General features: G+C 39.2%; 9 protein-coding genes across 10 annotated transcripts in view; 4 read left to right on the top strand and 5 right to left on the bottom strand.

Annotated features, from left to right (window-relative positions):
* Positions 1-7,124, top strand: part of LOC121945649 (extracellular matrix protein 1-like) — a 10,226-nt gene extending 3,102 nt beyond the window's left edge. The window contains exons 7-11 of the mRNA XM_042489945.1: positions 1,758-1,963; positions 4,126-4,411; positions 4,493-4,692; positions 6,294-6,381; positions 6,517-7,124. Coding sequence (XP_042345879.1) covers positions 1,758-1,963; positions 4,126-4,411; positions 4,493-4,692; positions 6,294-6,381; positions 6,517-6,696 — 960 coding nt within the window. The 3' untranslated portion in view covers positions 6,697-7,124. The remainder of the gene's footprint in view (positions 1-1,757; positions 1,964-4,125; positions 4,412-4,492; positions 4,693-6,293; positions 6,382-6,516) is intronic.
* A 1,095-nt stretch (positions 7,125-8,219) lies between these two features.
* Positions 8,220-27,011, top strand: LOC121945661 (phosphatidylinositol 4-phosphate 5-kinase type-1 alpha-like). Of its 2 annotated transcripts, XM_042489958.1 has the most exons (17): positions 8,230-8,302; positions 11,203-11,241; positions 14,027-14,061; positions 14,669-14,761; positions 14,993-15,123; positions 15,223-15,340; positions 16,269-16,421; positions 16,596-16,895; positions 20,306-20,541; positions 20,644-20,727; positions 20,850-20,898; positions 21,275-21,359; positions 22,114-22,284; positions 22,376-22,508; positions 22,604-22,657; positions 23,189-23,288; positions 23,408-27,011. In XM_042489958.1, the coding sequence occupies exons 1-17, from the start codon at positions 8,257-8,259 to the stop codon at positions 23,408-23,410; spliced, it is 1,830 nt and encodes a 609-aa protein (XP_042345892.1). In that variant the 5' UTR covers positions 8,230-8,256; the 3' UTR covers positions 23,411-27,011. The 2 variants fall into 2 exon arrangements, with proteins under 2 accessions (XP_042345893.1, XP_042345892.1); XM_042489959.1 differs by lacking the exon at positions 11,203-11,241 and having other exon boundaries at positions 8,220-8,302.
* A 492-nt stretch (positions 27,012-27,503) lies between these two features.
* On the bottom strand, positions 27,504-28,828 carry LOC121946224 (C-reactive protein-like). The gene is made up of 4 exons (XM_042490714.1): positions 28,748-28,828; positions 28,435-28,492; positions 28,162-28,264; positions 27,504-28,074 (listed from the first exon to the last, which is right to left on the bottom strand). The coding sequence occupies exons 2-4, from the start codon at positions 28,490-28,492 to the stop codon at positions 27,564-27,566; spliced, it is 672 nt and encodes a 223-aa protein (XP_042346648.1). The 5' UTR covers positions 28,748-28,828; the 3' UTR covers positions 27,504-27,563.
* A 954-nt stretch (positions 28,829-29,782) lies between these two features.
* On the top strand, positions 29,783-36,369 carry LOC121945779 (26S proteasome non-ATPase regulatory subunit 4-like). Its single transcript, XM_042490112.1, has 10 exons — positions 29,783-29,839; positions 31,605-31,745; positions 31,834-31,948; positions 32,160-32,246; positions 32,794-32,862; positions 32,975-33,190; positions 33,990-34,098; positions 34,229-34,366; positions 35,768-35,823; positions 35,917-36,369. The coding sequence occupies exons 1-10, from the start codon at positions 29,814-29,816 to the stop codon at positions 36,085-36,087; spliced, it is 1,128 nt and encodes a 375-aa protein (XP_042346046.1). The 5' UTR covers positions 29,783-29,813; the 3' UTR covers positions 36,088-36,369.
* A 1,876-nt stretch (positions 36,370-38,245) lies between these two features.
* On the top strand, positions 38,246-52,009 carry znf687a (zinc finger protein 687a). Its single transcript, XM_042489753.1, has 11 exons — positions 38,246-38,295; positions 40,417-42,354; positions 43,604-43,859; positions 43,973-44,160; positions 44,270-44,454; positions 45,060-45,236; positions 45,322-45,484; positions 45,587-45,826; positions 47,991-48,103; positions 49,674-49,776; positions 49,861-52,009. The coding sequence occupies exons 2-11, from the start codon at positions 40,438-40,440 to the stop codon at positions 50,485-50,487; spliced, it is 3,969 nt and encodes a 1,322-aa protein (XP_042345687.1). The 5' UTR covers positions 38,246-38,295; positions 40,417-40,437; the 3' UTR covers positions 50,488-52,009.
* Positions 52,010-63,773: 11,764 nt separating this feature from the next.
* otoa (otoancorin) lies at positions 63,774-79,568 on the bottom strand. Its single transcript, XM_042489589.1, is given in 30 exon segments — positions 63,774-64,524; positions 64,674-64,827; positions 65,591-65,688; positions 65,853-65,989; positions 67,021-67,163; positions 67,250-67,399; positions 68,062-68,255; positions 68,337-68,427; positions 68,600-68,690; positions 69,622-69,749; positions 69,752-69,823; positions 70,230-70,365; positions 70,985-71,097; positions 71,190-71,310; positions 72,359-72,408; positions 73,216-73,356; positions 73,508-73,672; positions 73,750-73,971; positions 74,075-74,192; positions 75,515-75,654; positions 75,741-75,859; positions 76,552-76,685; positions 76,758-76,936; positions 77,031-77,093; positions 77,571-77,691; positions 78,017-78,065; positions 78,337-78,358; positions 79,111-79,172; positions 79,272-79,352; positions 79,526-79,568. Coding segments are annotated over 30 exon segments (3,420 nt in total). The 3' UTR covers positions 63,774-64,441.
* Positions 79,569-80,521: 953 nt separating this feature from the next.
* LOC121946142 (RIIa domain-containing protein 1) lies at positions 80,522-85,282 on the bottom strand. Its single transcript, XM_042490589.1, has 4 exons — positions 85,097-85,282; positions 84,910-84,986; positions 82,590-82,636; positions 80,522-81,651 (listed from the first exon to the last, which is right to left on the bottom strand). The coding sequence occupies exons 1-4, from the start codon at positions 85,175-85,177 to the stop codon at positions 81,587-81,589; spliced, it is 270 nt and encodes an 89-aa protein (XP_042346523.1). The 5' UTR covers positions 85,178-85,282; the 3' UTR covers positions 80,522-81,586.
* A 1,620-nt stretch (positions 85,283-86,902) lies between these two features.
* il6r (interleukin 6 receptor) lies at positions 86,903-99,536 on the bottom strand. Its single transcript, XM_042489798.1, has 10 exons — positions 99,297-99,536; positions 96,653-97,270; positions 95,104-95,227; positions 93,737-93,915; positions 93,483-93,652; positions 92,619-92,763; positions 89,245-89,285; positions 89,073-89,124; positions 88,685-88,790; positions 86,903-87,689 (listed from the first exon to the last, which is right to left on the bottom strand). Exons 1-10 carry the CDS (start codon positions 99,376-99,378, stop codon positions 87,398-87,400), a joined length of 1,809 nt encoding a protein of 602 aa, XP_042345732.1. The 5' UTR covers positions 99,379-99,536; the 3' UTR covers positions 86,903-87,397.
* Positions 99,537-101,582: 2,046 nt separating this feature from the next.
* Positions 101,583-140,882, bottom strand: atp8b2 (ATPase phospholipid transporting 8B2). The gene is made up of 30 exons (XM_042489797.1): positions 140,686-140,882; positions 134,827-134,894; positions 128,073-128,131; positions 127,821-127,934; positions 127,096-127,194; positions 126,868-126,929; positions 126,179-126,251; positions 125,768-125,838; positions 125,588-125,667; positions 123,943-124,101; positions 123,782-123,870; positions 123,375-123,562; positions 122,138-122,258; positions 121,467-121,554; positions 120,338-120,372; positions 120,071-120,230; positions 119,763-119,951; positions 117,710-117,825; positions 116,390-116,554; positions 115,862-115,973; positions 113,781-113,886; positions 110,643-110,874; positions 109,884-110,067; positions 108,400-108,623; positions 108,207-108,290; positions 106,669-106,914; positions 106,421-106,559; positions 106,019-106,149; positions 104,128-104,733; positions 101,583-102,617 (listed from the first exon to the last, which is right to left on the bottom strand). Exons 2-30 carry the CDS (start codon positions 134,849-134,851, stop codon positions 102,528-102,530), a joined length of 4,047 nt encoding a protein of 1,348 aa, XP_042345731.1. The 5' UTR covers positions 134,852-134,894; positions 140,686-140,882; the 3' UTR covers positions 101,583-102,527.
* Between the last annotated feature and the right edge of the window lie 2,996 nt (positions 140,883-143,878).

The raw sequence follows: 143,878 nt of genomic DNA, 5'->3' as shown, positions 1-143,878 counted from the left end.
TTACACAACAACTCCTACAGCCGAATCAGCAATTTCTGACTCTGTATAAATGTGCAATGATAATATGACATCCTGCATTGTGGAAATAAAATATGATCCCAAACTTATATGATTTAATGCTAAAAACCGAGATACATTTATTGTGATACGGAGGTGTGGACCACGGCCACATTACTTTGGACTCAAGTGACAAATTTGATGACTTTAGACTCGACAAAATCACACAAGACTTGCAACTCGACTTGGATTTCAGCACTCTTGACTTTACTTGCCTTTAGACTTGAAGTACAAGTATGTTACTTATTGTCAGGAGTCCATTTATTTACCTACATTTACCAGATTTTTATTTTATTATTAGGTTTTAGTCCTTCATTGTTTTCTAGGCTTGTGTTTTTGATATGTTTGTTGTTCTTATCTCTTGTTTTGAACTTGTTTTTATTGTTTTGTGTAATTCTTTTTTACCGTGAGCTTCTTGGTGCTTCAATTTCTTTCGGGATTAATGAAGTTAATCAAATCTATTTCCTCATTCAAATAACATTAACACTATTCCCAAAAGACAACATTTAATTCTCTAGATCCACTATTTTTTAATTAATTCGACAGCATCCAGTCAAGTTACAGTAGAGAAACATGAAGAACCGACATGACGTTACTGAGCGCCAGTTGAAAAAAGAAAATTTTGTTAACATACAAAAACTGCAGGTGGTCATGGTCAACATAAACAAATTACATTCTTAAAACATGTAAGTTGAAAATTGCAGACATAGATGCAGCAACCTCTAATAAACTCGTTTAACCAAACAAATACACATTTTTAAAAACATCCATGATTTTTTAAAATTTATGAATTATTTATCTGTAATGGCATGACATTTGGGAAGGAGCGCATTATGACTTGTTTAGCACTCCAGCCTGTCACTCAAAGCAGCCCGCCCTTAATTATTTGCAATTTTAAACCTTAATGAAATGTAAAAGGGTGAGTTATATATAAAATTACCCCCTGAATAGTTGTTATGATTGTTGAAATTAGCTATAGAGACCAAAATTGTTTTTTATACCAGGCTGTAAACATGTTTATTTCAGCTGTAAAGTTGGGCATTTTAATATGGAGGTCTGTGGAGATTGACTCACTTCTGGAGCCAGCCTCAAGTGGCCATTCAAGGAACTGCAGTTTTTGGCACTTCAGTGTTGGTATCATTTTTCAGCCCTTGATGTTGCTTGGGACTTGATTTGGGACAAAAACTTGGTCCTACCTCTGCAGTTATCCTCGTGTGGAGGAAGGCTCTCATAGACGTCGTATTATTGCCAGCTTTTGTAGCTTTATCTTCATTTTAACTAAATTCCTGACCTGTAATGTAGCAGACCCACTGTCATACTCAAACCAAACACTGTGCATGCTTTTGTTTTACCCCAAACATAAAAAGGGCATGAAACATTTTTCACATTGCTGAGATGATGGTACTTGCATTTTTGAAGCAAACTTGAAGGCCTTGGGCGCTTCCAGTTGATAAGCATTATATGCAGCCCAGCCTGACTTAACAGACAGGCCTTGGCATGAGAACCAAAGCATTAATCTTAATGCATTCCTCTTACCATATTAGTTTTTCAGTTTTGGTTAGGTGTGTCTTAAGATACTTTGCATAACTGCTGGTGGCCCATTTACTCAACATGTTCAGCCTCAGGCATGCAGACTTCATAGTATTAGAGGAGTTAATTCATACACCCTGAATGTCTGTGTTGTGCTGTCTCTGCTGCAGTGGGAACTGTCGGTCAAATCCTTCTGTGAGGAGGACTCTTCCATAAAGGATCGTCTTTATCACTGCTGCAAACTGACAGGCAGGGACAGGCTCGTCTGTTTCCACAACGACGCGCCGAACCCAAACTATGAGGCAACAGAGGAGCTGCCGGTTCCACCGCTTCCCTCTTCTGGCGGCTTCAGCTTCGACCGCAGCACTTGCCAGAGGTATGCGGGGAAAAAGATAAAATGAGCACTAATACAAATGTTGATATTAACAATCAAGTTTCAGCTAAGTGGCATCACAAAATTGTAAAATCAATTAAATGCAAGAGTAATGACACGGGTTATACTTTTCTTAGGCCCATGTAGCACTTTGGACTTATCAACATTTATGGTGTTTATGCAGAGAACAAACTGGCAGTTTCAGCATATATTTTAAACATCTGCCAATGCCTTCAAAAATTTGTCTTGCAAAAGTCTATATTTTTCTTACTGTGTGGTCAATAAATCCCATGAAAAGACATAAGACATGTGAGCACCTTTTTTTGTCCAAAAACTTTTAAACGTGTCATTAAGCCACACTGTCGCACTGGGTGGCATTTTCCTTCAATACAATGAACACTGACACTGCAGTTTATGTCAAGTCAGTCCCACGTCCATTGTCTTTCTGTAAAAATTAGAGCACCAAATGTGTTTTAATCCACCACTGAAAATAGTCCCCAACAAATAAACCGCTTTGAGCAACATTGACTAAAAACTGCAGTGCCCAGCTAGTTTAGGAAAATACCAAGTTTTCCTTTAAAGATCAAACTTCATAATTGTGAGCAGTTTTTCAGGATTATTTTTTATTTAGTTGAGACTGGGACTGAAAGATACAAGGTAGAGGAATTAGAAAGTACTCAGATTTTTCAGTTACCAGCGAAACAATTAAAGAGGGGCTTAAACCCCAAACAACTTTTTTCAGTTGAAAAGCAATATATTTGGGTATTTAGTAGTGTTGATGATTGATTCGGGTCCAGCTCCTGATATTTCAGTCTAAAGTATTACATTAGTTCTACATATTATATACATAAATAGTGCCTTCTAAATTTTGAAACCTAGCTACTGTAATTGAAGTTTGCTATTGGCTGATCCTGGAAGTAGGAGCCTGCTTTCATCGCCTATCAAGTCCCTTGTCCCTGCCCTGCTAACGCCCTCTCACCAACCAACTACTCTGTGTGTGTGTGCAGGGAGGTGCTGTGGATCAAGAGGTGGCACGATTGGGTGACTGGTTGTGTTTTAGGCCCCCTCCCAGCCCTGCAAAAAAAAACCCCAAAAAACATTGTAGAGCATTTTGACACAAAAAGCTTACATCAGGGGTTCTCAAAGTATTAATGACTGAGTGCCATTTTATGGAGTCAGCATATAATTGAATGACACATAGGAAAAGTGCACACATGATGACTTTTGATGACATACTATATAATGACTTTTCTAGCCTACGCAGCACTCATATTACATTCTAGATATCCAATTTTTAATCAAAAAATGATGCAATAGAGTGTTGTTCAATTGTTTAGCAATAATTGTACCCACAGCAGTCACATAACAACTTCTGCTGAGGTATGGCAATACCACTTGGATAAATCACACACAGAATTGCATTACATAATAATATTAGAACCATTGGTAATAATAATAATAATAACAATTTGTTAAGTTTATTTATGATTATTATTGCATCTACCAACTACATTTTAGAAGGCGGTGCGTAGTTGTAGTATAGCACTTTTTCTATATATATTTTATCAAGGGCATTTTGAGCATAACTGGAAATGAGTGAAAAGTGAAATAAAGATCGGGAGCCGATCGCTGTCTGTTGATCCATAAGTTTAAAGCCATATCAGGTGCCAGAACACACGAAAAGGGTTTATAATAATATAAGAAGGAATTTTACTGCTCTGGAAAATTATTATGGTGGACATTTTTTTATACTGACACTTGCACAGGAGGTTGGCCTTGCAAAAACTTAGCCAAATTCAGCTTTTTTGCGCTGGACCAACTGCGCTTATTTTTGCCTGAGTTGTCTGCATTGAAACACCGGAGGCATCAGTGGAGCGGTCCCATTCAGACGGGGCTGTTTTCTTTTTTTTGTTTTTTTTTTTAACCACACGGGTTGTTGTGGTCTGAATGAACTTAACATATTGGCAATGCACTTTTGCTGTTTTCATGGGATGTGATGACACTTAAGAAAATACAGAGTAACCCCAACCTAATTCTAACAAAATGATATGAAGAGAAATCATACACATCATCACATTGCAAAAAACAGTTGCTTTGTTTTAAATGCATCGTAGAGGCTGAAGGAGGTCAGGTTTGGATCTGACCTTATGCCTCATATTTTACAGGAAAGTGATGACTCCTTACAGTGTCAGAGGAAACAGAAGAAAGGAGAAGAAACCGTCTGCCTCCCTAAAAGTTGACATCACCTTTCCTCCTGGCCAACCCACGGCTGACAACATCGAATCACTGTGTCATGACCAAAAGCTGCGTCCTCTCTATAAAGTCAAATGCATGCCGGCTGAAGGCTATGAATGGCTGGCTCATCAGGCAAAGGCCATTAATCGTATAGAAAAGGGATTCAAACAGTGCTGCAAAAAGAAGAAGGATGCGCTCAACTGTGCTGTTCTGAAGGTAACGCAAGAAATATAGATATGATCGCTTTATGTAGTAATTTCAGTACTTTCTCATGTCCTCTCTTCTTTTGTTTTATAGTGGCGTGACGGCCTGAAGAAGTACTGCGCGGGCGAGAACGGCCAAGAGGAGAATTTCCACTGTTGTTTGGGTTCCACAGCAAATGATCGACACTACTGTTTCCAAAACATTTCTCCTGACCCACATTATAATCTGACCTCTGTCCCTGAAGAGCTGTCACTCAACAAAATCTGCGACACTCACAAGATCATCAAGAAGAAGTAAGACAGTACCTCCTACATATGGCTTTGGATCTGTTTTACTGTCTGTGTGCTCTTCCTCTTCCATGTTCTGTTTTTTGCCAATAGTACAGTTTCCCTTTTATGCCTCTGTGCTGGTGACAGATGTGGCCGGTGGGAGTATGTTTTCTTTTCGTCTGTCTGTCTCATTCTTGTGAATGTGTTATCTCAGGAATGTCCTGAGGGAATTTCTTGTTGAATTTCTTCTCTCAAATTTGACTCAAACGTCCACTCGGACTTAACGATAAAATGATTAGATTATGGTTATGTTACTGTGACCCTGCATCTGTCTCATTCGTGTGAACATGATATCTCAAAAACACCAAGAGGAAATGTTTTAAATTTGGTGCAAATGTCAACCTGGACTCAACGATAAACTGACTGATTTTGGTGGTCATTGGTACAAGGTCAGTGTGACTGACTGCCTCATTCTTTTAGCTGCGATATTACAAGAACACCTTGAGAGTTTTTTTTGTTGTTGTTTAATTTTTTTTCAAAAATTGGCTCAAACATCCCCTTTGATGCTTGGATGAACTGATTAGATTTTAATGGTCAAAGGTTAAGTTCAGTATGATCTCATCTGTCTCAATTTTGTAAATGCAGTATATCAAATTGTTCAAATTTGTAAAAAGTAAAAAATGTGCACATCCATAAAAACAATGAAGAAAGTGCTGGAACCACATTAGAGCGCAAACATTGAACAGAAGAAGGTCTGCACACTTCAGCTCCTTTTACAGTTTTTTATTACTGAGATACTGATTCTGAAGAAGAGCATGTAACTTGAGACGCCACTAGGTTGTGAGTATCTCAACCCAAACATCCACTTGGACTTAACAATGAACTGATTTGGTGGTCATAGGTCCAAGGTCAAGGTCAGTATGACCTTGTTGGTGTCATTCTTGTGAACAGGATATCTCAAGAGCAGGTTGAAAGATTTTTTTTTTTTTTTTTTAATTTAGCAGAAACGTCCACTTGGACTCAAGCATAAACATATTAGATTTTGGTGTCAAAGGTCAATGTCAGTGTTACCTCACAAAATATATTTTTGACCATAACTCAAGAATTTCTACACTAATTATAAAAAAATAAGTTCAACGAAATCTAAAAGGATAAATGATGAAGAGATGACCTTTTATATCCAAAAGGTCAACCTCACTGTGATGTCACAATGTTCTGCAAAAACACTTTTCTGGACATTTTTCAATGTTTTAATTCAGGAACAGAGGGAGAGACATTTGGTCAGATATTGAATTGGTGACACCAATCTCTGGGGTCCACCTTGAAACTCTGCTGATTGTATAAATCATCAGTGCTGCCGGCGGCGAGATGTGTGTGAAACATCCATTTTTTTCATCTGCATGGCAGTAATTCTAATTTCTGTTTCTTTTGATGCTTTTTGTCATTTCTTCTGCCACAGAAAATATTTGAATATCAAGCAGCTGAATGTGCTAAAATATCTCTTATCTTCAAATGTACTGACACCACTTATCAACAGTATATTCTGTGTTATCAGTATTGTGATTTATCTAGACGTATGTGCACTGAAAAGATGAACACAAAGTAACGATGTCACTGTATTTTAGGTTCCCTGTTGGTCTCCCTCTCAAGAGCTTTGTGACGCAATGCTGCCCCCTGTCTGAAGAAGGCAGGAGCATTTGTATTTTGCTGCAGGTGAGATAAAAAGGAAGCGTGTCTTTACAAAATATCTAGCAATGATGATAATATTTTAAAATGAAACTAACCCCGAATACTGATTTTCTTATGCAATTTCTCATTTGTCTGGCCTCGCTCTCTCAATGAAATCAGCTTGAGAAAATGTCAGAGATGTGTTCATCAAGAAAGGCTTCCCCTCCAGCTGTCCGCCGCTGTTGCAGCGTGTCTTCACAAGAGCCTCAACAGTGCATCTCTAAAATTCTCATGGATGCCATCACCAAAGCAAACGGCTTCTTAAGCCAGAAGAGGAAGAAAAGGTGCCCTCTCAACTAAACACTTTCGACCTTTTGCTGCTGAGGGCCATTCGGAGAAACGGCGAGCGAGCAGCAGAGGTGACTTCCTAGCGCTAAACAGGAACAATTAAAGGTCTGTAAGAGAGTGTGGACCAAACTCTAGCTTCATCCACTGCCAGTATTATTTGCATCAATTCATCTGAGATCACATGACAAGCGTGGTTGTCACGAGAATACATCTTAAAAGAAACAGAAATGTTTAAAGCTTTGTTTTTTAAAACAGACTTTCGTCTGTTTCACTGTACCACTATTTTCTGCAGGCTGCTTTTTACATATTTGATTATGGATGCATTTGAATGATTCCTTTGGAGCTGTAAGATCACTTCTCTTCTTGTTATATGATTTTGTTGGGTTTTTTTGGTTAAGATCATATCAAAAAATGTTCTAATAAAAACGTTTTCAAATATACTTTGGTGGTGTTCTTACTTTGTTTAACCACGGTGGGTCTAGTACAGTGAATCAACATTTGATAAAACCTCAAGGTGTTGAGGATTGTTTGGTAACTGGAAGTAAATATGTTGATTACAAATAAGTTAATAAAATGTGCAGTTTAACACAGATCAAAACATCACTTAGCTTATGCGTTCTGTTTTCATCATCTTTGATATCCATTTTAATGCTGTGTTCCTGATCAGATCAGAGAGCCAAAAGACATTCTAGACTTAACAGAACAGTATGTCGAGAGTTTCACATAAATACACAGAAATTGGTCAACAAAAATACAAGACAGCACATCAATACAAAAAACAAAAACATTCAGTAGTGTTACCGTCCTCTTTCAAAATACCTAAAAACATGTTTTTTATGTAATGGCTTTTAGTTTTACTTCTTTTGTTTTATGCTTTCGTTCATTAGGTTATTCTTAAATTTTAGTTCATTGTTATTGTTATTATTTAATAATAATAATAATAAACCAAATAAACAAAAATATAACACATGCTACAAATCACATCAGTAATCAGACCTCACGTCAATTGGATGAAGTACAACAAATTGAATATTCCCATAATACTCTAATATTCACTGTTTGTTTGACCCAGGTGAGGCAACATATACATACATACATACATATATATATATATATATATATATATATATATATCTGTGTGTCTGTGTGTGTGTGTGTCTATTCCACAGATTGAGTCCTTTAGTACATCCTGACTCACTACAGGTTGGAGAGCAAATTCTGGACACAGTGTGAAGGCATCTAAGTTTTATTCCATATATTATATTATTTTATATATTATATATTACTCCATAAGTTGTTTTGAGTCCAAATTAGAGAGCATGTGAGTTTGTAACTAATTTGTTGGTTGTCGATTCTGATAGCTCTCTTCTGTAGCATAAATAATGTACTAAATGCAACTGAGAAAAAAAATGTTTTTTTTGTAATATTTTACACTTAAAAACTTGTACAGTATGTATTTTTGCAGCTGAAGCAGTTCCCCTTCAGTCCGCTGGGGGCGCTGTGGCGCTGCTGCGGCACGAGCATCAGCACTCAACTGTCGGTGCCGTCTGTGATGAGAACAGTTAAACCGTAATGGCGACTGCTGGGACAGCAGACTCGGGATCAACAGCCCCGACAGGTATCTAGCTGATAAATATTCCTCATTTATTGTCTGTAAATTAACATACAGACAGGAGTGTGTAACATGTTTGTAGCGACGGTGACGGCGTGACTCGGTGACTGTGGCTTTCTCACGTTCCCGGTTAGCCAGTTAGCTAGTTAGCATCGAGGCTTTTCAGCCCAACAAATGAACCAAGAAACGGTTAGCTTTTTTAGCTGGCTTGTTGTTTAGTTGCTGCTAATCATACGAAGCTTCAGTCATCGAGACATCAATATTTATATCGATTATTGCTTATAGTGATTGTTACAATGTAAAGAGATAATTCCTTGAACCACGCTGGATGAAGTGGTTTGTGTAGTTATCAAGCCGGCAATTTGGTTACCGTTACTCGGTGTTTGTATGCTAATGAGTTAGCTGGACGCAGGAGGACGAAATAAGGTTTTGTAGATATCGTTTTTTTTCTTTGTTTTAATTATTGGTAAATGTATGTGACACGTTAAGTGGTTACTGTTTAAAATGTGTCTGCTGTCCATGTATGGGAAACGACCCCGTTATCCCTTCTCGCCTGTTACACCCCTCCTTTTCCTCTGTCGGACAGGGTGGTGGTAGCAAAAAAAATCCATTTTTCGTTTGTTACCTTCAACAAAACCCGTTATCATTCACTGTTGCCTTCCAAAGTTTCACTGATGAGGTGTTTTATTATCAGGACAAACACTGATTTTATTGATTCTTGTAGCCAATGACAAAGGCTTGTCATGCTCGTGTAGTAACAGGCTTTATCTATTTGAATCTTGAATTTGGAACCTGAAAATGTTTCGCATTTTTGCTTGAAAAGTGACAAAAAAAAAGATTTGTCTATTATGAAAATAGTCAGCAAACTGTTTTGCCAATAAGATAGGACAATACAACAAAATACCCTTCATAATTTTCCTGTGCGTTGTTCTTTTATAACAAATAATCCAAATAATTGTATTGTCTCATATGTAAAAAGAAAAGCATTAACATGACATATCTAAGAATCTGGAGGCAGAAAACGTATGTAATGTTTGCTTAAGCAGTGACGATATTATGACGATAGTTGACAAACTGTTTGGTCCATAAGGTACCACAAAATAATAAAATTGGCCTTTTTTAAAAATACATTTTTTATTTCCGTAAACGATTGGTGATACTGTGCATGAAACATAACATCAGCAACAACAACACATACAGTGAGAAAAAAAGCAACCCCATACAAAACAAAAACAAAAATCAACCAAGAAAGAACACCAGCGGCAACAAGACCCAAAAAAAAAAAATTATTAGGGATAGTAAAAAACTATTTATAATTTTCCAGTGCAGTGTTGTTTTATCTGACCATCAGTCAAAAACCCAAACATAGTGAATTTTATTCATTAATGCATTAAATTCAGCTGATAAAGGGTTTTACTGGAATCTCTTATATTCGATTTATGTATGGTGAATGGCTCATGAACTAGTCTTTCTCAGTTTTTTAGCGCCCACACAGATACAGATGGGTGCTGGGCAGTCCAAGTGCTTTCGAGGTGTCTCATTTTCCAGACAGGACAGATGATGGGGACATCGCTTCTTGCTAATCCATTTAGTTGTGTGTCACTTATTAACTTCCCCTGCGTAGAGAGGAGTTGCTCTTTCCGTGGTAAGCACCCAGTCTGAATCAGTGAATAAAAATAGGGGCTTCAAAGCACTCTTGTGGCTCCCACATGGCTGAGAGCCTGGGAGTGTACAAATACAAGATACAGCATTCAGTGAAATACACACACACTCACGGACAGTTGAGTGACAGTAACATAATGTGGTATCCGTAATACCAGCCCTTATTGGCCCGTATAAGTGAGTCTTCATGGGCAGAAATGATGTTAGGAGAGCGTGCGTGTCCCATATTATTGCCTTGTGTAGCCTGCAGGCTACATGTGAACAAGGCTGGCAGGGAGTTGTTTAGTATACAGAGAGGAACAGATGGTTTGCCTATTGTCGTAAGGCCTGTCACTGACGAGCTAAAGTCATTCTTCAGTAATTAGGTTGACTCGGGTCGGGTAATTCCTAGCCTGAATCTGCTGCACAGCGGGTTATTATCTACTTCTGCATACACCCTTGGGGGAGAAAAAAAATGTAGTGTGATATAATAAGGACTCCGGTCGATGATCATTTTCATTATTGATTAATCTGCTAATTAATCTGTTTTGGCACAAATTAGCAAAATACCCATTATCTTTTTCCAGTGCAGCGTCTTTGTTTTTCTTATCCATCAGTCCAAATCCCAAAATATTATGTACAATCATATTAAAAGAAAAGCAGGAAATTCTCAAATTTAATGAGCTGTAACCAGAAAAAAGCATTTTTGCTTGAAAAGTGACAAAAATGACATTTCTATTATGAAAATAGTTGGCGAACTGTTTGATGTATAAGATAAGACAAAATAGTAATATTCCCATTATAATTTTCTAGTGCAGTGTTGTTTTATCCAACCATCAGCCCAAAACCCCCAAATATTGTTTACTATCATATATGAAAAATTAAAAGCATTAAAATCTTCATTTTAAAAAGCTGGAGTCAGAAAAAGTTCCACATTTTTACCTGAAAAGTAAGAAAAATGATTGTCTATTATAGAAGTAGTTGACAAACTGTTTGGTCTGTAAGATAGCACAAAATAGTGGAAATAATTTTCTACTCAACAATCCGTCCAAAACCCAATAATATTGTTTATTATCATATGTGAAATCTCAAATTTAAAAAGCTGGAGCCAAAAAATGTTCCTCTTTTTTGCTAATCAATTAGGTGACTGATTGTTTTAGCTGTCCATTTCAGCATTTTCTTGTACTTATACAGTCAGTAAATATGTTCAGTGTTACTCATTTAATAGATTAAGCCATTTAGGCTGACCATGTCCTGCTCCACAGATATTAGGACTCAGTTCTGGAGGAGAGCATTTCAGCGAGGTACTCGCATGGGTGTGCGTGAGTGTTTCTGTGTGCGGGAGCAGAAACTGCATGAGTAGTGATAATATAGTGTGTTGTTTTACATAATGAGAGGGAATGTGGGCAGAACGATGCTCATTGTTTCCCAGAGGATTGCCGTGTGTCCCTGTTAACTGAGAAGAGATGCATGGCATTCAGTGAGTCTGCTCTTTTATTAACACTCCCACCTTTCTCGGGTTGAAGTGTCCACTTGCTGTGCATCTTCTGGACTGAACGTGCTGGGCGTGGATTCATTTTCACACTCAAGATTGTTACTACAGGTGTATAATCTTCCCTGCATCCTTTTGTATATATTGACCTGTGCCATTGCAGCATTGAAGTACATGTTGCCATTGGTTACAGGCTAGAGGTGCTTGCGAAGTGGGCGAGATAGTAGGCTTAAACAGCAAGTTTATGTAAGGGCATAGGAAATCATGTTGAGTGTTTCTTTTCTTTAAACTGTGTGCCTTTCTTACGAAACTCCTGTGTGCTGTGCTTGTTATCATGCGTACCCAGGAGGATAGATCCATGTGTCTGGGTCATGTATTACAATTTCACTTCTTATCTTTGGTTATCAAGCCAGAAAATTTTACACACACCCAGGGGTCTTTGCTTGACGATGACTCTAACATTTACCTCACAAGATAGTATGTTAGCATATAGGAATATTAGTAAAGTGATTGTGAGACACAAAGTAGGCTAATAGAAAAAGAAGAAATTGTAGTGTTTTTTGAAAGGAGGTTATGACTGTACACACACATCTTCAGGGACCGGATGAATCTGGAGCAGCCAGCTCAGGGGAGAAGTAGTTCCAGTTCACATAGAGTCGGTGTATCGAGGGCAGCAGTTAGTTACTGTGGCCACATTTAGGTCTGGGCTCGTCATTGGCCTCATAGTCATCAGCCAGTGCTGGAAATATCCCTGCTAATTAACCAGCAAAGGGGTTCTTAAACAGTTGTTAATAAATTCTTCCGTGTTAAAAGCTGCCAACTCAAAGTCTTTTGAAATTATGTTATGCATCAAATTTACACTCATGCATGGGTTGATATTTACATGGGTTTCAGTCTGAAGACGGAAACTGGCAGTCTCCTTATCCCTTGAAACCTGAGCAAGTTGGCTTAATGCCTTTCAAAGGCATGGTATGAAGGCAGTGAGCAACTCCACAATAAATGACCCCAAATGAGAAAGGAATTAAACATGTGAGAAAAACATGTAAACAAAACAAAACAGAAAAAAAACAAGGAAATGGTTTGAAAAAAAGTGATAAAAATGTAATTGTGAATCTATTTAATTTTTTTTTCCTTACATTTTTTCTCCATCTCTCTCTCCCTCTCTCTTTTTAAAATTTATTTGTTACTAATTTTCTTGTCAACTTTACCTAATTTCCTGCAATGTGGGGGACATCTTTTGTTGCTTGATGCCTTTTTGGCCATGTTTTCTAAAGAAATCAAACCAATTTGCCAGGTTTCAAAGCCTTTAAATGCCTGTTAAAGGTGTTCATATGTAACACAAGAAATTCATGTTGAGCCAGGTGTCAAAGGGCTAAAAGAACAGTTTACCCCAAAATAAAAAATACGCCTGTGCTATTTATCAGTCTAGATTGTTTTGGTGTGAGTTGCTGAGTTGGAGACAGAGTCCGAAAACAACACCTGCCAAACACTAAATGTGGGTAGATTGACTGATTGGCGAGTAAATCTCAGGAGGCTGTCCGCCCACACTGGCGGGGAAATGTTTGTACCAAAATAGTTACGTGATTAAAAAAACAATGCTGAGAGTCTCTACGGCATTTTAGTGTAATATATGGCTGCACTGCTTCTGTCCTCTGCTGTCTGTCTGTCTGTGTCGGAGACAAAGAAGTTTGACACTCACTGCAACAGGGACTTTATGCTACCTCGTACACTCAGTAATCTATACTTGAATGGCCATGAAAGTTGTTTAAAAGGGGAGAGCATTTTATTTATTAGATGCAACAATCAACCCATTCAGCTCTACTTTTTTTATTTTATTTTAAAAATTCAATTCCAGTCAAATCAAGTTGTTATCAGCAAACCCCTTAATATTCTTGTTTAACACGTCCCAAAGTACCTGTGTGATCATTTTTAAGTTGTTTACCTTTATCATTTTTAAATAATTAAATACTGTCATTATTAACACATTTTTTTGACAGTAAAAAAAATGCATATTTGAAATAAACCTAACTGTTACTAGCTGCTACAGTTATTATGGCCCGTAGACAGTATGCTTGGCTGGTTGATTTTTTTCATCTACCAGTACCCTTGGCTGGTGAGTCAAAAAGTTAATTTTGGACACTGGTAGGAGATTTCCCCTGTTGAGATGCATGGTAAATGGTATGTGGACTTGCACAGCTCCTTTCTAGTCTTTAGACCTCTTAAAGCACTTTTTCACCACTTGTCACTTTCACCCGTTCACCGACACATTTTTACAAGGTGCCACCTGCCTCTCATTCAAGCATTCACACAGACCTAGAGTTTTTCAAATGTATGTATTTGTCACTTTGAGCCGACTGCCATCTAGTTTTATTATATTGAAGACAAAGCAGACTTCTCTACGACCAATATCTCCAAAACTTGGTAACTCGCACCAAACCAATTTAGACTGATACATAGCACTACAGGTAAAAGGAAAAATATGCATTTTTTAATTTTTTAGGCGTACTGTCCTGCTAAGGCTTTAGCTTTATTTTTCAAGTGTCAGTGTTTTCCAATTTTTGTAAATCTCAATTTAACCTTTTTTTTTCTGTCTTTAGGGACCAGCAGCATCCGGAAAATGGCCCCTTCAGAGGTAAGGATGTCAGATATGAATTGATACTGAATTGATCAAAGATACCTCAGTATTATGTAAAGCCCCGGCAAAGTAAATGTTGATCCAGTCAACCCTGAGGCGAGAAAGGAAACGGTTGAGAGAATTCAAGTGTCTTGTGGTCAATGGTTTCTTGTATTGTTGGAGAGTTTGTGTACTGCCTGTACTAGAGCCTGTAAACAAACCAGTTATGCCACAATGTTATTACTGTAACCTCTCTGTGACCAGAACTCCCTGAAAGAAGAGATCTTGTATAGGGCTACAAGATTTAAAAAAATATATAAAAATCACAATCTCGATTATGTCTATACAATCTCATTCACTCGCTCCAATTTCCGTCCACATTCATGTCCAGCTACATTCATGTGTTGACTTAGTACTGCAGAACAATCCCAGCTGCTATCAATTATTTACCAACAGGATCCCACTGAAAGAAACATTTATTAACATGTTATTTACCTAGTTAATGTCCACTTGTTTCATTTCAGCAATTAAAGTTGCGATGTGAAGCTCCATGACTTTTTTTCACAAGCATAAACACGCTCACTACACCATATTTAAAATGTTTGTCCCTCCGCCCCCTCCTCAGATGCCTGGCTCTTCTGGCACAACCCAGAGCATGAAGAAGACCATCGGACACCGGGGGGTTGAGACCACCACAGGAGAGACCACCTATAAAAAGGTTAGAACGGGCTGGGGGTTGGTGACACCAGTGTTGTTGTTTTTTTGACACCCACAACACTCAGCAGCCGAGGTGAAAAGTGGAAAAGGCGTTTGGAGTTTGTGTATTCTAAAATTAGTTTAGGGAATTCCTCTTGCTAGACGTCTCAAGAATAGTGAGTGAAACAGCAGAAGTCACAGGGGTGAAATATTGTTCCCATGCTTACTATTTTTTCCTCTCTGACCCCTCTAGACCACGTCATCCGCCCTAAAAGGTGCCATCCAGTTGGGCATCACCCACACAGTCGGCAGCTTAAGCCAAAAGGCGGAGAGGGATGTTCTCATGCAGGACTTTGTGGTGGTCGAAAGCATCTTCTTCCCCAGGTTTATAACAGAAGTCTTGGTTGAAAAAACATTTAGACATTGTTTTTTTTTTTAATTTCATGTTGCTTATTGGCTTCTGTCTCTCTTATGTGTTTTCAGTGAAGGCAGTAACCTGACTCCTGCTCATCACTACAGTGACTTTCGCTTTAAGACCTACGCTCCTATTGCCTTTCGTTACTTCAGAGAACTCTTTGGCATTCGGCCAGATGACTACCTGGTCAGTACTCTACCATGTTTACAGAAACTGCTCTTGTTATGAATTTAGTCACTGTTCCTTTATTTCCTTTTTTTAAATAGTTTAATTTAGTTGTTTTCAGGGATCCTGTTGATCCTTAAAAAGTCTTAAAAGGCACTGAATTCATTAATCTAAAAATAAGGCCTTACTTGGTATTAAATGGAGTAAAAAATTCTCGGACATGGCAAGTAAGATTTCATGAAATGTTGTTTTCTGGTGTTACATTGTAAAATCTCAAAATAATTCGTTATTATTTTTTTCTTGTTAAATAATTTAATAATTCCCTTTCTTAAACTCGTCATGATGGGAATCAAGGCAGAAACACAAAATCGCCAAGAAAACTGTCCAGAAATGCCAAATATTACCCACTTCTGTTGGTAAATCGCACACTTTTTTGATAATATATGTTCATTGTCTTTCAGGTGTTAAGCTCTTAAAAAGGTCGTACTTTGTGTCCTGCGCGAAATGCTGCATTTCATTTGGTTAGGAAGACAGGTTTGGTTAAATTAGAGTTCTTGAGGGTCTCTGTGATTCCTTAAAAAGTTTTAAAAGACGTTCAATTAATCAATCTAAAAATGAGGCCTTAATCGGTCCTTAAGTATCTTAAATATATTTTCATAAGTCTTAAAAGTGTTAAGACATAAGAGGTGCAATTATTTTTCTAACATTGCATTATTAAATCTCAAAATAACAGGTAACTTAAAAAAATCTCCCTAACCCTAAGCAATTGGTGCCTGGTCTTTTTTTTCCACCCCAATTTTGGTTATAGGGAAATTAGTCTTAAATTTCATTTTGAGTGGCATTAAAAAAGCCTTTAAAAGTCTTAAATTTCACTTGCTGTAAGCTGTAGGGACCCTCATCCCAATTTTTTTAAGCTGGACACTAATGCAGACTCCTCTTTGTCTTGAAGTATTCTCTGTGTAACGAGCCACTGATCGAGCTGTCTAACCCCGGGGCCAGCGGATCCCTCTTCTATGTGTCCAGTGATGACGAGTTCATCATCAAGACCGTTCAGCACAAAGAGGCAGAGTTCCTTCAGAAACTGTTACCTGGATACTTCATGGTGAGTCTGATGAATGAATACAACAGAAAGTGTGAGCGTGCTGAATACGAGTGATTATTATTGCATCAACTATAATTATGATGAGAGTAGGAGGCCTAAATGAGTGGGAGTCTCATAATTTCTTTCTTATTAAAGTGTGTCATATCTCTTCTCTGTATTCCTCCTCTTGTCCAGAACATAAACCAAAACAAGCGCACCTTGCTGCCCAAGTTCTACGGACTGTATTGCGTTCAGGCGGGGGGCAAGAATATCCGTATTGTAGTCATGAACAATCTCCTGCCTCGGATCATCCCCATGCACCTCAAATATGACCTGAAGGGCTCCACCTATAAGAGACGAGCTTCTCCTAAAGAGAGAGAAAAGGCTGTTCCCACTTACAAAGATCTGGACTTTATCCAGGACTTGCCGGATGGTCTGCTGCTGGAAGCGGACAACTACAATGCCTTGTGCAAGACTATTCAGAGGGACTGCTTGGTGAGTCACAGAGACACTTGTTTTTCATTGACTTGATTCATTTTAATTCATGTGTCGTGCATTCAAGCCTCTTAGCCCACATGAGATTACAGGACAAATGTATGTGCATTGTTACAAGAGGCAAGTCTATTAAAAATCCTTAACAAGCTTTGATTATACACCAGCTGAATACATTATCATTGTGCCCTCACATAACAGATACTTTATTTTCTTTCAAATGGATGCACAGAATCTGACTTTCTGAACAGTAAGGGCCCTTTTTAAATGTTCTGTAGCCCGTGGCGTAGAGTGTGTGGTGCAAGTGCATTTAGGGCGTGTCCAACCACTTTTGGTTGGTTAAAAGGCACGTAATCTGCACTTTTGCGAGTCATTTTCTTCTTTTTTGTTTTTTTCTTTTCCTTTTTTTGCTTATACTTAGGTCATTTTCCTGTAATAATTGTCTTGCTATTCTTTTGGACATGTGTTGTTGCTGATCATAAAATCTGTTGGCAATCTCATAATAGATTTATTTAGTTTTGTACAGAGTATTGTAATAAATTAAATATACATAGCCACATCCAATCCATATGTGCCCATGTGTTTTTCAGATTTTGCAAGTATTAATACACCAGAAAGAAAGTAAACCATTTTTCTAACCCTCCCCTCCCCACACTGGCAAAATAAAACACAGAAATAAGTATGATGAAAAGATGAATGATTATGAAAAAAGAAATCAGGATCAATCTCATAATTGATCCTGACGTGCATCAGCAGCACAAGCACACTTTCACAGTATTATAACAGTTAGTAACACAGTCAGTTGCCTCTGCTGAGTAAAGTTTTTCAAAACTTATTAAATCATACCTGCATTTAACAATTTTGCAAGAATGTCTAAATGGTCTGGCTGTCATCAGTATTAATGCAGAACTCGCTCAGAAGCTGTCATATAATGACCTAATTAATGACCTTGCAGCAGATACTGCTGCAGCTGTAGAGCCTCCAGCTGCTGCTGAAAAATGCCTGTTATATAGTTGTTCTGTAGTGGAACATACATGCAGAGATTATAAAGTTTTGTGATTTTTCCTCTGTTATGTGTGAGCGTAACAATGAAGCAATATGCTGAGGGCACCCACATCAGCAGCCCTGATATCACGCGATCGATTTGTAGTCTAATAATAGTCGACCACAATAGCCAGTTATTTCTCTATGAGCTCTTAGTGACACCGTTAAAGGGCTGCTTCATAAACTTCTGTCAGTTTCCTGAATTTGATTTCCTCACATGGGCCCTGATAATGCAGGATGATAAACATCAAAACTGTCCACGAGTTTCCAGTCAGTTGAGAGAACCTCATGTTTACTCTTCTTGGTTCATTTGTAAAAAGTCTGTGTGAAAAGGAACCGAACCAGAACTAAAATGCAACAATGTCGCTTCATTATCATCCCTCCCTCCCCTCAGTCTGACCCAAGTGAACCAAACTGCAGGTGTGAAAGCAGCCTAAGATAGGGCCTCAAGACTTCTATCATTTCACAAAGTAATATGGAGAAATATATAAGCCATTTTGGATCCAAAGTTAATGTATAAATCTGATATTTGAGGTCCTTGTTTGGTTTTTATTAATCATCAAAACACGAAATGCATTTTATTTTCACTAATAACATGGGGCATTTTTTATTCCTTGGTGTAGAAACAAATGTAATGAAAACTCGCACATTTCTGATATTCCACAAACAGCTTGACAGACTAAGCTGCGGGTGCGATAAGCTCCTTGGAAACAAAACAATGGTTCTTTGCTGTTAAATTTGCTGTTTTTTTTACAGAGACATCTATAATTTTCAGTATCTTCCAAGTTGATTAGTCAGTGTTGTTAGACAGAGTTGTTTGTCACTTTGAGTTGAGCTCCTTTACTGCTGGCATCACTGACAGTCTAGTGTTGCAGAGATGACTCAAGCTTGCATGACACTGCAAACTAATACTTTGTTTACTTTTAGGGATGATGCCTTTTAAATTGCAGGATGTCATTATTTTGTGTATAATGTTGGTTTTCGTATTTGGGAAAGCTAAACAAGTTATATAACAGAGGCTGCGCTCTCTTTCCATTAGTGGCTAATCTGACTTTGTGGTTGCTTTGTGGTCACTGCTATTCTGCTTCTACGGCCCACTTAAGTTAACATTACAGAGGAATAAATCAACATCTCACCAGTCATTTATTATCATTTATTATCTTCTCTGGTATCTCAATTATCATGAGCACTCTGCTGATTTATTATTTTCCTCCTGTCCCTACCATTGTGTAAGCGACTTGCTGCTGGTGTTGCTTGTGTGTATCTCACCCTAATTTGTTGTATAAGCTAGGCTTTTGCGGTATTTAATATTTTATACCTTCATACCTTCCTGAAATTTCACTGTGTTAAATGGTATATGACGGCAAGTGTGTGGCACTAATACACACCCCTGACGGCGAGTGCGCTACTTTATTTCAGCTTTCAGACGAATACAAAGATAATAGAAACCCACAAAATGTTAAGACAAGTAGTATTCTCACACCTCTTTTCTTTATTGAATTCAACTTTCTTTCAGTCAGAAGACTGATGAGGCTCAATTGCCTCATTAACTCTTCATAAAACACACTTCATTAAATCTTGACAGAAACAAATAAAACACACCCAAACAATCTTGGTTACTCTTGCTAGTAATCTAGTAATTAAGTCCACTGTTACAAAAGTATCCGGCTCTGGTTTGGTTTGAATAAATCATTAATTCACCATGTTAGATGTAAAAAAACATGCCGTTATTACCACGGTCTTGCTGTGCTGTTGCTGGCTGGCGGCTCTTTATAGTTCTGTAGCTCATCCCTCCACCACTAGGTGTTGCTGCGTCTTTCAGGTCAGCTGCCTGTTTCACCAGTAGAGACCTGAGACTGTGCTTTGGTGGAGCATGCTGTGCACCACATACAGTGAATTAAAAAGAAAGAGCAGCGCTTGTGTTTATGACAGTATTGAAAGACATACCTTCGGGATTTCTAAATACCCTGGTATACCGGAATACTGTGATGCCGTCCAAGCCTACTGTGAGTGTTGATATTGGCAGTGGTAGAAGTTCCATGTGGGTCAATGTCAATTTTATCTAAAAAAAAAAAAAGGCTAATGAATTGGTATTTGGTACCCAGATTTAGGCAGTGTCATGCAAAATATTGTGAATATTTTGAATGTAAAGGTTTGTTGTATTTTTCTACAGTTCCTTCAAATCCCTCTTGTGCCTACACCTTTAGGTCATCTATCAATCATAAAAAATATTATAAATAATAATAATAATGTTGTGTTCAGTCTGTGATATTGTTTATGAAACTGAAAAACTAAAATTTAGGACACGAGGGCTTGCTCTTGATGATTATCATATCATTTCATTTCTTGTATTTTTATGTTTCAAACAGCTCTTACAGAGTTTTAAGATCATGGACTACAGTCTGTTGATGGGCATCCACAACATGGACCAGGCCAGTCGAGAGCGGGAGCGCAGTGGGGGCAACTCGGGAGACAGTGGGGGGTCGGAGGGAGCAGTGACCCCAGATCAGCGCCGGCCACAAGCTCAAAAAAGTCTGTACTGTACAGCCATGGAGTCCATTCAGGGCGAGGCTCGAGGGAAGGGGGCTTTGGATTCGGAAGATCAGTGAGTCTCATCGCTGAAATTGAACCAGAGTTTGTTTGTAGTGTAATTGATGACTTGCACATGTAATTATCTGCTGCTGATCCTCTGGCCTTTTCCCTCCAGCATGGGCGGTATCCCGTCTCGTAATTCTAAAGGAGAGCGGTTGCTGATTTACATCGGCATCATTGACATTCTCCAGTCCTACAGGTTTGTCAGATCACCCAAATCAGATGCTCCTAAAACAATGTTCTTAATTCATGAGCATGCTTTCCAGCTACATAACCCATTCATATAACCTCCAGTTAATAGTTTTATGTCTTATTATTTAGGTTTATTAAGAAGTTGGAGCACTCCTGGAAGGCGTTGGTCCATGATGGGGTAAGGGCCCACACACTAATGCTCTTTTAAGCTACACAAAGTAGCATTAGGCAGTGAAACTGAGCAGGTCAATCACTCATGGCTATAAATTGTAATTAACAACTGGTTAGTCAGTTAGTCGACTGTTTTTTTTTGTTTTTTTTTTGTGTGTGACATTAACTGGCAACAATTTTGAACACAACAAGACTTTTAAAGACATCAACTGGGGCTTAAATATATTAGAGATTTTCCACAAGTTTACTTGGTAAATTAAAGTAAATTGCAGAATAAATGACAATCGTTAACAAAAAGTAGTAGGTGCTGCTATTTGTGGGAGAGCGTCGATTGCATGAAGAATTGAGTATCTAATGGTTCTTTTTCTCTTTTACTACTTCAGGACACCGTTTCAGTTCACAGACCCGGCTTCTATGCAGATCGTTTCCAGCAATTCATGTGCAGCACAGTGTTCAAGAAAATTCCTCGTACGTATGCATGTCTGTATTTTAATTGTACTGAAATTAAAGAAGACTTAACCTAATAAGTGATCATTCGTGTATCAGTTACAGTGTTACGTTGCATTTGTGAAGAAAACTTTTCGTTTTTCTCACATTCCTCCACAGTGAATGGGAAATCTGAAAACTGAGAAAATTCTTAATGAATTAAAGTCAAAGGCGCCCGTTTTTGACACAGCATAATCCCAATCTCATTTATCCAGTGGTATACTCAGTATTTCTCAAACACATACGTTTTTGCTAAAACTGGATGATTTAAAACACCTCTGCATACACGTAGTGCGCCTGGTCAAGTACGTGTGTATGAACTCCGCTCACACATTCTATTGAGCAAAGCTCCTCTTTATACAGAAGTGTTTTAAATAGTAAGATTTTAGTGAAAATGCATGTGTTTGTGAAGTACTGAGTATAAAACTGGATAAGTGAGACTTGAATTAAACAGATGTTGTGGTGTAGTTTTGCTGTTGCTAAACACAGCCTCCCCTTCACTTCAGTTCATCAAGAATTTTCTCTATTTTTTGGATTCTTCATTCATTTTGAGACATGTAAAAAATTTCTTGACAAATTCAGCGTAACGTGGAGTGAGTAAATGATCCATAATCATTTTGTGGTTTAAGCATTCCTTTATAGCCTGGTGAATTGACACCATCAAAATCTTGGGGGTGAAAGCTTTAGGTGTAGCTGTATTGATCATTTGCACTTTTATTTTCTCCATCTTCTGCAGTTAAACCATCCCCATCTAAGAAGAGTCGTGGAGGAGGTCAGGGAGGTCTCAGGAGGGCCCCCACCCTGGGAGCTCCCACCCCGCTCTCCCACGCGACGGGACAGTCAGCCGTCGATTCCAGACTAGTCTACCACAGCCACTTTAAAAGCACAGATTCAGAGGCTGACGCTGGTAAGAACTGAGACGTCACACATAAAGAACATTAAATAGACATAAAGAAGATCTTTTGTTGAAATTCGTTTTCTTTATACTTTGTTCTCAGGCGTGCAGTCGGGCAGACCAGATCTTGTTCCGAGGACCCCTCCGCTGGGAGAAAACCCTGCTGACTACGAGGCCAACCTGTCCACCTCATCACTAGGCAGCACAGGAGTCGCCTCCACCTCTCCTCCACTACGGTAAAGCATCACCGAGATAATACTGCATGACCTTTATTCTTTCACCTTGCTTCTCATTCTGTTTTAATTTACTTTAATCTGACTTTTCTCTGCAGGTCTGTTGGGGTGGAAGTGCATAAATCAGCAAACACAGACCTTGACCATCACAGGTACAGAAGGCAGTGATAGGTTATAAAATTTCATCCTTACTAGACTGAGAAATAGATGTTAATTCCTTCTTGCTTGTCTTAGTCATTTTGTAGTATTAATGCTGCGGTGGGAAAAAATCTTCTGAAGACAAAAAAAGGCAGAATTTCAAATTTATTTTTTTTTTAACATTTTCTGTCGGTCTATGAAACACTTTGTTCTCACAGTGTTATCATGTGAAAGCAGATTTCTTTAAAAACGGAAAAGAAAGCCTTTTTTGTTTTTAGTGGGGCCACTCTCGTCTGAACATGGCCTAAGATAACATACATTTTTACTTAGGAAACATCTTTCTGTGATAAAAAAAATCCTAAATGTCATTCTAAACTAAGATCAGAAAGGATTTCAGTCTCAGGGAGTTTCTGTAATGAGACCTGAGGACTACAGCGGAAATATATTAAGTGACTTTGTTGCAATGTTCAGATGAATTTTAGTACTGTACTGTATTTACCACTGAATTAAAATGATCAACAAAAGTAATCAATTCTCTGTTCCAGTTTGGGGGCAGAAGGCGCTGTCGACAATTTGGGTAACCTGTCTGGAAACGAAGATGTAATTTCACTCTCAGACATCATCCCTGAGACCAACATCTGCTTTGTAAGTCCAAACGATGAAATCATACATCCATAACTGAAGTTTACTTCTAAATTTTACTGTTGCAGTTCCCAGTATTAGTTGTACAAATCTTGGTATTGACATCAGTTTCATCTTCACAGTAAAAACAAACTGACGTGAAGACGAGGTGGGCGGAAGTAACGAAAAAGAGACTGAGAGTCACCCATCCAACCTGGACCCTCCGTTGCACCTCAGTTGTTTTCTCAGCCATACAGTATATACAGGGATCGCCGGATGAAGCGGCGAGGTGCAGTGGAGGCTGTGACAGCGGAGAAAGAAGCGGTGGGAAGATCTCGAAGACGGAGGGTGTGCGGTAGGCTTTAGACAGCCCAGTTGTCTTTGGTATACACCCGGGAAAAAAGCTCATAACCCTGACTTTGCAGCTTCTGGCAGCAATACATTAACTAAACAGAGATTTCTCTTCACTTTCAAAACATGAAGGATACTTCGATGACATAACAAACATAAGAATTAGTTGTATATTGCTAAAAGCTCGTGCCCCAAGTCACCAGTGGATGGTGAAAGCAGTCAAACTATCCACGAAGAGTCAGTCATCGTGTCAACTTTTCGCAGCATGAAGCGATTGTGAGATGACAGCATTTCAGCAAGAACACACACACACGCACACACTTAAGAGCACATAAAGGGCGTGGCCTGCATTTGTGTTCATGTGAAGCGGGCTCACACCTCTGCGATTCACACTCTAGTGTCCCGCACATCCATCTCCCCCCTTGACACTCCTCATGATTGGGGGCACTCTGAGCTATCAGCAGTCCTTGTTCAAATCAACACCTGCTGCTGTTGACTCTGCAGTTATGTATGCATTTCTTTTTACAGATTGTGGATGTAAAGTATTTGTTTGAAATTGGAGGGATGGGCTGAAACAGACCGATATGGTCATTTTATTTCACATTTTTTGTCATAAGTTATTCTGCTGGAAGCCACGGCGGTGCTGCAACTCAATCTTTTTCCACCGCTGAATGTACATTACAGTGTTTTTCTTATATAGAACGTGTCTTATTAACATGGCAGACCACGTTTGTAAAACCCTGAAAATCTCCCCCTCTGATGTGACCGTATGTGCTCTGAACGAACACAGAGAGAAGAGCTGTCGACTGCATTGCTGGCTAGTAGACGCTGTTAAATGAAATCATGGTATTACGCTAGTAGAAGAGTAATAATTTCCAGCAGCTGTCATTCGTCTGTCATGTCTGTGCCTTTACACGTTTGTCCCTTCACTAACATGTGACGTATAACTGACATTGTTTTTTTACAGGTTAGTGTTACACAAAAAAAAAAACCTGCCTTATCACTACAGCTGAAGTCATCAAACTGCCATTTGTATGTCTGGACCAACAACCAGGGCGTAGAAGAATTTCAGATTTTAATGCAAACACTAGTACAATCCGTTTTGGTAATGTCGATCACTCAGTCACTGTGGTTCAGATTAACCTTTTAAATCTTCCGACATCAGGCAGTAAATATGTCTGTGTCTTCTTATTCATTTCTGCTGGTTACAGAAATGACCCCCGCCCACATCCACTCTTGGACCAATATTAATAACGTGTGTATGACTAATATTTTTTTTTGTATGTAGTCTTATTCAGCTTTTACTCAGCTGTTCATAACAATTATGCTTATGTTGTTTAGGGCACTAATAGGCTGCATGCCCCCCCCCCCCCCCCAGAGAAGTTTCTGATACAGAAATGTGAATGATTACCAAGTGACTGTAGCAAAACTCAAGGTCTTAGAGCCCAGACACACCAAACCAACATTAAAGACACTCGCAGCATTGCAGTGAAGACATCACCTTCTGGCCCAAAAAGCATCTTCCCTGTTGACTACCATTATAAAAGAGACATCTGTAACTGTTGACAGGACAGACTGCATATTCGTAAAACCTTCCTCAGCGATTTAAAAAGCTGTGATGTCATCACAATGCGAAGTCTGCAAGCAGCGAGAACTCTGCTCCCGCGAGAAACACTACTGCACATATTCAGCGGGCTGGAAATCGCACAAGTAAACCCCAAAGCTAGAACGTTTTTGGGGTATGTGCTTGTTGAGCGACAACATTATAATGAATAGGCACCATTTTGGTGTCTGGTAGTTATTGTTAAAAATCTATGGTGAGCCTTTGTTATCCTAGTTTTTGCTTTTTCCCCCCTTTTTTTTAATGACGAATACAGACCACTGTTGCCTGCTGGTAAGGAGTTACTTCCTCTCACATGGACACAGAATTTACATGCTAGTTAGAGCCGTTGGCTGTAGTTTTTGAGGTGTGTTCAGTGCAACTTTTTGACTGAGACACAGGCGACGTGAGGCGCCAGTCGGCCTTAGTCGTCACCAGTTCTTTGATGTTATTTTTTTTGTTTCTGGGCTCTTAGACTTCATCTCATTTGAGGAATTGGCCTTTATGTTTTGTAGGCACATTGGTCTATGCAGCAGAGAGGGGAGAAGGGAAAATGCGAGTTGTGAATATAGAAAGGAAGGAAAACTACTCACGTCTGTCAATGCACAGTTGAGAACTTTTGTTGTATAAGAAAGTTGCGGCACCAAAGAAAAGAGTGGGGAGTTCCTGCGATTCTTCAGGATAGAGTTCATGAAAATGAAATGAGACACCCCTTAATACCTGCATGGACTGATAATGTTGTACATGGTAATAACACTGGGTCAACCTGTGTTTCGAAGTATCTATAATTAAACTGGATGGTTTTTTTTGTTGTTTTGTTAAATAATTTCACGTCTGATAAGCTGTATCTGACATAAATGTATTGTTTCTTTATCAAATAATCAGTTTACTCTGTGGTCTGAGACATTTCAAGACTCCACATTCCTGTGAAATTCAAGTTAAATTGACTATAATTATACACTACCTTCGTGTAGTTGGGATGATGTACTTGAAATGAATTATTTCTGGTGTTATGCTGAAATTATTTCAAACAAATCAGTTTAAAGTCATATTCGTTGGTTGACAAGTCAAACAGCCACCAAAGAAAACACTCCAAGAAAAATCTCTTATAAGAAAAAAATCCAGATTATATTTTGTGACTGCTGGATTTTGATGTCCTTTTTTTTTTTTATGGGTGGTACTGTGTAATTACTGGGTGCAGACCAGTTACGTAGTACACCATGGCACAAGAGAAACATCATCCTACGGTGCTTAAAGGGCGGTGCACTCCGTGTAGACACTACAGTGTATTTGAATTAATGCAATATGAACCACAATCTGCCACCTTTGAGCTCGAAGAATATTTATTATGATTGAGTGCTGCAGGCTGAAGTGATAAAAGTTGTATTATGTACTTTTTAGATGATTGTACGTATACTGTATACTGACAGAAGGATGTCTGAAACTTTATAGCGTGTGTTGCCTATGAAGGGGGACTATTTGACAATTTCACTTTTTATATTTCATGTTTAGATTGTGATACGATGGATATATTCGCTCCATGATAATTCTGGGTTGTTAATCTCCCACGCTTTTTCTACATGAATGTTCACACGGCTCATGAGCCACCGTTGCTGGTTGTCCTACGATGCTTCAATTACTATATTTTTACTGTGTATAAAATGTGTATATGTACATACGAGTCACGGAAATGCCTTCTCATGCAATATGTGCTGCCTGTCCCTCCTGCCATGTTTCAGTTATGTGGTAGTGATGTTTTCATGTCTGATTTTAAAGGATTAAACATATTTTCTAAATCTTGGTTTTGGTCCCTTTGTTCATGTGTATTGTCCAACAATCTCTTAGGGGAGAGCGGGGTCTGTTGGGACAGGGTGACAGTCAGGATAGCGCTTTTTTAAAAATGTATGCCTCCGCCCTCGGCTATGGCCGGTGGAGGCATAAAAAAAACATTAATGTGTTATATACAGGGTCGGCCATGAAGATAGAATAATTTAGTTTTCTACAGTTTGTAAAGGTTAATTGTGGATTCATTTATTGTGATATGTTTGGGAAAGAGATTGATTAATTAAGTTATGAGAAGACTTAGACTTTATCTGTCAAGAATAAATCACATTGTCATGATCATTTCATGGACAGGAAAAAAAAATATTCCAACTTTATCAGCAACAGTATATATATGTGTGTGAGTGTGTATATATGTGTGTGTGTGTGTTTGTGTGCATGTATGTATGTAACCAGTGCTTTAGGTATTTGTGAAAAATGGTAAAAAAAAAAGAGGTACTAACAGCTTCAAGTGTTTAAACAGATTTTATCAGCTTCAAGAACATAATTTGCTGTTTGACATCCTGTTACATAACTTCAGACTCCTCCTCCACCAAAATGTCCCCTGTGATATCGTACTCCAGGGCTCCCCAGTTGAACACATTGCCTGGAGTGAAGTGCTTGTAAGCCATGTAGCGTTTGATCTCAGAGGCGGGGAGGACTTGGTCCCACATGTGAACATCAGTAATCATACCAATGAAAGACTGAGCTTCATCAAAATTTCCCCCATAGGCGTCCTGCTCTTGGCCCAGGATTGTGATGGGTGCTCCAGTGATGGCCCTAGTTCTGATAAATCTCTTGATGGTTGCCTTGCCGTCCATCCAAACCTGAGCCACTCCGTTGTCAGAGCGCCAGGTGGCACACACAGAGTGCCAGGTGTTTCGTGGAAATGACAGCGACCCGAAGTCTGCTTTACCGTCCCTAGCCTCTACATCAATGACATCCACTGATTCCCTCTTAAAGAGCAGGAAGGCGTTGCTGTGAGCAGTAGTAGCCAAAGAGAAGAGCCCGTAGTTCCTGGTGAGATCTGTTTGGAATCTAAACAGATGTGCCAGCTGTGAGAAACTGGGGCAAACAGTTCTTCAAACATGAATAAAGAAGCTTTGTGATCACACCAGCAGTTACCTGAGACAGGCAGTCACAGAGCTGAATTCAGTTTGAGATGTCTGCAGTTTCACGTGATCTGTTTTGGTCTCCTTTGGGAAGACAAACACTTTTCCAGACAGATCTGCACAGGTGGAAAAATCAAACCAGTAAAATCATTCAGAAGAGGATTTCACAAGCAAAAATATCAACTCGACTTCATTAACTCAAATATTCTGTGACTGAAACAAACAAAAATGTTCAGTCTATGTTATTTTCCATAAACTTTATTGACTGGAAAAAAGGTTGACATACCTTCAGGTTTTGCACAACATGTTGCAAACATCACCATCAGAAGTATGAGTCTCTTCATCTGAGGTTTCAGAAAGCAGATATTTCAGTGGCAGTGAAAATGTGTAAATAGTTTTCGCAGTTTATGGTCATACAGTAATTCAATAATGCCTTTATTCATCATCAATTGGCATCATCTGCAGCTTCTCTTTTTAAAAACTCAAGCATTTAGTAAGTATTTAGACTTCAATTTAAACAAATCAGCAGACTGTAAATAATCACATTGAAACAGCACATGACCCATCTCAAAAATGTATTTTAGGGACAGAGATCTTACCTTGTGGCAATGTCAGTTTCTTGTCCTGGACACCTCAAATTCAGGATGTCTCAGCTGCTTTTATTTGTGAGACAGTTTGTTTAGCCTGCTTTCATCATGATGGACTGTGCACTATTTCCCAACCAAAAATCAGATGACTAGGGGGGCACATTTTGGGTCTAAAAGGGAATGTTAGGTTATATCCCAATATGACACTTAACATCAATATTTTTGCCTTAATGGAGGTGTTTTTTTCTATACTCATGTGTGCACACGTATCTTTTCTTTGTGTCTTCAGTATAAGACAGTGCCCTTTTATGTTATTATTCACTTTGAAGAAATCTAGACCTACACTTTGTTCAAATGTCCGCTTTTTTTACAGTTCTTATCACAATGCATGCACACCAAAAAGGTTGTGTATTATTCACATTTGAACCGATACTGGTGTTAGATCTGGTTCCTGGAATTCAGTACCAGTACTCAAAAATACCATTTCCCAGTACTTTACTTTCTTTCTAATGACAAAAACGTAATCTTCTAACAAATTGCAGGACTATGGACTATTGCCCAACCACAAATCAGTGCATGTTAGGTTAAATCCTAATGGGACACTTAACATGATTATTTATGCTCTAATGGAGGTGCCTTTTTCTTTTAAAGGGCACACATTGCTCAAATTATGCACACATATCATTTGTTTGTGTCCTTACTATTGGGTAGTACCCCTTAGAAATATTGTATTATTCTCATTCTTATTCTCATTCTTCTTAATGATATGTTTTTGCATCTTACCTTTTGTTTGATTTTTTACTTCATTTCTTGTCTGGCTTTGGTTCAGCATTACTGTCTGCCTTCTATTGTTTACTTATTTACTTGTTTACTACTGGTTATTAATATAATATAATATTAATATTAACGTTATTAATATTCATATGGTTCTTATGTCTGAGCGACAGCGATTTTGAAGCCTATTCTATTAGATTTATCCTAATAATTCATCATATGAAATTGTCTGTTCCCCTTCTCTCTTAAAAAACACCATCACCCATAAACCCCCGCGATAACGTAGTCAACCACAGACGTCAAGATGGTGCTTGAAAGTACTATGGTCTGGTAAGGAATGAGAAATATGTTTAAAGTTTAAAAACTAAAAAGGCTTACATAATCCAAAACACGCTACTATTTGATAAATATAATATGCTTATTTGACGTCGTTTATTTGAAATATTTTCACAGTCTCACGTGTTTTGTTTACGATGTCAGATGCTCGAGCTATTCCCTGAGTCACTCCATAACCTAGCTAACGTTAGCTAGCAGGAGCTTCCAGCACAAACTGTTTTTAGTGTTTTTATCGACATTGAACAAGTTTTATGTTTATTGACGCTAGTGAGTGTATTGTTGCTTCTTTACGTTTATGGGATATAACTGTAAAGCAAAGATTGCGCCTAAAGTTGAATAAAAATGGCTTTGTTTAACGCGTTAGCATTAGCTAGCTAACAACTAAAACCTACTTCCATTGTCAAAACATGCAACTCAGTGGGATCTATTGTTTCTTTAGTTAGACTAACCATGCTCACATATTATTCAGTTGTTATTATTAACAGACGCTGTCTCTCAGTTCGGGATACATTCCGAGAGAGCACACAGTTTTATTAAACAGTATTAGCAGCAGCTTTTTCATACCTAAGGTAGCAGTACTACAGGGTTATTGCAGTGTTTTGCATTACATTGTTTTAGTGCAGTTTATTGTTTTCACGGGGGCTACAACATTGGTTTTATTAATGTGTCTGATAGTTTTTTTCAGCAATAATTTTGTTTATTAAATGGCAGAAAATAATTAAAGTGTAAATGGTGATATTATAATATTTTTCAAGGCCTAAAGTAATGTGTTCATTTTGCTTATTTTGATAAGATAAGATAAAATAATATAAGACTTTAATAACCCCACACTGGGGAAATTCATACAATAAAGCAGTTTAGGTGTGGGAAGCAGAGAAAATGCAAAATAAATAAATAAATAAATAAAATAAAAAAAATAGAATAATAAAAGCTATACACTCTGTAAACACCCTTTAATCACACATGTACTATATGTTTATGATTGATAGTTGCACAGAAAAATTGTAACACACACATGGTGTGCAATTAATTTATTGTAAATATACACAAATAAGGCCAATGTATATGATTGCACAATAAGTGGTAAAATATTGCACAGAAGGAAATTGTACAGCCACGTTAAACAGAGTAAATATAAAGAACATGGATAAGTGCATGTATATGAGAATATGTATGATTATGAATAAATAGAATATATATAACCTGAGGTGGGAATCATGCAAATCAGCCGTTGTGGTGGGTGATGGATTCAGTGACAACAACAGTGTTACATTTGGTTATACTTGTTAAAGAGTCTGAAAGCTGCTGGAGTGAAAGACCTGCTCTAGCGCTCTTTCTTGCACTGGTGGGTGTTGCAAACTGCTGTTGAACGAGCTTATTAAGGCAACCACATCCACCTCTCAACCACCTCCTCTATGGAAGCAACAGGGCAGTCCAGGACAGAGCTAGCCCTCCTGACCAGTTTGTTTTGTCCAACCAACAGTTCAAAACTCTAAAATATAAAATTTACAAAATTAAATGACAGTGTAAACCAGCAAATTCTCACTTCGGATTAACTGAAACAAGTAAATGTTTGGCATCTTTTGCTTAATGTCAGATGTGTCTTGATGTTGCCATCCCTGTATTGTCTTTCTGAAGGGTGTTTTCCAATTTAATCAAACAATGGACATGAAGGGTCCAGAGCTGTTAATGTTTACTTTCCTCTTGCATTTTCATACTTTCAGAATAAATAGTTGAAACTGCTGTTCATTTTTCTTAGTGTGGACAACAGTGAGTACATGCGCAATGGAGACTTCCTGCCCACCAGGCTGCAGGCTCAGCAGGACGCAGTCAATATCGTTTGTCACTCCAAGACCCGCAGCAACCCCGAAAACAACGTGGGCCTCATCACCATGGCGAAGTAAGAAGCAGTGTGTTTACATGAGTGTGCCGACATTAAGAATAACATAACATAACATAATAACACAAATGTTACGTTCCCCATGCAGCAACTGTGAGGTGCTGACCACACTGACTCCAGACACGGGCAGGATACTGTCCAAGCTGCATGCTGTGCAGCCGCGTGGAAACATCAGCTTCTGCACCGGCATCAGAGTGGCACATGTGAGTTTTCAGACTCTCATTACACAGAAAGGCCTCTCCTGCAATAGAGGAGCTGGTAAAGATGTGTGAAGTGAATTTTCTGCTCTTTAGGACATACGGAAATATGGAGAACCTCTGTGGAGAAAAGATCCTTCTTGCTATTTCTCACATAAATACATTTTGTATGTTCATAAGCTTTCTCTTTCTTCATTTGTTCTGTTTCTGACTGTAGTTGGCGCTGAAGCACAGACAGGGCAAAAACCATAAGATGCGCATTATTGCATTTGTTGGCAGCCCAGTGGAGGACAACGAAAAAGAAGTAAGCTTTGTGTTTCATGTGTTAATAATGTTCATGTGTGAGACGGCCTCTAGCTCAGAGAGTAGAGCGTTCGTCCAGTGTAGGCTGAGTCCTTTGCAGCAGCCCGTTGTCATCTTTCCATCTTTTAATTTCTTTCTGTCAAAATGGGTCAAGTTTTTCTGTGTGAAAGTCCATATTTCTGATGTAACAAATCTTTAAACTGATTACTGAACCCAATGTTGCCTTTTTACTTTAAGCCTACACTTACACTCTGGCAAAATGCAGATTAACCAAACTCACTCTAACAACCATATTCCTACATCAAACCTACCTCTGCACAGGACCACATATGTACTACTTACCTTTATACTCAACTGCAATGATTTAAGAAGAAAAAGATGTCCAAAAAATAAGTTGTTATGCAGCTTTTTCAGTAATGCTTTTTCACGTTTGCACCTGTTCATCTGTGGAAAATGAATGGTGGATAGCATCAGTGAACACAGATCTGTCAGGCCCCTGATAAAACATTTAGTGTTTGTGACACTGAAGTATTTTTATTTTCCTGCAGCTGGTCAAAATGGCAAAGCGTCTAAAGAAGGAAAAGGTCAATGTGGATGTCATTAACTTCGGAGAGGAGGTATTTTTCCATCAAAGCTTCTCACACACACACCAACACACATACACACACACACCTTCTTGGATGTCTAATGTGTTATTGTGCTCGCTCTCATTCTTTCTCACCGCTGCAGGAGATGAACACGGAGAAGCTGACGGCCTTCATCAACACTCTGAATGGCAAAGAGGGAGCCGGCTCCCACCTGGTCACAGTTCCTCCGGGCCCCAGTCTGGCCGATGCCCTGCTGTCCTCACCCATCCTGGCTGGAGAGGGAGGTGCAGTGTTGGGCCTGGGTGCCGGGGACTTTGAGTTTGGAGTGGATCCCAGTGCAGACCCGGAGCTGGCCTTGGTAAGAGAGCAGGGGAAAATGCTGTAGTTTACCGTAATACAGGGACATTTAACCTGCTTTGCTTGGGGGCCACTTTTGCAAAATGACAGGAGGCCAGGGGCCAGTCACTACAGCCCCATACATGTTTCTGGGATTTTAGGGCGTTTCCAGGATTTAAGGACATTTCTCAGATTTTAGGGTATTTCTAGGATTTAAGGACATTTCCAGGACTTTTAGGACATTTCTCAGATTTTAGGACGTTCCTTGGATTTTTTCATGTTTCTAAGATTTTAGGACATTTCTCAGATTTTTGGAAGTTTCTGGGGTTTTAAGATAATTTCTCAGATTTTAGGGCATTTCCAGGATTTTAGGAAATTTCTCAGCATCAAGGACATTTCTTTAAATTTAGGATGTTTCTAGGATTTAAGTATGTTTTCAGGCTCTTCGGACTTTCTTAGCTTAGCTGGCTAGCTACCTCTGTCGGAGGGTTAGGGGGATCCTCCATCAGCCCTTTTTAACTGTGTTAACTGTAAACAAACTCTCTTTACATGCTGTTTCACTCACTCTGGCATCTTCTGTGTACTTTTTGTTGTGAATTAGAAAAGGATTGGGGGGCACCCGGCTCCCTATCAGGGGCCAGATTAGGTTGAGTATTATAATGTGTATTGTTTGTATAGTTTATTCTTGTAATCAAAGCTTTTCTTGTGTTTTATGTATAAAAGTTTCTGCTTTATTCGTTTTTATTGCTTATTTTCTTTTGACTTCATTGTATATATCTGTTGCTGTTTATCAGCTTGTTGTCTTCCTCTCTTCTCTCCAGGCTCTGAGGGTGTCGATGGAGGAGCAAAGACAACGACAGGAGGACGAAGCTCGCAGAGCCGCTGTTGCATCAGCTGCTGAAGCTGGCATTTCTTCTCCTGTTGCAGATGGTGAGAAAAATGTCCAAAACTTGATTTGCCATCACCGATGCCAATATCTTCCCATCTGCCTCCAGTAGAGGGTTTTTAGCTCCCAGTGTGAGTGTGTTCACAGCATGTTTTTTCTGTCTTTTTGTTGCAGAGTCTGAGGATGCCCTGTTGAAAATGTCTGTTCCTCAGACAGACTCCTCCACACCTGCTCTGCCAGACTTCAGCCGCATGACAGAGGATGAACAGATCGCCTATGCCCTGCAGATGTCCATGCAGGGAGCAGGAGCAGGTTAAACATGAATTTTCTGAGTTTTCCTGGTTAGGAGAATTGACAGCCTCTAATAAAAGCTGTGATTCAGGATGCATCACATCAGCAACATAAAATCCTTTACAAACTAGGCTGGTTGAGGAGATCTACTTCACACATGCAAGTATCAAAAAACAGGTGCTCTATGGATCGAAGGACATATGTGACCAAAAAAGGATGGAGAGGCTGAACTTATGTTTAGCTTCCTTGTCAGTAAGCGTTAAACAGAAAGCTGCAAGGCACAGAGCTTTGCAAAGTTAAAAAGCCTTTGAAAAATGGGCTAAACGCCCACATGTTTCAACTCTGTTTTTATCATTTATTAAAAGCTTTTAAACTTTTGCAAAGCAGTGTGCCTAGGAATTTTTCTCGTTATAACATTGTTTAGAAGGCTTACTGGTTAACCCCCCTCCTTTTTTTGGTAACATAAAATCACGTTCAAGGCATGTTCGGACAGTGATACAGTAAGCTTACAATCAGCCATTGGTCAAGTTTGGGTTGTCGGTGAGCGCCTCTCACCCTAAATTTTGCGGTGTGTCCTGCACTGTTGGCACTAGTCTGCACTTGTCTGCTTTTTGGGCTAATTCAGCATGTTGAATTAGCATTGAAATAAATATATATATATAGTAAATATAATTTGTTCTTTCAACATTGGATTTGTTGTTAATGTGCTAACTAGCTAAAAAGCATGTTGAATTTTTCCTGTTGGTCCAGTTTACCTTTTTGAATGATGAATACAGACGACTGCTGCCTGCTGCTATGGAGTTATTTTCTCTCATGCAGGCACAGGACACACATTTGTGAGGGCTGTTTTCTGTAGTCTTTGTGGTGTGTTCAACATTGTGGCTGAGGCACAGGCGAGTCGGCCTTCACCGCCACTGGTTCTTTGATGTTAGTTTTTTTGTACCTTTAGAGGAAGCAGAAGAACTAGTTTTTGTGGTTGGTTGTTGTTTTACTTGTATTATTTGTAGTCTTGAATCTAAAATAGGCCACACACAAACTTCAGAATATTGAGTATGTTTGCCTTTTTTACTGTAAGTAAGATTGTACACGTGTGTGTCTAACTGCCAATTACTTAATGTTTACTTCAAGATGAGACATAAGTTTGCTTGTATTGGCACTAATCCAGTTATTAAGCGTAAGTAAGCGTAGACTTTGGAGCCATGAAAACATTCACACACATCCTGCTTGTGTTTGATGACTGAACAGTTTGCAGGAGCAGTTTTTAATAGTTCATATTCACTAATAACACAATACTTGAATGTTTAGATACAGTTCAAAGTGTCCATGCAGGAATCCATCAAGCAAAACTTAAAAATGACCACAATCGTTCGTTAAACCAAATTTTACTTTTCCACCAACATTTCTGTTTGTTTTTTCCTGCAGATTTTGATGCTGAGGACATGGACACAGGAGCTGACATGGACTCCAGTAAGGCTAAGGTAAGCACTTGCATTTATTAGTCCTCAGTTTTCTTTTTCATCATCCGTCTGAAACGTGTTTTGTAAATATTACAAAACATTTTCTGCGTCCAGGATGAGGAGGACTACGATGTCATGCAGGATCCAGAGTTCCTTCAGAGCGTCCTGGAAAACCTTCCTGGAGTCGACCCCAACAACGAGGCCATCCGTAACGCTATGGGCTCTCTGGCTTCCCAGACGGGCTCTAAGCCTGACACCAAGAAGGACGAGGAGAAAAAGAAATAAACACCCAAAGAGAGGAACTTAATATATGAAAAAAAAAAGATCTGAGAATTGCACTGCACGTGTTATTCACAGTAACCTCATTACTCTCCTCCGTACAGGAAACACTTTGTTCATCTGTTGTTTATGTAGCTGTGTAAACTGTAAACAACTTTTTTCAACTTAAGGTTAATGGCCTGTTCTGCTTTCTTTTTTTTGTGTCAAGCAGATATGCTGACTTTTGATTCTTTTGTAATATAAGTACTAAGTAACATGAGATTTCCTCAATAAATTTACACAATACAAGTTGGTACAGCAACTGATGTTTGAAATGTATTTACAGTTTAAGTTTTACACAACTCCTTTTCAAAAATATCAGTGGATGTTGCATTAGTAAACCAGTTAGTACATTGTTAAAAAATGCATTTAATGTTGCAATATGGGATAATTAGTATTAATATTAGTAATATGCTTTGGTGTTTGTAGTGAACAAAACAGGATAACAAGACACATAATATGTGAATACAGCCGAGGAGAGAGCCTTTCAGACATGTTGACAAAAACCTTTGAAATGCAACTGAAAGTATATTTTCAAAGTGTTATTTTTCTCATTATGAGAATGAGAAATAGCAGTTTAACCCTTTAGAAACTGAAACGATATCAGTGTTCTTGTTCTGCATAGAAACTCCTTTTACATGCATTTAAACCTTAGAAACCTGAGCAAACTAATCTGATTTTTTGAAAACATGGCTAAAAGGGCAATGAGCAACTTGGTAGCATATTTGCCACATATTGTTTAAAAAAAAAAACATAAAATGATCTGAAAATAACTTTTAAAAAAAGGAGAAAATATTAGAGGTTAATAAGAGTAACTAAAGGGAAAACGTATCAACAATTTTACATCTCCTTTTTTATTTGTTTGTTTTTTGTTTTGTTACCTGATGGGCTTTTTAAAATGTATTTATTTTGTTTTTTTAATAACCCCCCCCCCTAGATTTCAGCTAATTTTCCAGTGTTTTGGACAGAAATCAAGTCAATTTGCTCAGGGTTTAAAGGGTTGAACACGGTTGACAAACATGCAAGTGAGTTATGTAGGTACATTTATTGCACAATACGCCCTAAAGAATTATCAGTATTTGTGTTTCTGTAATGTGAAATCAAAATTCCTGTTTTACGGACTGTCTTCATGTATCAGAGGAAGGTGCTGGCAGGGGTGTGACCTTTTTTTTTTTTTTTTTTTTTACTCTCCCCAAAGGTACAAATATTTTTCCTTTTCTGTTGTAAAGTTAAAAATCCAATGATAATTTCTGTTTTTACAGTTTCTGGCTACTATGATGAACCCTTTGAAACCTGGACAACTTGGCTTGAATGTGAAATTTTGAAACATATAGGAAGAAGCCAATGAGCAATTTAATAAGAAATTACTCAGAAATTAGTAAGGAATTAGTAAAAAGTTACAAGAAAATGACCTTAAAATTAGCATTGACAACTCCCCAGATAAAATAAACAAAAACAGTACAATAAAACAAACAAGAAAATAACCTGAAAAATGCTTAAAATAATAAATAATAATAATAAAAAATAATTCTGCAACGCAATTACAAATATGCAACTATTATAATTATAAATGTACACTTCTTGCCAAGTTGCTCTTTGCTTTTTTTCTCATCAAACAATTTAGCTCTGGGTTTAAAAGTTTAAATATTTGTCAAAGGTCTCTGCATGCAGCACAAGAAAACTGACTGAGATTCAGGTTTCAAAGCGTTAATGATCTAATTTTGGTGATTTAAGAAAAAAAAATCAGGTGTAAAATAAATACAGCTATTTCAAGTTGTACGCCCCTCACCCAAACAAATAATACTAATTTTTAAAAAAAATCATGTACCTCCCTGGGGCTTAAAAATTACTTGACACGCCTCCCCTTTTTGCACCACCGCCTCCTCTCTCACAAGTAACGAACAGTCCCTTTTCAGAGGAGTTTTCCTTTAAATTCATATAAATTAACAAATTTATGCCGCAACAAGTGACGTTAATCACGGATTGCAAAGCTTGCACAGTTCGTATCAGAAAAGTATTTTCCGAGATAGTGTTTATAATGAAAACACGTCTGAATGACTGTGGATATGATGTGTTTGTAACTTTAGGTAAACACTGGTCACTGTCGCAGGATTTGGTGACGAGTAACTTGTGCGCCCGCGAGGAAAGTCAGGAACCAACTTCGCTAACTAGCAGGTAATTCACAACCTACACAACCGCGAGCTAACGTCAACTTCAACCAGAGCGAACACAACACGCGTGAAACTTAGCATATTTTAACCACATAAACTGAGTGTTACAAGTATTTATCCAGCTGTTGTTTGTGACTGCAGGAGGAAAGTTGTCCGGTTGACGTTAGCACGGCGCGCTAGCTGCTAATGCTAAAGTTTAGCTAGCTGTTAGCCGAAGGAGCCACTTGTTGCAACACGAATGTTTAGCTAAGTTTGACATGCGAAACTGTGACTTTGTGGTTTCTTTAAACCTGTTTGTTTGTCATCAGGGAAAGCCGAGAGCTTAGTTACAACACAAAAGTTGTTTTTATAATAATCAAATAATGTCGAACCTTTATGTGTCACATTTTTGGTTTCTGTGACTCAGCACCAAAATCCCTGAAAATCGCTGTGTTTTGATAAAATGCACCAAACTCTGTGGGTCACGGGACTGTCCTGGCACAAGTTTTAGTCAAGATACGATATCAGGGATACTTTGCTTTGCATGGAGGCCACTTTTGCAAAATGACAGGAGGCCAAGGGCCAGTCGCAGCAGCCACAAACATGTTTTCGTGGTTTTAGGACGTCTGTAGGATTTCTTACACTGCAAAAATGGCCTGTCAAATTTAAGGCCAAACACCCTAGATTTAAGCATACTTGCACTTAAAAGAAGCAAATTTGGCTGCCAGTGCAGTAAGCAAATTTTGCTTGTTAAGATGTCTTAAAACCAGTAAAACTGTGTGACTCTCATTATAGCCCATAAAATCTTGAAATAAGATCAAAAACACTAATTTCAAGCAATTTATTTAAGCCTAGTTGGACATACTAGTGCTTAAAATAAGGTTTCTATAGACCTGAAGTGGATGTTTCCAGACTTGTCTCCTGTATCTAGTTAAAAATAACTCAGAAAAAGACAAAGATGCTTAACAAGACCAGGCAAGTGATATTTAGTTGAATTAAGTCAAATGATCTTTCCTAGTCAGCACTAGATAATCCATTTATACTTAAAACAAGACTAACTACATTTTTTAATCTAAATATAAGATTATTACACTTGGTTAGATCGGCAGTTTTTGCTGTGTAAGATTTTAGGATTTTTGGATATTCGGGCATTTATAGGACTTTACGAAGTATCTTGGATTTCAGGACATTTGTAGGGCATTAAGAGGTTTCTCGGATGTTAGGACATTTCTGGGATATTAGGATGTTTTAAGTTTTTTAGACGTTTCTAGGACTTAAGGACATTTGTAGGATTTTAGGATGTTTCTAGATTTTTTAGACGTTTCTAGGACTTAAGGACATTTGGAGGACAATTTAGGATGTTTCTTAGATTTTTGGATGTTTCTCAGATTTTAGGACATTTCTATGATATAGAAACATTTTTAGGTTTTGGGGCGTTTCTCAGATTTGACGTCATTTCTATGATTTCAGGATGTTTCTAGGATTTAAGGACATTTATAGAATTTTAGGATGTTTCCAGGACTTTCGGAGGTTTCAAGGATTGTCTCAATTTCTGGGGTTTTAGGATGTTTCTAGGATATAAGGATATCTGAGATTTCAGGATGTTTCTCTGATTATAGGACACTTCTTGGATTTTAGGACATTTCTAAGATTTTAGGACATTTAAAAGATTTTTTGACTTTTAGGATTTTAGGACATTAGGGGCTTCAGGACCTCTATGAATGACCTTATTTTTTTGTGAATAAGAAAATGATTGGGGTTGCAGCCCAGAACCCTGTTGGGGGCCAAATGGCCGCTAGTTGAGTGTCACTGTACTGAATACTCTTTTTGTATGGAGAACAACTCCTAAGCAAAAGCCTTAAAATTCAAAATAATTAAAATGATGATTCTATCAATTATTTACTTAAGTAAAAAAAACAGAATCAAAAATAAAAAAGTGTGTTCGACACCTGTGTGACGGCAGATGTAAACAAAGAATAAGGCGGGGTGCATGCTCAGAATAACTGATCCCAATCAATTAAAAAGGGCATTGATCGGGCCTGATATCAACCCTTGCGCTCTGATTGGGACATCCATAGTGTCAACATATTGTGATGACATTAACTTGCATGCTGTGATCTGACTCTCTGCATTGGTTTGGTTATAGGTTTGGAGCCTTGTGCCCGCAATGGGGGACATGAAGACCCCAGACTTTGATGATTTGCTTGCAGCGTTTGACATTCCCGATATCGATGCCAAGGAGGCTATTCAATCAAGTCCAGAGGAGGAACAGGATGAGGTGGGGACTAATGCAGATGAGGGAGAGCGTGCCTCTCCATCGCATTTTCTCGGCCCTCCTGCCTCACAAAGTGACCCTCCTGTGGTCAGTGTTATCGTGAAGAACTCTGTGCGGTCTGAGTCTTGTGATGAGGAGGAAAAGTTTTCTAGGGATGAAACAGACAATCCCTCAAGCAGTGGCGTTAACTCTCAGGTTGAGGTCAAGGTGGGAGATGTCACCTCACAGCTTGGTCCCACAGTGTCTGCTGATGTCCCTGTGGAGCCTCAGACTGCCAATGGTTTTGAGGGACCTGTCCCCAGAGATGAGAGGCAGTCCAACACAGAGCTGTGGCCCTCTCGTTCACCACTGAGCTCCACACTAAGCAGTAATGAGAGTGAGAGCGATAAAGGAGCTGAGGTTGGATCGGTCCAGCACACGACTGATGTCATGAACAGTTTGAAGCCCCTCCTCTACTGCCAGTCTTCAACTAGTGCTGGACCAAACTCAGCTCCTCCTTCCCCGCACTCTGCCAGCCCTCACTCCCCTAAGAAGGAGGAAACTTGCCTTAGTAGTCCATCACAAAACGGGAGTATTAAGGCTGGAATTAAGCACAGTATGCATTCAGATGAAGATGACTCAGAGCCAGACTTAGGGAGTCCCCTGGTGATCCAGGAGAGCCCAGAATCGGAAATGTCCTCCCCTCCTAAATTTAAACACAGAGCAAAACTACGGGCTGAGCTGCTTGGGTCTCCTGAATCAGCACTTGTTTCTCATCCTCCTATGCCTTCTCTGGCACCCACAAACCCTGAACCCCAGCCTGAGGAGGAGGGGCAGCCTACCACACCTCCTGCACTAGCTCCTCAACCACAGAGCCCCCAGAACTGCCTCCCATCTCTCAGCGTGGGCCCTGCATCGGTTCAGCAAGAGAAATACCCAGAGCATGTGATTGATGAGAGGGACTCGCCTGAGAGCCCACCGCCCAGTGAGACAGGTCTTGTGGTCCCCAAGAGAAGCAGCAGCCCTGATTTGGCCCTAACAGCAGCAAACCACAAGGACGTCTGTCACAAAGAGGAGCTCATGGAACCCAAAGATGAAGACAGGCCAGGTGACGCTGAGGAGCTGAGTGAACAAGTGGCTGCAGACGGGGAAAATTCAGACGACGAGAGCTGCGGTGCCAGCACGGAGGATTCTGCGTCTGCTACTGCTGCGGAGACGGTTTCATCTCCGTTGCGCCAACTCAAAGTTAAAATCAAAATGCCTACAGGCAGCATCACAAGAACTGTGTCTGGTGTTGCACCTAAAAGAAGTGGAAAAACTACTACTAAGGGTGTGAGTAGTTCAAAATCTTCACCAGAATGCCCTAACACGAGATCCAAGAGGGAGTTCTCACAGCCTGCAGTGACGACGCTCCAGAACGCCTGTGCTGCGACGCTGGAGCGTGCCGGCACGCTCAAAGACCAAACCACAGTGGACACCAAGCCTAAAGTTTCCCTGACAGCTGTTAGCATCACCAAAACTGCAGCCCTGCCCTCCATTTCTATGTCCTCTGCCAGAGTCAGTCCTGGTGTGGTCAACCCTCGCGGCCTGGGTCAGAAAACTGTGAATAGTGGGGTGACACTTCCTGCTCCTTCACCTGCGCTTACGCCTCAAAGTGGCAGCAGACCAGCGTCCATCGTTAACAGCACTGGGGCGATCATATCCAAGACTCAGACCAACCTGGTAGAAGCTTTCAACAAGATCCTCAACAACAAGAACCTGCTGCCCAGTTATAAACCGGATCTGAGCTCACCTCTTCCTGCTGAGTGGGGCCTTCCTCTGCCTGCACAGGTAAGCTGCCGCTGAGTGTGATTACATGCACAAAATAGTCCATTTTTTTGTTCTTAGTCCAAAAAAGAGAATATTCGAAAGAATATTCCACCAAATACTCCTGTTTACATGCAGCAGTGCATACTTTGATTATGTGCCCTAAAGTTGTTTATTACATCAAAATATGGAAAGGTAGAACAGGTGGACCGCTTTTCATTTTGCTTAATCTTTCTGGTGGTGGACTCGTTGGACCATGCGTGCTCAGCCTCGCTTTTTCCTTCCTCGAATCTCATTCTTGAAAAGCACAGTGTTGCGATATTTGCGCGTATCCAAAAAACCTGTTGATGTCCAAGCCCTTCGTAATTTTTAAAAGCAGGTGTGTTCCTCCTTCTGCCAGAAACATGGGCTTTCGGTATCGGTATCAGTTACCGGCCAAATGAGTTGTTATATATCAACATATCGAATATTGGCAAAAAATCCAATTTTATGCATCCCTAAAAAAAAATATAGAATGAAGTGTTTAATATTTGGTGGTCAAAGGTCAAGGTTACTGTGACCTCACAGAGCATTTTTTTGGCAATCTCTCAAGAGTTCCTACCCTGTGTGGAGTTTGCATGTTCTCCTAGGGTCAGCATTTTTTAGTTTCGATATACTACTAAGTTTTTTTGACATACTGTACTATGATTTTATTCAAAATACTTGAAACAGTGGCTTTTTTAACATTTTTTGACATACTGTACTATGATCTTTTTCAATGCACTGTACTATGTCAACACACTACACTATGGGGTGCCCAGTAGCTCACCTGGTAGAGCAGGTGCCTGCAGCCCTTTGTTGCATGTCACCCCCCCTCTCCCCCCTTTCATGCTTTCATGAGAAGCTCTGGGTACAGCACTTACACGTACATGGACAAAGACATACCAAAAACTAATAGTAACAGAAGAATCCTTCAGCCTGATGCAGTACATTTCACACGTCATTACAGCTGTCTGACATTGGAGTCTAATCATCTACAAGGTTGAGATCTTGCAGTATCTTAACCTTCAGACGCTCTTAAGCCTCCTCACATGCCTGCATGCAGACAGTGAAGGACTCTGAGGCTGAAAAAATGTAACCACGTCTATACATTTAAATATCCCTCCCTCTCATCCTCTCATGCTCAACTCATCATATATATTAAAGCCACAAAAGAAATCACATGCACACATACTTCATGACAAGCTCACAGCATTGTTTTAAAAGTCTTTATTGAGTGTTTGATCCCCTGCAGGGTTACCGCTGTTTGGAGTGCGGCGATGCCTTCGCTCTGGAGCAGAGCTTAGTGCGGCACTACGCTCGGCGCTCGCTGAGGATTGAGGTGACCTGTAATCACTGTGCCAAGCGGTTAGCCTTCTACAACAAGTGCAGCCTGCTTTTACATGCCAGAGAGCACAAGGAGAGGGGCCTGATCATGCAGTGTTCACATCTGGTCATGAAACCTGTGCCTATGGAGCAGATGATCGCCCAGCAGGAACCCACTGCAACTGGTTGGTGAACATTGTTCTGTTGATTTTTGTTTTGTTTTTTTTTTTCTTTGTGTGATTATGCTTCTCCTCGTATTCCTAATTGTCTCCTCCATCGCTTTTGTCATCCTCTTCAGCACTGTCATCATCCTTTTTAGGCCAAGTCACCCCAAACCCAACACCCCAGCAGCATCAAGCAGTATCCAAGAAGAGAGCCGAGGCAGCGCAGTACGTCAGTAATAAATGCCCTGTGTGTCAGGCTCAGTTCAGCAGCAAAGAAGAGGTGGCCGAACATTTCCAAGAAATCAAACTAGCCCAAACTTTTGTGAGTCTTTTGAGTGCAAGGAAAAAATAAAGCAAGACATTTCCTTTGTTTTCCAGCAATATGGAAGTGAACTCTAACGTAACTCCTTTTTTCTTCTGTTATTCTCCAGTCATGCACTGACTGCTCTCCGCCCATGCTCCTGCCAAACAGCTGCAGTGCAGCAGCTCATCAACGCATCCACCAAGGCTGCCCGCCACACGTCTGCCCAGAATGTGGGGGCACGACCAAGCAGCCGCTATTTCAAGCACACCTTGACGAGACCTGTTTACACTTTGCCCGGCGCATTGGATACAGGTGTGGTATCTTTAGACTAGAATAGTACAGCAGACTCCATAGTATAAACGAATGTAGCCACTGCGGCTTCACCCATTGGTTTACGGAATCTCGTTTTGAAACTTTTGAGTCTGGCTTTTGGCCGTCGCTGTCTTGGATTTTTTGAGCGAGAAGTGACCACATTTAGACACAGTCTTTCCCATAAATAACCAAGACTGTGGCAGTGGACTGTTACTTAAGAGTGGTATTAAAACACAGCTGGGTTATTTAACGCGCAGCAAGACCTCAGGCGCGTTTAAAGTGAGACTAAACCGTTCATTCTGCTGGGCCTAAAACTCTCTTTTACTTACAAAAATCTGCAAATACCTCCTCGTCTGTGAGCATGTTTATTTTTGCTGTTAAGTTGGGCATTTTAACATGTGGCTCTATGGGGACTGACTGTTTTGGAGCCAGCCTCAAGTGGCCATTTGAGGAACTGCAGGTTTTTTCACCTCACGTTGGCTTCATTTTTTCAGCCACGGAGGTTGCCGCTTGGTGATGTCATTGTTTTACCCACATAAATTCTATTTATACGGCCACGTTTCCCTCTTTTCTCTGCCATTTAACTATTCTTTGTCTCCATGCAGATGTTCCAGTTGTCTGGTGGTGTTTGGAGGGCTCAACTCAGTAAAGTCTCACATTCAACAGGCTCATTGTGACATGTTTCACAAATGCCCCAGCTGTCCCATGGCTTTCAAATCCGCTCCCAGCATACAGAACCACATCAGTGCCCAACATCCGACGCTCACTGAAGGACAGACCATGTATGCAGGAAGACACGCAGATTTTCTCATGAAAATAAATGCTTTCCTTTCGATTATCAAACGCTTTATTTTTATCCTTTAACAGGTCGATCTATAAATGTGTCATGTGTGACACAGTTTTTACTAACAAGACCCTGCTGTACGTCCACTTCGACACTCATTTAACCAACCAGAAGGTGCATGTGTTTAAATGCCCTGAGTGCACCAAGTTGTTTTCTCAGAGGAATTCCCTTCTGGACCATTTCAAGGTACATGCATGCTTATTAGGTTTCCTATAAAGTTTAGTCAGTGTTAAGGGGTGAAAAAAAATCAGCCTTTTAATGTCACTGTTTTTCCACCCTGTTCCTCAGTCCCATAAGACTCCCAGCATAAAACAAGGGCTGCCCTCACCTCCAGCTGCGTCCTCTCGATCACGGTCTTCAGTGAAGTTGGAGAGCTCAGATGGAGACGAATGGATGGATGAAGACAAAGAAGAGAAAGTGAAGACAGAAAGGGTGAAGACCCCCTCAGGGTGGAAGTGTGCGCCTTGCCATGCTCGTTACACAGACCGGGAAGACTACATTACCCATATGGCTGAACAACATAACAAGGTATGAAAATCCAGCTCCCCCCGGTGTCTAAGTTTTATAATTTGGCTTACATTTGTTTTGATTGATTTTTTTAAATTTAATTTTGATTTGAAAAAGTCTTTTGAACATGTAAAAAAAGCAAACAAGAGAGAAATGATCATAGAAACAAGCGGACCGACAGAAAAAAATAATATTTACAGAATGAAAAACATAAAGCCAAAGAAATGATCAAAAACATGATGACTTGGTGTACAAACTTTATTTAAACCCATCTCCTCTCCATGATTGATAACTAACCAACTTCTATATCGATTTAAACCTATACTCAAGTGGTCTGCAATGTCCGGCCCGTGGGCCAACATTGGCCCTTCAGCAATAATATCTGGCCCGCCAGATTATTTTGATAATGTTATTGTTTTTTTTTTTTTACAATATTGGACAGACAATCCCACCAATAGCCTGAAATGTCCAAATAGAGAATCTACCCCCGTCTGAAGAGTGCTGATTATACTTTTATCCATGTTGAGTGTGAGAGTGAATGACAGAGACGGACACGGCAGACTGCGCCTGGTGCTGAAATACCGACATGCGATGTGTGTATGAAAAAAATAGCAGCAGTTCAGTAAATCAACCAATCAATCAATCAACTTTATTTTACCTATGTGACTATGGGTCACGGCACCACACATATGTGAACAGGAACAAAGGTAATTTAGTTTAATTCTTTGAAAAAGACTGACTCCAAAAGCAGCGGAAAAAAAGCCGAATCTGACGTAAATGACACAGTGATGCAGCTATCTAACGAAGAGGCCATTACTGTAAAAATACAAACTACGTAGATTACCCTGAGTTATGCACTAGCTGAGGAAAAGTAATCGGCCTGACTGAGACCACTGATAATAACTCCGTGCACAGCATTCGACAGCGTGGCGAGCAGCGGACCTCGCAGAAAGGGGCACCTGTTTCACAGAGGCAATGACACCATCCATCCACTTGCCGTCTAATATTATATTCTTTGCTCGTAGCGACAGCTTCACTGCAGATAAGACACATGAGCGGCTTTGCATTCATGAAAACAAGTAGGATGAACACACACTACACTTCAACTTTACTATTTAGACTTTTTGGTCGTGACATTTCCTCTTGCTAGCTAGCAGGTTAAATGTTTAGCTAACTTTAATCTGCACACAACGCAATATCTTACCTCCAGCACGCAAACAATTAAAAAAATGCTACGTTGTACTTGAGGAGTGGGGTCACTGATACCAAGACATAATTCTGAGAGTGAAAGTGTATCAGATGATAATTAGAATAATTTAGGCTCCGCTACATGGTCAGTCCAAGTGGTGTTGTTTTGTGTGTAAAAAAAAAAAAAAAAAAGGACATCAGTCATTTTCAAAATTAAAAATAGGCTGCTACATGTTAATTATTCACAGTATAATAAAATAAATAAAACCAAGCTCATTAAGAGCATTTCATGTCTCAGTTCTATATATGAAATTCATGATTTCATTTCATAATGGGCCTATCCATGTCCTCGAGTTATTTTCATCCATTCTCTCCCACACATGTATGTCCTGTTCGGTCTGTTCGAAGTTCAGTTGCATTTTTTTTTTTATCAATCAATTTCCTAAATGAACCTGTGCTTATGTTTTAGCCCGCCCACTAATTGCTTAGAAAAAAACTGTCCCGAGGCCAAACTTACTTGCTGATCTCTGCTATACTCTAATAAAACATAACATAATGCATACACTCATATACCCAATATCAAATATCTACAATATTACATTATTATATACATAAAGAAGAGGAACATAAACTAGGGGAAAAAAATTAGCCAAATTAAAAAAGTAACCCCTGTAAACACTGGTGATTTCAAACTCCCTCTTCATTCCTGTACCTTTTTTGAAAATCATGTTTTTATACATTATGTTAGGCTGGTTTATGTTTCTAAATTGTTTTGGCTCCACATCAAAACTGCTTCATAGTTTTACATCACAGATTGATTTACAAAAACTTTACTTTTGAAATTAAATTTTCCCCTTAAGTTACAACCCCCCTCTCAATCACTAAACAATATATGAATATTTCGTGGTAGTAGGCTGTTTTTAGACTAAATATTGAGTTATAAGATACAGCTGTAATTAAACATATGTCGATGAATGTTTTTGTTTTTGTTGTTTAGAAGTTGAAGAAGTTTCCTTGTAACAAATGTGAGAGCTCCTTCACCACCACCTCCAGTATGAGACGTCACATCAGAGACAAACACAAAGTCGTTAACCGCTGCTTTCGCTGCCAGTGAGTATCCCGCATCCTGAACCTTTATCGTGATCATAACATCCAGTATAAAGAGAATTTCTGTTGGAAACTCAGGTCCTTCCTAATTTTATGTGAAGTTATGCCTAGCGGCCACGTATAAGGGATTTCTGGGAGGTGACAGTCCATGATTTCTCAGAGGAACTGTGGATTCAAAACTTGTGGTTGATCCGCTCAACTTTTGAAGAGTTATGCAATGCAGCAACACCTCATGTAGCGGCTTCTGCATCATGCCCGAGGGAGCCGGTTCCTACCGACAACCGCATATTCATAGCATCATGTCTGCGCAAAACTTCTATGGTTTTCCTCTGGCGTGGCGTACAATTTTGATGTCTCGCCATACAACAGGAGATTGGCGTACATTTTCTGATCTGCCTGAAGCTTCACACGTTTGATAAGGGTCCCGTCCTGAACACATCTGTATGACAATATTCACCAGTCATAATAGCTCTACCTAGTGGCCACAGGAAAAAAAATGTTTTTTAAATACTTTAACGAACTCCTACACAATTCAGGAGACAAGTGTTAGTTGCAAGGTACGTTACGATGACTTATATCAGCAGAGCGGACAGATATATCAGCCGATATTTTATTCTATTTGTGCCATAAAAGTCAAAAGTAACCTGTCCCAGATAAGACTTGAATCAGCAACCTCAGGCACACTAACGGCCTGATTTACCCACTGAGCTAAACGTCCTGACGTTTTGTATGGTTTCGACATTTTTTTGAACTTACACTTGCATTCTCATGGTTTATGATGAAGTGTTTTAACAGACCGGGCAAATACATCTGACACTTCACCTGTTTTACCTTGAATGTAGCTCTTTGCTTTGGACCACTGAGTTCCCCTGTCTTATATGAGGTCAACTAATGATCTCATAGTCTGCAGGCAAGCCCTTCAACTGAGCTAAACCTTCAGACATTTCAACTGTGTTTTAAGTTGCACTTTAGACTCTTCTCTCAGAAGTGGCTTGTAAAACTTTCCTGCCCCGGATAAGGTTCAAACTCAACATTCCAAATGATTTTTTGTTAAAATGTTAATTTATTAATTCATTTACATGAAATTTTCATGGTTTGGTCTTCAAATGATGTACACCAAGATGACATGGAATTTATGTGCCCACCATCTAGTGCCATCTAGGGGGTGCTGGAAGTACTACATCATGTGAAATTTTTCACTCCGGGGTCCAAACTCTCTGCGTAGATTATCCGACTTTCACAGAAATGAATGGCTGCTTTAGCTGAGGTTCACCAATACCCCAACATATGTGGGGGTGCGAGGGCCCTTTCATCGCTGCTTGCAGCTTTAATTTATATTTGCTATTTCAGTTTGTGGCATTTGAGCATTAATGGGAACCTGCCTGTAGATTTCATATTTTTTAAAAGGAGAGGAAAGCCTTAAACTCTCGAAGAATTGTTTGGTAAAACTCCAGGTGTAACTGTGATTCCTGGAATAAGTGATTTTACTGCACAATGCTGACTTAAACCTTCACTTCAGTCACTTAATCATAAGAGAGTACATTTGTGTGTGTGTGTGTGTGTGTGTGTTTAGGTTTTGTAGTGAGGTAAAAAAGACATTCAGCAGCAGAGAGATGCTGGAGAAACATATTCAGCTGAGACACAGCAAGGACCCAACGAGCCAGGACTCACTGACGGTAAGCTGTTCTTCTTCTTTCACGAACTTACACAGGAAGCTTGATGTTGTTAATGGCAGTTGTCTTTATTTCCTCCGGTCACAGGAAGGCAGAGACAGTTCCTCAGAGCAGGACGGCAGTTTGGGGGCTTGCAGAAGACGGAGAGGAGCTGTGGTGACAGAGCAGGACGAAGAGTCCACAGATGGAGCAAGTCCAGTGAAGAAGTTGCGGTCCTCCTCCTTCTCTGCTTCTGCTCCGTACTCCCTCCCAGAGTCTGGGTTTCGCTGCGCCCCCTGCGGCTTCACCACAGAGGACCAGGGCTTGTTCTTGGAGCATATCAGCCAGCACCGACGAGGAGGGACGGAGGGCGGCGGTGGCGGCCAGCAGTGTCTACAGTGTGGTGCCTGCTTCACATCCATCTCCTCTCTGTCACGCCATCGCTTCATCATCCACAAAGTCAGAGATGCATCCAGTGACAACCAGCAATCCCTTGGCGCGCACCCAGCACCTTCTCCGGGTAACGGGAGGAACCACGATGATAAGAACTCTCTGGGCGGATCTGCGCCAGCATCGCCCTCTCAGTCCTCCTCAGCTCAGGGGAAGGATGAGGACGGCACGCTCGCCTGCAGGGTGTGCGGCAAACAATTTGAAAAGGCAACTGACCTGACGACGCACTTCAGAACTCATGGTATGGCTTTTATCAATGCAAGGAACGCCGGAAAAACTCCCTGAGACGCCAAGTACACCATAAAGAGAAGTGTCGGTAGGTGACAGAATATTTACATGTGCCTTATTTATCACCGAGGTGATCACACCTATGCACTAATTTAACCAAAGAACCCACACAGCAGAGTTTTCGTGAATAGATTGTAAAGCTATCAAACGTGATTCTCACTGGTGATAAGATTAACCTTTTACTCGGGACACTCAGGATTTATGATCTGGAACGTTACTAACCAGCGACTTCCTGCTCAGTGAACAGGTTGTGTGACCACGTTCACAAAATAATGTGCCTGTAAAGAACTGTGTTTCTACTGTGATTATGATGCAGATTTCATTGAATGTTGATAGACAGTGGTAGAATGTGTCTTTTAATTTCAATGTTTTCATTCTACTGAGGAGACGCGCTTGAATGACAGCCCAGGGGCCCGATGCATAAAGCTTTGTAGACTGAAGTATAAATGTGTGTACGCACAAAGGCAGAAATATCCATACACTTTAATAAAATCCTGCGTGCACCTGAATGTGTTTTATAAAATCTTGATCATTGTGGTGCTGGACGTACGAGCACGTAGGGTTTCCCATTTGTGGCGGCCCGCCATGATTATAACATCTGCTGCCACAAATGAATTTTCTATTTTTGGAAGTGGACAACTCATTAGAAGTGCTGTTGAAATATACATACCGGTGGGTTATTTATTGCATCACACTCTGGAAGCGCAGAGTGTAATCTAGGCACAGATATGGGAGTAGAAGGTCAGGCACATTGAAAACGTAACTTAAACTCCGGGTAAAGTGAATTTGTTTCAAAACACGTTCTAAATATTGGAAACTGATTGTTGAAACATGCTACACAGACCCTTTACTGTGTAGTACTGAATTGTGGAGTTAGACGGTTTACTGTTTTTTCACCATTTTTCCGTTTTAAGATTTTTTGGGCGGGCCTAAAACCATAGTTCGATGATGCAATGGAGCTATACTCAGCATAGCTCCGCCCCTGACAATGTAGCAGTATAAAAACGAGAAACATCATTAGCATAGTCCCATGATTGGGCGTGGCCTCCGGACACGCCCCCAGCATTTCAGATCAGAGAATACTGAGCATTTTTTCATGATTTTGAGACCTTCTTTTACATACTTGGTGATTTTTTTCGGTCATTCAAATTTGGTCAGGTGTTTAATAACACATCTTTCTGTGATGTGACAAACTCAGACCACATTTTCATTATCACTTTACCCGGACTTTAAAAGGATACTTCGCCATTTTTCAATCGGTTTTGTATCAAAACAACGTGGGTATTATGTGTAGATCAACTATGGTAGACTTCCCTCCATCTGACCAGTGCTCACATCTCCCTCCTCCCCCTCGATGAAGCATCGCGAAATGAAGCCTTTGCTGGCTCTTGGGGCTTCTGCTTATTATTCAATCATCAATTAAATGATCACTAACCGGGAGATGAATATAAATAAAAAGTGATGAAATTCATCACTCATAATCAATTTAAAATTAACTTAATAAATGTATTTTTGATTGACATTTTACAGACGGCCATGTAGGCTCCAAAAACACAAAACAACACAAACACAATCAGTGAAATTGGCAAACAACCTAAAAACATTGTCTCCCAGTTCATATTCAGTCTTTGTGCGAACACATCATTTATGTCTGTGGCCCCAGCTGTATTTCTCTTAGGTCTTTTATTTATTGTTTTAAATATTTTGAGATAATCACAGCAGCAGTTTAGAATATTTTAACTCAGTTACTATTAAATTAAACTTGATTATTGCATGCAATTTCAAAAACTAAAAAAAAAAAAAAAAAAAAAAAAAGAAAATCAGATATTTTCCCACCTGATTTTACTTAAAATAGGTGACCTATCAGCTGCGACGTTGGAATATAACCATTTATTTTGTCTAACTCTGCTCACTGCTATAACTTGGTAAGTGTGAAATTTGTGCCTCATCATGTTAGAAAAGTATCTCAACTGCCGGTATGGACAGGAGGAACAATTACAGGGAACCATAACTCTCTAAATGCACATTCAGAGTTGGTATTATTTCAAGAAAAAATCACGATCTAAAAATGTAAAAATGATGCTTTTTGAAACTTGTCAGCAATAATCTAAAATGTACACAATTTGTAGTTAATGGCGTAAAAATTGAAATTTACCTGCTACATTTTTTAGGTGGGATGTACTTTATTTACATCACATTAACTGATTTATTCCTTCTCTGTGAGCAAGAGACGGAAGTTAATTAACTTTTTTAGCTTTTTGTTTATGGGATGAGTTTGTCTATAGTTTGTAATATGACATTATTGTAAACAGAAGATCAGTATGTATGTAATTAAGTCTATTATTTATGCTTTCATTAGATGATAAGGTGAACGTTGTATTTCCATTTTTTCCCCAGTCTTTGGCGAGCCAGTTGTTGTCAAAACTAAAAGAATATAATCAGATGTGCCAGCGTGACTCTGTAAATTGTGTTATTGATAGACAGGTGACAACTTGGCATCCGCAACAAAACAGGAGGAAACTGACAGTTAAAAACTGTTAAACAAAATCATAATGTGATATAAAGTGGTCTGACAGGAGAAACAACCGAAAGCTTGGTAGAGAAATCGTAATCTGTCATGGGTGCTTCAGATATTTAAAGTAACGTGTTTTGATTTGAGTTTTATTAGCAACACCTCGTTGTTCTTGTTGTGTAGTAGCCATAGACTGAGCTAATACCCATGCGTCTGCATCACTGAGTTTTTTTTTTAAAAAAAAAAAACCTATCCCTTTTAATGTGTAGTAGTCATAAGTGACCTTTGTGCGCTTGTGTTCACTTTCTCAGGAGATTATCTACTATTTTAACACACATTGTTCTATTGAACTTTGCATTGATAAGACGATTTATAACCAAATGTTTATTAAAAAAGAGGTTAATAAAAACTGGCATATTGTTTTGTGATCCCTAAACATTTTATGCCTCAGTACAAGTGATAGCAGAGGCTGGAGGTTTGTCCGTCTATCTGTTTCATTCTTGTTAACGCAATTGCCAAAAACGTTTTTTTCCGAATTAGGCACAAATGTTAATTTGGACTCAAAAATGAACTGCTTCGATTTTGGTGGTCATAGGTCAACGTTGTCCATCTCATTTTTATGAATGTTATATCTCAAGAACACCTAGAGAGAATTTCCTCAAATTTGGCACAAATGTTCAGCTGGGCACATAGATGAACTGATTAGATTTGGTAGTAAAAGGTCAAGGTCATGGTGACCTTACATCACAATTATTTTTCTGAATGCAATATATGAAAATACCTTTTGGGAGTTTCCTCAAATTTGACACAAAAATCCACTTGGGCTCAAGAATTAACTTATTTCCCATGGGCCACTCACAGTATTATGTTTCAAACAAAGACTTTCCTAAAAAAGTCACACTAAAGTATGTCATCAAAAAATTCACCAAAACGTCATAATATACAGTGTTGTCATGAAAACATCATGCTATTGTATGAAAAAAAACCAAAACATAATATGCATCGTCAAGAATTTGATCAAAACTTCGTGCTATTGTATGTTAAAAATTTCATCAAAATGAAACACAAAAAAACCTCTCACATAGACAAAAGAGCTCTCTCACACACACACACACACACACACACTAAAACGCTTACACACACACACAAACAAAAAGCTCTTACAAAAAAGCTCACACACAAAAGAAAACTTTCACACACACAAAAAGAGCTCACACACACAAAAGTTCTCATACAAAAAAACTCACACAGAAACAACTCACACAAGCTCTCTCACACAAGAAAAGCTCACAAAAAACCTTTCACACACAGAAAAAAGCTCACACACACTCAAAAACATCATACATACAGAAAAAAGACCTCACACACACAAAACCTCTCACACAAAAAATTATCTCACACACAAAAAATTCTTTCACATGAACTAAAAAAGCTCTCTCACACGCACCAAAAAACCTCTCACACATCAAAAAACTCTGTCACTCACGAAACAGCTCTCCATCTCTCTCTCACACACACTCGCACACACACACATGCACACAAGAAAAGCTCTCTCACACGTACTATACTACGGCGTTTTGGGCCATTTTTTCAACATCCAAAACTGAAAAAGGTCAAATTTTTTTACGTGCCCAAAAAATGGCTGAAAATGACATTTGTAGACTCGCATCATGGCATACAATGTTGTAAAAATGGCTGAAAACAACATAGAATAGCTGGTGGAGACGTGTCATGGTCTACCAGGTTTCCCACTTTGTACACCATGATGCGTCTCCACCAGACACCTCATAATTTAGCATATTGAAAAATGGCCAAAAAGGCAATAGTATAGTATGGCGAAAAAAGTCCAATTTTGACCCCTCCTATGAATTACGGAAAACCACTGACAAAAACTTGTAGAGACGCATCATAGTATACAAAGTGGAAATAAAGGCCAAAAAAAAGAAAAAGCAAAAAACCTCATAATTTAGTATGTCCAAAAATCGCCAAAAAGGCAACACTATAGTATGCGAAAAAAGTCAAATTTCAACCCCTCCTAAAAATGGCTGAAAACCACATAGAATAACTTCTAGAGACACATCATAGTATACAAAGTGGAAATAAAAGCCAAAAAAGGTCAATAACCTCATAATTTAGCATGTCTCAAAAATGATGAAAAAAGGCAATAGTATAGTATGGCAAAAAAAGTCAAATTTTGACCCCTCCTGAAAATAGCTGAAAACCACTTACAATAACTTGTAGAGACGCGTTATATTGTACAAAGTGGGAATAAAGGCCAAAAAAAAAAAACAAAGCAAGAAACCTCATAAGTTAACATTTCCAAAAATGATGAAAAAAGGCAATAGTATAGTATGGCGAAAAAAGTCAAATTTTTGCCCCTCCTAAAAATAGCTGAAAACCACTTAGAATAACTTGTAGAGACGCGCTATATTGTACAGAGTGGGTATAAAGGCCAAAAAAAGGGGGAAAAACCACATAATTTAACATTTCCAAAAATGACGAACAAAGGCAATATGTATGGCGAAAATAGTCAAATATTGACCCCTCCTAAAAATGGCTGAAAACCAATTAGAATAACTTGTAGAGACGCGTTATATTGTACAAAGTGCGAATAAAGGCCAAAAAAAGCAAGAAACCTCATAATTTAACATTTCCAAAAATGACGAACAAAGGCAATAGTATAGTATGGCGAAAAAAGTCAAATTTTGACCCCTCCTAAAAATAGCTGAAAACCACCTAGAATAACTTGTAGAAACGCGCTATATTGTACAAAGTAGGAATAAAGGCCAAAAAAGGGGAAAAAACACATAAATTAACATTTCCAAAAATGTCAAACAAAGGCAATAGTATAGTATGGCGAAAAACGTCAAATATTGATCCCTCCTAAAAATGGCTGAAAACTACTGAAAACAAGTTGTAGTGAAGCGCTATATTGTACAAAGTGGGAATAAAGGCTAAAAAAAGGGGAAAAAACACATAATTTAACATTTCCAAAAATGACGAACAAAGGCAATAGTATAGTATGGCGAAAAAAGTCAAATTTTGACCCCTCCTAAAAATAGCTGAAAACAACCTAGAATAACTTGTAGAGACGCGCTATATTGTACAAAGTGGGAATAAAGGCTTAAAAAAAGGGGAAAAAACACATAATTTAACATTTCCAAAAATGACGAACAAAGGCAATAGTATAGTATGGCGAAAAAAGTCAAATTTTGACCCCTCCTAAAAATAGCTGAAAACCACTTAGAATAACTTGTAGAGACGCGCTATATTGTACTAAGTGGAAATAAAGACCAAAAAATGTCAAAAACCTCATAATTTCGCATGTCCCAAAAATGACGAAAAAAGGTAATAGTACAGTATGGCGAAAAAAATCAAATTTTGACCCCTCCTAAAAATGGCTGAAAAACACTGAGAACAACTTGTAGAGACCTGTTATATTGTACAAAGTTGGAAGAAAGGCCAAAAAAAGGCAAAAAAAACTCATAATTTAACATTTCCAAAAATGACGAAAAAAGGCAATAGTATAGTATTGCGAAAAAAGTCAAATTTTGACCCCTCCTAAAAATGGCTGAAAAACGCTGAGAACAACTTGTAGAGATGTGTTATATTGTACAAAGTGGGAATAAAGGCCAGAAAAAAGGAAAAAAACCTCATAATTTAACATTTCCAAAAATGACGAAAAAAGGCAATAGTATAGTATGGCGAAAAAAGTCAAATTTTCACCCCTCCTAAAAATGGCTGTAGTATGGTGAAAAAAAGTCAAATTTTGACCCCTCCTAAAAATGGCTGAAAACTACTAAGAACAAGTTGTAGAGACGTGTCATATTGTACAAAGTGGAAATAAAGACCAAAAAATGTCAAAAACCTCATCATTTAGCATGTTCCAAAAATGACAAAAAAAGGCAATAGTATAGTATGGCGAAAAAGAGTCAAATTGACCCCTCCTTAAAATGGCTGAAATACACTGAGAACATCTTGCAGAGTCGCGTCATAGTCGACCAAATGGAAATAAAGGCAAAAAAAAGGTCAAAAACCTCATAATTTACATTTCCAAAAAGAAAATCGCCAAAAAGGCAATAGTATAGTATGGCGAAAAAAGTCAAATTTTGACCCCCCCAAAAAATGGCTGAAAACCATTTAGAATAACTTGTAGAGACGTGTTATAGTGTACAAAGTGGGAATAAATACCAAAAAAAAGGGGAAAAAAACTAATAATTTAGCATTTCCAAAAATGACGAAAAAAGGCAATAGTATAGCATGGCGAAAAAAGTCAAATTTTGACCCCTCCTAAAAATGGCTGAAAACCACTGAGAACAACTTGTAGAGACGCGTCATAGTCGACTAAGTGGAAATAAAGGCAAAAAAACGGCCAAAAACTTCATAATTTAGCATGTCCAAAAAAATCGCCAAAAAGGCAATAGTATAGTATGGCGAAAAAAGTAAAATATTGACCCCTACTAAAAATGGCTGAAAACCACTTAGAATAACTTGTAGAGACGTGTTATAGTGTACAAAGTGGGAATAAAGGCCAAAAAAAAGCACAAAAAAATATACAATTTAACATTTCCAAAAATCCCAACAAAAGGCAATAGCATAGTATGGTGAAAAAAGTCAAAATTTGACTGCCCCTTAAAAATGACTGAAAACGACATAGAATAGATTGTAGAGACACTTCATGGTATACAAAGTGGGAATAAAGATCAAAAAAGGCCACAAACCTCAGAATTTAGCATGTCAAAAAAATGGCCAAAAAGACAGTAGTATATCTATCCATCCGTCCATTTTCAACTGCTTATCCTGGTTTAGGTTTTGGGGGCAGCAGCCTAAGCAGGGAAGCCCAGATTTCCCTCTCCCCAGCCACCTCATCCATCTGGGGGCTCCTGAGGCATTCCCAGGCCAGCTTGGAGACACAGTCCCTCCAGTGTGTCCTGGGTCTTCCCTGGGGTCTCCTACCGGTGGAACATGCAAGGAACACCTCACCAGGGAGGCGTCTGGGAGGCATCCTAATTAGATGCCCGAGCCACCTCCCCTGGCTCTTTTCCACATGGAAGAGCAGCGGCTGTACTCCGAGCTCCTCCCAGATGACCGGGCTTCTCACCCTATCTCTAAGGGAGAGCCCAGCTAGCCTACGGAGAAAGCTCATTTCGGCCGCTTGTACCTGCAATCTTGTTCTTTTGGTCACTACCCAAAGCTCGTGACCATAGGTGAGGGTAGGAACGAAGATCCACCAGTAAATTGAGAGCTTTGCCTTTTGGCTCAGCTCCCTCTTCACCACGACAGATCGGTGCAGAGTCCGCATTACTGCAGCTGCTGCACCGATCCGCCTGTTGATCTCCCGCTCCATCCTTACATCACTCATGAACAAGACCCTGAGGTACTTAAACTCCTCCACTTGGGGCAGGATCTCCTCCCTGATCTAGAGAGGGCACTCCACCCTTTTCTGGCTAAGAACCATAGCCTCAGATTTGGAGGTGCTGATTCTCATCCCGGCCACTTCACACTTGGCTGCAGACCAATCCAGTGAGAGCTGAAGGTCATGGCTTGATGAAGCCAACAGGACCACATTATCTGCAAAAAGCAGCGACCTAATCCTGAGGTCACCAAATCAGACCCCCTCAACACCCTGGCTGCGCCTATAAATTCTGTCCATAAAAGTTATAAACAGAATCTGTGACAAAGGGCAGCCCTGGGGGAGTCCAACACTCACTGGAAACTAGTCTGACTTACTGCCAGCAATGTGGACAAAGCTCCGGCACCGGTCGTACAGAGAACGGACGGCCCATATCAAGGGGTCCAATACCCCATATTCCCGGAGAACCCCCCACAGGACTCCCTGAGGAACACGGTTGAATGCCTTCTCCAAGTCCACAAAGCACATAAGGACTGGTTGGGCAAACTCCCATGCACCCTCAAGGATCCTGCCAAGGGTCCAGAGCTGGTCCACAGACCAGGACGAAAACCGCATTGCTCCTCCTGGATCCGAGGTTCGACTATCCGGCTAACCTTCCTCTCCAGTACCCCTGAATAGACCTCACCAGGGAGGCTGAGGAGCGTGATCCCCTATGGTTGGAACACACCCTCTGGTCCCCCTTCTTAAAAAGAGGGACCACCACCCCGGTCTGCCAGTCCAGAGGCACTGCCTCCAATGTCCACGCAATGCTGCAGAGTCGTGTCAACCATGACAGCCCCACAACATCCAGGTCCTTAAGGAACTCTGGGCGCATCTCATCCACCCCTGGGGCCCTGCCACCGAGGAGCTTTTTGACCACCTCGGCAACCTCAGCCCCAGAGATGGGAGAGCCCACTCCCAGGTCCTCAGGCCCTGCTTCCTCACCGGAAAGCGTGTCGGTGGGATTGAGGAGGTCTTCGAGGTGTTCCTTCCACCGATCCACAGCATCCCGATTTGAGGTCAGCAGCACACTGTCCCCACCATATATAGTGTTGACAGAGCACGGCTTCCCTCTCCTGAGGTGCCGGATGGTGGTCCAGAACCTCCTCAAAGCTGTCCAGAAGTCGTTCTCCATGGCCTCACAGAACTCCTCCCATGCCCGGGTTTTTGCCTCGGTGACCACTGTAGCTGCACTCTGCTTGGCCTGCCGGTACCTGTCTGCTGCCTCTGGAGTCCCACAGGCCAAGAAGGCCTGACAGGACTCCTTCTTCAGCTAGGCAGCATCCCTCACCGCCAGTGTCCACCAACAGGTTCGGGTGTTGCCGCTACAACAGGCACCGACCACCTTACAGCCACAGCATCAATTGGCCACCTCAACAACGGCGGCACAGAACATGACCCACTCGGACTCAATGTCTCCCACCTCCCTTGGGACATGGTTGAAGCTCTCCCAGAGGTGGGAGTTGAAGCTCCTTCTGATGGGAGACTCTGCCAGACGTTCCCAGCAGACCCTCACAATGCATTTGGGTCTGCCAGGTCTAGCTGGTGTCCTCCCCCACCATCGGAGCCAACTCACCACCATGTGGTGATCGGTTGACAGCACCGCCCCTCTCTTCACCCGAGTGTTCAAGACATGCAGCCGCAAGTCAACGACACGACTACAAAGTCGATCATTGAACTGCAGCTTAGGGTGTCCTGATGACAAGTGCACATATGGACACCCTTATGCCTGAACATGGTATTTGTTATGGACTATCTGTGGCAAGCACAGAAGTCCAATAACAAAACACCACTCGGGTTTAGATTGGGGGGGCCATTCCTCCTGATCATGCCCCTCCAGGTCTCACTGTCACTGCCAACGTGAGCACTGAAGTCTCCCAGCAAAACGAGGGAATCCCCAGAAGGAGCACTCTCCAGCACCCCCTCTAAGGACTCCAAAAAGGGTGGATACTCTGAGCTGCTGTTTGGACCTTAGGCACAAACAACAGTCAGGATCCGTCCCCCCATCTGAAGGCGGAGGGAGGCTAGCCTCTCGTCCACCGGGGTAAACTCCAACATACATGCACTGAGCCGGGGGGCAAGTATTGCCACCCCTGCCCAGCGCCTCTCACCAGTGGCAACTCCAGGGTGGAAGAGAGTCCAAACCCTCTCAAGAAGACTGGTTCCGGAGCCCATCCTATGTGTCGAGGTGAGGCCGACTATATCTAGTCGGAAATTCTCAACCTCGCACACCAGCTCAGGCTCCTTCCCCACCAGAGAGGTGACATTCCACATCCCTCGAGCTAGCTTCTGCAGCTTAGGATTGAACCGCCAAGATCCCCGCCTTCAGCTGCTGCCCAACTCACATCGCACCTGACCCCTTTGGCCCCTCCTATGGGTGGTGAACCCACAAGAAGGGGGTCCCACATTGCCTCTTCGAGCTGTGCCCAGCTGGCCCCCATGGGTAAAGGCCCGGCCACCGGGGGCTCACCATTGAGCCCCACCCCCAGGTCTGGCTCCGGGCTGGGGGTCCTGGTCACCCTCATCCAGGCGAGGGAAACTTTGGACCATTCATGTGTTTCATCATAAGGGGTCTGGTGAGCTACGCTTTGTCTGGTCCCTCCCCTAGGACCTGTTTGCCATGGGTGACCCTACCAGGGGCAAAAAGCCCCCGACAACTGAGCCCCTAGGATCACTGGGACACGCAAACCCCTCCACCACGATAAGGTGGTAGCTCAGGGAGGGGGACAATAGTATAGTATGTCGAAAAAAGTCAAATTTTGACCGCTCCTAAAAATGGCTGAAAACGACATATAATAGCTTGTAGAGACGTATCATAATGTACAAAGTGGGAATAAAGACCAAAAAGGGCCAAAAACCTCATAATTTACCTTTTCAAAAAATGGCCAAAAAGGCAATAGTATTGTTTGTAGAAAAAAGTGACATTTTGACCACTCCTAAAAATGTTGACATACTAAATTCTGACATGTTTGGTCTTTTTTTCAACGTACACTATGATGTGTCTCTTTAAGTCATAATATGTTGTTTTCAGCCACTTTTTTGACATGTCAAATTTGAGGTTTTCTGACATTCTATACTATCCTGTCTTCTGTCAGTTCTCTATTAGATATAAGGTGGCACAACTATGGAAAAGTTATATCCAAATTGCACTTCAGTCTGCTTCTCTAAGAATTACAAATACAGTTTCAAGACATGTGAGTCTGATGAACAAACAAAGTTTTTATTTGCTTATGTACTTTATTTTGAGGTGAGATTCTGTTATCAGCCTCTCGGGGTTTTCTGTACCTGACCTGCACAATCTGCTTCTATTTTGTTGACGTTTTCCTGTTTTGTTTTTAATTTGAAAATAAATACTAAATAAATACTAAATATGTTGTTTTCGGGCATTTTTTCAACACATCAATTTGACATTTTTAGACATGCTTTGTATGGCATTTTCAGCTTTTTTTCGTCGTGCTATATTATGATGTTTTTGTCCATTTTTTCTGCATGGTATACTATGTTGTGTGTCTTCAAACTTTAATATGTTATTTTAAGCCATTTTTTGGACATGTCAGATTTGATGTATTTCGATAAACTTTAGCTTTTTAAGCCATTTTTTCAACTTGCAATATAATGAGGTGTTTTTGGCCTTTTTTTTCCAAAATTGACGTCTCTACAAGCTATAATTTGACTGTCAGGCCGATATTGTTAAAACAAAAAATAAATAAATCAATAAAGATTACCAAAATAATCTGGTGGGGCAGATATTATTGCAGGAGGGCTAGTGTTGGCCCGCAGGTGGAACGTTGCAGTCCATTGATGTAGTCTGACATTTGGGTTAATTTTTTGATGAGAAACTAAAGGATGACGTTTTGGTGCCTTTTTTTTTTTTTTTTTACGTCATAGAATAATATGACGTTTTGGTGACATTTCTGACGACAAAGTATAGTATGTTGTTTTGTTACATTTTGACGACAAAATATAGTATATAGTAGTATATATAGACAATGTGATTTGATAGTATAGTATGACGTTTTGGGGAAATTTTGATGACATGTTTTAGCATTTCATTTTGTTAAATTTTTGACATTTTTGATAACATTGTAAAGTATGACGTTTTGGTGACATTTTCAACATTGTATTGCATGACAAGTTGGTGGTATTTTTGATTTTTTGATTTCTTTTTATATTTTTGTCATAGTACAATATGATTTTTTGATAAAAAATCTTTTAGTTTGTGGTATTTTTGATTTTTTGATATTGTTTTGATATTTTTGTCATCGTACAGTATGATGTTTTGATAAAATTTTTGACGACAAAGTGAAGTATGTCATTTTGGTGAAATTTTGGTCGACAGTGTAGTAAGAGGTTTTGTATGAAATTTTTGACGACATAGTATAGTATGACCTTTTTGGTGACATTTTTGACTATATAGTAAAGTATGACGTTTTGCTGAAGTTTTGAGGACATTTTTGACGACATATAGTATGTCGTTTTCACGAAATTTTGGACAACATACTATAGTATGTTGTTTTTATGAAATTTTGGAACACAAAGTACAGTATGTCGTTTTGATTAAATTTTTATGACATAACATAGTATGTCGTTTTGAGGAAATTTTGAATGACAGCGTATTTTGTTTTCGTGGAATTTTGCTGTGGTAAAATTTTGACGACATAGTATAGTATATCATTTTGATTAACTCTTTGACAACATAGTAGAATAATAATTTTTTTTTGTTTTTAAAGACATACTATACCATGGCTTTTAAGCTATTTTGGACATCACACCATACTACGACTTTTTTGGACAAGATATCATACCATGGGCTGGATTTCGGGTGGACTGGATGTTAGAGTTAGTCATTTCCGTCATGCACTGGGGCATGACGGCAGAGCGCCTGTCCTTGACCCACACAATGACAGGCTGTGCTGTCATATTGTATTCTTTAGATTTACCACCAAGGATGCAAAATATAAATTATTGTGAGAAGAACTGCTGTGCAGAGCAGAGCAAAACCGTGATTTAAGAGAGCCAACATTCGGTTTCAGTTAGCTTGTTTTATTATTATTATTGATTTCAATCATTTTCTTTTATCTGTAGTGTATCAAATATTGCCATGTAGGACACAAGAGTGACAAACATGAATAAATATCCTCTTCATTCTATTAAAATATGCTTTCTTATAAATATATAGACAGAATATTTAGTAATTGTTACACAGTCTTGATAAAGAATTCTTACACAGCTTAAAAGGTTATTTGATTATGTTATGTTTTTGTTAAAGAGATTCAGATTTTTTGAAGTGGAGCTGTATGTGAAACTAATCTGTAGTCAGTGTATTACACAGAGTAGATGCCTGTCGGCACGCCCCAAGTTTAGAGAAGCAGGCTGGAGACCGTCATGAAACCTAAACAATGTACTGCTTTGGATGGGAGCAGCAGCAAAATGCATTTTAGATGCCTAAAAAAAAACAGATGAAGTAAACGTTATATCGTGAGTATTTTTCGCTTTACCCTTCTACGGACAGCCCCTTTCAAAGGGGAAGCCATTAGTGGCATCAGTTTCACATTTAAGCTCTCATCAAGGCCACCAGACTCCATGAAGACAAACAATAATTTTGGCTCACTGAACACAGGAGCTGCTGGTCTACCACTGCTTCGATCACTTTGTTAGTTTGTGTTATTGTGTGACATTAGTGAATCTGAACTTATGACTTTATACACAAAATTTACAAAACACATACCAAGTCTGGCTGTGAGGGAAGCAATATATTGTTTTAGGTGACTGAAAAATTTTTTTTGCTGACCCCATTCACAGCAATACATAGATTACTTTGCTTCTGTGTCAGACTCCAGCCTGCTTCTCCAAACTGAGGGCGTGCGTGACTGACTATGGACAAGTTCCCCATACAACCAGCCATCTCAGACAATCTTAGGAGCAAGTCTTCATTACAAATAACATTAAAGTATATGATAAGTGCACTAAAGGAATAACATGTAGCTCTGCGTGTGGTTAGCTAAAAGCTCCTGTTAGTTTCATGGTTGGATGTAGTGACTTTATTCTCACAGCAGCAGGAACCCCATGAGGAGAAACAGAAGGGGCTTCATGAAGGCTGAGATCCCCTCGACACTCAGTGACGGAGCTCCTAAACAAGACATGAAGACTGAATGCAAAGATTTCCTCACTGAAATCCTATTTCCTTAATCATTTTGACACTACGAGCGTTGAGCTCCTACATAAACACTATTTTCTGCAAATATGTGACATTACAGCTGTGTGCATGTGCGTTCTTACCTGAGTGGCCAGATGTTTGTTTTTTGACAGGTGACCCGGTCTCGGCCCTTTCAAGAGCTGCCCGCTGATTGGCTCTTAGGGCAGCTCGCTGGTCATTTGTCACCCTGGCAGCATTGTTAGGTCCAAGACCCTCCAGCTGATCTTCAGAGAGCGCCTGGATGGAAAACAGAAGGTGGTACAGAGGTCAGAGGAGTGGAAAGGGGTTTCATATCCTTTCGAACAGGGGTCTTCAACATTTTTCACTCCAAGGACCCCTTAGCTGAAAGAGAGATGAAGCAGGGACCCCGTGCTTCATATATTAAACAAAACATTATATTAAATTGGATCTAAAAAAACATGTGGGGCAGCCTAAAATGCCATGTACTTTTTTGACATAACTTACTATGGCTTTTGTGTGAACCATAGAAAAACATCACCAAAAACATACACTGTACCTTTTATTCACTTCCCACGAAGCCTTCGCTGCATATATTAGATAAATCCTGAAAAACATTGATGTAAACTACATCCTGACTGGTTGGTGGAGGCATACAACTGCCAGGCGGTAATTCTAATTTTTAACAACAACAAAAAAAACCTTTAAGAGATCAGTTCCTCAATAAAATAACTTAATAAAAGGGAGAGTTTTTTAAACAAGATGTGGTGTTTTTAGAAGCTGATTGTAAAATAGTATGAAAAATATTATTTAAAAAAAACAACCTAACAACCATAGCCGTTACATTAATGTACTGTGCTTGAGTACAAGGTCCAGTATTGCCCTTTGAAATGTAGTGGAGTAGAAGTACAAGCTAGCATAAAAAAGGAATGTTCAAGAGAAGCCAAAATACCTCCATTTGAGTACAGTATTTGAGTAAATCTACTTAGTTACTAGCTTTGGTGATGGAAGGATGGGAGAAAGGTTTGAGGAAGTTACTCACAGCTAAACTGGTTGGTGGTATTAGTGGGATGCTGGATTCACTGAAACAAGAGAAGACAGAAAGGTCCAAAGAAGCCATCTCAGGTGCATCCAGCCCAGCTGAGGGAGACAGAAACAGTCAGCATTTTGGAAGACGCTGCTCAACCCAGAATGAGGTTTCAAACTAGTTTCTATAGCAGCCTACAGTTTGCAGTACTTCTGAGGAATACTACAATGGGATTAAGTTTCCTGCAGAGATCACATAATAGAGAGAGTTATCTAACCCATGATGTTGTTCAGATCACACACTTGTGCTTGAGCCCAGGTGCTGGGATTTCCAAATAAAGACACGGCAAGATTTTTCAACTGCTTTCTAACCCTGGGGGAGAACTGAACATCACCAATTGAGCCCACAGCGTCCCTGTAAAACACACACACAAACACACACCTTATATAACAGTAAAAATACTTGATTCTGCTTTACAGAATGCATATTGCGTGATAAATGTAAATTTAATAAAAAGCTTGAAAGAAATCTCACTCTTGACTGTGAAATCATATTGCCACAAAACTAAGCATTCAGAATGATTTGTCAGTATAACTCAAAAAATGCAAAATTGAAACCATAGATTAAAGGGACAGTTCACATCGAAATCCTCTTACTTGTAGTGTTATTTATTGGATTATTTTGGTGTGAGTTGCAAAGTGTTGAAGATATCGACTGTAGAAATGTCTGCCATTTGCCTTTTGCACTCGACTTCTGGTGCTCACAGCACCAGAAGAGTACATTTGAAAAACACAACATCAGTGTCTCATGACCTACAGATCTTGTGGCGAGCGCTTTCATATCAAAACTTTTTAATTTCTACCAAACTAAGCCTGCAGACTGTATCACCATGCAGAGAGACGCGTGCATCTACTCATGGACAAGAGCCTTGAGACAGTGTGGGATACAAACATTAATGGGGTCCTCTTGGCTGAACTGTAACTTTAGCTAACTTTGTGGTGCTGGGTGAACTGGCAGGGATGCACGCATCGTTCTGCCCAGTAAAACGGAGCAGTTCAGATGAGAAAGAAAAGTTCCCACATGAAACAACAAGTTCTGTGGATTATCTTGAGTAACAGGGTCATGATTTCTGGAAAGAGACATTGCTTTTGAGTTTTTCTATGTATTTTTTGATGATTTGAGCACCACAAGCTGAATGCCATTTGGTTCTATTGTATTTGATTGAAGGCAGAAATCTTTATGGCTGGTATCTCCGACATAACAACAACGCATTTTGATTTTGGGTGAACTGTCCCTTTAAAAATAGGGGAAAGTGCATAAAACCCCTCAGAGTTATGGTTACGTGACAACTTAAAGCTGTATGAGATGAAATCAGAAGATGTTTTTTTTTCCATCTCGTGAACTGTCTAAAATTGCTCGCAGTGAATTCACTATAGTGCACAAACTTGAAGGCATCTTTGTTGAGCTGCTCGATCTCGCCGGAGTTTAGGCCATTAATAAACGAGCTCAGTGCAACCAAAGCCTCAGCTCCCAGCTGCTGCGCCACCACTTTGTCATATTTAGCATCAGCCTTCCACACCGACATCATCTATTGGGACAGGTTATCTTAATGAGTATTCATCATAATAATCAGTATAAAAGTCATTAGAATATGAAACTGTTTTTGTACTTTACCTGTGACTCATTCCAGCCACAGTTGGCAATTGTGTCCAGAATGTCCAGTGAGAAGGGGAGTTTCTCTAAGTCTGTGTTGGAGAAACCCCGAGCTATGCAACCTAACTGCGTCACCTCACTCTCAGTCATCTCTGACACTGGGCCCAAGGTCTGCGGAAACACACAGCAACACTTATGATTCAAATGAGTCAGGCTTCTACTCAGAAAATGATTGTAATGACCACACAATTTTGGATTTCCATACATCTATCTATCTATCCATCCAGACATCTATACATACACAAATCTGAATTTCCTTTTATAGATTTTATAGAAACATACATTTTTGGATTTTTTTCCATACATGCACACATACACACATAAATACATACACACATAGGTATTTGGATTTCATTTCACACATACATATACATATATATATATATACATATATATACATATACACACACACACATATATGTGTGTGTGTGTATATTGGGATTTCTTTCCATACATACAAACAAAGACACACATACACACACTTTTGATTTCTTTCCATATATATACACAATACATACTACATATATACTGCATGCAGAGGGCTTTGCTTTCTTAAAGAAAATTTAAAATATTTTCCGTACAGTCCTTTAGTGCAGTGATCTGATTTTAGGTTAACGCCGAAACTCAAAGAATACTAAAAAAAAAAAAAAAAAAAAAAAAAAAAAAAAAAAACCCAACATACCATGAATCTTAGAACAAGAGAAAACTATAAACTGCACCAGAGTCCTCTGCTTCTTGAGTGAACAAGAACAGCATCAGTTCCTCCACTGTACCTCGATTGCTTTTTTAATGAGCACAGCCAGTTGGTCTGCCCTCCAGCCATAGATGTCCCCGAGTATTTCTACAGCAGCGAGGAAGGTTTCTGGTGACATTGTAGCGAGCTGTTCTGCTGTCCAGAAGACGTTGTCCATTTCCAGTTCTTCAATCAACTCCACAGTGGGCTGTTTAACATCACCGTTACTGTCAGCTGAGAGAGACAAGAGAGAGACGCATTGCAGGTGATGAACAGAAAGGTGAAGTAGAACAGTGCATCACCAATTCTTATTACTGGTGGTGAGATCGAAGCATTTCTTTCTCAGGGCGACGGAGTCATGATGCGGGCCAGACCTCAGGTCATACAGGACGTCCTTCACCCAAGGCTGACAGAGACAGAGAGAGGAAGAGGGAGGAAAAGCAAAAAGATAAAATGAGAAATACATGTACAACTTAAGTGGGCAGTGCAGAGCTCCCTCTTTATTTTGAGTGACTTGATAAAAATATGGGACTTTATGGGACAATACAGCACGTGAGGGAGAAGACAAAGATACAAACCTTATTGGGCAGAGCAGAAATGGCATCGTCATCATAAAAGAGGAGAAGACCCACTGCCTCCAGTGTCTCAGCTGTCCAAACGGATGGATCCCTGCAGAAAATATAAAAGGAAACTAGAATTACCATCAAGTTGCAGTTTACATCCATGTCTGTCTGGACCCATATGTAGTGAAGACTTAAGGAATTAATTAAAAGGTTTTAACTGTATTTGTTTTTATGTGGAATATAAGTTATCACTGTATAGAGACACGTATGATTCGAGTGTAGAGTTTACAATAAGAAACATGCTGTCTTTACTTAGACGCTTTTTTTACAGAGGAGCGCAGGAGACTGATAGAGAGCTTCATCTTATGGTACAACAGCATTCACCCAAAGCTCAATATCAGCCAATGAGCTGGTGGTGGACTACCAGAGAAACGTGCAAGATCACAAAATTGTAGCCATGACAGCTGACAATACTTTAAATATGTATGTTAATGCAATAAAGATTCAACAGATTAACAGATTCTAAGATGTGGATGCTTCACGGCTCCAACCTGGCAACACAGAAGATCTATACAATCAGCACAGTTTCAAGGTAGCCACCCAAAAAACATTACTGCCAGCAATTCAGTATCTGATCAAATGCCTTCTGTTATGCGGCTAAATAATGGCCAAAAACAGGGCATACCAAGGCTCTTTTTTTGACAATTTGTATATGAAATGTCATCATTCCATCATTTTAATCAACATTTGTATGAATTTTGGTCATAATTAGCGTATGAATTCTTGAGTTACGGCCAAAACGTGTCTTGTGAGGTGACTTTTGACCACCAAAATCTTATCAGTTCAACCTTGAATCTAAGTGGATGTTTGTGCCAAAATTGAAAGATTCCCTCAAGGCGTCCTGAAATATCACGTTCAAGAAAATGGGGCGGACTAAAAGACAAGACAAAAATTCAAGCATTATTTTTTTCATCAAAATACATCAGACTATTACTTTATCTGCAGTTGCTTCAGTGTCAACATGGAGCATTCCCTACCCAAAAGTGTCCTTGACCAACTGAATTATTTCTGCCCTGTGGCCTCGAGGAATGTACTGGCAGCCAGCCATGTCCTGGAGGACGGAGCTGAGGACATCAGGGGCCAGGAGGAGCAGTTGGGAACGCTGTGAAGCTCACATAAAAGCGGTCCGATGAGCAGCACATCCTCATAGGCCAGCCCAGATACGTTGGTCCCCTGCAACTACACGTTAAATATCTGTTGTAGAACACAGACACAGGTCTCACAATGTAATTTAAGCATATGTGGAGTAGTAGGTTCAGGCAGGGGACAATTTAAAGGAAAAACCTAAACAATAACGATGAGGAAAAACATTGAACTTCCTCTCTGAGCTTCCTCACTGAGTGGTTTGATGTGTATAACACTTGGCCTTCACAGCCACAGAGTCTCAACCCCAATGACTGCTTAGGAAACATTTTGGACAAGAAAGCCGACACCATCATCAAAACACCAAATGAGGTAAGACGGTTTGTTTTAATTTCCAGGAGCATTTTTGCTGCTTTAACAGCTCATGGTGGCTCAACACCTCACTGAGACTGTTTATATCCCTTTAATTTGTCACCCTTCTGTATCCTTGTGTGTACTGGGCCAGGCAGAGGAGAGCTCTCTCGACCAGTGCCGGGCGAGACGGAGAACGAAGAGGTAATAAGCTCAGGTCGGCCTCTTCCATCTTGATGAGGAAGATAGGGCACACATCTTCAGTCAAATCCTTCACCTTTGAAGGCCTGGAAAAGTGTAAATATACAAATATATAAATGTATTTTTATTATATCTTTTTTTAATCAAATGAGACAAAGAGACATAGAGACAGACATAGAGACAAAGACAGACAGACAGAATTAGAGGCAGAAAGACTGACAAACAGAGACATACTGTACATAGAGACAGAGAGACCAACCAACAGACAGACAGACACAGAGACAGACAGACAGACAGACATAGACAGAGAGAGACAGCGAGAGAGAGAAAGACAGAGACAGACAGACATAGAGACAGACAGAGAGACATACAGACAGACATAGGGACAGAGAGAGACACAAGACATAGAGACAGAAGACTTACAAACAGAGAGACTTACATAGAGACAGACATAGAGACAAAGAAATACATAGAAACAGATAAATAGTCAGACATAGGGACAGAGAGAGACAGAAATAGAGAAAGACAGAGAGACATACAGACAGACATAAGGACAGAGAGAGACACAAGACAGAGAGACATACAGACAGACATAGGGACAGAGAGAGACACAAGACAGAGAGACATACAGACAGACATAGGGACAGAGAGAGACAGACACACAGAGAGAGACAGAGAGACCGACAGACAGAAAAGACTGTTTACGGCAGGTGAGGAACTAGGCTTGGGGGAATTTTTTCCATCCCCTCTTTAGTCTTGAAAAAGTCAGGTGTCTCTTTCTCCAAAGTTGCAAAAAGCTTGCGAGCAGCACATCCAGCCTGAAAACACATTTGTTATCAGTTGGTATATACAACATGTTTTATTAACAGAAGTTTGTACATACTGTATGTGTGAGCAAATACAAACATACCTGCAGTTTGGAAAGCCACTGCGGAGTCTCTGTTATGTCCTGGACCATGTCTTGTGTGTCACTGTCTGCTACTCGGTCGATCATCTTACAGGTTACTCCCTGAAGAAGTGAACCCAGCTTCCTGTCTCAGCAAATAATGTGTTGAATGTAAGCAGGTAAAGGGACGGCAGATGTACTGTATGTACACACAGTAACAAGAGCATGCAGATAACAAACACTAACTATGTGTACATAAGCCTGCATTAGACATGACTTTGGTACATCTTAGTGAGTTTTTATCATTTAATGTTTTTTATGGTGACTCAGAAGTAATAATTTAAGTCAAGTGTAATTGTTTTCTGCCAATATTAGAATGTGTTTTAATGTTAATCGTTTAATATATTTTAATTTAAGAAATACAAGATTGGTGCTCAAACTCTGGTATGTGAACCAATGGTGGCATGCAAGTTCCCTCTAGTGGTACCTGTACTAAAGGATGTACAAAATAAAAAAAAAAAAAAAAAAAAAAAAATACACACACACATATATATATATATATACACATATATATATATATATACACACACATATACATATATATATATATATATATATATATATATATCAATAGGGTTGCGCGCGATTGGTTCCCACCATGGACATTGCTATATGCACTATATATCTTAATATTCAGTCTATATTTGTGACCAAAAGTGAAAGCCAAACCCTGATTTACATCTATTTGGCATTTCACCTCGCTATATTTGCATTTTTTCCCTCACAATGTCTCTTGGCTGCCTGTTGCTTACAGTCTGTCACCTGGTTGCTAAGCTTTCTATCAAGACCCAATCTCACTTGTGTGATTTTGGGTTACACACCTATAAATGTCTCAAACACAGAAAATAAGGTCAAAATAAGAAAATATAGGCAGCGGGCAGAGTCTCTTCAGAAAAATATATTGCCACACACTTCTAGTGGGTCATAAGTAATGTTTACTGGGATTACTTCTGTATAAATCTAAACATTGTTTTATTTTTAGGAAAATCCTGCATAATGTATCTTTAATGACATTGTGAATGGCCACAATTAAAACCATTGCAGCCTTGTCAGATGCTTTATTGAGCTTTTGTATGTCTTGTATTGAATGGGGTTTAGATTATTCTGTTCACTGCTGTATATCTTACCCATACCTATACCACGGCTTCTTTGGATTGTACAACTTTTTCACCAGGTAGGAAGCCTAAAGAAAAGACAACAAAGTAGGAAACATTGCATAAATTTTCAGTAAATGCAACTTATTACTTACTAACTTAAACTCTAATTCTGGACTTCTATGTTTAATCCTTACTCGAAAACCATTTAACATACAATGGGAGCCTGAAACCTTAAAAGCATTCTGGGGAATAAGATTGGACACTGCAATGAACAATGGCTGAGATAAATGGTGACTGCATCTTGTTACAGTGTTGGCTGAAAACGTTTTTTGAGATTACTGAAGTGTGATGCTGTGCTATATTTGAGACGTGGCTGAGAGAGCAGAGCAACATGTGCCATTCGGAGGAGCTTTGATTCAAGAATGCAGGAAGGTGGCGAGACATTAAAGGGGTGTGAAGGTAGATCAAGGTTCATAATATTAATTCTACAATGTGGTAGTTGTACATTTTTGTTTTACACACTTTTACACTCTGAACATGAGTTTTGCTTTTTACCCACCTCGCCAGTAATGTGTAAAAAAATCTAACAAATAATGATAGGTGTATGTTCTGTAAGCCACTGCAATTTTATAAGCAGAAGAAAAATAAAAAAATAACCAATAATAATTTATGATTAAAATAATAATATTACAAAACCTTACTTTAAAAAAAAGGAAAAAAGGGGACACATTTCTAAAAGCTTCTGTAATCCAGATTGTTTGATTGCATCAATGCATCAAGCAATAATGACTCGAATCAAACCAAAAACAAGCCAGATAATTCAGAGTATAACATAATAAAATGTGTTAGGAGTTGGTTGTTGTTGGCAGAGAGCAGGTATTCGAAGATAATACCTGTGACCGAGTCCATATTTTCGTCACCGCTTGGTCCCAGGAGGTGATGTTTGCTTTCTTCAGTTTGTCTAAAGGAAACGTTTGAAGCAAAGGGCCAAACAACTTCTTCCAAAGCTGTGATGGATCCTCATTTTTTAATGGCTATTGGGAAAAAAATGTGAAAAAAGTGTGTAAGAATAGTATCACAGATAACACAAATTACTATTTATTTCACATCGAGATTTGATATCCATTTGTTGTTCTCTATGGATACATTTTGAGCTTCTATTTCTGCTTGTGTCTCCTTACTCACCCCCTGCAGCAAGGCCATCAGCTGCCTCTTCCTCATCCTCCTGGTGATGTTCTTCAGGCTCTCTGGATCTGTCATCATCTCCTTGACATGCTTGAGCACACAGTTTGGTAATCCGTCTACAAATGACTCAAAGTCCATCAGCTCTTTACCGGACACCACTTTACACTGAGAGAAAGCAGACAGAGATGAGTAATTAGTGAGAGCATGTGAGAGACACGCCTCCAGTCGCCATGCAGACTCACCTTATCGCCAAGCAGATTCTTGACCAGGGCACGCAGCTGGGAACGTGTCCATGGGATAGTGGACCTCAGTTTTTTAAGAACTTTTTTGAGAACTTCGGCAGGGACCTTGGACAGTTCTTTGGGAGACAACAAGGCAATACTTCTACCCAGTGCCTTTAGTGCCTGTAGTGTCTCATTGCCACTGATTTTTGACATCAAAGACTTGACGAGGCGTTTCTTCAACTGGAGGGTAAATAGAGAATAATCAGTCAATGAGATGAATGAAATTTGTTACGTGTGTCGTCACCGAGGGGAGACATGGGTGAAAGTTTGGGTGATTGAATACCTGTTTGATGTTAGGGTTCCTGCAGTCTCCGCGCTTGTTAAGCTCGGAGAGGAGTTTCGTGCTGAGGTCAAGAGTCAAGTTTGGAGCCGCAGAATAATGACAGAGCAGTATGCCGAACCTGATGAAGTTTAAAAGCAAAATTGTAGTGATGAATTCAACCTTGAAATGATATCTCTCCCTATAAATTCAAGTAAATGTGTTTTTACGCAGAGCTATTATCCTTATAGTTTTAGTTGGTTACCTTTATAAAAAACAGCTTTTTGTCACATTAGCTGGAACTGTCAAAACATCCTCACAGTAGTACAGCCCCAATTTCCAAAAACTTTGGACATGGTGTAAAACATAAATTAAACCAGAATGCACTGATTTTACACATCTGTTTTGACCTATATTTAATTGAATACAGTACAAAGACAAGATATTTAATCTTCACCTAACTGTTTAAAAAAAACACACACACTCAGTCTGAATTTGATGCCTACAACATGTTCCAAAAAGTTGGGTCAGGGGATACAAAAAAAACTGAAAAATTGTGGGATGCTCAAAAACGCCTGTTTGGAACATTACACAGGTAAACAGGTTAACTGGCAACAAATTCAAATGTTAGCTTTGCTGATATTTGAATCATGATTTTGTTTGTGCATTTCCCTTTTCTCACCTTAAATGTTACGAGAAACATATTTTAGAGCACTGTTAACCTGGCCGCCGTGTTGAAACTCGCCAAGCCAATTATTACACTAAAATATGTTTCTAAAAACATCTGAGCTGAGAAATGGGAAAAGGAGTGACAGAATCTTGATTCATCTTTGATCAGCGCTGCTGACTTTGACAATTTGACTTAAATGAGCAGTGACTGACTGCATTAGAGATTTCTTGGCTCTGACTGGCTTTTTCCCTTCAGCCAGAGCAGATTCTCGCAAATGCCATTAGAAACACTACGCGGAAGAGGAGAAACATGACTTATTTCATGTACTCATGTGCAGATGCAGTGACAGTCTCAGCAAAAACAACAAAGTCAGTAAAAGTTACCAACTACAGATTGAAAGCATTTTCTTTTACGATGAGTGTTTCTAATGATGCGCCCTCTCATTTATCTGTTAGACTTTTCCTCCTTATATAACCTGACAGCTTCAGCATTCAGGGTTAACACTGAGAAAAAAACATTGAGATATTGTTCATATGTCCTGTTCAATTTTTTCAGGACACAACATGGCACTTAAAAATCTAAAAAAAAAACCTAATTTTATCTTAAAAAAGAAATTATTACAGGATAGAGCCTTTACTATGAATATTCTTAGTTTTTATGTTTTTCCTCTCTCTATTTTTTTTACTGTAAAGCACTTTGCAACTTTGTTTTGTTGCTTCATAAATGAATCATAAAATAAATAATTCATAAATTATTATACGTTAATGTACAAACATTCATGCACGAATACACACTTATCCATATTCTCAGTAAACTCCGTTTTATTGAAGCACTCTCGAAATTCTCCCAGCAATTTTTTGCCCAGGCGGGAATTCATCTTGAGACTCATACTTGTGGCGCTTCTGAACTGGCCTGAGCGGACATATTCACACAGCTGAAACAGAAAGTGTAGAAGAAAAATCAACAGAGCTACAAATTAAAATGTTGTCAGTTGCTTTTTACAGTTTCACTGGTTCTCACCTGTTCTTTGGGAGCAGAATCCACATCACTTGTGTCCAACAGGGAGACGTAAGGTCCTATCATGTCCAACGTCGTTAAGTTCAGCCATGGCAGTAAAGATTTGCAGGGCTTCAGCGACGCTGCAGAATGAATGAGGCTGTTACAAGTCACACTCATGCTTACACAAAAGTGATGATGGAAAAGAGGCAGTAAAAAATTAGCAATTAGGGCTTTGGGGGTATATGCAACTGTCACCATTGCTTGAGACTATTGCCTGCAGCGCTTGGAGTTGAATGATTTCTTGGATTGGCATGATTTCCATGATTAAAGCTCCATCTAAACCAACACTTGCAAACATGCACACTATGTGTCCACAAGCACACATAACAGATGCAGTGTTTCTTTGACACAGGCTATCCCTCACTGTACTTCCTCTTTGTTCTTATCACAGTTTCTTTTGCCGGTTTTGTACCATTTGCAAATAAAAAGCTGCCTTTTGCGTACATCTACTTCCCACTCTTCCTCTTGGTCTCTGTTATTTTATTTCAGTTTGCTTTATTTCAGCTGCATCATCTTTTCCTTCTGCTTTTTTCTGCATATTTCCCCCTTTTTTTCTCTACAGCCACATCTCTTGAGCGCTTATTTTCAAAGGTTTTTTTCTGTCTCTTCTACTTTGTGCCACCTGGCTTGTATAGCATCTCTGCCCTGTTTCTTTTCTTTGGTTCCTTACTGTTTAAGGTTAGAGATTGATTTTATCTGATTTTATCATGAAAAGCTAATGTTGAATATGTCAGAATCTTTGATTTCTGACTTGACTAAACTAACTTCTTACTTGATCTTGAGGTAGATGGTGGCCTTCGCGTACAGTTGAAGTTCCTTTGGGCAATCAGTTCTTTTAACCATTTAAACACCCGAACCCTTTTCTCTTGAGACATGGTACCATGCTCCTCCGTCATCATCTCCATCCTGAAACCAACCAACAATTTTAAGAAAAGTTGCAAAGAGACAGTGGAGAAAGTAATTGCATAGCACACTCACATCATTTTCAGGTCCAAATTGGGGGGAGGGTCCATTCCTTTAAATGGCATATCCTTCAGCACAGGTTTGGCGGCCCGCTGCAGTGTGTCATATTCCTCTACGGTCATGTCTCTCTGTGAGGACAAAGCCTCCAAGGCCTGAGGGGCCACAAATGCTTGCATGTAACATGCAGATGCAGCCTGAGGGAATAAGAAGGATGGCAGGAATCATTATACTGTCTGCATTGGTCAGTGGATTATGATAAAGATTTTGGCATTAGTGGAGAATACTGACGGAGGAGTTTCTCATCAGCTTGATCATAGCTAGAAGATGGCGGACTTTACACATTTTGTTTGCCTAAAAAGGTAGAAAGAGAGACAAGACAATGAATGTGTGTGGACTAAAACAGGCCCAATGAAAACAAAAAATAATAACATGTCCCATCAACCATTGCAGGTCCAGTGTGTAGGACTAAGGGGGATATACTGGAATATAAAACTGTCAGCGAAGCACACATCAGCCTGTGCTAGGTTAGCAGCCTGTCTCCAAGATGCCAAACTGCATTGGAGAAAAACTGATTTGTAAGGATAAACTGCCTTATTCAGTGTTTGTGCTGGCTTAAATCACTGGGTCTGTTTGTTTTTCAGTAGGAAGAGACCTTCAGCTGGTTGCAATCTGCAATCTTCACTGCTAGCTGCCCTAAATCCCTCTACATCTTACACACTGGCACTTTAAGATAAGCATTTTGATGTTTCAAATGATCAATAACAAACACATCATCTTTAAGTAAAGAAATCTTTTGTGTTTGAAGTGCTTGTACATGTATATTCTCACCTTTTCATCATCTTGTGGCTCTTTGTTGGCTTTTTCGGGGCAGACTGAACGCTGGATTTTGAGATAAGTAGATAGAGGGGTGTCGGATTGCTTAGTGTCTCCATCCGCCACAGGCAAATCACTGAGAGAGAGTTAAAACAAGCTTTTGGTGAGTAAAAAATATTTTAAATATTTGGCATTGTGTTTAATATGTTGATTAATTTTATAACTTTTAATCAAGTGAAATTCTGCTTAGCCCATTTTCAAATTTATAGCAACATTTTGCTTCATTCATCCTGCACAGTATGACCACAGTCGTCACACACTCACATTTTCTGCATGTTGGAGCAAATACATTAAAAAAATATATAAAATAACAGCTAAATATTTTTACAAGCCAAAGACACTTATTGAAATTAACCAAAGTCACAGCAGGGTCCCGCACAGAGACACACTAAGAGAATCACCTGTCATTGAAGAGAGCTTTCAGCTGCATCTCCTTAGTCGCCAGGTATCCTGTAACATAGCAGCCCTTCATGTTCATATGTTGCACAATTAAAACACACCGGGATTGGTCTGTGTGTTTGCCATGTATTAGCCGGGATTCATGTTACAGAGGGCACTCGTAATGTAAACATACACTCTCACATTCATAAACTAAGAATGGGATTAGGATTTGCACGGTGAATAAGATCTGTCTAATGTTGCAAATGCTCTCTTTTCCTCTCTTTCTCTTTTAAACACAAATTCATTTAATTCAAAATAAATACATTATGAGGTTCCTCACCTTTCTTCTCACAGCTCCTCATCTAATAAAAAAAAAAAAGACGTAACATTATTTGATGTTTTTAAGTGTAAGGCACAGAGGGCGCTCATGAAGGTACTGATGTGCAACAGGTCGGTCAAAGCACTGAACAGTTTCTAACCAGAAGATTCAGCTGGTTATGATCCGCAGTCCTTATCTAGATTCCCTAAATCCCCTAATTTACACCCTGGAATTTTAAAGGTAATCATTTTAATGCTCCAAATCAATAATAAATAACTATTTACATCATCTTTACATTAGAATAAAAATCTCTTGTGGTTTAAGTGCTTGAGTGCAATCTGCAACCTCAGCCACTAGATGCCACTAAATCCTACATGACCACACCGTCATACCTTATTCTCAACCTTGATGATTTTATGAAGCAATAGAAAGCTTTCAAACAAATACACTACTATACACTAATGATAATAAGTAGACTCCTTATGCTTTCTCTAAAATTTTTGCCCCACATATAATTTTTGCCCCAGTTACCATCATCTACCCTTTCTGACTGTAAAATTACTAAAAATAGTAGAATTTGATTCCATAACTCCTCTACATACCTCGTATACACTAATCAATGCTCTTCATGAGAATGACTTCAGGAACAGAAATATTTTTCACAATCTCAATGTGATGACGATGACATGTCATTATCTAAAGCTGACGATGGTCAGCTGATTCTGACAAAAAGAAAAATGTCACAAAAAAGCTTGATGAGAATCTCAAAGCAAAACAATTCAGGATATTACATACCAGTTTTGTGGCCATGTCATTGCAGTTAGGTTTTTTTCCAGGCCTCCCACCTGGTGGCTTAGCTGAACAGACGATATTGACATTTATGTTAGCATGAACAACGTGAATGCATTTTGGCACTTTTAGGAAGAAACGATGCATGTGGTGGTGTAGCTGCTTACCCACGGCTGTGCAGGTGACAAATAGTAGAAAGAACAATGCTCTCCCTTTTGGGGCCATGGTGAGAAGACCGGCCTGCCTGTCTGTTGAGCATGAGGACAAAGTTGGCGTTAATTTAAACACAAATCACAAGTGGCTTTGACTTGACATATTTCTTAGTCATGAGCTCTCTAAGTTGTTATGGAGCCTGTCTCCATGTGAGCCACCGGCAGTTTTCTGACATACTTCCTCCTCTGGGGATTGGTTATCTAGTTACCACATTTGTGACTCATCCTGTGGGAGACTTTGGAGGATAACATGCTGTGAAAAAACACGTTCAGTATTGTACATGGTGCACTTATAAGCTTCTTCCCTCTTCCAAAGTCACCTCTGCACAGACATTAACTTTGAATTCCACATTGCCTCGCAAATTTTTCGTTCTCTCTCAAACATTTGCATGTAGCTATTTTGCCTTCATATTATTTGTTTGCTTTCCTCTGATTTGATTACCTATTTGATTATGCCAGATGACTACCAGAAACGGTAGACTAAAAATAGGAAAACTGAATATTTACTAGTTTTATGTCTCAGGTTCTTATTAAGTCAGACAAGATTTTCTTGTCTAATCATTTATTTGCTGGTTATGTAACCAGAGGTATTCTTATTCATCAAGAAGTATTTTGGCATACAAAATCAAAAAAGACAAACAAACATGTTTTATATCTGAACATGTTTCAGAAATGTTGTTCCCTCAACATAACTGTGTACCTTAAACAATCTGCACATCACAAAAACTGAAAAAGAAAAATAAAATACTTAAATTATTTAATAAGTATGAATACGTTTCTACTTACATGTTCTGCGTCTGCTCCCGATCGAGTCCAGAAACAACGCAATTTAAAATCAAGATCTGGACAAAGCGAAGACGTGTGTTTCGATCCTCTGCCTTTCTCTCGTGTGAGTTGGCTGGGTGGTTACCTGTCCTCAAAAGAGTCAAAGCAGGTGTATGGCAGATGTGTGTGTGTGTGTATGTGTGTGGGTGTGGGTGTGTGTCTGTGCGTGTGTTAGAGCAATACAGAAAGACAGACAGCATTGCTGAATACTTCTGATATCAGGAAATTGCAAAATCATTATTAATGTTGTTAAAGGATGCTCTTAAGGCTATGACAGCTGTTAGTCTCATCCTTTCATAAAAACAAACAAATCTGACACCACGACACACAATGCTGAGTGACAACATGATCATTAATGAATGAGTCTCCGTTGGACGAGCAGTTGTACATTTATTTTTGTATATAATGCGACGCCATGGTTATTCATCTTATCATACATCATTTCCAGTTAAAGATGGAAAAGATGGATGGGCTGTCGTAATCCAAAAGCCACAACCAATTACAGCTGCATTTTACAAATGAAATGAAATAACAAAAGCAAAGATAACCACACAACCACACAGAGCTGTACACACTCAGGGCAAAGAATAACAGCAGCCTTTGAATGCTCAGCAGTGACACACAACACATTTGAATGTAAAGGTCATTGCAGAAGTGCTGATGGTTAAAAAGTGCAGATGAAATAGCTGCTAGATGCTAAATCCAACTAAAACAGTATGGATTTCAATAAGAAAAAAAACATTTATCTCTAAAAATTAAAATTCAGTAAAGTCACCATGACATTTTCACATCCATAAATGTTTCTGTAGTCTAAAATTTTTTCACACACAAATGTGAATCCAATTTTCCTATGGCATGCAAATGATATAAAAAACAGCACAAAAGAAAACAACACAACAAGGTAAAGAATTTTAAAGGAGAAAGAAACATTTAAAAAAGAGTAAGAAAAACACTTTCTTTTGCATCGTCATGAAATAAATGAGTGAAGTAAATATTATATCTTGACTGGTCCATATTCAAATCAGTGCCGACTACAGAATATCCATTTAACAACTGGGCCAAAAGTACAGACAACAATAGTCACTGACAGTTCTTTAAAAAACTAGTTGCAAGCCATAAACACAAACTCTAGCCTTCACTTTATCCCTCCACAAAGATGTTGTTAATGTGACAACATAATGTGACAAACAGCACCGTGTACTGTATGCGTAATACCCCGAGGACATCTTCTTCTCATTAACCTTTAATAACACTCATTAGGAACGGCAGTTACCATCTTTCCAATTAGCTGGCTTCCTGCATGTGTGTGATAAGAAATCTGACGATAGCGTTATCAGCTGAACAATGAAGCTGATGTATTTGAATCTTTGTTGTTACTAAATGAGAGTCCATTCATACTTAATGTTGTGCTGTACAGAGAAAACACAGAGACTGTTGGATGTGTTTTACTCCATGTTTCCTTCCATTTTGGAGCCAATAACCGCATGAAGGTTTGGGTTGGTGAAGTGATCTAAAAAAAACATTGACACTTATTAGTGGGCAAAATTAAGTTCACAGTGTTGTTAATCTGGGTCCCCATTTACCTTGGCAACAACTTTCTTCCTGGGGTCAGCTATTGTCGTAGCATATCTGCAGATATCTTTAATTCTAAATATTTACAGATTTTTTTTCCTGAGTAAGAATAATGAATACAGGTACTTACAATTGAATTTCCACATGTTGAAAAAGGATTTTTACTAGTGAAAATGTAATTACCAGTTTTAGATATCAATAACTGCAATCACGCAATATTTGATATGTGAGACATATCAACAAACCATTCTGGATATGTGGTCGTCAGTCTATTTATGATATCTGTTATGTAAGAACCACCATAAATGTCTACAATGAACCTTTTTGACTTGTGATAAAAGAGTTGTAGTTTCCAATTACAAATAGTCATCATGGATTACATCATAAGATGTAAACCTGGAATTATAACATGTCAAAACTGAATCACAGATATCAGGAGTTGAATTTGAACAGAATTCAGCTGTAAAAGTTGACTTGTTGTATTGAAGGTACTGATAACAAAAAGGAACATCTCCACTAGTAAGAACATTTTGAAGTGAGAAATTAAATGCAGATCTCTATTTTAATTGCTACAAGTCAAAATTACATTATGGACATGTTGGCTTGGAATTCTAACTTTTTTTTAAAAAAAGCAACTGTTTATCTACAATTGCTGTTCTGGCTACTGATAAAACGTTAAAATAGCTTGCTAAAATATCAAGCTCTGGCTACACACACAATACTGGTTAATAAGATCAATTTATTATTGGTTGTCTTTTCATATGATAACACAATACAGCTGCATCATAACCAAACATGTGACACACCAAATAATTAAATAAACTACTGACTGAGTGTGTGTGTGTGTGTGTGTGTGTGCGTGTGTGTACAACTAACCTGCAGCAAACTGGCGGATGTCAGCAGGCCTGTTAAGTAGCACCTCTCTGCGAGAGAACAGAAATGTGTACAATAACTGCACAACTACAGTATGATATTTACGAAGGAGGCAGCACCCTGTGACTGATCAACAGCAGATATTCCTCCCTGTGACTGATCGACCTCCAAACAGCTTAGACTTTTACTGGGCTTCATTTGTGTCTGAATGAATATATGTTGTCAGATTTGATCAAATTAACTGCCATATTATTGTAAACTCTATGGCGTGTTTTAAGGATGTTTGGCTACATACAACAGGTAGAATAGGTAAATGCTATCTGTTAGACATCATTAAATGGGTCACATTAAAGGCAATTCAGAAAAGACTTTAAAGAAGATGTTAATTACTATCAAAAAAAGTTATGGCCCTGCATGTACTCTGGGAGAGTCTGCCTGAAAAAGTATGTCAAACTCACACCAGCAGATTTGAATGTACTTATATTTGATTGGCTTTAACTTCTACACTTTAAAAACACATATTTGCTCTCGTTTTTAGCAATTCAGAACCGAATCGATTCACCAATCCTAAACATCGCCTTAACCCTCTATTTTCTTTTATCATTTAGAAAAGTCTGAATAATTTGGAGACCGTATGTCACCTTACTTTTTCCGCTAGTGGAAGCTGCCGGCTGTGCCGAGCAGAGGTGACTCCGATAAATCGTCGCTCTTTTAGAGGCCTCAGCGTCCAGTCTGGGAATTCGGGTGTTTTTACGGGACTTTGTTCAAAACACATAATGATAGATCCGATATTGGGTGTCTTCCGTCTATATTTTATCCATATTTCGATGATTAAAGTACATTAGCATTGATGCTAAACGCCATATTGGTTTCCCATGATTCCTTTGGAGCGGTTAGAGATTTGATTTGGTCTTGTCGTCCAATCAGAAGACGAGCCGACGCTTTGTATCCGCCTACGTATCCCACACGTCATCTGGAGCAAACTGCACTGTGATTGGTCTAATCCTGCTGTATCTATCGCTCTGTGTTATTGGTAGCGCCTTGTGCATTAAAACAAACTCCGGTAGCCCCTTTAATAATCAAAGGTTAACTGCTATAATAATCATAATCATAAATAATAATAATAAATAATCATATGGATAAAATAATAATATCAATAATGCAAAATGGCACAGATATAATACACAAACAATCATGAAAACAGGACGACAAAAAAGTCCTTGTACATAATAAAACTCCATAATTTCATTCACGCTTTGCTTTCATAGCGTAAATATGCCACTGGCAAAACAGACTGGAGTAGATCCTAAAATTACACCTCATATATTTTGAATCGGGAATCGATTTTGAATCGGAGATCGTTATGAATCGAAAATCGATTCTGAATCAAAGCGTGTACTCAAGAATCGAAATTGAATCGAGTCGTGAGATACTGACAGATTCACATCGCTATTTGTTAATATTTCTGCTTAACATTGTCTGCAAATTACTGTACAGTTTCTCTATAGTTTATTTGCTGGTTTCTTTCACATACTACCAATGGTTGAATGTAACTAAGTATATTTATACTAGTAGTATATTTTATTATGAATTCGAGGTACTTGTGTTTGAGTATTTAATTTCATGCCACTTCATAATTTCATTACCATTATTTGAATTCTTTATTCAGTTTACAAATTAGGATTTTTGTATTTAAAAAACAGAAGTGTTTATTGAATCTGGGTTTGTTTATTTTTTTGTTGTTTTTTTCTACAGGCAATTTGTCTTTTTTGTCTTTTTCAATTTTTCAAAATATTTTTTTTTTTTAGAGTGTTTGAGTTTGGGCGTGTTTTTTTTATAATTTAGATATTTTTTTTGTCTTTAAAAAGTTTGAATTTGGAGGTGTTTTGTCTTTATATATATATTTATATATATATATTATATATATTTTCCCAATATTTTCCCAATATTTATTTATTTTTGAATATTTGGGGGGGTTTGTGTTTGTTTTTTGGGTGTGCTCTTATTTTACTTAATTTAAGTAACATTTGCCATGCAGGAGTTCTTGTAACAGAGTATTTTCATACTATGTCTGGTCATAGATCACTGCATCATAGATCTATTTACAGGTACACAAAGGCTGGCTTCAGCTTTACTCAGGGATTGAGCTCTTACATCCAAAGAGAGAGCTTGTTAAACGCTAGTAAAGCACATGAGCATGTTGGTTTTATTTACGCTCCAGTCTCTGGCATGATCACTAAACTCCCTCAGCAGAAACGTGAGCAAAACTCACCAACTGCTGACTGACTTTTCACATTAAACAAGAGCACACGAACCAACTAACCTTAGAAAGTCGCCTATCAGTACCTCCACTTCTGGGTGGGATCTTAAATACTTCTCATTGTCAATTCTGGTCTTGATCTGAGATTCAAAACAAAGCACATGTTTGGTTTGTTAATCCGCAGCGCACACATCAAGCTGCGGTTTGTGTAGCATTAGCATTTTAGCATGGTAAAATCGCTCGGTGCTACCTTGAACTGTCGCAGTTTCTCCTGCTGCTCAGCGTTTAAAACACCGACGTCCAGCTTCGCCAGACCGCCTGTTACAGCCATCACTTATCCAACAGTGTCTTTGTAATTTATTACCCTACAGCGTCCACTCACTAGCGGTCTAAAGTCGGATATGTTTGTAGCTCACAGGCAAGACGGTCACCTGTAACTGACACAGCTGTAACTAGTGCTGCTATGGAAACGACATCCGGCAATTTACGGCTGCGTCCGCGAGGTGGAAGCACGAGACTGGGTTAAAAAGTTCACTTTTTGTTTTTGTTGTTTTGTAAATCAAATTAACATTAATCACGTTTTAATTGGGGAATAACCAAAATAGTAAAATAGAATAATCTAAAAAAAACAAAAAAAAAACTTACTTTATTAAAATGTACCTGTTCAAAAATGACATACATTTTATCACACTGTTTATTTTGAACATGTTTTATTTGATTATTATTGTTGTTGGGTTTTTTTAATCTGCTATTGTCATTGGGTATTGTGTACTTTTATTTATGTAGCCTAATTAATTAATTTGATTTGCCTCAGTGCAATCTTAGAGGTAGTTTGCAACATTGCTTATCTGTTTCATTAGTGGTACTTATGTTTACTGCTGGGGTTCATTTTCTTAGTATTTCTTAAAATTGGCTGGTTTTTATTTGCCCAAATCCTGCATTGTTTTAAATCTGAGTTCAACATGAAAAGGACTTCATAACTTTGTTTTTGAAAGGTGCTTTATAAATAAAGTTCATTGCTAAGCTGTCTTTCAAAACTGTTTTTAAAATCATTTTATTTTGTTTTCTTTTGATGACATAAAGTGCCAGGTTTCAGGAGCAAGTTAAACCTTGAGTAGCCTACGTCATGAAAAGTGCTGCTTTAGCAGGTTTTTTACCCTGACCAGAATACAGTTCTATGAAAAAATCAATAAATACTCATTATGGGGAAAGTTAAAGCTACCCAGAATTGCATAAAATGATGTCATTCAGTAGCTTCAGTACAAAATATTCTGTATCAGACCTCTATCTTGAAACAACTTTGGTGACACACTATGGCTAAGGCACTGAAAAAAACTTTCATTTGTAAATGGTTTGTGAGGCAGGGGATAATTATATCTGCTTCCTCAATAGCTTTCACTTCAGTTTGGTGTGGTGATGCCAGCGTGAACAGAAGAGGAAATGTATGGAAAAAATGCACATGTAATGGCAATGAGTTGCAGACTAGAGTGAATGTTGAAAAACTGCGACATATTGTTGGAATTGCACTTATATTTCTCGAGACATTTTCGGCTGTTCACCTGTTTTATGAATGGATGAGTGTTTTCAGAATGAACTTCTTCTACTTCTTTACACTAACGGTAATGTAAGGTGTTGTTATTTATTCATGCAGTGGTTTTAGTGGTCCAGCCCACTTGAGATCAAATAGGGTTATATGTGATTTCAAATGAGTGTAGAAGTAGTGTAGTGTTTCACGTCTCCACCACTCAGGACCAAGCACCAAACTGCTGACCTCTTCCAGTTCAAATCACTTATCAAAACTCACCTGTTTAAAACTGATTTTAATGTCTAATTAATGTCATATGAAATACAATGTTGTATTTCATTATATATATTTAATGTATTCTATTTTCTGATTTTATTTTAACCTCTGTAAAGTGTCACAGCTTCTTGAAAAGCGCTCTATAAATAAAATGTATTATTATTATTATTATTATGATCTGTAAGCATTATCACAAGCTCCCGGATTGATATTATGCTTTGTGGTCAATAGGCAATTGTGAAACAAGTACTGGAGTTCAGTTCATAATTGTGATCTTTAACACACAGCCATAAATGGGACAAAAAACACACCTTTATCAGTCTAAAAGGCAGAAAAATAGATAAACATTAAACAACTTTTTCCAGTTGCTGTTCAAAGAAAATATGGAAACTGAAACAGCATGATGCAAATGACATAATTGATAACACTTAAAAAAATTATATACAAACAGAACATGAGGCAGTATGCTAGACGCAGGTTTATACTTAAGCCTACATCTAATCTATAGTTTATCAACACTCTTCAATCAGCACGGACGAGAGAGAGAGGCGCTAAAAGGCTGCTCTTAAGACAAGTACAACAACAAAAAGTCTTTTAGAGGTATTTTAGGCATTAGTTAAAGATAGACAGACACAGACTGCACAAGGTGCTCCTGAATTTGCCTCCAACAGATTCTTTATGGAGAACCACAACAATCTTTAGTCCATTATACTACTGGCTCCGGTGAGTTTTACTCCCCTTTCTGCCTGCTCAACACTCACTGCGGAGAAAGAAATAACTTGTGTTACTGAAGTGCGTGGCTTCTATCCTCTCATTCACCTGTTGATCTTCTTCTTCATTTTCCTCTTCCTCTTCTTTTTCATTTTCTGCTTCCTCTTCTTTTTCTTCACTCGGTGGGGGTTTCTTGTAACAACGCGGTGCAAAGGTCACCAGACTTTGACTTTCTGGAGGTGTTGGGGCAGAGGGCGAAGGCTGAGGCGAGTCACTGCATTGGGTGATGACACTCAGACTCTGGAGTTTAGACATAAATCTGTCCTTGTGTCTTCAGGAAAAAAAGGAGAAAAGCAGAGTGAAATAATTTGCTATTGTTGAAATTGAAATTGATAACACCAATCAACTGGTTATTATAGAGTGCCCCAGGGATGATGTTTTCGTCTGTGGGCGATGCGGAAGTAAACATTGTATTGATTCCCTCGTCAAAAAGCCAATGTGATTTTTCCATTTGGTTTTGGATTTTGGCAGAAAATAAGCTCTAAGACAAACAAAGGTTTGTCTTAGAGCTTAGAGTATGATAATCGGATGTAGGATTTTGGAAGCCTAAATGCTGTCGCCACAGGGTTAGGGTTAGGGTTAGGGTCGTGTTTGGGGCAGTTCAGCATGATGACGTTCTGCAGTTTCATTTAGCCACTTGAAAGTCTCTTAAGCTTGTGTTAACCCTTTAAAACCTTTTACTAACATTTAAACCTCTGAAACCCGAGAAAATTGGTTTGAATTCTTTCAAAAACGCGAGAAAAAAAAGCAACATTTTGAGCAACTTGGCCAAAAAAATTCCTGCAATCTGCATCAAAAGTAAAAGGTGACTATTTATAGATTATTAGATGTTATGAAAAAACGAGTGAAAAATGTTCAGAAAACTATATTTATGATTCTCTTAATTATATATTTGAAATTATGTTACGGGGAAAAAAATGATTAAAAATGTATTTAATGTTTTTAGCACTTCCTTGAAGTAATTCTCTTGTTTGTTTGTTTTTGGTCATTTTAGTGTAACTTTTTAATAACTTAAAGATAATAATAACTGCTAATTCTTGCTATTTCTTGTTAAGCTGCTCGTTGTCCTCTACCCATGTTTTTGAAAGAAATCAAACCAATTTGCTCAGGGTTAACCACAGACCTTATTTCAGGCTTCTATCCAAAAATCCATTAAAAAATGTTTACTGAATCCCGGGTTTTAGGACTCATCCCTGAGGTACTCTAATTTAATCACTCTAATAATTTAGCAGAAAATACTATTTTCTGTAACTATATATTCACTACCTGAATATGTAGGCGGCCAAAATGACCAACAAGACGAAAAATGAGCCAGAGATCCACCAGATCACGTGATGTGACACCGCCACTTCGCTATACACCGGGCCAGGAACTGCATCAAAAATAGAAAGAAACTGTGAGAAACCCTAATGAAGCATAATAACATCCATGCAAGTAGATGTTTGGGTGTAACTGAGCATGTATGCTTGTGAAGATAGGTGTGTTGAGCCATGTTTCCTGTGGCTTGTTTCGTTGTTGAGCCTCAGTTATTAAGACATGGCTTCCTGTTGAAACCCAGTGGGGCAGAAGGGGGTTTTCAGCACCAACAACATTTAAGAGTTCCCTCTGTCTCCTTGTTTCCCCCCTCGTCTCTCTTTACTGTTTGCTGTCTTACCATCAGTGGCATAGTCGTCTGAAAAACCAGAGCCTTCCCTGTACACTGGAAACTGTGAGTTAGAGAGGGTAGCACAAGAGAAGATGATGAGATACTGGAATGAGCAGACAGATGCAGCACAAGTGTTAGGGGAGCTTTAATGATTTTCTCATTGACACACTGAGACTCTTACCACGGTCGGAGCGAGATCATCATAGTCCACGGTTGCTTTGGCTGAGGAGAGACAGCAGTACAGATGTCATTATCAAAAAGACAGAAAGAAAGCCCATGCAAATGATCTTTCATCAAGGTATTTAAAATGCATTGAAAAGAAAAATATGTTGTAGTTAGTGTTATATTTAGATCAGTGTTTCATATCTGGAGTTGGGAACCAAAAAAAAACCACATTTCTACGACATAAAATTATGTTTTGCTTATTCAGACTTTCTCATCAAGAGCAAATAGGAGCTGTGAACCACTGATATAGACACATTTCTCTCATAGTATATTTCTTTTTATTGCTCTAGTATTATTAAAACAATTACTTTTGCATTCGACATGTATTTAATCAGTAAATCAAATGTTGTGATCTCTACAGAATGTCCTCAGAGGGCATATGCTTTTTCTAAGGAAGGATCTGACTTCTTTTTAAAATAACTCACGAAATATTACACTATACACTGCACTATACTATCATATACAAAAATCAAAAGTGAAACTAATGTGCACACATCCAGTCAAAGGACAAAATATGTATTTACTACATGAAAAAAAGAAAAGGGTCTACACACTGTTAATATTGCTATGGGATTTTTTTTTTTTTTTTTTTTTTTTTTTTTTAACAAGGCAAGGTTTCGATCAATTGTCCATTGGGAGTTAAACAGTGTGCAGACCTTTTTCTGTTTTTATGTACACGGATCAACCACAACATTAAAACCACTAACAAGTAAAGTGAATAACTTTGATCATGTCTTTACAATGCAATGTTCTGTTGGGAAGCCTGACATTCATGTGGATGCCACTAGACACACACCACCTGCCTAAACACCATTGTGGACTAAGCACCTCCCCTTTAGGTAATTGGACTTCCTGAACAGGATAAAGCACCATGCCACACCAAAAAAAAACTCAGAAATGGCTCGATGAAGTGACAACATTCCTCATTACCCAATCCAATCAAGTATCTGTGGGACGTGCCAGTACCCCACCTCACAACACACGACCTTTGGGATAACAGAACATCCCACACATGCTTGATTATATTAGGATCTGGTGAATTTGGAGGCCAGATCGATGTCTTTAGCTCTTTGTCTTGTTCCTCGGGCCTTTCCTGTGCAGTTTTTGCAGTGTGGCATGGTGCATTGTCCTGCTGTAGGGGCCACTGCCATCAGGGAGTGCTGTTGAGTGTACTTGGCCTGCTAAAGTGTTTTGGTGTGTTGAGTGTGTCAGACATCTTCCACGTGAATCCACAACAGAACACTGCATCATAAGAAAATTATCAATGTTATTCACTTTATCTGTCAATGGTTTTATCTTGTGGCTGATTAGTGTAAGTAAAATAACATTCTCTGATCTACAAGTACATTTAATTGTCTTTTAATAATTTAAAATTTGATTATCATAAACCAGAGGAGCTGTTAAACATATCCCAAGAGACAGTACTTGGGTAATAAAAATATTTGAAGGGTGGTGTTTTCTTTTGATTTTGATAACATACCACAGAGGGCTGACAGGAAATAAGAGGAGGGAGATACATTCATGACATGCAACAAACGTCAACGGCTGGTTTCAGATTGGGATGTTGATAGGGAAGGCAAATTTTCCCTCCTTAGATGACAAAGACATGACCCCCACTGCTCTCCTTCTGATTGGGTTGTACTTGTGCATTCGTTGGTTGGGTTGTTTCGGTTTAGTCAAGAGGAGTGAGATTAGTTAGGGTGAGAAGGCAGAGAAGTGCAGGCCATGGCCTCACCATCCAATGAAAAATACATTTGCATAAGGAAATGATTACATGGTCAGTTTCTCTCCCTAGGTCACCAAGAAACTACTTATGGAAATAATTTCACATTTGGGAAATATACACAATTGTTTTCTTTATAAGAGATGATCAATGTCACTCTCATGTATGTACAAAAGGATAAATATGCATAGAGAACAGTACACAATTACTTTAGCTTTGCATAGAGATTAGAAACAAGGAGTTGCAGCTAGCCTGATTCTGTCAAGAGCTAAAAAGTCTGTCTTTCAGCTGCTTGTTAATTAACAGTGATGAAGAAAGACTTTTGATCCTTAACTTAATAAAAAGCACTACTATCAAACTGTAAAGATACTTTTTAGATGTAAAAAAAAAAGGTATATAAGTATGTAAATACAATCAGGAAAGCGTATTTAAGTATCAAAAGTAAAAGTGCTACATTCAGAAAAAAAAATCAGTTTAATTAATAAAAATTAATTTAATTAAAATTAAAGGAAAAGCAGCAAGTCCTCATACATTAAAACGTTTGTGTGAAAAATGGTTTAAATAATTATCAGAATAGTAGTTGCCAATCAATTTCCCAATCAATCGACTAAGCTGAACCTGTATGTTTTCATATGGTTTGTGTGCAGAAATTTTGATTTGGGAAGTAACCAACAGGCCTAACTAAAGTTATCAAATTATTAGTGGAGTAAAAAGTACAACACTTCCCTCTGAAGAGTAGTGACAAAGAAGTAGAAAGTGGCATGTGATTAAAATACTCAAAGTATAAAAGTACCTAAAGTTTGTACTTGAGTACAGTAGTTGAGCAAATGTACATGGTTACATCCCTCTACTGCATATTAACATCGTAGATCCTGTTTGTCAAATCTGTACAAAAAACAAACAACAAAACAAAAAACAAAAACAAAAGAATGCAAAACAGCAAGACATTTTTAATCTTAATCGCACTCACAATAAAGTGATTTCCCCCAAATAGTCAGACACATAAAACAGATAAGAAGGATTTTAAGTCAATAGAAAAAAGTTAAGTTGAAAGAGGAATATGTTGGGAATTACCTAAACATTTTATTAAAAAAGGTTTCACTTCCATGTCAATACCTGCAAGATTTATCACTTTCATTTTTAATGAGGTATAATTAATTTTGCAAGGAACCTCAGGATGCATTAGTTTAATTTTTCTAAATATTTTCATCTCCATGAACATGGGTCCAGGAGAATAATGCACGCATGTCCTGCACAATGAGCAAAAACTTAATTAGAGAGACGCACAAGGAAGGGTAAAAGTATGGGAGGATGTTTTTATATACAGCCTCTTCGGAAAACCCAGGGAAGGAAAAAAAAACCCCCCCCCCCCCCGGTTGTCATGACAACTTTTGTCTGTGTCCAGAGTGGATCATGCATTACGGAGGCGATAAGGTTCAATGACTTACAGGTCCACTTAATTAACAATACTTCCATGTCCCTAAGTACTTTTCCTGGCTGCTGACCCCTGAACAAAAGGAAATACTTCTTTGAAGTCTAACATACATGACCTGATTTTGAAATGGCTTGATATTTTTGTGTGTATGTGTGTGTGCATGTGTGTTTACCTGTCCAGCTGCTGGCATAGACTGGGGCACTCCACTCGCTCCACTGACCATCATATTCGTCCTTTGCTCTGACCTGTATCAGGTACTCAACACCTGACAGAGCATCAGTGATAGTGTAGGAGCGCTGGATCTTTATCCCCTGTACCTGCATAGACACATAAAGACAGACAGTGCTTTTCTTGTCAACCATGAAAAAAATGAATTTACCAGAAAAACTGAACATCTGACTTCTCAGAAGGTCTTTGAATACAATTTAGGGCTGAACAAGACTTTTTTAGGCAGCTGAAATGTTACAGTTAACTGTCATAAACTGAAAACACGCTGATATTGTGACAGCTACATCTATACTGTGAATCTAGGGTTACAGCATGTTTATTTTACCTACTCAGCACTGTCACCTTGGCACTGACTCATGATCACCTGTCACTCAAAGCGGTCGCTCCCTTAAATATGCATAACTTTATGTCTTAATAAAATATTAACGGGTTAGGTACAAAAATCCCCCCCGTACAGTTGTCACGTATGTTGAAATTAGCTGTAGAGACCAAAACTATTTTTGGTACCAGGATGTAAACATGCACATCTGCTATAAAGTTGAGATTTTTTTAATGTAGAGGTCTATTTGGATTGACTGGCTTTTGAAGCCACCGTCAAGTGGCCATTCAAGGAACAGCAGTTTTTGGTACATCTGCATTGGCTTCATTTTTCAGCCACTGGAGTTTGACACTTGCAGTGATCACACTGTCATCATCTGAGTGTTTGTTCCTACCAGAGAAGCCAACAATGCATTGATCTATTGAACCTTGAAAAGTACACACACCAACAGTGCATGTGCCGAAAATCTATTTATCTACCAGCACACACCTGATTCTGATAAAACGAGGACTTGAGAGGCCGATATTTGATCTCGTAGGTAAGTGCATAATAGCTGTCTTGAGACTTCCAGGAAATTGGCAGACTCCAGGTAGCCGTCAACTTCGTCTCGTGTCCCTCCTCCTGGCGTACTGACACATCCGATGGAGGATTGGGCTTCACTGAGGGAGCAGAGGGAACACAGTGAGTGCTCAGACCAAACACACACCTGACAAGGACACACCTGCCTTGACACACAAACTTACAAATGTCCAGAGGTGTGAATTGCAGCAGGTTGCTGGTGGCGTTGCCAGTGATGCTTGTAACACACAAGAAGGCCAAGTGAAGCGTTCTCATCTCGTCCTCATGGTAGTCCAGAGCACACCAACAGCGGGAGAGGCGAGATGAGTATGAGCAAGTAATGCGAAAGAATGGCTCTGACGGGCTGAGAAAAAGGATGACGACGAAAGAGAGAGAACAGTGACCCTCATACAAAGGTAAAGACACGTGCAAGAATAGATCCCAGGTGGTGCTCTAATTTTTAACTCCATTTAGCACTTTTTTTTATCTTAATGCTTCATTAATTTATTCAGAAACTTTTCCATATTCTCTTAGCACTTTCATTAAACAACGTCAAAAGTTTACATTGCAAAATTTCTGCAGCGAGCACACGTTAAAAAGGGTTACCTCTTACCTTTTAATTTGGAGTCTAAAATATTAAATGAAATGCTCTTATTTTAAATTTTGGGCATCGTAAAGGGAACATTGAACAGAGGAAGGTCCGTATACTTCACCTTTGAAAAAGAGCACATGTATCTTGAAGCGTCAGTGGGTTTGTGAGTATTATAATAAAAAACCCATAAAGGGAGCTGAAGTGTGCGGACCTTCCTCTGCTCAGTGTTTGCACTTTAATGCGGTTCCAGCACCTTCTTCAATGTTTTTATGGGTGTGTGCATTTTGTATTTTTTGCATGGCATTGTAAAAAGGACATGGATAGAGACTAAATACAGTTACTGTACTGTAATTGTGAGGTACTACTTCACTTGAGTATTTCCATTTTCTGCTACTACATTACAAAAATATTGTACTTCACTACATATATTTGACAGCTTTAGTTAATATTTACTTTGCAGATTCAGATTAAAAATAATGCACACATGAATGTTCCAATAATTACAAACTAAATACCTAACATATATTATTCTAAAACGGGCAGTTCTGCATACTTTTACTTTATGTACTTTAAGTTAGGGGAAATATATCTATATATCATGATATGAGACAAGATATTGTCTTAGATTTAGGATATAACATCATAAGTGTATTTCCCCTGTTTTAAAAACTGCATACAGTGAAGTAAATAATTTATTATTTATCATAAATCTCATTATGTAAATATTTTGTGGAATAACCAACAGTCAACCCTACAATATCATTGCAATATCAACATTGAGTAATGTGATTGACAGGTCAGTTGATACAGGGACTAAAAACCAACATCTTAATCATAGTTTGTACTATTGCTAAAGGTTGCATGCTAATGTGGCTTTAAAATATAACAAATTAGAATTAATTACCATCTTCATAGAAATGCTTAGTTATTTATTAGGACGTTAGGTATGGAGTTTCATACCTTTTACTGAGTAAGAGGTAACAGGTAGGTATTACTGCGACAGGCTTCTGAGGTGTCCACTCACAGCGAATCTTACTGCTGGGTGACCTTTTGTAGCAGGACAGGCTGGGAGTCTCTGGATGATCTAACACGAATAGAAGACATACATTTAATATTCAGTCAATCAGTCATTCAGTTGTTGTCTTTTCTAAATATATTAACATCACAGTTAACAATTCATTTTTGTCTCAGATAAAACTGCCAATATTTTTGGATTACTTGTTTAAAAAAAATAATGAAAATCCTAACCCACTTCAACATGACAATTTTTAAATATTTATTTTTTATATAGAGAACTGTCCCTCTGTCTGCCCATCTCAAACACAAACCAAATGATCAAAAGATAAAACTTAGCTATACTGATCAAATGTAAACCATGATTCTGTGGTGTATTGCCTATTTCTTGCCAAAAATATTCTCAGAAACAAACATTTTAGTACAATGTTTGGCTGTGATACAAAAATTTGTGAAAAGGATATAGACACCGTACTGTTTCCTGTATTGTAAAAACTGAAACTGAGACTGAAAACGCTGAGATCAAACGCTAAAGCAAGCAGTGCTAATCAAATATGAGACAAGACTGAGTTGCCTATTTCTCAACTAAAATGTTTTCAGAAACATATTTAGCCTAATGTTTACACATAATTCAAGATCATTTGTTACAAGCTAACTGCCATTGTTTTCCTGTGGAAAAACAAAGCACTTATTGGTCCGGTTTGCCACAGTGCATTCTGGTAGTTGGAGTTCTTCTATTTCTTGAGAAAATAAAAATTATTAAAAATACTCCTTTAGGATCCGTCATTCACACTAAGGCCAGAGATATACTTGCAGTTTAACCTTTGGTTTGCATATGGGTCGAGCTGCGTCCAGCTGCGTCATGAGCATTTTTGTATATATACTTGCCAATACGTGATGTATATCATATATATAGAGAGAGGATACTTCTAAAGGGCACACGAGAGAGCTAAGGCCATATACAACTACCAGATGTGTGGGATGTAAACAACAGGCATGGTGACACTGGAGTGGGTCACTATCATGTTAATGCTGGAATTAAGGCAGAAAAGACGACAGTGGCATCAAAGTCGGAGGTACATAAGGCCTCTTAATCAAGCCCGGCGTGCTAATGTGAGAGACTGATGATGAAAAGCAGCACAAGTACATTCACATACAGTCACATCCACTCTGCCTCTACTCTGCCCCTGCTGTTTATATACATACTGCATCTTGCGTCCACGTTGCATTAATTTTTGAGGACGTGCAAAGCCAATGTGCAAAGCCGACGTGCCAAACCAACGCAGTTGATGTGTGGTACCCATCACTTGTACACGTAGTGGACAGCACGTATATCTCGTCTTACTCACTCTGTATTTTAAATGGTAAACCACTAATGTAAAAGTTTTGTTTTGTTTTCTCAATTCTGATTATGTTTGGACAAAGGACACATATCCTGTTAATCAAATTATATGGACACTTATGACTTCAATCATCTACCAGAGCTGTGACTCACCTGAAACTGTAACTTTTAAGGAGAACCTCTCTCTGCCTCTGTGATAACACGTGTACCTCCCAGAGTCCATCAGTCTCACTGAGGACAGAGACAGTGAAGCTCCTCTTCTCTCAAATGTGATTTCTCCCCAGTCTCTGTCTCCTTTTCCCACTGTCCTTCCATTCCACTTCCACTGTATCCTCGACTTTATGCCCCTTGTTACTCTGCTCCCTTCCTCCTCATCCTCCTCCCCTTCCTCATAATCGCCCTCTTCATCCATGTTTTGGGATTCACGCTTTCGCAGTCTGCTCACACTGGTCGGCTGGACTGTGTAGGTGGTAGGAGAAACTGTGTATCCTGTATCTGTAAGTCCAAGGCTTCTGTTTTCTGTTGCCTCAGTGGGGTTAGAGTGGTACCCCTCACTTAAAGTGTTCCCAACAGTGTGTTTGTCACTTTTTAATGAAACTCCAGTGTTGCTTCTAATGTTCACAGTGGTTGTTGGGGTTGCATCTGTAGAACTCCCATATCTGTTGGTGTTTAAGCCATCTCTGACCTTTACTCCATCCACGTCCACATGACCGCTGCAGGTCAAAATCAGCTTACTGCCCGGGGATAAAACCAACACACCGGGGGGAGGGTCTGTGCAGAAAGACAAAAAACAGGATTGAAGGAACTTTTACAAGGCAATGTGTGTGCTGCCTGCCCTATGTTTTAATTAAAGATGCAAACGTAAACATTATTTTGCACAAAACCTCTTCCGCCTTGAGTATTGGTCACAATCGACTAAACACTGCACAGATAGGATGCAAGGTTGCATAACCAAAATGACCGACTCCCTTTGAACTTCCTCTTTTAATAGGTTTTCTTCTTTCTGGTTTCTTTTTCTGTCTGTAAATCATACCATTTCTGTCATCTCACACTTATTTACATTTCTGACATCCCCTAATTATGCAGATTTTCTAATTTCACTAAAAACCCTCACAGCCAATTATGACTTGCATTCACTGTATGTGTGTTTATAGCATAGCCTCCTGTTTGGACATAACTGGGTTGATGTCAAAAGTCCAATGCCCTTTATAATGCAAACACACTTTCTCTGCCATGTTCCCAGTTTCTCAGTTCCCGGTTGTTTTATGCCCAGAGATCATATATATTTCAAACAGAGACTCAGCAGCAGAGAGAGAGAGGGCACAACAGCAAATAATAAGAAATATACTGCGAGTGAACTGCTTTCATGTTTACTACCAGGGGTGGGACCAGGTCATTGTTTTGCAAGTTACAAGTAAGTCTCAAGTTTCACTCTCATGTCCCAGTCAAGTCCCAAGTCAACAGAGGCAATTTCAAATCAGGAGTCACTGCTGACCAATCGAAAGTCAAATCTCAAGTTCAATTCGAGTTTTGATTCCTAAACAAGTTACAATGCACTTTTTATCCAGTGTGATGGCATTTTATCCACAGACTGATAACAAATAAAATTTACATAATTTCATTTTTTTCATTTACTCAATTTGAGACCACTTGGTATAGAGCACAAACATTAACAATGACAGGGGAATGGCTAAAATACAACAAATGTTACTTAAATAATGTTATTTGTATGTTTCTGTCTTGTCTTGTATTCAACTCATTTTGTTTTGGGAAAAAAAAGTCGCATAGAAAAAGTGTTACTTCTCCCAGGTTGGCTTCAAATATTTTTTAGTCATAAAGCTCAAGTCCAAGTGAAGTCAGAAGTCATTGGTGTATAAGTCCAAGTTGTGTTGCAAGTCTTTTTTTTTTTTTTTTTGAGTTTAAAGTCATTATATTTGTTACTCAATTCCAACTTGAGTCCGCACAATTCACAAATTACTTATTTTAAAATTGAACTTGCAGGAAAACGTGCATTAATTGTTTGGATATTAAGCACAGAATTTGTAGGGTCAAAGCAAAAGAGTTGCCTCAAGATAAATAACTCCCTCCAGCACTTTTCGTCCAGTACAACAAACACAACCAAGGTTAACAACACATTGTTAGTGGATCCTGATTGGTGAGCAGAGAGTAAGCGGGTGTACAATTAGAGTCGTTTTTTGTACATTCTGAAAGCCAGACCCTGAATTTAGATAAAGTAAAATAAAATAAAAGAAAAGAAAGTCAGGCTATGGACTTCTGAAGAAAAAAAACCTTAATGCCAGTAAAGAAGCATGAGGAGACCTAACTGATTAAAAGATCTGATTAAAAACTGGAAATGTAGGTCTTAGTTTCCAAAAAGCTCTAAAAAAAACAGCTGCTTCGACGTTACACAACAAAAAATAGCAATGCACAACATTTAAAGCAGGATTGTTTGTTTTAAATTGGAAATTTCACACTTCTAGTTCTGTAAATGTGATGTGAAATGTGATCTGTGAGATGCACAGAAATAAAACACCGTTAGGCAAGCTATGATTTGCATTGTGCTCAATCTGCAACAGGCTGCTACTTTTACCTGATAGTCGTGATTTATCTCTGAATCTTGTGGTCAGGACCACAACGCGAACAAAAACAAGAACATTTAAAATTGAGCTTGCAACATTTACGTTTCTCATTAACATTACCTACAGTGCGCCCTGATATGTTTTCGAAATGTCCTCTTATCGCCAGTAACAGAGCAAACAGGTTTACATTTTAGGATAAATTACATTAATTCTGATACCTTTTCTGGGACAGGCTCCGTCGAAAACGCCGCGGACCGGCGCGGCGCACAGAACCCACAGCAAAGGGAGAAAAATCCGCATTTTTGCGCATGAGTCTCCCTTTACCGAGGACTCACACCATCATTTACGCACAAACAGCATCAGTTAGAAGTTGTTGTGGCTCCCATCAAACTTTAAATACAACTGACAGTCCTCCAGAGCAGGCAGGGCTGTTAAAGCGCAGCTACCGGCTTTCTCTGGTTTCAGCAGTCTGCTGTCCGAAGACCCGTTATTGCGAAATTCCTGCTCTCTTCCCCTTGTTCAGCCCGTTACACAGAGGAAATCCTCCTCAGCGTCAAAATAAAACCCCCTGTGGAAGCCGAAAAAAGGCTCGAAATTATAATAGTTATTTTTAAAGGCTGTCAGAGTCAGGAAGTCTGTCAGAAAGTAAAAAAAAACACCCAAAACAAAACAAAAAAGGCCACAACACGGTGCACTAATGTAGATTTTTAGTTTTAGCAGTTGTATTTTAATTTTAATTCTAAAAAAAAACCCCAAAAACAGTTGCATTGCTTTTTTTGTTTAACTTTTCATTCATATTTTCAGTAATGGAGCTCCATGACAATCTAGAAGATTATGCATAGAGGGAATACTAAACCTGACAACTTACACTTGTGAAGTTTCGGGGGTACCCCCTTGGCTGCAAAATGCCCATTAAATTAACAAGTGCTGGCAAACCACCAAAAAAAAAAACAACCTAAAAACAACTATTAAGAGACACAAAACAAGCAAAAAAAATAAATAAAAAAAGATCTCAGGAACACAAATTTCCACAAGGACAGACAGAATGGCTACAAAGAGACAAAAACTCTTCCAAAACACAAAACTATCTAAAACATAAAATAGCCTCAAAGACACAGAACTTGAGTTCAAAGAGACACAAAACAACTACAGATGCAAAACTACCCCAAAATAAAAATGGAATGACATTAAAGAATCAAAAAATGATCTCAAAGTGACACAAAATTATTACACGAGACAAAAATGACAAAAGAAACTACACAAAATGACCCCAAAAAGGGCTCAAAATGATTGCTAAGAGGCACAAAACAAACAAAAAAGACACAAAATAAACTTCCTCAGAAAGAGGCACAATGACCACAGATATAAAATGACCCCAAAAAACACAAAATTACAAAAAAAAAAACAAACACAAAATGCCGTCAACAAGGCACAAAATGACCTAAAAGAGTCACAAAATTACCTAAAAATACAAAATGATGTCAAAGACAAAAAATTACCCAAGTAATAAGTCTGTCTTGCTCCTATGTAGGAGAGGTGGTGGGGCCTATTGCATATCTGTGCCCAGGGGCCCATTGTCTAATAATCTGCCCATGTGCTCCACACAAAGTGCCACAAAATAAAATAAAATAAAATAACAAATTCATACACATATTCTCTGGTAAATAACATTTTGATGGACAAAGTTTGTAAAGAAAGTTGATGTGTTTATTAATCACATTTCAGCAGCTTTATCTTCCACCCTAAAATAGGTGACCTGTGCTAAAACAATTATTGTGGCCAAATACTGTGCAGTACATTCATTTCCGGCCTTGTTTTTGCAAATCATGGTGGCATCCTGTTGTGTTTTCAGTCTTAAAGCTGCTTTGTTGAAGACTGTAGTAAAGGGACAGATCCTGTAACAGCTACATACCGTTCTTTAGGTTGCCTTAATTATTATTAGGGCTGGGTATCACTTAAAAAGTTATGATACCAGTACCCTTAAAGTGATACCACTACCAGTAGAACTGATACCTTATTTTCGCCTACTATATTCAGTATCCATCATGTGAATGGGAGCATTCAGTTGCATAAAGCACCACAAGTCACCACAGTTAGTTATGCTTTTCTCAGCAAACTACATCTGTTAAATACACCGTGCTCGCTTTCACCTCACCACAGACTGTAGTGGTTGTAAATTCTGCGGTAATGGGCATATTGCACGTTGTATTAAATCAAAATATGTTTGCAGTGATTGGCTGCAAGCTAGCAAAACTATAGAAATTGTCACTTTTTTCAAGATCTGGGTACAAACATTTTCAAATGCAAGTATCGTTTGATTGGAGAAGTATCTATACTACTTAGTACTGGGTTATTTCAAACGCTAATACCAGGCCCTGCTTTTTATCTCTCCCCAAACTGGATCAGTAATTCAGGAGAACACTTGCAATACAAATCGGCTGGTGTATTCGTTTGACCGACCAAGAACCATAAAGAGCACAAGGACCAAAATGTTGGCATTGTTAAGGCATGATCATCGCCACACACCTTCCCTTTATTCATGGACAAATAAAACTTTAAAGCAGCGTACAGACTGTTTGACAAATCACCTGCCTGCTTCTTTGCACTTTGCCATGGGCTTACTAAAGGTTAGATCTGGGCAGTTTGCCTTTTCCACTCTGCTTTTCAGACTGCGGTTGCGGAGACGTTACATCAGAGGTACACCAACATGATCTGGCCCTTTGTCAGACCAAATAAAAAACCTTTAAATTAGGAGAAGAAGCACTGAGCGCTCGCTTTAAGGTGCAACTCAACTGGGCCATTATAAAACACATCAATATGATGCAAAAAAGGAACAAGAAAACATGAAGTAGGTTTATAATAAGTAATAAAAGAGATTGAGGGGAGATAAGGGACACAAGTCTTGCAACAGTCTTGCAGTGTCCTGTAACATAAAGCACCGTTCTCACTGAGAACTATTTAAAAACAAAAACACTTTTGCAGATAATAATGCCTGCACTTGAGTGAATGTCGTTATTCTGCTCATTCATTCAACCCACTGTTGATTTGAAGAGATGCTGCGCGATGTGGTTGAGAGTGAGGCTACGAGGAAACAATCTTTGAGATCATTAATAGTAAGTTATCTGTTTCCACACCTCCTGCTTTACTTCAGATAAATACTGTAAATTTCATGATGTAATTCATCAACACAGTAACCCTACACCATGTATATCACCATAAAACCCCCATTCATAGTTGGCAAGGTCCATGTCATGAGGATGTGCCCCTCCTTCCTCAGATTTGTTAAATTTATAATAGAAGTTTTATTTGGAAACAGAGAGAGGAGCACTGAAAACAGTCTCTGTGCTCCCAGTGTTGTTGTGCATCTCCTGGAAAGCACACAACACATCCTGTAAGCAAACATGATGGACGGTATTGAACAAGTTATTCCTCCGTTTATTTTGAGTGTTTTACTCAAACTGGCTGGTTTCCTTGGCAACAGTGGGCGGGCCAGGGTTGTTAGATGGAGTGGCGCGCGCTTTCCAACCAAACAGAGCTTCCTGTTGGAGAGAGGAAGAGTTGTGTCAGTGACTGTGTTCACATGCACACTAATATTCCACTTTTATTCTGAATATGAGAACATTTTGTCTATTGGGTCATGTAAACAGCATATTCTGTTTGAATATTCTGAGTTAGGACTTTTTTTGTATTTAGCATTATCCAATTAAGACGTGGGATCTCAGGGCAGAGTTACGGGTGGAGTAAGGTGTCCAGCTTGTGGACTTCAGAATTGCATCTTTGCTTTTTTACAGATGATGTGATTCTGTTGGTTGCTGAGTGTAAAGCGGTCTGGATGTGAGCCAGCACCTCCAAGTCTAAGAACATGTTGCTCTGCCAGAAAACGATGCCCCGTCTGAGTTCAGAGAGAGTTACTGCCTCAAGTGAAGGAGTTCAAGTATCTCAGGGTCTTGTTCATGAAAGACGGTAAAATGGAGCATGAGATGGAGAGGTGGTTTCAGCAGTGATGCTGGTGCTGCCCCAGACTGTTGTGGTAAAGAGGGAGCGGACCAAGAAAGCAAAGCCTTTGATTTACTGGTCTATCCAGCTAGAATACCACTAACATATCCATTCATCCATTTTCATCCACTTATCCAGGGCCTTGTTGTGGGAGCAGCAGGGTGAGCAAAGTACTCCAGATGTCCCTCTTCCCAGCTCCTCCTGGGGGATAATGGTCATGAGCTTTAGGCAGTGACCGAAAAAATGAGACTGTAGATACAAGCAGCTGAATTAGTTTCTCCTGAGGTGGCTGGGCTCAGCCTTAGAGATAGGGTGAGACACTCAAAACACCTGGAGGAAGCTCAAAGTAAAGCGGCTGCTTCTTTGCATCAAAAGGCGCCAGTTGAGGTGGTTCGGGTAATCTGATCAAGGTGCTTCCTGGGTGAATCCCATTAGGGGTTTTTCAGACATGTCCAACTGGTAGAAGGCCATGGAGCAGACCTTTAACATGCTGGAGGAATTATATATCTCATCTGGCCTGGGAGCACGTCAGGATGCCCCAGGAGTACCTGGAAAGTGTTGCTGAGGAGACGGGCAACGGGAGTACTTTCTCAGCCTGCTGCCCCGACAACACAACCCTGGATAAGTGACTGCAAACAGATAAATGGATATGGAGGTATTAATTGAGTTTTGGGGGCTTCCTTTGGACATGTATGCAGTGCATTCAGAATATGTGCCTCAATTGGGGGTTTACAGCAGTTTGTGGCATGCAGCCTCTTGCCTGTCTATAGTCGGTTCCATCTGTTGTCATGGAAACGAAACGTGCACAAACTGGATTTGAGATGCATGTTGAAAAACAAAAGCCTACATGTCTGGTTGGAAGAAGAAACCAACCTGCTTTTAAACATTATCAAAGCCTTGTGTATAAAAAGGTTTTTGGATAGGTCCAAACATTGAACACCAACTTTTCAAGAAGGTGGTTGAAGGAATGAAAGCGGGAGGATTTGTTCACACCATCAAACGTGCTTTCACTTTTTTTTATCAATACATGAATGGGAAATACTATCCGCTCACCTGCACGGTGCCCAGAGTGATCGTCCAGCCTCCAGGTGAGTCTCCCCCTTGGTGTCTCACTGCTGCGGGGGTGAGGGTGCCAGCATTAAGGGCCTGGGCTGAACTCTCAGGTGCAGCTTCTTCTGAAGATGGCGCTGAAGCTGGTGAGGTTTGTGAAGCTGAATTTGGAACAGTTTGTGTATTTTGGGCTGGTGCTGCGCCTGTCTCCTCTTCAATAGGTGTGTCCTGCGAGCCGCCCAGAACAGAGGAGGAGTTTGAAAGCGGAGGGACCGACCCAGAGAGACAACTGGGCGCTGGGCTGCACTCCCCAGAGGCACTGGGGGGAGTGTGAGTGTGAGTGTGTTTCTTCCTGCGGAGTGTGTCGATCCAGCTGGAGCTGTGTCTGGAGGCGAAGGTCGCCAGGGCTAGAGACGACAGCCTCATGTTCTTCCCTGAGGTGATCAGCTCTCCAAATCCTTCCTGGTGAGCAAAGGCATAGCCTGACCTCCTGGAGCTGCCGCGAGCCAGACGGCCCTCTGACACACTGCCCGTCCCACGCCAGGCTCCTCCCATGCTGCGACCTACCGGCTTTCGCTTCTTCTGCCGCACCAGCTGAGTGTGGCGCACCTGGAGTGGGAACAGAGGAGGAGTTTTTAGTCTTTATGCCAAGTTATATTTCAGTTGTTTTGATCAATTCTGCCACTTTTCTACAAATCTTCAATCTCATCCAAACTTTTTGTACTTTTACAACCAAAACCTACCGCCAGACACCAGGGTCTAGATGCATAAAAGCCTGTGTAGACTCATGACTAAAAGTTTAAACAACAATGCAGAAATATTACACAAATATGTCACTGAAATTGTATTTTATATGATTTCATGTGACAATGTGATTGATTGATAGGGATATGCATTCTTTTAATCAGATTTATGAAGTCATGCTATGTCTGCAAATCTCAATCGTTTTGGAACTGGGCACACATGATTGAGCCACACCTTTCCACACCTACTGTTCACCATAAATGGATGTAGACATACCCTTAAACATGCCTTTGCATATTGATATTGGACCTGTCAATGAGAAATATGGTAAAGATAGAGCATTCTCAATCACTGTGTCCCATCACTAATCCATCCTTATCTGCAGATCATCATTCAAATCTCAATTATCATTATTATTAAATGTAAAAAAGATGATCAATTATTCACTGGTATCGCACTAGTGTTGAAACTGACTTTATAAAACACTACAGGGATACAATTAAAAAAACACTAATTGGGAGAATTCAATTTTTTTAAAATGCTGAAATTTAACATGCACAAACAATTTATAACAAACTTTTTAAATGTGCCTTTGACATTTTACAGAGCGCCATGTAGACCATTATGTAAAAATTACATAAGTGAAAGTGCCAAACAACTTAATAATGTTAACGGTCTTTAAACATATGTTTAACCTTATCCTTATTTTTTCACCTTCACACAACACAATATATTTTATTGCCATTCTCAGCATATTGCAACATATCTAAAATCGCAATAGTATTGTATCGTGACTTAAGTATTGTAATAATGTTGCATTGTGGGCCTCTGGTGATCCCCCCCCCCCCTAATGTTTTTTGTGCACACTCACAGTTTATGCATCTGGCCTGCAGTAGTGACTGTTTAGAAACTATACACAAATCAACAAGGGAATTGTGCATTTAGGGTTCACTGAATAAATCAATATTTGCAGAGCATTTCCAATGCATTAGATCAGTCACGGTCCGCTTGAACTCATTCTCACACAGGCACTCAGATGAATCATTTGTACGCCTGCAGTTAATCATTGGCTGAGACCAGTTTGGCAGACAGGATACATGTTGCATTGGAGAAGATGGACACATCTGCGTTAGAAACTTTGTTTTCTCACCGTGTCTGAGAGCTGAGGTTTGAGGTCCACCTTGAGGAAGCGGAATGCCAAAACTGGAACTATGCATATTGCTGTTGCCAGTGCAATCGTTAGCCACACGACTGGTTGCAACAACGTGCTCTGGGCACTACCTGTGCACACACACACACACACACACAAACACACACACACAACCACAAACATGAGCAAAGATGTGTCAGGAATTCACAAACACTGTATACACCCAGATTTTAAGCACCTGGACATGATGATTACACTGATGTTTGAAAGGATTTCAGACGGTGACTACAGAAAGATTGTTTGCGTCGACTGAAATTCTGTATTTGTCAGGAGCTAATCTTTGTGTGCATGTGTGTGTGGGTGGGTGTGTGTAACAGACAAACACGAGAGGAGGGAACTGACCTACAAAGTGGAACTGGTTGGGAAAGATCCTGAAGAGGGTCTGACTGTGCAGAGCGAACATGATGGTGAAGTAGCAGCCCAGAGAGCCCCACACAAACACATGGTTGATAACAGTCCAGAAGCCTGTGTCCAGAGCGATCTACGTAATCACACATGCAGAAAACAGGACAGTTAATACACCATGATGGAACAGATGGGAGTTAAATATAGCTGTGAGAAAAGCTAACATCACTCCACTTCTCTCACACCTGTACGCTGACCACGATGACCAAAGCTGTTGCCGTGGTGACAGCAAAGGTCTGGTAGTCGGCGAGGGGAACTCCGGTGCTCTGAGTGGCGTAGGAGAGGACGGCACAGGGGACAAAAAACAGCACCACTGATGTGTAGATGCCCTGGGCGATGCAGATGAAGAACTCTCTCTTGTTGAAAAGCAGGTTGAGCTGCCCGGGCTCGTACAGCTTTGGATACTCCAGACTCCTCTGGTCAGGAACATCCTACAAGAAGAGAGGAAGTGAGCTGTATTTACTAAAACAGCTCGAACTGCTACACTGTGGTCAAAAAATATTGTTTAATAAAGTAAGTGCCTATATCTAGAGCCTACAACAGTGACACTTCCAGATCTCGTCTGTCCAAACTGTCAATAGCATTCATCATAGCAATTCATCCAGTAGTTTGACACTTTTTCACCAAAACCACAAATGTCAACCTTATTGTGGCACTAGAGGGGAACTCAGGAGATAATAAAAGTCACTAAGCTTCATCCTCTGGGGACCATGAATATATGCACCACATTTCATGGCAGTTCCTACAAGGGATGCAGCAATTTATCAGCCACACGTTGGAGTATTCAATATTTGCCTTATGATGACACGCACAGTGATCAATGTTTTTAGTTGTGTCACATTAATTTTCAGCTGGCTAAAAAGCAGAGCTTAAATCTAACATTGTCCTTGGGGACAACAGAAAACATGTCTGGGACAAACAGAGTTCTTTGAGGGGATGACTTCAGGATGAAAGGATGCAGTAAACTCTACTGACGTGTCAGGAGATTGACACTAGTGTTTCGCAATGCAACACTGCTCACAACAAATCCTTGTTGACATCGACAGAAGAACTAGGAGATTACATTGAGTTACCTTATGATGTGTTTAACCGCTATTCAGTAAAGATGAGCATCGGGTGACGTAAATTATAATGATGTCATGATGTGTACAGTGACATCTTGTGAAATTTTAGTTTGGGCGAGAAACTTGAATAAATACAGTTGCTTGAAGGAGAAATTTCTTGTTTTCTCAGCAATATAAAATAGATGTTAGTGGGGGAATAAAGATATTTAGGTTTTTTCAGCAGTTATTTAAAAATAGATTTTTCATGTAAAAAAAGGTGGTTTTAAAGGATGTTTCATAAATGTGTGTGACTATTTTCTCACTCACAGATTGTGTAATGAAGGGTGGAATGATTTTAAAACTGTTTTTAAATGAAGATTTCTTTGTTTCCCTGGCACAAAAGGGGAACAAATAACAACATCAAATTTTACAACAACAACAATGAGAAGCATCACTATCGGCCACAATTGACAAATGGTGCATCCCTATTTCCAACCATTGTTGTTTCAGTCTGCTCCAAGTCGGACCAACAGACCAACATTACCTCTCTAGTGTAGCAAAAAAATATCTTCATCTTTATTTATTCTACGGCTGCCATGGCTGATGACAGCTTAGACAGAAACATTTACAGACATTCTTAATTTTAGAGTATGCTGAGCATGCTGTTGGCTTGAACAGACCTGGTCAAATATCCCCATGGCCAGCACAGGGAGCGAGGTGTAGACGATGTTGTAGAGAGTGATGAAGTACTGATCATACACCGTCTACGTGAGAGAGAGGAGATGGACAACAGACAAAGTAAAAATCATGCTTGTATTTTTCCTAAGCCCTAAATGTTGACAGAAGATGTCCTCATGAACTCTTCTCTCTGACCTGTGCTGAGAAGCCACAGAAGAAGCCGAACCAGAAGTGCACCATGGTGAAGGCAAAGTTCTTGTAGAAGAAGTAGCAGAGGAAACGGCACATGCGCAGGTAAGACCAGCGGCCGTGCACCAGCAGGAGGCGCTGCAGGAAGCGGAACTGGGAGAAGGAGTAGTCACTGGCCAGCACGGCCTGGATCCCCTCCTGACCTGAGATACCAACTCCGATATGAGCACCTGGAGAGAGACAGACACAGAGAGAAAATGACAGAAATGTAGGCAATTTAAAGCTGACATTGGAAGAACAGAAATTATATTTTTTGCTTTTTATGTAGGGTTTTTGATAGCAAATAGTCACCATACTTTCAGGGATAAGGAGGAGAAAGCAAATCTAGATAATGAAAATAAAGCTCCACGTTCTAATAAAAAAACCTTTCATAAAGTGCTTTTAAGTTGTGATGTCTTCAAAACATATAGTTGTAGGGAAATCTTTATTTACATTTTCTGAAAATCAACAAAAGAAAATGCAAATTGGGATTTTGGACCAGATGCAATACATTTTCAAAAGAGAGAGATAAAACAGTCAACTGGACGTTCCTAAAAACCTAAAGAGCTGGCTAGAAAGACAAAGCAAGTGCAATAATGCGTTTCAGAAGGATAAATACCAGCCAGACATCTTTTCATCAAGCAAGCAACCCAAATGTTGCTCTTATTAATTACTTATTATCAATAAAGCATTAATAAGTTACCTATTATAATGCCTTAGAAAAAAACAAATGCAAATTGCCGAGCATAAATCACAGGGTGTGATCCCTGTTGTACTGGCTGCATTTCTGCTTTTTGCTTACATCAATTCATTTGAAGAAATGCGCCCATATGCATGGAAACATGACATACATCCACAGACAAACACACAAAATGATGCAACACTTACAAAACACAGAATATTACAAACACACTTAGAGAAACAGAACTTTGGGTTAACCAAAACTCCTGCAATGACGCTATATGTTATGAGCGCTGTAAGACTCCATGTTGTTGTGGCTGCAACATTTCATCAAACTCAAATATTCAAGATGTCATGTTGATAGATTTGTACACACTTCACCAAAGGTCAGCCTAAAATATTCGCTATGTTGGGGATTTCCACCAAAATAAAGTCATGTGGGTTGCTGCTTGTCTGAGATCTTATGAGAAATCAATCTGTGGGAAAATAGAGTTGAAGAGGACACTTACCACAATTAAGACACTAAGAAATCAGTTCCTAACTTGGTGAAGACATCACACCGACTGCAATACACATTTCCACACAGCCTTCATCATTAGTAGTGACACCATGTTAGATAAACAACTTCTACGACACTTCTGCTGAGAATTTCCACTGAAGGTAGACAGACACCGACACCCACAATGGCCAAACACTACTTCTCTCTTTCCCTTCATCTCAAAAATAATCCAGTTACACTTCCTCCTCTCCTCCACGTCTGAACAACTCACTTTTGATCATGCTCACGTCGTTAGCTCCGTCTCCTATGGCCAGAGTGACGGCCCTCTTGTGTTTCTTGATGAGCTCCACCACCTGAGCTTTTTGCAGCGGGGTGACGCGGCAGCAGATCACCGCTTTGCACGCACACGCCGTCGAGACGAACTCCATCTCCATGTCTGCTTCCAGTGCATGAGCCTATCAAAGAGGGAGCGTTGAAAAGTTTAATGATAAATGGTTAGAGTTAAAAAAAAATCTGAACTATCCCTTTAAACCTTTGAAAACTGACAAAATTGGCTTGATTTATGTTTTTTAAAAAAAAAGGGAAGAATGCGGTGAGCAATTTAAGATGAAATAGCCTTTTTTAAGGTACAAGAAAATTAACAAAAAAAAGAACAAGAAAAAAGTAACAACAGAAACAATAATGATAATAATAATAACATTTCTGTAAAATAATTTTAAATATATAATTATGATAATTACAATACATATATTTTTTAAACTGACAAAAAATTGCAATGTGCATAACATGTCTTGCCAAGATGCACATTGACTTTTCTCCATGTTTTCAAAAGAAAGCAAATTTGTGTGTGCGTCTGAATGCAGCACAAAAAAGTGATGTCGATCCAGGTTTCAAAGGGTTGTTTTTTAAGTAAATTACACATTTCAGGCAACTTACTTTTTACCGACAGTTGACAGTTTATTTTTTCAAAGTCTCATGCTTATTTGTTTATGTGCACCGTATGTGAATGTGGGGGGCGTGTTATTCGTACCAGACTGTGACCGTTGATTACGAGGGCAAACTCTCCAGAGATGTTGTCCATGAGGTTGGAGGGAGGTGGTGGAGGAAGAGGAGGAGGGGGGCTCTGCAGCTGTTTCCCTCCTCCTGTACCATCTCTTTCTCGCCCCTCTCTAAACCCGTTGCCCATGAAGCATCCCTCCATCCCCTCCTCCTTTTCTCCATCCCTGGTTCGTGAAAGCTCGATCATCCTCTCCCTCGCCCTCCTGCAGGGAAGACAAACAACTCGACATCAGCGGAGCTTGTCTGCGACACAAAAACAGAGGCAAAACACAACATGAGATTGTAGAGGAAAAAACAGGTGTGATGAGAGAGGAATGGCAGAGAAGGAAAATATACACAGCTGAGAAAACAGATCAGAGATAAAAAAAAAAGGGAGCTGGAAGAATTGAAAAAGAGCAGGTTAATTGTTAGGGGTATCAGAGAGGAAACTGACCGTGGTGAGTCGTGATCCTGATGCTGATGTTTCAGCACTCAGCCGATCTCTTTATAAAACCTGAATCATGGCAGCGCTCTGTATGTTTATTTGTGTTGAACAAATAACATCGAGGCAACGTCACAATATGACTTAATGGTGCTATAAATGTTTAGTCTATTCGTCTCTTGAATGGTAAACCTTTGTCCCTTAAAAATAAATTTGGTGTAAAGTTGAGCATCTACTTAATTCATGATATTTTAAAGCATTTTATTTATATTAAAGGGGACCTATTATACTTATTTTATGGTTCATACTTGCATTTTGTTTTGTATTTTAGATTCTTCCAGAAGATATTTACATGCTGTAATTTTAAAAAAAATAACTTAATTTTCCACATTAGTTTGCCAAAATACAGCTGATCTCTTTCACCTCTGAAATGCTGCGCTTTAGCATTTGTTTCTTTAACCCCACTTCCCAAAAAAAGCCCAGTCTGCTCTGATAGGTCAGCAACTCTGGTTCTATAGCATCTCTGAATCATCACTGCAGCCTCCGTTAATGACTGTAACAGAGGTTAGCTGTATTTTCTACCATGAAAAATCACCAGTAAAAGCGTCTAAACACATGTGATCCGAAATCTGTGAGAAACTAACGACATTGACATTGGGTTATATGCTTCCCTGATGTTAGCATGTTGCTATATGTAGCAGTGTACGTACAGAGTGGGAACCAGTAACTATGAACAACAGCACTTTCTTCTGTGGAAAATCACCAATGAAAGCGTATTAACCCAAATCTATGTGTGTATGTATGATTTGAAATATGGGGGAAAAAAAACAACAACAGTATGTTGCTACCTGTAGCAGTGCACCTGCTAGTGGGGAATGACTAACTGAGTTTAGCAGCACTTTCTTCCATGAAAAATCACCAATAAAACTTCTAAACCAAACTCTCACAACTGGATACATTCAAGCAGGATTATGATTTGAAATCGGGAAAAATTAGGAACATTAGCAACCAAGATTACATGTTTTCCTGACATTAGCATGTATCCACATGCAGCAGTGGGCTTGCAGCTGGGGAATGACTGTAACAGAGTTTAGCAGCACTTTCTACTATGAAAAATCAAAAGTAAAATCTTTAACCAGAATTTCCACAATTGGATCTAATCCAGTGGGAATATGATCCAAAATCGTGGAGAAATGAATTTACATCCATGATTACATGTGTCCTTGATGTTAGCATGTAGCTACATGTAGCAGTGTATGTGATGCGTAACACTTGCAGTAGCCTGCTTGAATCACATGACCATATGAAAAAAGCAGAACTCAGCTGTCTCAAAAGTAAAAGAAATATTGCAAATGGACTATCCAGAGCGGTATTGCGGTATGAAGCCTGAGGTATTTGTTGACAGCAATTACTTGTATATAGGTTTGCCTCAGTATTTGAAATTTTCACCGTGTTCAATATGACATCTGACATTGTAACATTACTTTTATGACAAAAAAATAAAGAAAAACACAGTAGGTCCCCCTGAAGGTTTCATCACTGTGCTTTGTCGTGTGTTGTCCTGTGTTTCCCGTAGCACTATGAGCTCACCACAGTAAGTTCCTGACAACTTTTGTTGTAATGGTAATACAGTAAGCACAACTTCAGTCAACTCAACACTATTTTATGCAATTCACAGTAGCTATGGGAACTGTAGTGCGCAATATTAAGGCAGAGCAAACTTTTAAGAGTAATGATGAAGGGAAATACAGTGTGTGGTCATGCAGCATGCAGCAAAGCAGAAGTTGTAAGAACACTAATCAACACGTGCTGCGGTTACATGGACAGTATTTCTTCAGTTTGATTTAAATCATTCTGATTAGAGATTAATAAATATAGTGATCCTCTAACATGTGCGTTTACATACCCAAAGTATTTTACATAATCTTACTTTATTGACTTTTGGAAAGCATCTAATCTGCCAAAAAACAAATAAAAAGATTTTTTTTCAGACCTTACTGGGAGAATTAAATTCATTCAATACATAAAGTTTACAGGGAGAGGAAGTGGTTCCACCTTTTAATACAGTTTATTTAAGTATCATTTGAGCTCTGCACCTTTGCACTTTTGCCCATTTCCTTACTTACTTCATTGTGTTGGTGTCTATTCTATGTGTGTAAACTGAAAGTAACAAAAAACTGGAGTCAAACTGTATTGTTTGAGATTAAATCTGATTCCAAGTAAAAAAATAAAAGAGTGAAATTTAAAACAAGGCAGGATTGTGCAGAATGTTACAGAAGCATCAATAATAGCATCATCATTAACGGGACAAAATCTTTGACAAATGACGCTTTCACACTAGAAACTGTGGATTATTTTCTCCTTCTTAAGGGAAACCACTATGTGTGTAAACTACTAACTATTTTAGTATTAAATTAACTGACTTTATAAAATTTACACTTGGAAGGAACGGTGCATTTATAGAGCTGTGCTTTTAGAGAATGTGCTGATTTAAGCGTAGATTTAATTCAATCAAATTTCGGGTAAAACAATGGATATTGTTCAGTGAGTCTTGCTCAGTAGTACACCCACTCACTCCAATCATGCATTCACTTCTTGGTTATTTTCTTATCAGCACCTGCTTTCTGTCATTTTTCGTTCAGTGTGGATCCTACAGTGTTAAGAAACACAGACACCGGGCAGACTGACCTGAGCTCCTGCCGTACGCTCTGGACCGTGTGTCCACTGACGATGAACACCTCCGTCATATCATCCGTCAGCATCTTGCAGGAGTAACCTATATTGACAGCCGTCTCTATGTGAGAAAAAAGGAGAGGGTTACTGGAGTGAAGCATTTCAGCTGAACATGTTGCAGATTTGTGAACAGGTGCCAGACTGATAGCTCAGATGGATCAAAAGTTTAACATCTTAATTTTATTTTTTCGATTATTTTTATTATTAGTGATCATTATAATTATTATAAGTGGTCCAATTACATCATCTTCTCCTGCATGTGCCACTACAAATTAATAAAATACTGTAATTATGGCTGGCACACAGACCTGCACTTGTTAACAATGGGCTCCTGGCCAGTGTGACGGACAGTTGTAACAAGCTAAAGGTGAATGAATGAAACTTTTATTGGCCCGAGGGGAATTTGCTTTGCCCAAATGAGCATAAAAGAGTATAAAAAATACATTAACAACAACATCACATAAAAACATGCAAAAAACAACATAAAAAAGTCATAAAATGCATTATCACTGCAATTTTAATAAGGACATTAAGTTAAAGATCAGATCACAGACACCACTTTTCCAAAAAAACATGGTTCCATTACATGCATTTCAGCCAAAAATGAAATAATTCAGAAACCAAAGAGTCAGTTCACAGCTGGAAGCAAAATAAATGCAAGTTTTTCTTTGACTTGAACCCTTACGGCATCAGTGAGCATGCCATAGTCTACAGGTTTGAAAGAGAGGGGAGTCTTCTACATCTTGATATCATAATGGTCAGTCCACACTTGTTTTTGAGGTAAACACAAATATTTATAACTAATACCAGAATGAAAGCTTATAGGTAATCATACAGTCCATCATCTTGCTACTCCTGTTCACTTTCTGTGTCCTTTTTGCAACGTTGTCCATTTTTGATGCATCTTTGAATACAATAGTTCCGTTACAAACTGGATCAATTATTCTTTGTCCAAGGCATACAATCTTGATGTTGCTTTTTCTGATTTTTAAGTGGATGACAGTTCTATGATAGAAAACACGTGGAATAATGTTAAGATGCTAAATTGAAGTATAGTCCATTTGCATTTGTGAACCCAGAAATGTTGAGTACCCCAAAGTTTTATGTTATAAATGTATAATATTGGTCCCCAACATAACGACACTGCCGGATGCTAACTTGCATATGGTGGGCAATTTGCATAATATACATAATTTGCATAATGGCATATATCGATAGTATTTCAGCCACTGCTTTGCCATTTTGGACATTATTTGGGGGTTTTGGGGACGCTGAATCCATTTCTGATATTTTCAAAATTCTGTATTTATGTTTTAAAATAGACGTCTGCATATTTTACCTGCGTTTGGGCTGATTTAGAATTAATTTCTATTAAATTTAGATGGTTTAGAGGACATTGAAATCACTGGATCAGACAGGTAACTTACTCTGTATATTTACTATATTTGAAATAACTAATTAGTTATGAAAAGCACTATAATTGAAACAAAATTATATCCAAAATTATCAGAACAGAGAATTATATGAATGCTAGTTACAGGTGTTATAAAAACTGATCAGGAATGGATTCATCATCCTCAAAGAAACCCCAAAACCAACCAGATGATGTCCAAATTGGCCAAGCAGTACTTTCAGTATATGTGATTATGCACATTTATACACACTAGTTAAATTATGCAAAATGCCCAACATATGCAAATTAGCATCCAGCAGTTTCCGAATGCTGGAGACCCATAACATAAAACTTTGGTGTACTCAGCATATCCACATTGACTTTGTGGGCAAGTAGACTAGTACAATATATTTGGTCTATCTCCAGATAATTTAAGAAATCTCTGTCGGGGTGCAATGTCAATGTAATGGGTAGATTGTATGAACATATCGGTGCGGCAGACATTACAAACATGGCTGCAGGATAGATAGATAGATGTTCTGAACCGCTTTTTAGTATTTCTTTGTTTGGACCTCTGCAAATAATGGTGCTTTATAAACGTGCAAACCAGGTTCTGAAAGTGTGTGTATATGTGTCGTCTCACCCTGCTTGTCTCCAGTGAGAACCCAGATCTTAATGTTAGCCAGAGAGAGGACAGCAATGGTCTCTGGGACACCCTCCTGCAGCTTGTCCTCTATAGCAGTGGCACCCAGGAGCTAGACATACCAACACACACACACACACACACACACACATACATAAAGGTTCCAGTTATCAAACTGGCAGGGAATTTTCGGAGGGAGAAGGAGATAAAAGCAACTTCTAGCTAATGACTTGTAATGGTTTCCTATCAATTCAAATCATTAAGTCAGCCATCAGTGAAGCAACATCTTTCACTAGGGGGGGATCGCATAGTTTTGTTTTGCTGCACTTAAAAAAGAGGAATTTCCCCCAAATAATTAGAGCTAAACCTAAAGTTCCCTTTTTAAAAGTGCCATTTCTATTCAGTTTGCAGAAGAACCTCTGCAGAAATTGTGTGAGAAACAAATGTCTTCCTGTTTCACGCAAAGAAAATGAGATTCAGACACACAGAGAAACCACACACGGACATGCACACTGTCAGACCACTGACCATCATGTCTTGTTCTATCTGCTCGTAAGCAGCTGCCAGTCGGTCCTCCCTGCAGCTGGCTGCCTTATCGGCGCAGCGGTGGCTCTCTGACCACGCCTCCCACTCATCCTCCGACAGGTCCCTGTAGGCCAGCGCCAGTGTCCGCAAACCATCTGCTGCATACTCCTAAAGCCAAATAAATTTACACAGACGGGTACAAACATGCTGATATGGTAAGTGGTAAATGGACTGTACTTGTATAGCGCTTGTATAGCACTCAAAGCCCTTTCACACTACATGTCACATTCACACACACATTCACATGCTGGTGGCCGAGGCTACCGTACAAGGTGCCACCTGCTACTCAGTAACCATTCATACATACTCACACTCCGATGATGCAGCAAAAACACAGGAATATGACATATATTAATTTCTGTTATTATTATGTTATTTTTTCTGTCACAATTTATTATTTTCTTGCAATTCGCAGAACATCTCTCATCATTTTTTATATTAACTACATTTTTCTGGGCATTTTTTCCTAGTTCTACTTTAAATTTTCTTTTCTTGTATTTGGAAAAAATGACAGTGAACGGCACGTTATGGTGATATCCATTATCTAATCCTTTGAAACTTCGACCAACATCACTTTTCTTATGCTGCATTCAGACCTTCTTTTTTTTACAAGTATTTAAACCTTTAAATTCTTTGAAGCAAAACTGCTCTCTTTCAAAAACATTTGAAAAAACCATCTAATCCAATCCGAATCTATTCATGAAGCACATTTAAAAACAACAGAGTTGGACAAAGTGCTGTACATCAATAAATAGATAAAACATAGCCTAAATAACATAAAACATAAACATGACATAAAAGACAATAATAAAAAAGGCAATAAAACCACAAGATAAAACCACAAACTGGCAACTCTCATACCAGAAACGCTAAAGAAAACATGAGTTTTAAAACCACATTAAATAATGACAGTAATCAACTTGGCAAGAAATATCCCAAATCTTACAAGAAATTAGTAGAGATTTTTTTTGTTTTTTTCTAAATTTATTTATTTTTACTTTCCCATTTGTTTGTTTATTTGAGTTATTTATTTATTGCTAATTTTGACAAGATTCCCACGGTCTTTCTGCTAATGTTTTGCTCATTTTTGGATAATTTCTTGCTTGTTGCCTTCTTCCATTACTTTTAAAACAAATCAGGTCTATTTCAAAGGGCTCATCCATAAAGACTTGGATGTCACAGCTGTCTTTAAGTTTGTGAGGACACTAGATGGCAGTACAGCTCAATCCATCCACCCAGGAGTTAATATGTGTGTTTACTCACATTGAGGTGGTCTGAGGTGATATTCATCAGCTCCTGGTTCGAGGGGTGGAGTCTCTCCAGCAGCACAGTGTCGGCCCCTTTACAGTACAGACAGATCCGGCCCTCTGGGTTACGCACTGAAAATAAAAAACAGTAAAATGAAGACAAAACACTCAAAGAAATCCATACAACCCTTCCATCGCCTTCAAAGATCAACACTTCTCGCTCTCAGCTCCATAAGCTGCTGTTCCTCTTATTTCCATTGTGCTCCTCTGTAAAATAAAACGTCTGCTGCCATTTCAAGGATTTCAAGACATTTTAAGGATTTCAGGCCATTTTCAAGGATTATAGGACATTTCTAGGATTTTAGGATGTTTCTGTGATTTCCGGATACTTCTAGGATTTTAGGACATTTCTATGGTTTTAGGACAGGATACTGTTAACACTTGCACCGTATGTATACTAAAAGCACAAAAACATTTCCAGTGTGACTCATTTATTTTTTAATGTGAATTGGAATATGGGTGGGGGCCCGCCCGCCACCATCTTGGGAAACACATGCTGTCTGTGGCACTGATATATGACTGCGCCTTGAGGTCTTGCTGCTCTGTTGCGAGATTTAAGTTGTTGCTAAGGCGAGGGTGATTTATGACCGCCGATTTCTGGGCAGTTTTCCAGCATTTTACAAGAAATCCAACCACAGGAACACACAGTGAAATCTCACTGAGGAACAAAATGTAAACATAACTAATAGCTTTTCTCCTGTCAGTTTGTGGGAGTGTGGATCTCGATTTAGATACACATTTTTGATTTACACGTTCAATTTTAAATTTATCAGAGTCCACTGCAATGAGGGCCAGTTCTAGTTGTGTTAAAGGAGAACTCTGTCATTTTTCAACCTGGACACTTTTTTTAATTTTTGTGTCTAAGTGATTTGTGGGAGCAACATTTTTTGTAACTGGTTCAGTTTTGACAGATGATGCTGCAGCCGGCAGTCTTCAATTTATGTCTATTGAAGTGCTCGTTTATTTTCAGTATGAGACAAACAGTGAGTATGCCACTTGAACGACTCAGCCATGCATGTCTTTGCAGATATATAGATAACAATCAAGTCCTAGGGCGCCTGCATTACTATTGAAATAAAATACATAAACAATAGATGCAATAGCAATAGAGGGTATACTGTTACACTGTCAGTCCATCACAGCCCACTGCCCTTGAGAAACAGTATTTTAGTAGGTCAGGAGTGTCCAAACTGCAGCCCGGGGACCAACTGTGGCCCTTGAGTTAATATGAAACGGCCCTTGGCTTGACTTCAAAAATGTACTATATGTGGCCCATAACACAATATTGGTTAAATAGCAAAATTTACTTTGCATTTTCTCCCCTCACCTCACAATGGAAGGACTATTACAATGTTTATAGACATGCATCAAGTAGGAGCTACGCTGGACCCCATTCAAAGAAGTTTGGACAGCCCTGTAGTACGGGGATCCAAATTCTGTCATGGCTGAATTTAAGCTGATTTTGACAAAGTAAAAATGTTTTTGAGAAGGTTTTGAGGTATGAAAAAGTGGTTCATTTCTCTGTATGGTCTTTTCTGTAATGTGTCAGGCACTCATAATAACAATCTGAGCCTGTCACTAGCAAAGAAAAACACTTTTAATAGACGTAAATTGTTGGTGTGCACCTGTCTTGAATGGATACATTGCAGCCATTTTCACTGCTGCGACCTGCAGCACCACTGGACCAGTTTTAAAAAAAATGTTGTTTCCACAGGACACAAAACATGGAAAAATAGGTTCTTAATTGAAAAATGCAAGAGTTCCCATTTAAAGGCATCTAAAAGATAAAGTTACGGTAGGTTTAAAGTGATTTTCACCCAAATTCTGGTCATCACATTGCAGAATCCCTCTAAATATGTGGAAATAGTTAAAGTTAGTTGAAGATAGTTTTTGTAAAATCTGATTTCATCTGTTTAATTAAAAAAAAACTACCCACTTTTCTTTAATCTGAATACACAACAACAAATGTCAAGACTTTTCATAAACTAAAAATGATGATCTCTGATCACCTATAACAGACATCCTCTTGCGTATGTTGTTGAAGTCGAGAATGGCGAGCAGAGTGTAAGTGACGGGTCGTCCCATCTCTGTGATAGTTATTGTCCCAGGCGTTCGGGAGCGAAACACAAAGCCAAAGTTTCGAGCTGCTGTCACCAGTGCGCCCTCGTCTGGAGACTGAGCCTTATAAACCAGCTCTCCTGGTCAGACACATAAAAATGACAACAAATAAGTGACGATAAATAACTGACAGATGGTGTGTTAGTACCAATGTTTGCATTCGACCTCCCAGATCCCCCTCTCCCCTTCCCTCGCTCACCCTCGCTCTTCTCCTCGCTCATGACGGTGTGACAGAGGGAGAGCAGCCGGAAAAACTCATGAGTGTGTGCGTCTCCCACTTTCACCGATTCTAGCAGGGTGTCGTCATAGAAACAGAAATTGGGGTCCGCCAGAGGGTTGAAGGGAGTGAAGTCTAATCTCTGAGGATAAATGGAAAGTCAGAGACTCTGATAATACGCCACAAACTAAGAGTAGTACCTATGTTCTGCACTGTATGAATGTGTGTTTTAGGAAATTGGTCACTGACCTTTGGCTGAGGTCCCAGCGGGTCTGCTGCTTCACCTAAATGTAAAATACACAAACGTGTAAGACTGTGATTTATATTTTTTGTATGCGTGTGCATGGCGTTACACTCATTGGCCACTTTATTAGGTACACCTGCACAATTCAGTGTAACACTGATGCAACTGTTCTGCCATAAGTCCATAAAGTCTACTTTAATGATGACTGTAATGTCCAGGTTTTGCTGACACTGTCACAGAGGTGTTAATTCAATTATATTCTTCAACATTAAGGTCATAGTTAATGATGATGTTGTATTTAGACTGCATCATGTTCAGAGGTGTTTTCAATATTCTGCCTCATCATGTAAGTAAGTAGGGAGGACAAACGTAATGTGCACCTTTAAGCGTGACCTCACCAATAAACGTACAATTGATTTCGGATACATTATAAACTTTGTAAAGACTGTTCTCATGTACTGGTTGTATTTATGTTACCTTTGAAACATTAGACACCACAATTTGTATATGAAACACCTAATCATGAGCCAGTAATTTGTGCATAGTCTACAAATTCTTGACATTGTCTTTGACAGAAATATATCTAATAAATAAAAATAAAGATAACAAAAGTTTGAGTTACTAATAAAATGTTTTTTTAAAAATCAAAATCAAGAAGGTCACATGACCAATGTGCTGACGAGAGTAAGGGAACAGTATATTTATCAAAAGTCTGCGAGCAGGTAGAAAGGTGTGGTAGATGGGATTGACAAATACAGAACTTTCCCCCGCAGACTAGTATTTGAGACTGTTGAACCAAGTGAACTTTGTCTCATTTTAAGGTACATTTTAATGTCACCAAGTTTCTTTTCCTACACCTATTCAACATAACTTTACATTAAGTACATAACGTGACAATGCCACATTCATGGGGCTCTAATTTGATATCAAAGGAACCTTTGTATCAGGATACGCTGACAGAATTTATGGCAAACGTGTTGAATTGAATTGCAATAGACTGTGTAGGTGTACCTAATAAAGTGGCAAGTGTGTGTATTTGCGTGTGTGTGTGTGTGTGTGTGTGTGTGTGTGTGTGTGTGTGTGTGTGTGTGTGTGTGTGTGTGTGTGTGTGTCTGTGAGTGTGCGTGCATTTACCGTAAGTCTGTCCATTGATGGAGCACTTGTTGAAGCTCATGATGTTCTGAGTGAGAGTTCCAGTCTTGTCACTGAAGATGTATTCAACCTACAGGGAACAAATGAAATGGTTTTATTAAATTTACAAATACAAAGACAAAGTTATTACTGTAAAACTATTATAAAAGTAAGATTAAAGCTATGTTCTTAAACACTGTCCCATTGTGAAATAAAACAAAAAACTTAACCTAGACCAAAATTTATCTTCTCAACTTGTAATTTGAGAAAAAGGGTATATTTGATTGACATAAATGAAATGCGTTTAGAGTGGGGATTTCTTTTGACAGTTTCTGCTTAACACTAATTATAGCCGCAGAGAGCGTTATATTCTTCAGACCAACATGTGAAGTCTGCTCGTCTCTGAATTTAGACTCCTTTTAGTCTGCAGGTGCATTTCATTTGTGCAGTATGAAACACACGGTTTTATAACTCAGTTACTGCAAAACTGCCTGAAAAAACAGAAAGAAATTGATTCTTTTTAAAGAATTTACTTATTTATTGAATAACTATGAAAAGCATCAGAAACAATTATGACTGAAGGAGAGATGGGCAGAATAGACGATAAAATGAACATGCATGAAACATCAGTGCGACACACAGACTGTATTTGCTGCCTCAGTGTTGATGCCCACCTGACCCAGCTCCTCGTTCAGAGTGGTGGTCCTGGCCTCAGCCGCTGTGTTACACTGTGAGCAGAACATCTGCTGGTCCCAGTTAATGAAGTAGCTGTGGCCCAGTCTGATCACCTCCACACTGATACACAGACGGGTGAGAAAAGGAGAGAGAGAGTCACAAGTCAACCTTTTTCCCTTTTTTAAAGTTTTTTTTTTTTGGCTTTTTTGCCTTTATTTGATAGGACAGTTTCAACGTGAAAGGGGGAGACAGAGGGGATGACATGCAGCAAAGGGCCGAGGCCCGAATCGAACCCGCGGCTGCTGTGGCGAGGACGTAGCCTCTGTGCATGGGCCACTGTACGGAGCCACAGGGCGCAAGTCAACTTTAAAGGTGCTGTTGACTGTTGAGTCTCATTTTCAGGTTGTCAAATACCAACACTCTGGGTTAGCAGTTTAGTCCGACTCCCAACCATAAAGCTTCGGCAATTGACGACCTGGAAATGAGGCTCCAAAGTAAAATTTTATTTTTACTTTTAATTTAAAAATTTAACTTTTAATTTGAAATATACACCCCCACCAGCTATTCCAACGTGGTTGGTACCAACAGATGCTTGAGGCTGGTGGGTCCTTCGATTGTCTAGAGCCACTTAACTTGGCACTAACTTAAAAAATTAGCACAGCCTCTTAAAAGAATATTTCATACGCAAAGTAACCATCTGTATATCAATAACTCATCATGTGTAAATTTGTAAAGAAAACATTGTTTTCTCACATGCCTTGACAGTAAAAAAAAAAATAATAAAAACAAGACAAATATTCTTCATGCATGGAAGTAAACAGAGTCCATGTTTAACAACAGTAAAACTATATATAAACATCAGTTTAAAAACTTGGAGACAACTCGCGCAGTATAATCCAAACCTCATTTATCTTGTCGTATGCTCAGTACCTCCCCAGAAAACATACATTTTTGCTATAACAAATGATTTAAAACTGCCTAGTGCACCATGAACGTAACTAAGGTTTTGCTTCTCTGCTGTGCATGAGACTGTTTGTACTGACATGGTTTAAATGGCAACTGTATCAGGGTGGTCATGGTCCTCCCTTGTGGGCACCGATGTAAAAGGAAATGCCGTAATATAAACAGATTTGCTATCTGCTAAGATATCCGGATTAACACCCCCATATCTGTACTTCTCCACTCCTCTATACACATTTTTTTTTGCACAGTGGGACTTCTCCTCACCTGACATACAGAGAGATAGGCACCACGGTGTTGAGTATGATAACATAGGACCAGAAGGAGAGGAAGGCAGAGAACATGAAGTTGTCCACAGGAGGGTCCCAGGGCAGATAGCTCTGAAACAGGGAGCCCACCTCTCTCTCCCACACTGCGTTTCCCACAGCCAGAATCACGCCCATACACACCAGGAAACCAAAGATCTGACAGAAACACGCACACACACACACACAGATGGAGAAACATCACAGACACGGTCAGAAAGAGCACAATCAGATATCTTACATTTGGATCTCTGGTGAGTTGAGTCCAGATTCAGATAGAACAGAGGAGATATATGAAACTAGACTCAAGGCACTGAGCTCATGTCCTGAAATAGTGACTGTATGAGCCATGAAAGTGAGAGGTTTGGGGTGTCCTACCCAGAGGACCAGAGTGTTCATCAGCCGATCGATGCTCGTACGCTTAAACTTGGTTCGACCGCTGTTCTGCATCAGCTTGGTATCTGGGCCTGGGACAAAACAAGAGGAGGTTAGATCAACATCACATTCATGCTTTTACACACAAATACACACAGACACACCTGCGAAGATGACCAGGCCGTAGCAGGCCTCGGTGTTGCGGAGGACACATCCTCGCAGCAGCATGTTCTGGTTGGTGAGGGCGTATTTCTTGTCTCTCCAGTATAGAGTCCCACAGAAACGGTCCAGCTTGTTGTTGGGGGGCTCACACACCACTTCACCTTCACACACACAAACACATAAAGATGCTAGATCATAAATACAATTACAGCACTAGTATTTTTTTCCTAACTGTAAGTTGCACTCAAACCTGTATAAATGTGAATTTCAATGTAAATATCAATATATATCTTGCACTCCAAACATTCTTGTATATAACTTTAATTCCATGGTTCTGTTTCTTGCACTGTTACACTGTTACTTGTGTTACTTGTTTTGTTTTGCACTGTAAGACTCGTACTTTTTATATTTTATATTTGTATTTTCTTTTTTATCTTTTTTTTTTTTTCTATATTTATGTTGCACCACCCCACCAGAACAAATTCCTCGTATTGTGTTAACTATACCTGGCAATAAATCTTTTTCTGATTCTGATTCTGATTCTGATACAGTGTTGAATTAATCATCCATGTGACATTACACAACCAAAGGCTGAAACACACACCTTTGGTAAGTTGATATGAAGCAGAGTGTGGGTTGATTTGCTGCAGTAATGCATTTCCCGCAGCAGGTGAGGAGTGTGTGGGTGCGCTGCGCTGACACAGGTGTCTTTCGTTTTGTGAGACTAGTGGGCGGGTGATGATAGGCTGTTGTTCAATGCTGGCAGGGGAAGGTAGAAAGAGTGTGTGGTTCATGTGCGAGGGTGTGATAACCTTTGTGCTGAACACCGAAAGCTGTTGACCTTTGTATTAAAAAGAAAAATGGAAATCGAAAGAAAAGTGGAGTTGCCACCGTGCAGCTGTATGCGTCTGCACACAGTTGCAGTTTACATTCATGTCTATGAAAACATGGATGCTCACCAATTCAGTATCTGACCAAATATTCTGATCTGAGTTCTGATGTTGAGTTTTGTGTTTGTGTTTTATGCGGTCACAGTGACCTTGATCTTTGACCACCAAATACTGATCAGTTCAGTAAGACTAAGACATTTGAGTAAAATTTGAATTCCCTCATGTTGTTCTTGACATATCGAGTTAACATGAATGAGACTGACCCAAGGTCATAGAGATCTTGACCTTTAACCTGTGACCAACAAAATCTAATCAGTTCATCCTCGAGTCCAAGTGAACCTTTATGTCAGATTTAAAGAAAATCCCTCCATGTGTTTGTGAGATATAACATTCACAAGAAAGAGATGGATCCAAGGTCAGCATGACCGTGACCTTTGACCAGCAAAGTCTAAACAGTGAATTCTTGAAACCGCTCAAGCATTTGTGCCGAATTTGAAAAAAATTCCTTCAAGGTGTTCTTGATTTATTCCATTCACAAGAATGAGCTAAACAAGGGCATAGTGACCTTCCTTAAGTCCAAGTGAACGTTTGAGCCAAATTTGAAGAAATTCCTTCTAGGTGTTCTTTTGAGTTCACAAGAATGAGAAGAACGCAAGATCAGTGTGACCTTGACCTTTGACCAACCCAAAAACATTATGCCTCCGGACACAGCTACCGCTGGTGCAAAGGCACAACAATTCATTTCCTCAAAACTCACCGTCAAACGAAGCCAAGTTGTTCGGGTCTCCCAGTTCACACGTCACCGAGACTGACTGACGAACCTTCATATTCGTCTCTCTGTAAGATAACACAGCACACAGTGATTTAAATGTAGTGTCCTGTTGCTTCTGCAGATTGCGAGGTACTGCAAGTTGACGGGAAGGTGCGTGTTTCTGACCCGTCCAGCTCGGCTGTCTCGATGTAACAAAGTCCGTGAGGCTCGCTGCTGGACAACAGGAGCAAGTCAGCCTGAAAATAGATACAATAGCTGAGGTTAGCAAACACTGCACGGCACAGCGACAGAATTATTAATGCCGAGATGGCTCAGTGATAATAAAACTGATAGTATTTGCATCTGCAAACAAGTTAGTAATTAACAGGAAGTCGTGTTGCCTAATAGAGTACATACTGTACTGAAATCTATTACAGTATTTCATGTACAATACAGTAGAATTACCCATCATGATCATGTGCATATTTGAACAGACTAGAGAGCTGCAGGCGGATCCCTGAACAGCCCATCGCTTAATTCACTTGATTAAAATGAGCCCTGCTGGACCAGTGATAACTGGGTTGGACACACACTTACTGCCACAAACTGGTTGTTTTCCAGTTTAATGATATCACCCACTCGAACGTTCATCCACTTTTCATTCTGAAGCCTGAAACAGGGAAACGGAGACAAAGAGTAAATTAATTTAAGGGACTGCTATTTATTTATGAGAGGGGACAGGATGGTACAAAACAAGGTATTTTTTTTAGCACTGGGAGGTAGTTATGTCTTTGATTTGTCATAGGAGAGGGACATCCAGCTTTAAAATACTGTATTTTTTACAGGTTTCCCACACATTTCCATTGATCAAAATTTCCCAAATCTTCCCACTGCTTTTTAATGACCCCAAACCTCCAAGTAGGTTTTAATTAAAAGGCATGTTTTATTTAAAAATGTCCAAAATCACACCATTTATCAGCCAGAAACTCTGAAATATGGTTATTTATGATTGAGGGAAGCTCACTAGTCATTCAAGGAGGCTCAGGGGAAAATATCTGACGCTCCGGGGAGGGTCATGAGATAAAAAAAAAACCACAAAAAAAACTCTCCCCCTTTACCCTGATGAATAAAGTGCAGTCCCTGAGAGTTAAAGAAGTTAGGAAATTGTTGTGATTTAGGAAACCTTGCAAAGAAAAGCCAATAAAACTTGAATAATTATTTCATAATCATCAGATTTAGTTTAGGAGACAAAGCTGTGGCTGTAAATTATAAGACAGGAGACTCACGATCCGCGGATGAGGACCTGAGACTGACGGTTGTTCACTTGGTTGTCGCTCTTGTGACGAAACTGCAGGAGACAAACAACAGTGTGAGTTTTACAGGAGCTGAGTCGAGGTCATCACATTTAAGAGGCCAATTATGAGTCTGCTAAAAAATAATGCGCTGTATTTCACTGTGACATTATTCTGCCAGGAGCAAAAATTGTGTCCGAGGTGCTTCAAAATAATGCTTACATAGTCGTCTGTGGCATCCTTTACTGCGGTGATGCTCAGCACCAGAGCTAAAGGCACGATGGTAGTGAACCAGGAGAGGGAGGAGATCTGAGGTATTAACTAGAGAGAAACGGAGAGAAGGTTGATTTGCAGATTAGTTTGAAAGAGGACACAAAGGCAGAGTGTGATTCAGAGTTTGGTACAGCTGACCCTCACCACACAGCAGACTGCTCAGCTCCTGATGAGAATTTCCTATCAGATTATTTTGATAATAGTTTGGGGATCGTTTCATACAATTCTCTGTCTGTATTATGTTTTTGTTGTTGCTGTTTTTAAACAATGATACATACTAAATAGGCTTCTTTTTTGACAAATTCTGTGTTTTAATTGCGTACTTAGCAGAGATTAAAGGCTCTCTGAATTTAGCTTGTGTTCAGGTCTTCTTCTGTGTGAGGTTTAAGATTATATCTGACCTTTAAAATAAGCAGAAAAGTTTTCTTCACAGAATTACATGAAATGATGAGATAAAGGCCTACTGTAAAAAATGATTTAAAGTTTTCCTACACCCTGGAAATCAATACGATATAGCGACCCCTAGTGGGAGTCTGTACCCCCAGGTTAGGAAGCACATCTTTACAGTTAACTTTTCAGCCTGTGACACTCCAGCTGCACCCACACACACTCAATCTGTCCGTCCCTGGCCACGCTTTAGTCCCTCTTTTCCCTCCTTCACCTTCTCTCCTCACCTGCAGTATGAGCAGGAAAAGGAAGTAGGTGTTGGCTACTTCCTGGAACTGCTCAAACAAGTTGACGGGCAAAAAGGTGATGATATTGTACTTGGATGTCATAATACAGTTATTCTGGATAGGGAGGGAAGGGAAAAAACAGAAAATTAGTTAGACTCTAACAGTATTTTAGTTGAATTGTTTCAATCATTAAATGCTCTTTTGTATTTTAAGACTGAATTGAAAAGGACATACAGGAGAAAACTGTCTTACCGCGTACTGAAACTTTTCGTTGTACTCTCTGTCATTGGCTCTGACCCTTCTCTCCTCCTCTGCAGGAACACAAGACACAAAATTAGTTATCAAAAGAACAACATCACGGAAAAGATATAACGAAAGCATCCAAACCGCTGCATCTGTGTGTCAAAGTGCATTAAAGGGCCAATTGCATTTCCTAAAGAAAGTCAATATCATCCTCTGGAGACCCGGACAGAGAAAGAGAGTGAAGGAGACAGACAGTTCACAATGTTTGGGCATTTATTTAGAAATCAATGAAGCTGGAGTAGTCTGCACGAGGTTGTTTGAGTATTGGATCAGACACAATCATTTTGTCTCACACACCAGGATTAATAATCAGACTAATTAACTCTGATCTTTAATCGGCTGCTGACTCTTAAAGGGATACTAAGTTTCAACCACCTTTGTACCATAACAAACTGAACTGTGGTGAACTTCTCTCAATCTTACCAGCGCCCAGATCTCCACACTCAAATTAGGCTGCTGCTCGGATGAACTTTAATTCCGTGTTTCACTCACAAAGTGTTATAAAAGCAAACGAGGATCAAGGCAGTGTTTATCAAACACAAATCATTATTGTGTTACTGTATTGCCTGTTTCTAAACTTAAATGTTTTCAGAAAGACATTTTTGTGCACTTTTTGGTTGTAATACAAGACAGGTTTCCTACAGCTTCAGGCAAGTTAGATTTAAGACTTTCAGATATTTTTCCAAAATGTTTAATATCTCTATATGACTCTTTTTGTCCAGTGAAAACATTAAATTATCTTAAAAATAAAAACAACCTTTTTTGAGCAGAACGCATGAAAGACACTGAATATTTCAGTTATAACAATCTATGTAGTGTACCAACCAAAGTGGGAAATTTGTTTGTTTTTTATTATTTTATTTGCATGTAAAATTCCAGTGCCTGGATTCCCGTTATGATAAGTTTAAGAAAAGGAATTTGAGAAATCATTTAGCAAAAATCATGTTGCCAATTATTTTACAATGCAATTTCGGAAGAAAAAAACATTCATAAAAATCCTTCTTCCCATAATACTTAAATAAGGCCTTTATTTTTAGATAAATAACATAAAATGCCTTTTAAGGCTTTTTGAGGATCTGCGGTAATCCTGCAAAAAATTGTAAACAAGAAGCTAAAGCCATACTGTTTCCTGTATTGTGAAAGTAGTCGGTGAAAAACTGGGATCAAACAATAAAACTAGGCAGTGCTGATAAAATATAAAACAAGATTCTGTAACTGCTTTGCCTATTTTTTGCCCGAAATGTTTTCAGGCGCACATAGTAGCTTACCATTTAACTTTAATGCAAGGTTTGTTTCCAGCTGGTTGCCATATTGTTTCCTGTGCAACATCAAAGCTTGCATTACATCACCCACCAGCGCAATGCATTCTGGTCATTGTAGGTTTTCTACCTCTTGAGCGAAAGTGAATGCCACCACCCCTTTCCTCATTTTTCTTTAGTCATGTCACAACAATCATAAAAGTATTTAAATCTTTGCTGCACAGACAGCCTATTTTTTCTATTATAACACCATCTTTCAAGCAGTAAAATACTTCTTAAATGATTTAATGTACCAGATGGGACAGACATGCAACACCTAACTGTATGAGTCAACAGGAGCACTGAGAGCCATTACAGGTAGTCAGAGGTGAAGCATTACATCCATTACACCTATGATTTAAATCTCTGGAGAATAGCAGTAAAACGGTGAAATATCCTCCCCTCTCTGTCCTGACCCTCCTCTTCATGCTCTTGCTGTTTTTAGGTTTCTGTTTATGCTGAAGCAAGGTAGTTTGGGAGTTCCCCTCCTCCTACACCAGGCCTGTCTCCTCTAATATTGATGAGACTGCTTTTTAAATGAAATGACTGGCCTGATTTGCAAAGTGCTGTGCACAGTGCACGTGCACACACACATGCACAGATAGAAAATTCAGGGCCAAAAGCAGGTTTTCACAGAGACACTGTAGCTCCGAAACCACCAAGTCCTCAACACACTTTTGACTGACGACCGAGAGGCACAGGAAGGGACATCACACAACAGAGGCCCCATAATCACACACACACACAATAAACAAAGACCCTGTGGTTTCCTGTGTTTCTGTGAAGCACCGTGTCATCTTTGTCTCTGCCCTACAAAACAAACACAGGCCACTTGAAGAGATCCCATCCGAGCTCCCCTTTGTTGTTACAGGTTTTAAGACAGATCTGGTGCGGCAGATGAGCTCCAGTCGACTGCAGACCAGCTGGGCTGTTGTCACAGTGGATTTAGTCAAGTTAGAAAACAGAGATCATCTGCCATCTCGCCCTTTGTTTCACATTTTAAACCTCAATAAGGTCCTCATACCTAAGGAGAGTTACAATAAGTGTAACAGAATGAGTGGACAAACTGTGATGAAGTACCTTGATTGGTCCGGTGTTACATCCACGTTAAAAACAGACATTCCTGACAAATTCTATTATATATAATATATATCAATATTATATGTATCCATATCGACACTTTGATTTCATGATACTGAATGACAAAGACTGTGATAAAGGATACTAGTTCTCTCCGATGATTGGCAATACTGCACATAAATACACCAAAAAAATATTACAGCTTGCAAAGTGTAAATACGACAAAATCAAAAACATGGGAAAAAGGAAATTAGCAACATGATAAGAAATGTTCCACAAATTGCAATTTAAAAAGCTAGGGAAAAACTATATTTATAATGATCCTAATTTCGTGTTTATATTATTTAATTTTTTTTAAACTAATTTTTAGGAAAATTTCTTGTACTTTTAACTCATTTCTTGCTAACTCGGGGGTTATTTCTTCTTGTGTTGCTCATTGTCTTCTTCCCATGTTTTTGAAAGAAATCATGCCAATTTGCTCAAATATTTAAATAACTGCCCATTATTCACCCCCTCCATGGCACTTTAAAATAAAAGCTCTTCTTCCCGAGAATTCACTTTAATTTACAATAAAGTGTTTATTTAAACGAACTTGACATATTTATGAGTCACTTGCGGTCCATTCAGTAGCTGCAACCCACTTCTGGACTGCAACTCACCACTTGGGAACCCCCGTTTTAGGACATAATTTAACTAATATGTACTGTGTATGTAAATTAATTTGAGTGCAGGTAAGTTACAGTTGTTAGATTGAGTTTATATAAAACTGCATCATAAACGAATCCATCTCTGGCTGATGGTATTTGATCTGCCCACTCTTCTAAAACGCTGGTTAGTATAACAATATCAGATTTGTCTGATCGTGTAGGTGCACATTAATTTTGTTGAAACACTTCCAGTCCTGTCCCTCCTCTTTCCTTTTCTGTCTGGCACCACTCCAATCTACCTGAAGGTCGTTGCGTTGCTTTGTGTTGAGCAGAGATCTGTCTGACAGGCAGTGCCAAAGCTGCATTAACCCTCCATGAAGAGGGCAAGATGCTTGTGCCAGGTAAGCACACAGAGAGACACTGAGGCTTCTCAGCATCTGACGTAAGGACCAGGCGGTGTCTGTCCCAGCTGTGCAAGCTGACCAGCCCGAGCTGAATGCATGAGCATCTTTAGCAAACTGCCCATTAAGTGTTTAATGTCTCGGACAGCTTCAAGGGCATTAAAGCCCTGACGCAGAATAGATGCTGCACAGCAAGTCTGTATAAATCTATAAAGCTCCATTACTGAGAAACTTTCAGTTGCAGCCTCACTGTGTTGCCAGCATAAGGTTTCCATAAACAACGGAGACATAAAGGCACATAAATATTGATTCAAACTAAAATACTTACTATGTTACACAGAATGGCTAACCCTGTCATCTAAAAGCAGTCAATTTCTTTTTTTTTCATCCCTGTCTCTTTAACACGCTGGACATGTGAGGACACGTGCCACGGCTCAGAATCCCCTTATGTCTTTGTGAGCGACAAAACAGGTCGAAATCATGACAATAATGTCCAAAGAGCACAGTCAGTCTGAGCTGTGGGAAACGCTATTGTCACTGCCATGACTAAAGTCAGGATCAGACTCTGTGCAGAAGTAAACATCACTCACTGTGCTGATCTAATTAGATGAAGACAGGATGGTAGAATCATCTGCAGTCATGCGCGTGCACACACACACGCACACACGCACGTGCACACACACGCACACAAACACAAACACACACACACACGCGCGCACACAGAGAGAGAGTGATCTAATTTGTTGGAAAGCGATGCGGGTGACACAGTGACAGACTGGTGGGCTGGAGGTCAAATGAAGGTGCACATCCTGTGCGATTTGTGATAGTTAAGCTAAGGAATAAGGATACAGACGACGAGGCAGTGCAGCGACAGTGGAGGCTGGCGCCTGGAAGATTGATCAGTGTCTCAGGCAGCAGAGAGAACAAGGACATCATCCTACTTATTTATGCAAAATTCAGATTCGGATAAAGTTAGGCTTGTTTACACATGGATTGGATTCATAATCAGCACTAAAGAGGAAAACAGTTCAAATTATGCAATCACTTTAAGGCACATTGTACAGCTTCTCTTCATTTTGGGACACAAAACTAAAAAAAAAAAAGGACGAAAACTCAAGCTGACTGTGATCCAAAATACTGAAAAGCAGTGAGAAAGTGAGGAATAAACATTAAACATCTATCATGAAGAATGATAATGAGCCCTGTTATTTAATCTACTGAGCAGATCAGATGCTGATGCCTAATAAACAGAGTGAAAAAGCTCAGACACAAAGTGGTACAGCACAAAAAAGCCAATATGTAATATGATGAGGTGAGTGCGCACTCATACATAAACACTGCTAAGTATAAAATGGGGTGAGCGAGATGAAGAAACTTGGACTCGGTTTTGATGAAAGTGAGAAATGATGTTTATTTGAGATGCGGTTTTTGCATTCAACAGCCTCCTGATGATGATGACGGTGAAGACTGTGGGACAATAACGAGGCCATTATTGTCACACAAACTCGTACCTGTCCGCTTCTTTTTCGATTTGGCTCCATTTAGTCCTTTCTGTTTCTTTCTTTTCACGGGGAGAACTAGCGGAAACCATTTCTCCGGGATGTCTTTCGGGACTGTCATGTTGACTTTTCTAACAGTCACTGTCTAAATCCTCGCTGCTGTTTTTCAATGACCGCCGCATCTCTGCAAGGACGCGGGATGAAGCTCCGCTCCCAACTTCAGTCAAGTTAACCGCGCACGGACCGTCCCATCCCTGCCTCTCTGTTGCTTCCTCTCCCACCTCCCCAAACACGCGCACACGTGCACGCACGCACTCACACTTGGTCCGTCCCTCGCTCTGGTTTCTCTCTCTCCTGCCGCAGAAACACTGAGGTCAATTTTTATTATAATAAATTCAAGCAGCAATTTTACAGTTATTTTGACGCTAGGCGCCGGATCCGACAGCTAATAAATTATATATATTATAATATTAAATAGCTATTTAGGTTGCTTTCATCCCAAAGATTGCAAAGTTTTTGTCTTGATGACGCACAAAGTGTTTTATCAATGCTGCACCACAGCCTCATCACTCATCTGACGCACCCATGTTCAAAGTCTGCAGCGTCAGCTTTAAGTCTCATCCATAACATAAACACTGTCCGCTTTGGGCATTACGTAACCGCATAGGCGCTTGGTTTGACCGACGTTACCATGGCAACCGCCTCTGCAGGGATCCCACAGCTGAGCGAACCGCTGAGTGAGGAAACCGGGCGCCATTTTGGATCTAAGTGCATGAGGTAATCGGAGCGTGGCTGTGGCGTTTGGAGCCAGAGTGGCTCGTGCTGTGTGCAGTTTCCTGCACGTTTTGAAAATAAGAAGGTGCACTGCAGTGGGCAGGGCCAGGCAGGTGCCTGTGCACGTGCTGCGAGCCTCGTGCCAATACATTAAAGCTTGCCGACGTGCTTTGGGCACCTATATGAAGCATATATTTAACACTCACGACACATAAGAAGGACAAAACGATCAAAAAGTAAGGGAAAGCTTGCATTAACCGCTGCAGGTGCACAAATGGCTGGAAATAATCACCATGTTGACTATTGTCATATACATTTTAATGCCAGAGCTGTCGGACGGTGCATTTTGGTCATTACTGTTATAATTAGAAAATTGTCTATTTAGGCAGAGCAGTGGACTGCATGCATATGGTTTCATTTTAACAATGGGAGGGGGGGCATAGGCCTATTAGGCAGAGGTCTGGGTGTTCTCAACCAGGAAATTTCTTGCATTGTGGTGAATTTTTATGCACTAATTTGTTCCTTTTCTGCCTCAACTTATGTCTTTAATTTTGTCAAAATAAAAGCCTTTGCTTATTTCATGTTTTTATGGGGGGGTTCTAAAATAAAATCTGGAAATCTGAAATCTGTACATATGCATCTTTTGTCAGATTGCCCAAAAAACTGCATCCACAGGGTAAAAAACAAAACCCACCAAAAAACAATGCCATTGAACACTGCATGCATCTATCAGCCTGACATGCAGATTGGGTTTGCAGTTCTTCAATGTGTAAATAATAATGAAAGCATATAAATGAGAGTGCTGTCTGACCACAATCCAGTCAATAAAAACACTCCAAAACCAGGTTTCAGTCAAGAAACTGTGGGACCTTTTGAGCTTTCCTGCCATCACATATCCCCCTTACCTTGTTTCTCAACTATCATGACATCACGACCACTGACTCTCAAGAAACTCGCTCACCTGAATGCACAAGTGATTGATGTGTTGACTGATTGGTACTGACCTGGAGGAGGCCTCTTTCTGAACATCTCCGCTCTGCCGGCGTCCTTCTGCTATGGCCCATGAGATTGTCTGCACAGGGAAAGGAAAAGAGGTGAAGGATGCAGGACAAAAGAAGCCTTAAAGGGATGCTATGCTGATTGATTGCTGAATAATGTGGGCCGTATGTTTGAGTAAACTGTAGCAAACTTCCCTCCATCTTACCAGCACCCTAACCTCCCTGTTTATTACTGGCTCTGTGGCTGTTGATCCAACTAAAGACTGTACTTCCACGTTTTTATAATGCCGCCAAGACAACCAGAAAGAGTACAGAAGCAGATTGAGAGAGCCACCCCTCTCTCTTTCTCTTTTCCTCAAACTCAGACCAAACTCTGATGACACTGTAAGACTAGGTAGTGCTGATCAGATATAAACCAAGACTGCCTACATTTTTTGAGACATATTTCAGTGCATTGTTTGGCAGTGATAGGAGACTTTGTTAACAAAAAGCAGGCACCATACTGTTTCCTGCGTTGTGAAAACAGATGCTAAAGAACTGAGATAAAACAGTAAAACTATGCAGTGCTAATCAAATATAAACCAAGATTCTGTTACTGCGTTGTCTATTTCTTGCCTAAAATGTCTAAAAACCAGTGCACTGTTTGGCTGTAATACGAGAATTTGTTAACAAGAAGCGGGCACCATAGTGTTTCTTATTTTGTGCAAACGAAGGCTGGCGATACAGAGATCGAACCGTAAACCTGGGCGGTGCTGATCAAATATGAACCATGACACTGTTACTGCATTGCCTTTTTCCCGCCTAAAATGTCTTAGTGATGTGTTTAGCTGTAACACGAGAATGTGTGAACAAGACACAGTCACCATACTTTTTCCTGCATTGTGAAAACGGGGGCTAAAAGCTCTGATCAAACTGTAAAAGTAAGCAGTGCTAATCAAGTCAAGTCAATTTTAGTCCATTATTACAAAACATGGTTTGCCTCAGAGGGCTTTACAGTGTACGACATCCCTCTGCCCTTAGACCCTCACATCACCCAAGTTAGTGGGTTACCTAGTTACCCATTTCTTTCCTAAAATGTTCAGAAACACTGTTAAATTATGAATTGTGATTTTTGGGCCATGTCTTGTTTAGTTGCTCAGTGCTTTCTTCTTGTTTTTTGGTTGGTTTTTTTTTTTTGAGAAATCAAAGTGATTTGCTCAGATTTCAAAGAGTAGAAAGAAAAGATGGTTGAAGAGGTTATAAACAAAATTGTGAAGGAGAAAGGGCTCGCTTTTTAAAAAGCCAAACAGTGAGATATCTGTGCTTAATTGATGCATTCTTCTTTTTCGTATATCTTCCTGAAATTTCAGGTTGTGAAAAACATTTATTTGCATCACAGAAGAGAGAAACTACAAAACTCAATCAGGCATTACAACCACTATACACAGCAGGATACACACCCTAGACTATCTCTGGTCTGTTAGAGCCATAATGAGGAAATGACATTCAGCAAAGAGCTTCATCTGTCTCTGTGGCACACTGTGTCTGGGGACCGGTGGCTCGGACCAGATCCACTGTCACTCTCCTGCTACAGTGGCTGATAAAGAGTCATGGAGCACACTTCTTTTCTCTTCTCACTTTCCCCTCTACGCATTTATGCTGACCTGTTAATATCACACACCTCGCTGCTCTCACTCTTTGTGTTTTATCTCGGCAGAAAGATGAGAGATGAGGTTGCGGAGTCCTTTTACATCCCAGTCTTGGGTTTGTAGTGCAAGGTATAAACAGTATGGCAGACAGGGGCTGGAGGCAGCAAGCCTCCAATCAATACTCCTGAGAAAGAGCTGCTGTGCCTCTCTGCACGCGAGCTTGGCCGATCGGCTTTCATCTACAGTTTCAGGCATCGTCTCTTGCTCCGTCATACACTCTCCTCTTTTATTGCATGCTTTCCATTCACTTTCTATACTGTGTGCCGAGAGTTATTTACCATGTTCTCTCGCCTCGCTCCAGTCTTGTCACGTCACTCCCTCTCTCTCTCCATCTGTGGCTGCCGTCTTGTATAACCCTATAGACCTGCAGTGCCCCGTGAAATAAACCCAGCAACCCCGGGGAGTGAGAACACCGGGGACACACTGAATATCTGAGCACCTTTCTTAGCCTCCAGGCCAGAGATTCCTTTCATCCCTCTCACTGGAGTCAGACTCGAGTTTTAGAGGATTTGGAACAAAAAAACCCTGAAAACACCAAAATTCAGTACCTCAGATATTAAAATCTAAATAAACAAAGAATATGTTGGATACAGTGGGTCATTTGGTGGTTTTCCTGCTCTGAATGCAGGTTATGCACTTCCTGAGCAGAAAAAACACAGCTATTGATAGTTAAGCTACATAATCATCATGGTGAGCGCAACCTGCTGTAGGGGAATGTCTTTAACGTTTTGTCTTTTGAATAATGTTATCCACCGTCTGCTCTGCTGTGTTCAGCTTAATGTGCACAGCACATTCTCTGTCTTCAAATGATAATAGTCTGTCAGTGGTAGCACACTATAAAATTGTGGTAAACTACTGGCAGCTGTAGAATCCTACAGTTATTTTCAGTCCGTTCTCATTCCAAACCCCTCAAATACCGCAGCATTTGCAGTGCTTTCGGCGTCAGATTCGAACACCAAAGGCCACCTTTTCGTGACTCGATGATATGCCATTGGGCAGCGTCAGTTGAGAACGTGGCCGGACAGAACGATTTGCAGTGTTATTATATGTCACTGGATGGCAGCTGCTGCAGCAGCATGATACACAGACGGTCGGCATAAGTTGAGAATGCAGCCAGATGGAACCTGTCATGTCAGCATGATATGCCGCTGGACAGTGTCAGGTTAAAACGCTGTCGATAACAACGTAATGTGGAGGAGTCCGGTGTTCGCTTTTCTGTCTGAATGTGACTTTTTATTTGTACACGTTACTATGCACCTCCTTTGCACCTCCTTTGCCTAATCCTAACCGTCGGTGCCTGCTTTTGTTTGCATCCTGGTGTCGGTGGTCATGTGCTTCTGTTGTCTTAACATAACCACATGTAGCGTCATCCACCATGTGCATTCACTGACATCACTGTAGCGGCGTACTGGTATGTCAACAGTAGACGCAGAAGAATATCTAGAGCGTTATATGTTGACACAGAAGTCTACTGCAAAGTGGCAGTATGTTTGTTCATTAAGATCCCCATGAGCTTCTGTTTTTCAACAGTCTTCCTGCGGTCTCCATAATATTTACAATATTTGATGACTTGGGATGAGAATGTGTTGTTATTTTGCAGTGTCACTACAATGTATTACTTTAACAGTGTATTACATTTAGATGTATTACAGTATTCTACAGAACAATGTGAGGTTTACACCAGCAGCAACCTCTAATGCTGAAAAACCAAGTGCCAAAACTGCAGTTTATTAAATAGCCACTAGAGTCTGGCTCCAAAACAGGGTTAATCCCCACAGATCCTCATGTTAAAATGTCCAATTAAGCTGCTGATTTTTAACATGTTTACAGCCTTTTACAGAAAAAAATGTTTTTGGTCTCTATAACTAATTTCAACATTTATGACAACTGTACAGAGGTGACTTTTATATAACTCACCCGTTACATTTTATTAAGGCCCAAAGTTACTCATATTTAAGAGCCGATAAGTGTCCTCGACTTTTCAGTCAGATTCACCCCAGCAGTCCTCCACAGCACCAACCTGTCGTCCAAATATAGTCACTTCTGGTCTAGAAAACCAAGATGGCAACTGATAAAATGCCAAGTTTCGTGCTTCAAAACAGCAGCCCACAAACCCATGGGTAATGTCACAGTAGCTACTTCCCTAATTTACACAGTCTATGAAGTTGTTTACAGTGTAATTTTCACAGCTCTAAAAAACATCAACGTTTAAGGTGTTTTACTGTATTATGAAAAACTTTTTAACTTGAATTTGGCTGTATTTTTACAGTAATTTGTCACAGTGGAGGGTATTTTACAGATTTGTTAACCTCGTCTGCTACTGATTTAAAAACAATTATTTTCTATGATATCTGCATGACATCATATTAACACCAACCACAGCATCAGACTGCTGTTGTTAAGATCATAAGAATGCCAGCCAAAAAAAAGCGAAACAGCAAATTACCAGAATAACTCTGACAAAGTGAAACCATAATGCACTCAGCATGCTCTGGGAACAGGATGTGCATTTCTTGGGGAGTAATTAAATTACAGGATTTTTATCTCCTCTGATACACGACCACAGTAGAATGTATTTTTTGTGGGATCTGCATGACACCTTGTTAAACTGAGCCACTGAGTTCTGTAGGTCACCGATGTTTCTATAATAAGGAAGCAGGGAATGACAGAAGACAAAAATAGCTCTAACAAAGTTAAGTCATCACGTAATTGGCCGGCTCAGACGGCAGGTTGTAGCCTGTTATGTCTTGAAGAGGATGTGTGTAACCAGCTGTGCCAGCTGTGCAACAATTGGCGCTTCAACATCCAGTGTGAATCAGCCATCACGGTCAATCCATGTGTACTCGGAAGCTGGAATTTCTGACTCAGAAACTCACCAACCCTGACCTCAAAATCCAAGATCGCTGCTCCAAGCATCAACAGTAGTGAAAATTGTAGTAACATAGGTTTGTTTTTTAACACTTTGGTCTTATTTGTGTGTTATTTTTGTCATTAAATTAGTTATACACAGTAGGGGTCTACCAATAATGTTTTTTCAGGGCAGATACCGATTATTAGTGGTTAATGAGATCGATAACTGATATTTGGAACCGATATGCATTCACAATAAAAATGAAAATCTTTCTGATAATATTTAGAATTTTTAATATGACAAACTCCAACACAAAACTTTGTTTAAAGGCCCTTAAAAATGTTTAATCAAAACTGAAACTTCAAACATCATATACAGCAAGTTCCCAGCAGCTTTTCTTTTTTTGATAAGGTCAATTGAAAATTTAAATTAAAAATGAATAAATAAAAATGGTTCACTGAGGTTTTTCAAAGTAAAAGTTCCTCCCATTATACTTTCTTTGCATGTATTGCAGACTGCCTTCCCTGGTGTTGGTTAAGTGTAATAATACGCACACCTTTTCATTAATGAATTTTATCAGCAATCATTAAAATAAAACACCAAAAAAGATAATCAGCAAAATGACAATGATCAGCTCTGATAATCGTCCAGGCGTATAATCTGTCATCCTCGTTTGTATATACTGATAAATATTATTAATGTCTGTTTATTTGCTGGCTCCTGGCTTCCTGTCACTTTGCAAAAGTGGCCTCCAAAGCAAGTTGAGTATCCCTTCTCTATGCACTCAACACATTATCTGTCTTTGTACAATAAATAAGTTGGTTTAGGGCAGCTGTTAATCTCTTCTGGTGTGTCAGTTTTGTATCTGCATGACATTTAAATTTAGATTTTTTCATAAAGAAGCACAGAACAACATAAGACTAGAATAAGCTACACAAAGTTAAGTGAGTATAATGAGTATAAATGAAATTAAACACCATAAAGTCAAAATGTTCCGTTAGAGATCCATTACAGGAAATGTAGTGATGTCTGTGGTCAGCAAACAGTGACATGATAAACTTTCACTTCGACTTTGGGAAAATGTTCTGACTAATCTCGGACTGCACGGAGCTTTAAAAACCCCTAAAACTAAGAACTGTATCTTCTGTAAGAGCTGAGCAGCTTTATTGTAAATCACATAGTCTGGCGCAGTAATAAGAGCTGAACACCTCACAGTGAAAACCGAGACACACGTCGATATTTTTGCAGCTGAGAAACTGAACAGCGAACCGGCTGCACATACATGATGGAGGCGGCTGAAGCACCGGAGCTACAACACAAACCTACCTTGAAGTTGGCGTTATAAAGAGGTTTGTGGTGGAGGCATGCTCGCTGCTCCTCCCGCTGAGGTCATGCTGAGGTTTGAACTGGACGCTGGCCCCGTGCGGAGCTGGACGGTCACTGGAGGAGGGAGGGGGACCAGGGATGATGCGCTGGAGACACCGTGTCGAGGTGAGGGAGGGGGTGGCTTCGGCCAGGAGAGAGGAGAGAGGAGGGGCTGCACCTCCTTCACCTTCTTCACCTCCATCTGAACCTCCTGCATTTATCCACCGAGGATCTGACACTTTGCTCCCCATCAGATGTGGTGTTTTCACTGTTTGGAGACACAAAGTTTTATTTTATTTATTTTATTTTATTTTATTTTATACCCACGATGGCATGTCTTTTTTTTACACATTCAATTTTTTATTTAATCATAAAAATCTTTCTACTTTAACAGTCTGAACATACCATGTATGTATTATAATGAAGTCGGAACACACACATTGTTTTTTTTTTCCTTTTATCAATAGCCATGTGCTTTTTTCTCCTTTTGTGTCACACCGCCCTCTACTGCCCTGTCAGCATTATCTCCTGCAACATCTGTTCGTTGTGCAAGGTCGTAACATCTGCATTATCCACAACATATTCAAATATTAGACTGCTATATTTATATATTTAATTCTAACATTACACTACTCTATTTATTTATTTATTTATTTTAATCCATGTTAACAAATTTCCAAGCAATAATAAGGAATTAATAACATCTAGGCATTTAATTAAAAGGTAGAGTAAAAGACAAAAAGTAAAAAACAAAAACTATAGACTGCAAAGGTGTAGGCTGCAGCTTCCATCATTTCTTTTATTTAATTTGAGAAGTAAACCACACCATTTCAATTCCTTATCACAGCCATACTATAAGTTACCCCTTAAACAGATACATGTCTATTTTTTAATGTTACATTCTTGTAGAAACTTACATTGAATCTGTAGATTCAATGATTAAATTGTAAACATATGCTACTTATATTTTACTAGATGTTGAATTAAGGGATATACATTTCAAAGGAAATATGTTTTTTTATTTTGATATAATTTAACCTGCTCAGAACCCAATTATGTTCCAATCAAACACAAACAAATATTGTAATGGGGGATTTCTACTCTAAATGCACTCATAAATCAGGAGAAATGTAAAAATAAAAAAATTATAAGGATACTTTGTGTTTTTTTTTTCTCTCCATTGCAATGGATGAAGTATCTTAACACAGAAAACACAGACACTAAAAATGACCCCAAAAAATGGTCTAAATAGACCTTTACTCAGAATAAATAAATTCAAGATTATTTATTTTTCATGGATGGTTAACTCATATCAATGACTTTTGAAGTATTTCCTAAAAACAGTGAGTTGAAAACCTCCTGTGATAAATATTCTATAGGATCATAATCAATAGGATGCTTTATAAGCTTATTGTATTGTTAGAAAATCAAATTAAAATACCCTGGCCTGACAAATCATTGCAAAATGCATATTTAAATGGAAAAAGTGTTTTCAGGGAACATGTCATTCAATCTGGTAACCGTAGCAAAATGTTGCACAGTATTTTAAGATTTAATATGCCACAGGTGATATTCAGATACCCATTTTTTAAAAAATCCTGAGTAAAAGCTGTAAATCTTTTCTAGGATTTTTAAGTATTATTACATATCATGTTTACTTTAAACATAGTTTAAACCCAAATTATGTGCTTCAACAATATGATTTACTGACTGAAACTTGCCTTGCTTTTCCTCCATGCTTCATGGTCAATCTTGGTTTTTAAAGAAGGGGTCTTGTCTCTACTGCAGTCCCCTTTAGATGATGTGGGACATTGTGATTGGCTCACAGACCAAAAACCTCTTGGATGAAGTCAGGTGACAGTGCAGATCTAGACATTCTAGAAAAGTTATGCCCATTGGAATGGATGAGGATCTGAAGGGGTTAAAACAATTAAACATGTAGCCCAGAAATCTTTTGGACCTCTATCAAATTCAAATTACTTTACTGTTAAAACATGTTGTTGATGACATTGTCCTCTACTGTTGGAAGGAAAGGAGATTGAGAAATGGGCTCACGTTTTCTCTTTCTCTGTTTTTCTAAGCTGAGAATCTCTGGGAGGAGGTACAAAATGTGACAAAGTTTTGGTTTAAAAAATAATATTTTGAGCAGAGAAGAAGCCAAACACCACTGAGATTGCTGTCATGTCCTTTTCTAATGAGCAGTGGTGTAGTGGAGGCTACATGCAGGTATATGCAGTACACATCTGGCCATTTATACCCAACTATCAGCCAAAAAGACACAGGAATATCACAGAGTATACCCACTTCCTTCTCGGCAATGTGATAAAAAACATAAATCTTATCAAAGACCACAACACTGCTGCTTGTGAGTTCATGTCGCATAGAGATTGTGACATTGTCAATGACACGGATCACCATTTAAATCCAGTCCCGACCTTTGTGATTATGCCTCAAATGTTTAAACATGTCATTACTCTGTCATCAGCCAATTTCAATCAAATTCTCAAGTGTTTTTCTGATGGACTCAAGAGACCAAAGCAATCATAAACACTAATGGTGTACATCCCCCTGGACAATAATATGCACATTGCTGCACAACTGCAAACTTAAACAGTCATTTTTTAATTTTTTCAAATATTTTTTTAAAAATATTTTTTGCACTGTTATTTCTTGCTATTTTTTGTTGACATTTTATGGACCAAATTATCAAGTGCAAAGTTACTTGGCAGTAAAATATTTCTAATTCTGATTCTCATGTTTAAACATTCAGCATAAAAATAATTGAACCACACCAGCATCAGATCTCAGGTTCAATGCTGCAAAGAGAGTATATATCATGATCATGAAATCTGATGAGATTTTAAATAAGGTCCAGAATCTGATGAGGGCTCAAATAAGTGGACCTTGATTTTGCATTGTTACATACAGTTTAATGTTTAATTCTACTCTGGACCCTAAGTGGTAAAAAGTGACATTGATGCATTTCTTTTTTCCAAGTAAAGGTTTATTGAATCAGTTTAACATATGCTCAGTATTAATTATGACATTTCATAAAAAGTAAATACAACCCAATAATATAATTTAAGGAAAAATCAGTAATATAAACAATACAGACATCAATGTAAACAGCATTATCACACAATCAATATCTCTT

Source organism: Plectropomus leopardus, chromosome 7 (assembly GCF_008729295.1).
Source record: "Plectropomus leopardus isolate mb chromosome 7, YSFRI_Pleo_2.0, whole genome shotgun sequence".
Classification (NCBI taxonomy): Eukaryota; Metazoa; Chordata; class Actinopteri; order Perciformes; family Serranidae; genus Plectropomus; species Plectropomus leopardus.
This window is presented reverse-complemented; position numbering and strand designations above follow the sequence as displayed.

Coding starts and splice junctions, on each gene's coding strand:
- LOC121945661 (XM_042489958.1), top strand. CDS start 8,257: ATGGCGACTGCTGGGACAGCAGACTCGGGATCAACAGCCCCGACAG. Junction 8,303..11,202: donor GGGATCAACAGCCCCGACAG/GTATCTAGCTGA, acceptor CCTGCTCCACAG/ATATTAGGACTCAGTTCTGG. Junction 11,242..14,026: donor GAGGAGAGCATTTCAGCGAG/GTACTCGCATGG, acceptor TTCTGTCTTTAG/GGACCAGCAGCATCCGGAAA.
- LOC121946224 (XM_042490714.1), bottom strand. CDS start 28,492: ATGAAGAGACTCATACTTCTGATGGTGATGTTTGCAACATGTTGTGCA. Junction 28,265..28,434: donor ATGTTGTGCAAAACCTGAAG/GTATGTCAACCT, acceptor CCACCTGTGCAG/ATCTGTCTGGAAAAGTGTTT. Junction 28,075..28,161: donor TCTGTGACTGCCTGTCTCAG/GTAACTGCTGGT, acceptor ACATCTGTTTAG/ATTCCAAACAGATCTCACCA.
- LOC121945779 (XM_042490112.1), top strand. CDS start 29,814: ATGGTGCTTGAAAGTACTATGGTCTG. Junction 29,840..31,604: donor CTTGAAAGTACTATGGTCTG/GTAAGGAATGAG, acceptor CATTTTTCTTAG/TGTGGACAACAGTGAGTACA. Junction 31,949..32,159: donor CCGGCATCAGAGTGGCACAT/GTGAGTTTTCAG, acceptor TTCTGACTGTAG/TTGGCGCTGAAGCACAGACA.
- znf687a (XM_042489753.1), top strand. CDS start 40,438: ATGGGGGACATGAAGACCCCAGACTTTGATGATTTGCTTGCAGCGTTT. Junction 42,355..43,603: donor GCCTTCCTCTGCCTGCACAG/GTAAGCTGCCGC, acceptor GATCCCCTGCAG/GGTTACCGCTGTTTGGAGTG. Junction 48,104..49,673: donor AACCGCTGCTTTCGCTGCCA/GTGAGTATCCCG, acceptor GTGTGTGTTTAG/GTTTTGTAGTGAGGTAAAAA.
- LOC121946142 (XM_042490589.1), bottom strand. CDS start 85,177: ATGGCTGTAACAGGCGGTCTGGCGAAGCTGGACGTCGGTGTTTTAAAC. Junction 84,987..85,096: donor AGAAACTGCGACAGTTCAAG/GTAGCACCGAGC, acceptor TTTGAATCTCAG/ATCAAGACCAGAATTGACAA. Junction 81,652..82,589: donor CATCCGCCAGTTTGCTGCAG/GTTAGTTGTACA, acceptor TGTTTTTTTTAG/ATCACTTCACCAACCCAAAC.
- il6r (XM_042489798.1), bottom strand. CDS start 99,378: ATGCGGATTTTTCTCCCTTTGCTGTGGGTTCTGTGCGCCGCGCCGGTC. Junction 92,764..93,482: donor CCTCGTTTTATCAGAATCAG/GTGTGTGCTGGT, acceptor GTGTCTATGCAG/GTACAGGGGATAAAGATCCA. Junction 89,286..92,618: donor CTATGCCAGCAGCTGGACAG/GTAAACACACAT, acceptor GTCTCTCCTCAG/CCAAAGCAACCGTGGACTAT.
- atp8b2 (XM_042489797.1), bottom strand. CDS start 134,851: ATGTTCAGAAAGAGGCCTCCTCCAG. Junction 122,259..123,374: donor ACCGTGGTGCCTATCTCTCT/GTATGTCAGGTG, acceptor TCTGTGTATCAG/TGTGGAGGTGATCAGACTGG. Junction 110,875..113,780: donor AGCGTACGGCAGGAGCTCAG/GTCAGTCTGCCC, acceptor TCTTCCCTGCAG/GAGGGCGAGGGAGAGGATGA.